General features: G+C 54.1%; 4 protein-coding genes and 1 long non-coding RNA gene across 16 annotated transcripts; 3 read left to right on the top strand and 2 right to left on the bottom strand.

Moving 5' to 3' along the window:
• Nucleotides 1–1,671: 1,671 nt before the first annotated feature.
• On the top strand, nt 1,672–18,558 carry Tnfrsf14 (TNF receptor superfamily member 14). Of its 9 annotated transcripts, none has more exons than XM_074081550.1 (11): nt 7,709–7,970; nt 9,601–9,659; nt 10,254–10,368; nt 11,637–11,785; nt 12,642–12,750; nt 13,272–13,397; nt 14,920–15,117; nt 15,816–15,906; nt 16,382–16,542; nt 17,530–17,561; nt 17,760–18,558. In XM_074081550.1, exons 4-11 carry the CDS (start codon nt 11,717–11,719, stop codon nt 17,871–17,873), a joined length of 900 nt encoding a protein of 299 aa, XP_073937651.1. In that variant the 5' UTR covers nt 7,709–7,970; nt 9,601–9,659; nt 10,254–10,368; nt 11,637–11,716; the 3' UTR covers nt 17,874–18,558. The 9 variants fall into 9 exon arrangements, with proteins under 9 accessions (XP_073937655.1, XP_073937653.1, XP_073937651.1 ...); XM_074081548.1 differs by having other exon boundaries at nt 10,254–11,360; XM_074081554.1 differs by lacking the exons at nt 7,709–7,970; nt 10,254–10,368 and adding an exon at nt 1,672–1,898.
• A 5,741-nt stretch (nt 18,559–24,299) lies between these two features.
• Prxl2b (peroxiredoxin like 2B) lies at nt 24,300–27,307 on the top strand. The gene is made up of 7 exons (XM_020171468.2): nt 24,300–24,458; nt 24,671–24,875; nt 25,164–25,215; nt 26,011–26,074; nt 26,172–26,247; nt 26,540–26,658; nt 27,138–27,307. The coding sequence occupies exons 1-7, from the start codon at nt 24,396–24,398 to the stop codon at nt 27,162–27,164; spliced, it is 606 nt and encodes a 201-aa protein (XP_020027057.1). The 5' UTR covers nt 24,300–24,395; the 3' UTR covers nt 27,165–27,307.
• A 1,141-nt stretch (nt 27,308–28,448) lies between these two features.
• Nucleotides 28,449–58,488, bottom strand: Mmel1 (membrane metalloendopeptidase like 1). Of its 4 annotated transcripts, none has more exons than XM_074081546.1 (22): nt 58,326–58,488; nt 44,138–44,197; nt 43,089–43,250; nt 42,723–42,803; nt 40,701–40,796; nt 40,041–40,159; nt 39,367–39,432; nt 37,873–38,070; nt 37,704–37,793; nt 34,795–34,931; nt 34,409–34,502; nt 33,455–33,583; nt 32,952–33,050; nt 32,470–32,553; nt 31,988–32,091; nt 31,621–31,679; nt 31,101–31,220; nt 30,162–30,295; nt 29,991–30,056; nt 29,399–29,472; nt 29,005–29,081; nt 28,449–28,916 (listed from the first exon to the last, which is right to left on the bottom strand). In XM_074081546.1, the coding sequence occupies exons 1-21, from the start codon at nt 58,471–58,473 to the stop codon at nt 29,012–29,014; spliced, it is 2,190 nt and encodes a 729-aa protein (XP_073937647.1). In that variant the 5' UTR covers nt 58,474–58,488; the 3' UTR covers nt 28,449–28,916; nt 29,005–29,011. The 4 variants fall into 4 exon arrangements, with proteins under 4 accessions (XP_073937647.1, XP_073937645.1, XP_073937646.1 ...); XM_074081544.1 differs by having other exon boundaries at nt 28,450–28,916; nt 29,399–29,494; XM_074081545.1 differs by having other exon boundaries at nt 28,451–28,916; nt 29,399–29,494; nt 37,873–38,007.
• Nucleotides 58,489–64,272: 5,784 nt separating this feature from the next.
• Nucleotides 64,273–88,135, bottom strand: Ttc34 (tetratricopeptide repeat domain 34). Its single transcript, XM_074077985.1, has 8 exons — nt 87,355–88,135; nt 79,549–80,377; nt 78,291–78,516; nt 76,930–77,134; nt 75,625–75,791; nt 69,224–69,494; nt 68,274–68,488; nt 64,273–66,710 (listed from the first exon to the last, which is right to left on the bottom strand). Exons 1-8 carry the CDS (start codon nt 88,133–88,135, stop codon nt 66,183–66,185), a joined length of 3,222 nt encoding a protein of 1,073 aa, XP_073934086.1. The 3' UTR covers nt 64,273–66,182.
• Nucleotides 88,136–90,897: 2,762 nt separating this feature from the next.
• On the top strand, nt 90,898–92,313 carry LOC141424715 (uncharacterized). Its single transcript, XR_012449565.1, has 3 exons — nt 90,898–91,028; nt 91,506–91,564; nt 91,696–92,313. It is a non-coding gene; the product is annotated as an uncharacterized lncRNA (long non-coding RNA).
• The last annotated feature ends 25,224 nt before the right edge of the window (nt 92,314–117,537 follow it).

The following is a 117,537-nucleotide window of genomic DNA, read 5'->3' as shown; positions in this document are numbered from 1 at the left end:
CAGGCCACCTGGTCTCTTCCAGTGTCCCTGTCTGTGGAACCACAGATAGCCTGCAGCAGGCACCCTCATCTCCTCCATCCTTGTCCTGTCCTCAGCTCCACACCTGTATTCTGTTAGTATCTGTGGACCATGTGTGGAACACAGGAGGAAGGCAAACATTGGAATTTGCTGGCCCCCAGGCCGGGGGGACCAGACAAGGCAGAATGGACATGCTGTGGGAACCTGGTGCTATACCATGATGCTGCTGAGTGGGAGGATGGTGAATGAATGAATGAATGAGGGAAGGAGGGAGGGAATGGATGTGGGGGAGGGGATGAGGGGGGAGGAGATGGTTTAGGGGTTCTCTGTGGGTCCAGGTGGGGACTGGCCAGGACAAAATCAAGGTTAGACACTACCACACACCATTTGACTTCACACACTCAACACTGTCTTTGTAAAAATAAGTTCAACCACCAAGTTTTAGTATCAAAGGAAACGCCGCTGAGCAATCTCTTCTGTTTTCCGTGATGTCGAATCGAGGGAAAAACATAGCTGTGATCTGGTCGTTAAGAAACTGTGAGGCTGGGCAGGGCTGCAGGAAGCACCCCAGCTGGCAGCCTCCTCTCTTCCCTTCCTCACAATTTCCTGTTTGTGACTGAAAGTTAAGAGCCAGGAGGTCTTGGCCTGTGGTCACCAACTTGTGCAATAAAGCTTGGCACCCAGTGTCTCTTCTTTTTCCTCTCTTACATGAATTTCTGTTGTGAGACAATTCTCAGACAGTTTTTGCAAAAAACAGCCCCAAAGAGTCTGGGTGGCTTTCCCTGTTTCCCCCACAGAAACGGCTTACAAATCCTTACTGCAGGCATCGATCCTGACAGTCAAGGGATTAGGACACTCCATCACTGCCAAGGTCCTTCCTGTTCTTTTCAAAAACATCTTTATGGATGTATTTTTTTAAATGATGGTAAAACCTAACCACTTATAAGTGCTCAAGTGCATTGAGCTCACTCCACTGTGCCATCATCCATCATCCATGTCCAGAGTTTTCTTATCCCCAAAGACAAACTGTCCTGTTGCACTCCCTGCCTCCTGGGCCCCCACAACCTCTGCTCTGCTTGCTGTCTCTGCATCACCTGCTCTGGGTCCCTCACAGGGTTTGTTGTTTTTGTCTGGATCCCTTCGCTTAGCACAACGTCCTAAAGGTTTGCTTGTGTTAGCGGGTGTCAGAACTTTACTCCTTTTTTGTGGATGAGTAATATTCTACTGTGAGGCTGTACACCTTTGCTTGCCTGCTCACCCAGAGATGGACACTTGGTTGCTTCTACCTTTTGGGTTACAGGGAACAAGGCGGCTATGAATGTGAGTGTACCTGCCCTGGAGATGGCCCTGGTTGGCAGGGCTGGATGTGAATTCCCAAGTCCAGAACTGAAGGGCTGGGAGTGGGAGGAAGAGGACCTTTTGGATGATTGGAGTGGACTACTCAATAGACTGGATCCTCTGATGGCTGACAGAGCCCCTTCTGGGGAAATAAGTGGTCCCCTGGGCTGCCTGGTGGCACGTGAATGTTCATCCATCTCTTGAGCAGACTTTTCGCCTAAAAGGGAAATGTTCTGGTAAGACACTCAATGCAGAAGCAAAAGTAGAAATGAAAGTTGAGTTTGAGCTTCTCCATCTCCCCCAGGGGAAATATGCTTTTTTCTTCAGGACACACACACATGCTGATTTGTATAGACCCCATCTTCTGGGGGTGGTGTGTGTGTCCAGGGTCCTTTAGCCAACTCCCCAGGTCACTGTCAACAAGGAAAGAGGTTTGACCATCTTGCAGCAGTCACAGCCCCACAGCAAAGGCCACAGTTTCCATGATCACGGACGTCAGCTCATTGCTGGTCACGGGAAGAAAACACATGGGACCATGTGTGGTGAGAGAGCCAGAAACACTGGTCACAGGACTGGCTGGTGCTGGGTGTCTTGGGGAGGGTAGAGGAAGTGGCTTTGCTCTGGATTGGGTCTGTCAGGTTTGGGGGACTCCCTTGTGTGTGGGAGTTCCCCACACAGGGTATCTAGAAGGTGCTGAGGCTGAGGGAAGGACGGGACAGCTGCCGGGCCCGTCTTCCTGTGTCCTGGACATGTCTGTGTTCTGTCGGAGTTCAGGCTGGGCACCAGCAAGTCCCTGTGGATGTGGCATGCTGTGACATTGTTTTCATCCAGCAGGAGCACATGAAGGGAGGTCTGGCGGAAGGGCTAGTCCAGCCCACAGCTGTTGGGGCACCATTCTCCTTCTCACACTGTTCAGCAGAGTGTCCCCCATCTGTGCCAGGTTCTGGGGACGTGGACTGAGCTGTGAGAAAGGCACCTGTCCTCTGGGACCTTGGGCTGTGACTGGATAATTCATATGCTGAGCTCTGGAGATGGGGTTTTAGGAGGTGACTGAGTTAAGTGAGGTCATTAGGGTGGCCTTTGGGTCCTTCTAAGAGATGAGGGACATGAGCACACAGGGCAAAGGTAACATCTGCAGCCAGGAAGGGTAGCATTGGAGGAACAAACCCTGCCACCTCTTGATCTTGAACTCACAGCCTGCAGGACCCGGGTATGAAAGTCTGCTTGTTAAGCCACCTGTCTTTGCTATCTTGTTATGGCCACCAAGCCAGCTCAGTTGGCCCCTCCCCATCTGTCCCCATCCTGGTCACAAGCATCTTTGATCTCTCTCTGTGACCACACGGTATGACAAAGTTGCCGCTGCTTTCTTCACCCGGCTAGTGTCTCAGTTTATTAACGTTGGCTGGTCGATGGACACTGGGTGAGGAGACGGTTCCCTTTATTCCAGATTGAGTTGTTACCACCTCCTGTAAACAAGCTCTGTTGTGGACATACCTATATTTTACCTGGCTATCCACCTAGGAGTGAAACTGCTGGGTCACGTGGAAGCTGTGTGTCTAACTCTGAAAGAATTCACCAAGCCTCTGTCCACAGAGGCAGCGCCATGTTGCCTGTGAGGACTCCAGGGCTCTGTATTGATGCAAGGCTTGGTGTGGGGATCATTCTGATAGTCACACCCCAACCCTGACTGCTCTCATAGCTGTGAAGGAGCACCTCATTGGGGTTTTAATTTGCATTTTCCTAGTGGCTTCTTCAGTGATGTCAAGTATTTTGACCATTAAAAAATTAATGGGGTTAGTGGCTTGGCTCAAGTGATAGAGCACCTCCCTGGCAAGCATGAGGCCCTGAGTTCAAACTCCAGTACTGCCAAAATAAATGTATAAATATTAGGAAATAAAAGTTTGAAAAATAATGGGCTGGGTGGTGGTGACTCACTTGTAATCCTAGCTACTTCGGAGGCTGAGATTGGGGGAGGATTGCAAATCAAGGTCAGCCAGGGCAGTAGTTCTTGAGACTCCATCTCTAAAATAAGCAGAGCAAAACGGAATGCAGGTATGGCTCGAGGAGTAGAGTGCCTGCTTTGCAAGCGTGAAATCCTGATTTCAAACTCAAGTCCCACCTCACCAAAAGGGGGGGTGGTGGTGTTTGTTTGTTGCCATAGTTTGTATCCTGAATGTCTTCCAAAGCCCATGTGTTAAAAGCTTGGTCCTCAGCCTGGGTGCTGTTGGAACGGGGAGGAACCCTTAGGATGTGGGGCCTAGTGGGAGGAAGTGAGGCCACTGGGAGTGCGGCCTCGAAGGGAATCTTCCTCTCTTTCACTTCCTGGAGGCATGAAGTGAGCAGGTTCTTCCAGCACGCACTCCCAGCATGTTGTTTGGCCCAAATGAACAAGGCCATCCTGCTAGGGACTGAAACCTTTAGTCAAAATAAAGCCCTCATCTTTTTGAATTGCTATGGTAGGCTCCTGGTGCTTACTGCAGGCTGTGTTCTTATGTTGCTTGTACATATATTCATGTTATATATATATGTGAATTTATTAATTTTTTTGGCAATTCTGGGCGTTGAAGTCAGGGCCTCACGCTTGCTAGGCAGGTGCTCTACCACGTGAGCCACTCCACCGGCCCTTTTTACGTTGGTTATTTTTGAGATGGGCTCTGGCCTGACCACAGTCGTCCTGTTTGTGTTTCCCTGTGTAGCTGAGATGACAGGCTTTTGCCACCATGCTAGGCCATTGGTTGACATGGGGTCTCATGAACTTTTTTGCACAACCTAGCCTCGAACCTCCCAAGTAGGTGGAGTACTAGCTTGAGCCACTGTGCTTGGCCTCTGTTATAGTATTTTTGACACAGGGTCTCACTATGTAGCCCAGGATGGCCCTGAACTCTCAATGGTTCTGCCTCAGCCTCCCGAGTGGTGGGATGACAAATGTGGAGCAGTACACCCAGCTTATTACTTTTTAAGACATTTAACGATGAAGGGAAATGCCTCCTGTTTAGGTTTAAATTTGTCACTTCTTCCACTCTGTACTCTTGGGATTGGATTTCAGTTTTGTGGGTACAAATTCCTCATGCTTGGAGTTCATTAACTTCTTGCAGCGCGAGTCTGCAGGGGGTGAACTCTCCCAGCTTCTGTTTGAGATTGTGAAACAGAAGTCCTGGCTTTAGGGCCACTCCCATTTTGGTCAAATAGGAGCATCTCGTACAGAATTCCCAGTTGCATATCGGTTCAGCGTTCTAAAGCAGTCTCTCCTTGTCAACGGCCTGCAGCTGCTCAGGCAGAAGTCCAAAGTCTGCCCTTATCTCTGCTTCTTAGGTCGTGGGCTGTGCTTTATCTGAGACAGCCATTTCTTTTATCACTTTGTGCCAGGCATCTTATTTCTTTCAGTTAGCCTTCGAGGAGTCTGTTGGTTGCTTTGCATTTGTAGCTTTATAGCTTTCTTCAAATCTAGACAAATTTCTTGGGCTGTTTCTTCAAATATATGTGTATTTCTCTTTGACCTCTCTCTCCTCTTGTCTGGGAACTCTAATCCCATTCCCGTGAGAATTCCATTCAGGGGATCACAGAGAATAGGCCATTCTTTCCTTTTTCCTTTCTTTTTATGTGGTGCTGAGGCTTGAACTCAGGGCCTTCACCTTGAGCCACTCCACCAGTCCTATTTTTGTGATGGGTTTTTTTCAAGATAGTCTTGAGAACTATTTGCCCAGACTGGCTTTGAACTGTGATCCTCCTGATCTCTGCCCCCCAAGTAGCTGGGATTACAGGCATGAGCCAGCTCCATTTTTTTCTTTTGTTTGGGCTTCATTTGGGATAGTTTCTAGGCTTCTTGGCATGGTTCACTGGTGTTTGCTGGTGACACCTAGTCTGTTGTTAATCCTGCTGGTGAGGGCTGATTTGTGTCCCCTCCCCCCACCAAAAAAACCCTGCTATCTGACAGCACAGTGCTGAGAAGGGGACTTTAGAGAGGTGACAAGGTCAAATGAGGTCATATGGTCTCAGCACCCTAGTTCTTAAGGACTGGTGAGGGCATCAGGGAGGCGCATGTGGAGAGACGCCTGTGCAAGGACAGAGGGCCTCTAGAACGAGAGGAAAGAGTCCCACCAGTTAAGGCTGTGGAGTTTTGTCATGGCTGCCTTAGAAAAGGAACACGAGTGTTCATAAAGTCCATTGGTTCTTTCTTTCTATAACCGGTTTCTCACATCCCGCTTGAAGTTTCCTTTACAGTGGGTCTTTGTTGACAGTTTTGGGTCTATCTATTCCCATTGACTTTTTGGGTTACATTTTCCTGCTTTTGAGCCTGTTAGTAATTTTTTTTTGGGGGGGTGTAGCACTGGGCTTTAAATTCAGGGCCTAATGATTGCTAGGCAGACACTCTACTACTTTAACCATGCCCCCAGCCCCTTTTCCATTCGTTATTTTTCAGATAGGGTTTTGTACTTATGCCTGGGCTGGCCTGGACTGCAGTCATTCTATTTACACGTTCTGCATGGCTGGGAGGACAGGTGTGTGTCATCATGCCCACCGTTCACTCCATGGGGTCTTTGTGACTTTTTTGCCTGGGCTGGTCTTGGCCATCAGACCTCCCCATTTTTGCCTTCTGAGTAGTTATGTGCCACTGGGCCCAGCAGAAATTTCTGATTGAATGCTTGACATTCACTGTTGCTCCAGTATGCAGAACAACAATTTGCTCTTTTTTTTTTTTTTGCGGTACTGGGGTTTGAACTCGAGGCTTTGTGTTTGCTAGGCAGGTGTTCTGCTACTTGAGCCACGCTCCAGACCTCACTTAGATGTTTTTGTGACTGTTTCTGAAGTCACAAAACTTCAAGTTAGTTTAAAGTCAGTTAAAGAAGACTTCCAGTGGCTTTTTCTCTAGGGATGGCTTGGTCCCTGGCTAAGGACTGGCCTTCTTCAGGTGTCTACTGACTGCCCAAGTGACTCACAAGGCCTCTCCTCTTTGGCTGCTCAGCTGGTAAATGTTTGCAACCCTGTGAGTCTGAGGACCAGGAGTTCACAGCTTCTTCAGTGTCCTCCATGTAAGCTCACTGTTCAGAGCAGACTCAGGGAGGGGAGCTCAGCTCTGTAACTCCCTCCTCCCTGAGACGTCCATCTGCAAAGGCATTCCTGAGTCCTGGTCTTGTCCTTATTTGCCCAGCAAGACTGCCAGGATCCACTTGGCTCCCTCTCCCTGCTCTGGGCCTCTTGTGTAAAGATGGATCAACTGAAGAGCTCCGTTAACTTGTGACTCTTCCCTTGGGGATCACATTTCCATTGGGTTCCATTTTTTAAAAGTTGAGTCATATGTTTTCAGTTTCTAGTTTTGGAGGCAAAAGGGTAAACCCAGGGTGTTACTCCATCAGGACTGGGAACAGAAGTGACCAGTTCCTTTTTTTCAGACAAGGTCTCAAACTCGTGATCCTCCCGGGATTGCAGGCGTGCACCACCACTGATGAGCACCTAGGTTGTTTTTAAGTCCTCCATCACTCTGAGAGAGACTGTGTACATTGCTATACATGCATCTCTCCATGCTTGGATGAGACTGTTCCTGGATCAATTTGTACTATGATCTAAAAATCTTTAAAGTTTGCTTCCAAACAGCTTTGTTGAGGGGCTGCTCAATGAGCGCTCCTCCGACAGTGTGGAGTGTGTGATGTATTCACAATCCCCATGCCTTTTCACCGGGTAGCAGTTGCTACCGGTGAATGGGAACATTCTGCTTGTCCCTTCTGTGGCTGAGGACCTCAACTTCCTCCCTCGCTTGGCCTGCTCAGCTGTCTCTTCTTCCTCTGTCCACACCACTCCCAACCCCCTCTCAGCAGATGGCCACTGGCTGTGCCTGCCCATAGTGCAGCCCAGGGACACTTGAAGTTCCCAAAACATTTGCAGTGTAGCAGCCTGTGGCTCTCCCCTTGATCAGTCCCTTCCAAGGGTCAGGGGGCCCATTCGCCTAGTGACGAGGGACTGTAAGCCCTCCCCCTTTTCCCCCAGTTCAGAGCTGTCTATGGAACTGAACCCAGGAGTGGTGTGGAATGGGGGCTCAGCCTTGGACCACTTCCTAGGTCCAAAGCCCCTTTGTTCCTGTTGGGGTGAGGCCTGGCTTGGCCCCCAGCCTGGTGTGCCTCAGTGCAGGGTGGCTGGTGGAGGGCCCCTGGGGTCAGGACTGTGAACTAGCCTGGGGTCACTGAGAGACCCCTGAGGCTGGAGCATGTAGTGCCTGGGCACACTTCTAGTGGAAGAGTGGCTGCTCCTGCAGGGCCAGGAGAGCAGTGAGGAAGAGCCTTGAGGGAGGAAAGGGTGTGAATAGGGTACAGAATGGGAGGGGGCCGGAACAACCAGGGTTCCCAAGGGGGTGATGTGGCTGGGACAGAGCAGGAGAGGAGATGGAGAGGCAGGTACCCATGGGTAGATCGTGGGCAGGCAAGAAGCAGAGGCACCTGAGGGTCAGGAAGAGTGTGGATCGTGGACAGAAAAGTGGGAGGAGCATAGTGGGGACAGGGCTTCAGAAGGGCTGTCGAGGGAACAGGTTGAGGGACAAAGTGATTGGACGAAGAGGAACCAAGGACTGTCCTAGAGTCAGGCTCCTGGAGCCCAGAGGAGGTCGGGGTGTGTCGGCCAGGAAGGTGAGGTGTGGGTACAACTGGTTTGCAGGTTCCTGGTTCTGGGAGGGAAGGGCTTTGTCCCCACGGGGGTGGTCAACAAGGGGACAGGCTGGGGGCGGCTGAGACCACAGAGCAGCAAGCCTGAGAGGCACTGAGCTAAGATAGCCACTGATGCCTTAGAGTTTGGAGCCTACGGGTCTAGGCTGGAGCCCAAGCCCCAGCGTGGCTCTGCCATGAGAAACTGTCTAGGCTTCCAACTGGCAACTGAGCTCTGGGAAGTTCCAGGCCACCTGAGATCTCTCAGAGCCTCCTCTGACCACCTGGTCCACCACAGGTCTCTCTTCTCTGTCCCCAGGCATGAGGGACAGAGGCTGTGCAGCCACAGGCTTCTCTACACTTGGCAACCTCCCCCAGCTAAAGAAAGAGTCCAGTGAATTTGTCTCCGCCTTCTGCCACCCCTTGTGGCACCCTAGTAGTTCCCACTTAGGGGACCCCAGCTCCTCCTTACCAGGTCCACTCTGTCCACCCTTCACACAGCTCCTAAATGCAGAGTGTGTCTGTATCTTCAGCTGTGACTGGCACTGACTACGTGCCTCACGCCTCTCCAGGAGTAGATCCAGTACCTCTCCCTGATGGTTCAGTCCATGTCCTTCCTCAGAGAACACCCTTCCCACCGTCCCTCTACAGGCTCCTTTTCACCCTTCAGAGCCTCAGGAGGTGTGTTTGGCTTGTCTGAGAGCCCTCAGCCCAGGACTGGGGAAGTTTGACTTTTAGACTCTTCTCCCTCACTGGACCATGGGCCAGGAAGGTTGAGACCAGGCTTTTGCCTCTGAGCCCCAGTGCCCAGCTAGGACTCACACAGAACAAGGTGGGGGGAGCTGAGGCTGTCCTTGAAGGCAGAGGAGTGAGAGTGAGCACTAGAGTTACCAGGACCCCACCCCCATACTTCCAGGACAGGGCTCAGGCAAAACTTCCTGCTCTCCTTACAAGAAGAAAGGGGGAATGTCATATGGGGATTTCCAGACAGGCCACTGGATCCTGTCCTGCAGGGAAGTCAAAGCTCTGGGTGACAGCAATGGTAGGGAGCCCATGGAGCCCCAGGCTGGGACTGGAAGGGGCTCCAGGAGGCAGTTGGACTGTGGAGTTGGACTTGGAGGGGCTGCTGGCTTGGGGCAGCTGCTGCAGACTAGGGGAGGCCAAGCCTTGGGCTGAGGATCTGTGATCTGACTCGCTTTGGCCTCAGTTTCCCCATCTACATTGGAAGTGTGCACAGAGTGTCCTCCACAGCCCCTGCCTGGCCTCCCTGTCCTGAGGGTATGCTGAGGTGGGTGCCCAGCAGAGACCATATGGATTCCTGGGCTCAGGCTTTGACTGGGACTGGTGAGGAGACCTGGTGAGTCCCAAGGCAAATGGTCACCCAGGGCTGTGAACCCGCCTTCTAACCCACCAGGGTACAGGGAGGTTGAAGTGCCAGTGGAGTCTCAGACAAACTCTCTGGAGGGTTCTGCTGACCTCTCCCTTCTGATTCCTGTGGGTCTGCTACTAAAATTGGGGCTGGCAGCCAGCAGGTGACAGCCAGTTACAGAGATGCCTGGGGGGTGTTAAGGACCTGGATCCAGCCTCTTCTGTCCCCTTTTGTCATTGTGTACAGGAGCTCTGAACACAGCCTGACTGGTGATGGATATGGGATGTTCCCTGCTGAGTGAATAGGTGAGTGAGCAAGTGAATTCGTAAGAGAATGAGTGAGTGAATTAGTGAATGAGTTATTGAGTGAATGAGTGAGGGAGTGGATGAGTGAATGAGCCAGTGGCTGGGAGCTGGGACAGGAGCCTCCCTGTCTTCCTGCTGCACCCCACCCTGGAGTTTGCATTCAAGGGGGGTGGGGGCAGCCCTATCCAGAGAGGCACAGGGGCTGGGTCACAGGGTGCAGGAACAGGGCATGGTTTAAACTGAGCAACCAGAGATTTTTTGGTGGAAAATGATTATTTCAGCAGAGATCTGGGCATAGACAGCTTCCTGGTGGGACAGAACAGCTCCCGTGGCCCCCAGGTCTGCATGCTGGGGTGTGGTGGGGGAGGTGTAGAGCCCACCCAGGGACTCCCCATTCAGGCTGAGACTTCTGGTGCCTCCATTTCTCCCTCTGTCCAGGGGAGGGGGATGTGGGGTGGAAGATGAGATGGTCTCTGAGGGTTTATTTACCAGGAGTGATGGGTTGGTTATGTTGGAATTAAAGACCCTCCGGTGCCGAAAACAGACACACAAGAGACAGAAAATCTTGACAAGGCCATTTCTCTTGATCAACAGGGTGCAAGCATGTGCTCACTCCAGCTAAGCAACATGCAAGCACAAAATGGCTGACAGTGGCTCTCCTTACATCCCTGACTCAGTCGTACCCGTTCCTCACATGGGATTTGTCCAGGTCAGAGGTTCACAGTCTCCCTCGACTGGCTAAAAGGCTTGGGGGATGGGTTAGGGCATGCAGTCTGGCAGGCAATGGAGTTGTACAGGAATCCAGAAGAAGAGGCAAGGACCCTTTAAACATGCAAGTCACCTGAGATGGCAACCTGAGGAATTTTTAAGTAGTCTAAGAGGGTAACAAATACTTTGATAGAAAAGATCGTTTTCTTATAGCTAAGAGCCTGCGAAGGAGGGGTGGCCACAGGGTGGGGAAGCCCCGTGGGGAGCAGGCAGCCAGCCAGGTCAGGTTGGGTAGTCCACATTTCCACATGGGAGATTTGGGCAAGGCCCTGTCCTACTCAGAGCCTCGTCCCACACCTGTCAATTTCCTTCCTGTCTCCCTCCCAGGGAACAGATGGGAATCCCTTTGGAGTGCTCTAGAATGACAAGGGGTCCCTGTTCTCTCATTCCCTGTTCTCAGGGCCCTTTAAGAACAGTTCTCAGGAATTGCAGATGAAACCAGTCAGAGATGTGAGCAGGACTCTAGGCAGAGTTTTGGGGAGGTGTGGCCATTGGTTAACCCAGTCTGATCCGCAGAGAACGAGACTGGTAGTGTTGCAGGAGGGCTCAGACAGAGACTGAGAGAGCACCAAAACTTTTGGGAAGCAAGTTTATTAAGCAGGCCAGCAGTGACTCAGTGGACTCGAGTCCAAAGGCTGAGCCCCGAGAACAAAGGGGGCTTTCCTTATATGCCATTTAGAACAGGTTCCAGAAATGGTGTGTGTGTGAGGTACAGCATTCCAGAAATGGTGTGTGTGTGGGGTACAGCTTGTCCATACATGATCACATGTTATTTCATTGGCTGTTTCAACCTCTGGGGCAAGGTGACTCTCCTCTGGTCTCCAGGTAACATTCCCCAACTCTGGTTTTCCAGCACTCACTAATCTGTCTTACTCCTCTCTGCCTTCCTGCCATAGCACCAGGCAATCGCACCCCTTTTTCTCTGATCTCAAGGTCAGTCAGTACTGGGGAATTCGGGTGAATTGGAAGTGCATACGCCCTCTAGGGGCCCCACTTCCACAGGGAGCCAGAGGGGTCAGAGAGGTGCTGGAGAACTTACTGGGCATTTCCTGGCCCATTTCAGGGGCTAAGTGGTCCACTGGGACACCACCCTGGCCCCTCCAATCTGTCACTGCTGGTTGTCCTCCTTCTCATAGGAGCAGAAAATATTCCCCACCCCCCACTTCCCTTGGCGTTGTTTGCTCTGTTTCTCTTTCATTTTTACTTTAGATTGCAGTAGTAGGCCTGTCTGTGAACCTCAGAGCAGAAGCCAGTGGGGCGTCTGGGCCTGGGACATTTTGACCAGGGGCATGGAGTCTCTGTCACGCTGGGGGGTCTCCCTACTGGAGCCAGGAGCCCAAAACAACACTTTGAGACTGGTAAGTTCCCGAATCCCTTCTCTGTCCCCACATCTCTCTGCCCCACTGGGGCCCACAGGTTATCCCCAGCTGTGCCCCTTCCTTAGGCCCTTGCCGTGGCCATGTCTGGGTTCCCAGGTCACAGGAGTCTGTGTCCTGGCTGCCCAGCTCTCTGGAAGTCACCCAGTCCCTCAGCACTGCCCAACTCCAGGTGGGGAGGCCACAGGCAGGAAAACTCATCCCACTAGCAGAGGCTGGCTTGGGCCCCCATTCAGGAGCAAGTGGTGGCCCTGACAGAGTTGGGAGTGCTTCCCAGCCTGGAGGCTTCTTTTGGCAGCTCTGAGCTAACTATGTCCCTGGGTAGAGTCCTGGAGCAATGGCTGAACTCCACCTATGGTCTGTACTTCCTGATAAGGACCGTGTTTGTGTAGGTACAAACTCCCTTTGTTTGGGCAGTGACTAGCTCCTTGCCAAAGTGACTTTTCTGCCTGCCTAGGAGGGTGCCCTGAGGCCCCTGATGGCCAGTCAGCCTGGAACTAAGGTCCTGGTGGGGCCACTCTGTCCTCTGGGACCTGACCAGCCTGACCCTACCCTCAGGTGTCAGCCTTTGAGGGCCAGCCCTGGATGACCCTGCTGCATCCCCAGGAGTCAGTGGGGCTGGCACAGAACAGCAGGGTGTCACCCCAGCAGGCTTGGGGCTCCCCAGGGAGTAGCGTGTTCCAAGGTCCTTCCCTGGGCCCTGCCCACCCTCCCCTACCAGTACACTGCCAGCCCCAGGGGTTGCTGCTTCCTTACTGAATGGAAGGGAAGGCAGAGTTCCCAGGCCAGCCTGGCAGCAGGATGGCTCCTTCCCTCTAATGCTTATCCCTACCTCTAGGCGCTGTGCCTTTTCCTCCTGGGTTACCCCCAGTGCATTCTGTCCCAGCCCCTGTGCAGAGAGGAGGAGTATCCAGTGGGCACTGAGTGTTGCCCCAAATGCAGCCCAGGTACGGGGGTCCTGTGGAGAGCCCCCAAATGGGGGCCCAGGTGAGGCACTCCTGCTCTGTCCTGCCCTGAGTCCCCTCTGTCCTCTGTGCCCACAGCCTTGTGTGGCACAAAGCCCATGTCCCCAGGGATCCTGATAGCCGTGGGCTACAGCCCTGAAGACAGCTCCTGTATTCTGGACCCCTCAGGCCACAGGACCCTCACTGCAGCACTGCCCAGGGGTGGGCCTGGGGGAAGGGGTGCTCCTTGCACGATCAGCAGCTGAGACTGAGAGGGGATAGGGACAGCGTCAGAGCCAGGACTGGGTGTCCCAGGAGGCCCTTATTCTTCTAGAACCTAGACTTGCCTCAAGGAGGCACACTGGTGGAAATCACCTGGGTCCTTGTGTCCTGTGGGGAGCAGCTCAGGTGGCTTGGCGTTTTCATGGTTGGTGTCGCACCTGCTGGGGTTCCAGGTGGGAGTGACAGGTGGGCTCCTGCAGGGTCCTCCAGCACCTGAGAAACTGTGGATCCCCTGGCTTCAGGTTACCATGTGAAGCAAGCCTGCAGTGAGGTAACTGGCACAGTGTGTGTACCTTGCCCCTCAGAGTACTACACCGCCCACCCCAATGGCCTCAGCCAGTGTCTGCCCTGTGGAAAGTGTAAGCCAGGTAGGAGAGTGGACAGCAATGAATGTCTGGGCACCTCCATGGTTGCTTTGCGGGGACTGCCATCAGGGGAACCTTAGGCCTGTGCTTACCCTATCACGGTCACCTGGGCCTTTCTGAGGTCAGGTATGGCTGGTGATGAGGCCTGGAGCTAGCACATGAGGGCCTGTCCACATGGACTTGTGCCCTACCTCTGTCTTCTGCTTTGCCTCTCTGCCTGCCTGGGTGACTTGGGTGGCTGACACAGGTCTCTCTCATGCCTTAGTTTCTCTGTCTATGAAGTGGGTCTTGGGAGGGGGTGGGGATCCACTGGGGACCATCAGCCTCTGTACTCACCCTTTCTCCTCCTGATGTGGGGGCCCCATATGACCCCACAGGAAGGGTTACTAGGAGGATTGGTGGCCACCAGTCAGGGAGGGGAGGCCAACCCTGTGGAAGATCCTTTGAAGTAGTGAATGCAGGAGGCCAGGGGCTCTCCCCAGACACTGACCTAGGTGATCCTATGCCCACCCATACAGTTGCCTGCTCAGTGTCCACCTCACTCCTAGAGCGGGAGGGCAGGAGACTGACCATTCCACAGATGGGAAAATGGAGGCTCTGAGCCACCTAAAGCACTCTGCTGAATTGCAGAGCCAACTCACTCATCTCTTTCCTTTAAACTCCAGTCACTGTGGACACACATTGGTGTGTGTGTGTGTGTGTGTGTGTGTGTGTGTGTGTGACACACTTCTAAAAGTGAGGGGACAGAGTATCAGGGTTGGGAGGGACAGAGGTCCAGACTTAGGCAGAACCCAGGCCCAGACACTTAAGCCAATGCTGTGTCCTTACCAAAGGAGGCTCTGGCCAAGGTTCAGCTCAGAGTGCATCAGGTTAGGCCATGCCTGGCTCAACCTGCAGGACAAAGTTGGAAGCACGTGTGGGAGGCAGTTCTGGAGCACAGGAAGGTGACTGGGGAGGAGGGACTGGACAGAGACAAGCTCAATCTCCTGGGGTCTGGACCTCAAGCTGCACCCACAGTCTCCTGACCACACCTCCCCCCTCACAGCTGTCTGATCTGATTCAGGGTGTGGGGTGCGGCTGGCAAAGGAAGCTATCCTCAGGAGGGGCCCAGAGGGGCGGTTTCAGGCCAGCTGCAGGCGCCCCCTCCTGGCCAGCTAAGGAAGCACAGATTCTCCTTGCACCTGACTCTGCCTTCTGGCTAGCCTGGTCCCTGAAGAGGGAAGCCAGGCTGAGGGTGGCTGTCCAGTTGGGCAGGCCTGGGCTTGGGACCTGCCTCTTGAGGCTCTGCTCAACTGCCTGAGCTGTGTCCTGTGTGGGCCAGACTGGACAGAAGGCTTCAGTCTCCCCATGGATCCAGTGTCCCTATCAAGGACCTGCTGGGTTTCTGCCACCTGTTGCTGTTGCCGTCCCTGCTGCCCTTATGGGACTTAGACCCTCTGTGTCTGGCACCCCTGGGCTGAGTCCCCAACCTGTAGGAGCACTCAATTCATCCCCTGCAGTTAGAGGTGACACTCTCATTGTTCAGCTGCCCTTGCCAGACCTCTCAGCTCCTTGTCTTCGGGCCTAGAGATGGGCCTGGTGGCCTGGCAGGAATGCTCCCGCACCCAGAACACAGCCTGCCACTGCAGCCAAGGCCACTTCTGTGTGTCTGAGAATGAGGACCAATGTGAAATGTGCTTGCCTCACACCACCTGTGCCCCGGGCCAGAGGGTGCAGAACAGAGGTAAGCAGGCTGGTGGCACTCATGCCTCATCCCCACTGTCTCTCTGCCTGGAGTCCCATGTCCTTGATCTCATGGACAGCTCAGGACCTTGGAAGGGACAGGAACCTTGGCCAACCCCAGGCCCACCCATCCCAGTCCTGTACTGGCAAGAGGAGGAAAAAGCTGTGGGGGGCGGGGGGCTGGGGGAGGGAGAAAGGAGAGACCAGAGGAGAGAGGGGAGGGAAGGGAGGGTAGAGGAAGCTGGGAAAGGGAAGCAGCTCTGGTTTCTCTACTTTCCGGTCAGACCCTGATTCCTCTCACCTTCTTCTCGGGTGCAAGGCAGGGAGTAACATGGGCTGATGAGGTGGCCTGTGGTCAACCCGCTCTTCACCTTGGGTGTGAAGTGTGAGCTCAACTCCCGCCCAGTGCCTGACCAGGGAAGCCCCCATGATGTTTATGGAACCAAGGCAAAGGGACCCCTGGACTCTTCAACCCCTGCCTCTCCATATCCAGGACAGCCTGGGGCTCACTACCCCACCCCTCTCGAGCCTTCTGAGGGGATCACCTGGCTTCCTGAGGTCCCTCCCCCAACCCCCAGAGCAGCCTGGAGTGGAAGTCCCCAGAGAGAAAGACCCCAAGCCCTGCATCAGGGAAGCACAGAATGTCAACCTCCCCTCTCCCTCCCATGGCCCCTCTGCCATTCCCTCTCTACCTCCCAGGCAACCACAGTCACGACACAGTGTGTGCTAACTGCCCACCAGGGACCTTCTCACCTAATGGGACCCTAGAGCAATGTCTACCATGGACCAGGTAAGTGATCCTTGGTGGGGGGTCTCAGCCCATGCCCTGGGAGGGAGCTCTTCCTGCTCCCTGGAAGGGGGAGTGCCCTCAATCAGCACAAAGAGCTGCTGGCCTCAGCCTGCGCTCACAGACAGCAGGTCACTTAGCCAGGACTAGTCTTCAGCCCCTGCAGCCCCGCTTCTGGAGGCTGCAGCCTGGACTTGCCTGGAGCAGCTCCCAGGGAGGCTGCTACCTGATCCCGCTCTGGGATGCAGGTAACTAGATGTCAGGGAGATGGGGGGCGGGGTTTTCCCTGCACTTCTGGAATTGGAGGAGGCTCTAAGAAGCAGTTCTCAAAGTGAGGACCCTGCTCCTCCTAAACATGACCCCTTCAAATGTCAGTCTCTGACCCCAACCTGACCTGCCTCCTTGGGGTCTCTGTGTGGAAACTGGTATCCCTGAGTAGAGCCTGAGTGGTTGACTTGTGGCTGCACTTCTCTCCTAGGTGCCAGATGTGGCTTCAGAAAGAATCAGAACCTGGCACCAGCAGCACAGATGTTACTTGCTCCCTCTCATGGAGCGTGTGTTTGCTCTTGGCCATCCTTGTCATCTGTGTTGTCGTAATAATCGTCATAATCTTGTGGAAGCAAAGAAACAAGACAACCAGTGAGTAATGCTACCCATTCCCATTGGGTTCAGGTCCCCACAGGTGCAGCTCAGAGACTCCCGCAGCTTGGCCCTCCAAACCCTGGGAGGCGGCCACCTGGGCCTTGCAGGATTCCTGGTCCCCTCTCTGGGGCAGTTGCTGTTGAGTGGGAAATGGACCTCCTGCCTTGCTCACAGTCCAGGTGTCAAGTGGCCTTCCTAGAGGGGTGGCAAGGTAGGGATCCCTGACCAAGGAGCTTCTGCCTCTCCTGCCCACTCCTGAGTGTGGACCCCCAAGTCCCATCTGCCTCTGGGGACCTTGGGGAACCCAGTGCAGGATGTACTCAGCCTGAATTGCTGGGGTAGGAGGGACATCAGCTGGCCTGCCATGGTCAGGCTGTGTCCTCACAGACAAGGCCAAGGATCCTTTACTCCTTGTCCAGTGTGGCATCTTTTCTGGCCCCTCAGCTGTTTCAGGCTGAGCTGGGCACCAAAGCAGCTTGCACACCCAGCTCAGGCTTGGCAGCCCCATGAATGGTCCAGGGGAGCAGGCACAAAGCAAGGAAAGCAGAAGAGGCCAGGGGCGGGGCACTTTCAGGTTTGAGCTCAACTCAGCACATCTGTGTGTCCTCACCCCTGGTGAGGGTGCAGGGAGGTGTGGGCCCCTCAGGCTCAGAGGCAGGCCAGGAGTGGCCCAACTCTGTAACCCCTGCTCATGGGCCTGGGCAGGACCCCTCCACTGTGATGTGTTCTCTCCTCTTACATGGATGGTGAGTAAATTAGGGTGTCCTGTGCACAGGAGCTCTGACCTCTCACAGGCCGGGCCTTCTGGGGGGTCAGGCTCACCAAGGAGCTGCCTGCACAGGTCACCTTGTTTCAGAGTCAGACTCTGGGGAAGGCCACCCAGCCAAAGGCCAGAATGGGGGTTCCACCTCACCTTCCTGTGAGCCAGTGTCCCCTAGTCATTAGCTCTGGACTGCCCCCTAATGTGAGTGTCTTGTATTACAGGCCGTGGGATTATGGCGGTGTTCTCTGACCAGGTATCATTTCTCAGCCATTGTCCCCACACAGTTGACATGTCTTGGGGTGTTTGGGTGGAGGGTGTGTCCCAGCTGGTTGAGGGCTAGTCTGTAGCCAGGCTAGCCCCTCAAGTTGAGGACAGTAGGTGGCCCCGAGGACCACAATGCCCATGGGTTGGGAGTTGGAAGGTGGGCCTTCATTCTGGATTTATCTGGCAGCGGAAAAGACAGAATGAAGCCAGCAAGTCTGCAGTTACTGAGGACCTGCAAACCAGGGAAGCCATCACCATTGTGGCTGTGGAGGAGACATCTCCCATGTTCCCCAACCGCTGATCAACAGAATGGGCAACTGGATAGCTCAGACATCTAGAGTGGCCCCTGATGGACACTGGTGGTGGTGTGATCCCCGTCCTGGGCTTGGGCTTGTGGCAGCCTTCAGCAGTGGGAGAGATGGGCTCGCTGCTCAGGTCCCAGGGGTTGTCACATGTCTTTCCCTTCCATCAAATTGGGTCCAGAGGCCTCCTTCCTGCCTGCTCTGGTGCTGCCTGAGCTCCCTCTGTCATACCAGCACACTGAAGATGCATGACAGCTGCTGCCAGCCCACTGCACTGCTTCCTACACCTCGCAGTTGGCCCAGAATGGCACTTATCCAGCCCCAGCTCTCTGCCTGTCCTGGGTCCCGGTGAGCCTCAGCTTGCCCGTCTGAAGATTGGGCCTGCAGGCACTACCTCATGGGGGTGGGAACTGCACCTGTGTGATTGCTCATCTTGGTTGTCACTTTGGCAGGGTCCTCCTCCTTAAGTTTCTCGTACAGCTGGGATGACAGGTCTGCACTACCATACCGAGCCTCCCTCCTTTATTCTATTTGTCATTGAAAATACATGTCTTGTTGAATGTTTTTTAAATTTTTTAATATTTTTATTTATTTTTTTGGTGGTACTAGGGTTTGAACTCAGACCCTTGCGCTTGCTAGGCAAGCCCCCAGCCCTGAAAAAATATATTTTGTTTAGATGCTTTGTCACTGTGCAAATGTGTTATGTTTCATCAAACTTTCGTTGCACCATGATTATGCTGGTGGCTGCGACATGGTGACATGTGTCCATGGCAGGAGGAGCACCCCATCCCACCATGTGCCCACTCACTCACACACTGATGTGATAAACTCATGTCTCCTCTTCTCCTCACTGGGTTCAGTTCCATCACTGACGTCATTTCCTGGCCCTGGTGTTTTGTGAGTGTCCCAGCTGAGGGACAAGGCTTGTGGGGCCACAGGGCTGGGTTCTTGGCCCAACTTGCTCTTTGCATCCCAGTGGGTGGAGTAGCTCAGGTGCACTAGCAAGGGACTCTGAGGTAGAGTCTTGGAGAAGCCAGAGGGGGAAAAGGGAGATACTGCACTGCTGCGGCCTCCTGAAAACCTCAGCTCTGAGTCACCACCTGGCATGGCCACAAGACCGTTCTCTTCCAGTTCCTGGACAGCAGCTGCCCATGGCAGCTGGAGTGGCTGAGGGAAAGCCCTGGGTGTGTTGGCTGTGGGACTGCATTACCACCTGTTTCATGGAAGCTCCCGGGCCACTCTTCGAGGTCAGATGGCGCCTGTCTGCACAGACCCCTTTGCCAAAGGTAGTCCTACCCACCATGCTGTGCACCTCACCCTCCTCCCATCCACACAGGGAGGGCTTAGCCCGAGGGGCCTGAGCCCCGCTGGCCCTCCCTACTGCACCTCCCTACTGCACCCGTGCACTGCCACAGCTGGCCAGGAACTCCGAGGGCTGCCATGTGGACCACCTGAGTGTCTGCCTAGAGTGAGCTCCTCTCCCTGCCTGCTGCTATCTTGGCAGGAGCTGGGCAGGACCAGGTGGAAGCTACAGCTTGGGGCTCATAGGGACACTTAGCTGTGTCCCATGTGGAAAGTCCTCCTCTCTGGCACTGAAAGTGGAGTTTTGAACCCAAGGCCCCAACTCCTGGGATTCCACATGCCATTCCAGCCACCTGCCCCTGTACACCAAATAAAGAAGCATAGTGAAGGACAGAGAAAGGAGGTTTATTACAGGGCTCAGACATGATGTGGGAAGAGCAGAGAAGGCACTCAGCCTGTTTTCAGCCATCTTTAGGGTACAGACATGAGCTATAGGTTTAAGTGGATGGGGGCAGGGCACAAATGTATGCATAGTTAAGCAGTCCCAGTCACAGGTGTGTTCTGGCTGACCATTATCTCAGTCCCAGGGCTCTGAGAAGGGGTCTGGAGAAGTTCTTACCGCTGTCATCACTTGAGGGGAGCAATCTGGTTCCCATGAGATGATTACTCCTGCTCCAGGGTGCAGCTCCATCACTACAGGTAATTGTCCTCATTTGGGGGGTGCAGGAAAGAATGGCTCAAAGGATAATAGTTACAAAATGGAGGCAGATACCAAGCTTCTCCTGTGTTTAGTTAATTCATGGGCCCAAGGAAGGAGTCAGTGCTTTTCAGCAAAAGCAGCTTAAGCACCTCTCAAAACACCAGGACCCCAAACCCTGCCCCCAGAGCTATATGTAATGTTCCTGAGGTAGTGCTCCAGGTGTCACCTTAGTGGGTGGGTCCTTCACCCAGCAGCCACTGTCTCCCTGGAGCTCGTGATTCCCAGCACTGTGGGCCCCAGCCATGGTGTCGTGGGCTTCTGAATAGCCTCCCTGCCAATGGGCCAGGGTTGAGACACCACCCTACAGCTGTGGGAAGATGGGGACCTGAGGTCAGGGAGAGTGTGCTCAGCCTAGAGAGGGGTAGGTAGCACAGAAGCAGGGGAGAGAGGAAAAGTGACAAGATGTAGCCAGAACCTTGGTGAGTGGGTAGTGGCGGGACCACCACAGTGGGGCTGATAGTGCTGTATGGCTGGAGCCCAGGTGTCAGCTCCACAGGCTGGGCCCATATAAGCAGACAGCCCCAGCCTGCTGGTGCGGGTCTGGCCTCTGTATCCCAGCTACCCAGCTGCTCAGTCAGGACCCACTGGGCCAGCAGTGCCTGTAAGTACCCTTGGCCAAGGGAGGGAAGTAGCTGGGGTTTGGCTGGCCTGAGCAGCCTGCAGCATGCCCACAAGGACACTGGGCAGGGAGGAAACATGGTGACCAGTTGAGAACCCGGGGTGAGATGAGAGGGGCAGTAGGCAGCCCAGGAGGGCAACCTTGGTGGGCAGCCCAGGGACTCAGGGCCAGCTCTGAGGGCCAGGTATCCATCAGACAAAGTAGATGGGGATGGTAGTGTTGCAGGAAGTTGCTAGCTGAGATACGGGACACTGAGGCAATTTAGCAGGAAGCAATGTTTTATTGTGTCAGCACAGACCCAGTGGACTCGTGTCCAAAGGCTGGGCCCCAAGAACAAAGGGGTCTCACCTTATATACCCTTGCACGCAGGTTACAGAAGTAAAAAGCAAGGTCTAATCCATATATGGTTATGTTTAATTTTATTGGCCACTTTACCCTAGTGCTACCTGACTTTCCCCTCCCCGGTGCTACGTGACCTTCCTCGTGTTCAGATTTCTCAGGTTTTTTCTCTCTGCTTTTCCATCCCTACCTCCCTGCTCCTTTCTCAGGACTCAGGCCTAGTTTGTTTTCTTCTGATCCTCCTCCCTGCTACAGTAGGGGGTCCCCTAAAGCACCCTCCTGACCAGTCCCCCCTCTAGCTATAGGGAACAGGGCCTTGTCTCACCCCCACACAATAAATATGTGGATGAATGAGTCCTCAGGCACCTGTGCAGGAACCCTGAGGGGACGCACACTTGTGGGTATCACTGATTCTAGGGTTTCTCAGTGGACAGGAAATGCAGAAGAGATATAGATGGGGCTCACACAGGACAAACCCTACAACATGCCACCAAAAGTAATAATAGCAGTGGAGCTGGGGGACGTGGCTCAAGCAGTGGAGTGCCTGCCCAGGAATCCCAAGACCTTGAGTTCAAACCCCAGCACCGCCAAAAAAAAAAAAAAACCAACAAAAAATAAAACAAGGGATTAGAGTCCTTGAATACAATAAAAAGCCGGGAGGCCTCAGGAGAAAAGGAAAAGGCCCTGGAAGCTAATGTCCCCAGGCAGTGGCAGCAGGGATAGAAGCACTTGCTTAAGAAGGACAGAGTTTGTCCATATTTACTGGCTCCCTTTTCTTTGGCTTTTATTCCATCTGGGCTCCTGGTCTATTGGGGCAGGTCTTTCCCCCTAAGGCGCTCTCTCATCTGTCAGTCTGAGGCAGGCTAGACTTAGAGAAAGTTTGGGACTCATAGAACATACATGACTGAATACTGTATTTCAGGTTGAATATTCTTCTCCTTCTCTGAGCCTTCTTTTAAATTACTAATGCCTATAGGTTATTCACATCCTGGCCCGGGGACAACTCAAACCATCCCTACCTGGCCCTGGGACCACCCGTTCCCTTCCCCATCCATCAATTATTGATGGTTAGGAATCACCAGTTCTCTTCTCACAGGGCTAGTGGTAGGATTTGAACCCCGTTTGACAGAAGGTGTGTGGGGTCCTTTCACTCCCCGAACCATGGCCTTGACTCTCCTGCTGCTCAGGGCTGAAGCAAACCCACGGCAGCTGCCACACTCCTGCCAGGCCCACAGCAGTGCCCAGCAGGAGCCATCCTTAGATGTATGAGATGTCTGGTCACCTAGGCTGTTGATCAGTGGTTGGGGAACACAGGAGACGTCTCCTCCATGGTTATGTGGTAACAGCTGGCATGGTTTGCAGGCTTGGTAAACCACAGACTTACTGGCTTCATCCTGTCTTCCACCGCTGGATAAATCAAGAAAGAGGACCTCCCTTCCAGACTCCAGTTCATGGGGTTTGTGGTTCTCAGTGTCATTTTACTGTTCTCAATTTGCGGGGCTAGCTTGGCTGAGGACTAATGACCTGGGCCCTCAACTAGTTGGGGACACCTCCACCCAAACACCCCAAGACATCAGTGTGTGGAGGGGAGGTTGATAAATAAGAAGAAATGCCTAGAGAACGCCTGTCACCCTGGCTACAGTCCGCAAGACACAGCAAGGCAAACTTATCAGGGAGGGGCCAAGTGAAAGAACAGGTGACATGGGAACAAGGCAAAGGGGTTGGGACCCACATTCTGGGCTTCCTGCTGGGTGGCCTTCCTTGAGTCCAACCTTCTGAGATAAAGTGAGGTGGCCTGTGGAGGTGGCTACTTGATGGACCTCCCCAGCTGCCAGATCCAATCCACAGCATACCTCTCGTTTTTTGCTGGGGCTGGCCTCAGACTCCATTCCTCCTACCTGCCTCCTACATAGCCGGGATTACAAGCACGTCGTGCCACACCCAGCCCTCTCTTCTGTTTCATAAATGTAGGAGATGAAATTACTGTGTGAAAGATGCCCTCCCTACACTGGGAGAAAAAGCAACACCCTTATCCTCAAGGAAATCAAGAGCACTGAAAGAATTCCTCATTTAAATGATTACCTTTTTGCCTCCCCACACAATTTAGCTGCCTCTTTCCAATTTACGTGTGAACACGTACACAACGCATGTGTCTGAGTAGCCTGCTGTGCTCTTTGGTCACTTGCTTGGCTGTGATCTTCTGCACTCCTCTTTCTTCCCTCTGTGGGCTCCCCCTTGGCTCCTGCACAGCCAGTTACTACCAGAGGCGCAGAGGCAGGCGGATGGAGTCCCTGCTCTTTGGGTTTCTTCTGCGGGTGCCTCTGAAACTGGCTGCTCCAGCTCCCAGGAAGGTGGCAGACCTCCTCCACAGGATGGAGCTGCTCTGGGGGCAGCTCCTGTCTTGTTTCTGGCTGCTATTAACTCCTAGACGCCTCCCTTTCCTCCTCTTGCTCTTCCTGCCTTCATTACCTGGAAAATGAATTCCCCTTCTTTTTCCTTATTTGTACCTATTGATTGCACAGAATAATGGCTTTCGTTATGACATCTTCACACGTGTATAATATGAGTTCCTTTTTTGACATGGTGACACGGTCCTTTTTTTCCTTCCTGGACCTTCAGTCTCCAGCTCCATCATCCTCCCAGGATCCTCCTGGGCCTTGGCTTTACCATCTCTTCCGGGGGTCCTGTAGGCAAGGCCAGCACTAGGAGCGACAAACCTTGTGCTCATCTGGGACTCCTATCCGAGTCAAGCTGGGCCTCAGGCGCTTGGTGGGAACTCAGTGATTCTAGAAGACATCCCAGGGCTGTACTGAGGGAAAAAACCTATTCCCAAGGCACCTAGTAAGCGGTGCATTGCTGTTTGTCCCTTTGGGTCCGTATTACCCCAGCGTTTGGGGGTTAAAAGCTGATATGTACCGGCATGAAATTGACAGTACTTTATGATTAAAGACAAGCCAGGCTTGTAAGGGAGAGAACGCTGCAATAAGCTTAACCCTGATCCCGCCAAACCGCGCTCCCCGCCCCGCAGTTACAGAACACACTCCGACTCCCTTCAACCCTCCCGCACGTGGTGTAGGCGCACCACGTGTGGAAGGCTGCCATTGGCCAACGCACTCATGCATATGCAAATAAGGAGACCCACTTCCGCCCCTGGCCTCGGCGAAGGGACAGACAATCGAGGACCGAACTTGGGGCGTGTCCGGGGCGTGTCTGTGCTGCGGTGCGGCCATCTTGGGGTGGAGTCTGGAGCTGGGAAGGTGGGGTGGTGTAGGAACGGAACGAGAACCCAGAAGGAATGGGGCGTGACCAGGGTGTGGCCAAGCGACCTAGGGGGCGGTCCCGGGAGGTGGGGCAGCCCTGGGGACCGGGGCGGGGTCGTGGGCGGGGTCGTGGGCGGGTCGAGGGCGGGGCGGGGCCTGGCTCTGCCTGGGGACGGCGCATGAGCGAGTAGCTGGCCTGGCTGCGGCCGGGAGCCGGGAGCAGGGACCGGAGGCTGCAGCCATGAGTGCCGTGGACCTTGCCCGCGTGGGCGCGTGTGTCCTGAAGCATGCAGTGACTGGGGAGGTGAGGCCTGGCCGGCATAGGGCGGTGGGCGCGACCGGACACCTGCGCTGGCGCGGTGACAGGTCACCCGGGCGGGGGTGCGGACCTGAGGGGTCCCCTGGCGGCGCGCAGGCTGAGAGTGGGTGCAGCTGGCCGTGCGCAGAGCACGAGGACCGGAGGGACTGCGGGGCGTGGGGAGTGGGCCCGCACCCCCTGACCGCGCCGGCCCGCAGGCGGTGGAGTTGCGGAGTCTGTGGCAGGAGCAGGCGTGCGTGGTGGCCGGGCTGCGGCGCTTTGGCTGCATGGTGTGCCGCTGGATCGCCAAGGACCTCAGCAGCCTCAAGGGTCTCCTGGACCAGCACGGCGTGCGCCTTGTGGGTGTTGGGCCCGAAGCTTTGGGCCTTCAGGAGTTCCTGGATGGTGGCTACTTCTCAGGAGGTGTGACCCTTCCCCACCCAGGGCACCGATCCCTCTGCCCAGCCCTGACCATCTCTCTCTAGGCAATGTCTGGATGGGCTCATCTCTCCCCCTGCCTCGTTTCCAGGTTGTGCCCTGGCAGAGCTCTGGGCCTAGTGGCAAAGTTCCTTTCAATTCTGCTCTGGAAGCTCCACTGGTCACCTCTGGACCCTTTCCTTTCCTTCCAGACCCTGAACCCTACCCTGCCATCCAGGCCTGGGTGGGGCTGGAATGGGGCCTGGTGTGCACACCTGTGACTTTCCCTTCTAGATCTCTACCTGGATGAGAGCAAGCAGTTCTACAAGGAACTGGGCTTCAAGCGGTAAGTGTGCCTGTGTGGGGGCACAGGGCTGGCGAGAGGCAGAGTGAACTGGGTGGCCACCACCCTCCTACCCTCTGCTCCACTGTCCACTCAGTCTGCCCCTGCTCTGGTGGCATTGGCATCTCCTGCCAGCCCTTCTTTTTTTCTTTTAATTGTCGTGCTGGGTGTGGGTACACTGTAGCATTTATGAAGGTTCTTATATCAAATGTATCATGCTTGAACTCTGCCCCCAGCAAGCCCTTCTTGAGGGGTTTTGTCTTGGCTGTTGTTCTAAATAGGCTTTTCACACAGACCTACCTTCAGTAGGCTTGGGAACCCAATGCTTCATTTGGGCCATCCCCAGCCTTCTAGTGCCATAGGCTGCTTTTTGTGATTGGCAGTGCCAGCTGAACCATATTCCTGGGCCCACCTAGCCCAGGGCCTTCTCCCTACCCCCTCTGCAGGGCCCCAGGTCAGCCATACTCAGAGATCCTTTTTTTTTTTTTTTTTTTTGTGGCAGCACTGGGGTTTAAACTCAGGGCTTCACACTTGCTAGACAGGTGTCTACCACTGGAGGCACACCAGCCAGGTCAGCCATACTCAGACTGGGTGCCCAGAGGCTTGGGGAACTGCTCCTGGCTGGGCTGGTTGCCGATCTGGTTGCCTGGTGCCATCTCTGAGCCTCTGCTGGAATGAGTGGGTGGAGCAGAGTCTGATCCTGAACTGGTCGGTCTGTGCATGTGGAGGAGAATGGGCCAGGCAAAGGGGCTGTGGCTCAGCCAAAAGATCTGGGCCAGGGAACTGGTGTCTTTGCAGATACAACAGTTTAAGCATCCTGCCGGCTGCCCTGGGAAAGCCTGTGCGTGACGTGGCTGCAAAGGTTTGTGGTGGCCAAAGTCATTCAGGACTAGGGTGTGGTGGGAGCTGCTGGGGGCTTCCCTATGGGACTGACCTAGACCCTGTTCCTCTCCTTCCAGGCCAAGGCTGTTGGCATCCATGGGAACCTATCTGGAGACCTGCTGCAGAGTGGAGGGCTGCTGGTAGTCAGCAAAGGTGGGTTTCTGGGCAGGGCTCCAGGGCCATGTCCTCAGGGAAGGCTTGCTGAGATTGGCAGCTATACCCTGTTCCTCTCTCTGGTGTGTCCATCTCCTCACAGCTCTTCTGTGGTATGTGCCCTGAGTGGGCATGGTGGGGGCTGTGAGCGGAAGAGCTCTCTCATCTTGATAACTGGGTAGGGGTCAGGCTGTCGGACTACTGGGCTCAGCCAGCTGGACTACTCTTCCTCTTTGAGTGCAAGGTACAGGCAATCTCCCAGGGCACCCTGATCACCTGCCTGCTGTCACAGGTGGTGACAAAGTGCTGCTGCATTTCGCCCAGACGTCCCCCGGTGACTATGTCCCTCAGGAGAGCATCCTGCAGGCCCTGGGAATCTCTGCAGAGGTCAGCACCAGCAAGCCACCCCAGGTAAGCCCAGTCTGGGGGGCACTGCTTGTTCCTCTCGCCCATCAGGTGTACACAGTTCCCCTGGGCCAGTACTTGGCGTGGCTAGGTACTGAGCTACAGCCTCTCAGGATTCATGTCATTTTGTGCTCACTAGCAGTCCCAGGATATAGCTGTCAGTGTGATCCCATGTGCAGGGGGGTAACAGGTTGAGGGGGACCAAGAGGCAGTGTTAGCAGATGGCAGGGGTATCCCCTGTGAGTGGTGGGCTGCATAGAGAACAGTAGGGCAGAGAGAGGACTGAGGAGGGCTGGGTTTGTTCACGGTGTCCCTGTTGGGTATTAGTGTGGTCCTCATGGGTCACCTATGCCCCAAATAGAGGGGAGTGACCCACAGATCAGGTCACCTTGATAGCATGCTTCCGTCTGTATTTGGGTGGGTAGCCACTGCTCTTGGCCCCGGGGTAGTATGGCCCACCTGACAGGGCTCCTGCTGCCCTGCAGTGTGACAACGAGGTATGTGGGAGGTGACAGCCCTGACTGCCACAGACCTGGCAGGCCTCTGCACACGCAGGGAGTTGGACTGGAAGAATCCTTGTGGAGTTGCCAGACCAGAATACTGGACCTTGCTAGATTCTTGAGCAATGGTGAACCATTAAAGTGTAGTCCCTGGGTGGCATGTTTCTTCTCTGCCTCTGAACTCTGCGTCCTCTGCACCCACCCTCACACACTGTCCACCCCTCTGTCCAGGTTGGAGGGGTCGAGATGCCATCTTCCCACCCATGCAGTCTCTGCAGACCTCAGACCTCTGGCCCATGGGGCACTGGGGACAACCCTGTCATTTCTTTTCAAGGCAGGGTTTGATTGGGCTCTGGCCTCAAGCTCCAAATTGGAGCCCAGGCTGGGGAAGTAGGTGTGTATGGGGATCAATGCTCTTGCCTGGAGGCCTCTGGGAGGCTAGTTGGGTTTTCCAGGAGGAGATGGTTTTGACATTACCTGGTGGAGTTAGGGGGACCATCAGAAACTCAGGAACTGGCTCCAGTGCCAGAGGTCCTTTTCAGATCAGAGAACCACAATGTGCAGCCTGCGGGGGACAGCTGGTTGAGAGAAGTCTTGGTTCCATTCAGTATTGGCCATCTTCCCTAGGGGGTCCTAACAGGTCCCCCTCCTATTTCAGGCCTCCAGTCTATGAGTGGGTTTTGACGGCCACCTCAACACCTCCCTCAACCTCTCTAGTCCAAGCCTTGGTGACCTTGATGTATCCTCCTCAATGGCTTTGACCACCCCCAGAGGTCAGCTACAGACAGAGCCAATGAGGCCAGTTTGCATTCTACGCCTCTGGGTTCTAGTTATACAGTGCTGAGAGTCCAGGTTCCCAGCTGTGCTCCTTGGTTCCTTGGCCACCTGCTGATCACAGCTCCTTCAGTCAGTTAAACAGTGGTCCCTATCTGAGCTGTGGTTTCTTTTTTTCTTTTTTGGTGGGCTAGGGTTTGAACTTAGCTCTACCCCTTGAACCATACCTCCAGACCATTTTGCTCTAGTTATTGGGAACTATTTGTCAGGGCTGGCCTTGAACTGCCATCCTCCTGATTTCAGCCTCCTAAGTAGCTGGGATTACAGGTGAGAGCCATTGGCCTCCCCCCGCCCCCCCTCCCCCCCCCCCGCCCCCAAGTGGGGACATCTTGATCACTGCCGGATTGGCCAGCAGTAGAACCCTGGGAGGCTTGGCAGGAGCCCTTCTCTCCCCACCAGCTCCTTGCTGTAACCTTCCTATCAGGCCACAATTTGCCACCTGACTGACCATAGGCTCCTCCTACAAACAAGGCAGTTGTCTTCTTTGGAAGCATTTACTTAGCTCAAGTCTGAAGCTCACAGACATTTGACTACAACACGCTTTGGAGTGGGCGGAAGACAGTTGACCACGTCTATAGGGCTGTGATGGGGGCACGACCCTCGCAGCCTGGAAGGGGCACGGGGGCCAGGAATCCGTGCCGGGCACTGCTCATCCCGGGTGTCTGCTGGCATGGCTGTCCTCCAGGCAGGCACGGTGGGCAGGTGGGTGGTGGGCTCAGTGGCCGCCAGGCGCGAGTGCACGCTGGTCCCTACCGGCTGCACAGTCTTAGAGCGGACGCCTCCCGGTGGCGGCGGTGGGCAGTGGGCCGCGCACTGCGGCTTGGCCTTGGCTACCAGACGCGGCATCGGTCCCTGGGGTGCATGTGAGTGCCCCGGGTGCAGTGGAATGCTTCGGAGAAGGCAGCCAGGTTCTGCAGGGAGCCCAGGACCCTGTGGATAGGCGGAGGAAGAGGCCTGAGACCCACAGTGGGTGGGGGGCAGGAGTGGGGGCAGGGATGGCGGGACTTGGGACACTTGCCTGTACTTTAGGGGACTGTGGACGTCAGTCTTGATGGACTGGACGGCGAACTCTGGCCGGTAGGACCCACACCAAACCTGCCAGTGCAGGAAGGGCGTGAAAGGGGCACTCCTTCATTGCAGCAAGGAGTCCCTAATAGCCCCGGCTGCCCCTTCTGGGGAGGGGCCAGGGAAGGCAGCAGGCTCCTCTCTCTCCACACCTGCAGCTGCCTCCTCCTCAGAGGACTTCCATTGCCCAGCCCCAGCCCCTTTCTCCAGGAAGCCTGCCAGGCCCAGTAGCTCTGGTTCTGGAGAGTGGCCAGCTACAGTGACCCTGGAGGCACCCCATAGTGGGCCCTGCAAAGATGGTGGGCTGAGAGGCCTGAGGACTGGTGGAACCAGTACTAGGCTGCTACCTGGGCATAGTTGATGAAGAAAAGCTGGTCATAGGTGAGTTCCAGTCCAGGCAGTAGCTGATCCTTGCCGCCATCTGCCATCCACTTTAGGTAAGCCTGTGGGCACCGAACGGGGGCTGGGCCCGGCCAGGCCTCCCCGAGTCTTTGGATCCCAGTGCAGGATCGGGGTCTAGCTCCAGGACCTGCCCTGGGTAGGGGCCCTGCCTCCCAACTCAGGGTCCCTGTATGGACTCCAGGGCCCAGCACTGGGAACCTGACTCCGCAGGCAGGGCTTAGTAGGGCCCTGACCAGGCAGCTGTCACTGGACACCCACCAGAATGAGCACTTACAGCTAAGGCTGTGTTTGGGGCTTCTGAGGCTGGTGGGCATGTAGCCCTACCCCATCATAGCACTCAGAGGTGAAAGTGACCTCCACACCAACTCAGGTGGGTCAAAAGTGGTTGAAAATGCCTGATGCTCATCCATGACCGTGAGGTGCTGGGCAGTGCTGCCTCCTCAGTGCAGGTAGAGGGGTTCCCAGGACACAGCCTCAGCTTGGGCACAGCTCCTGAGGCTCCCGTGTCCCATCCTTGGGGACCCCACCTGGACCCACCTTGTACGCCTGCCGCACCCCACCATTGTCTGCGATGTTTTCTCCCAGGGTGCTGAGCCCATTCACCTGCACACAGGAGATGGGATGGAAGCCCAGGCCCCACTCCCCTTGTCCCAGGGGTGAGGGCTGAGTGCAGGGATGGGGTTGCCTTGGTGCTGGTGGCACGCTTACATTCTGCTGGTCTGCCAGGTCCCAGGAGAAGTTGCTGTACTGGTCGACCATGCACTCCGATTGCTCCCGAAAGTGCTGGGCAGAGAAATTGCTCCACCAGTCCAACATGTTACCATTCTTGTCGAAATTCCGGCCTGGGCAGTGGCAAGGGCAGGACAGAGGTAGCTGTCCACTGGCTCCTGCCTGCACTGTCCATGCCCTGACCCCCCAGCAGAGGCCAAGCCAATGCCTGGCTGTTCCCTCCTGCAGGCAGAGCCAGTGTCTAGAGCCACAGTGCCCGAGCAGAGACGGCTCTGGAGAGCATCAGTGTGCTGAGAGGGGACGCCATCTTGTTGGGAGCTACTGAGCCCTCCCAGAGAAGGAGGGCATCCATGCCATCCCCTCCCCAAGGTTCGGGCTTGGAGTCTCAGGTTCTGAGGTCCCAGAGGCATGGTGGTTTTAGAATACCTCCTGTGACGTTCAAACTTTCTAAACCTGAGGTGAGGGAGTACATGGCCCTGAGGATGCCGGGCTGTCCTCAGGAGGACCACATGACTGAGCCACATAGGAAAACCAGCAGGGGACTTAGATATGGTGGCAGTTCCTCCAGTACGGCTGGTCTGGGCCCCAGCCTCCCACGTATGCCAGACAGAGTCTTCTGTGCCTATCTTACAGGCCCAGGGAGGGGGAGTGACCAGTCATTGGGGGAGTCAAGATCTTGGGGTCTAACTCTGTGTCCTGTCTCCATGCCTACAGTGGTCTCTCCAGACAGAACCCCTGGTGGCATTCTAGATCTGCTTGGCCACCACACCTCCCTGGGGACTCATGTATCTTCCCATGCACTTGGCCTCTGTTCCCAGTTAAGTCACAAGGAGGGTGAATGGATGGCCTGAGGCTGCCCAGTGGAGACAGGGGGCAGGTGCATTTCTGATCGGGGGTACCCCCCAGGGCCACCCTTACCATTGTCATCAAAGCCATGTGTGATCTCATGCCCAATCACCATCCCGATGCCCCCGAAGTTTAAGGCCTGTGGCTGCTCCTTGCTGAAGAAGGGTGGCTGGAGGATCCCGGCAGGGAACACTGTTCCCGAGTGGGGACAAGGAATAAACTGTGAGTGGGCACAGCTGTGTGCCAGACTTAGGAGGGCACCTCCAGGGGTCCTGTCATCTAATCCCATAGCCTGGGAGGTGGAGGTTAGGACTCCTGCCTGATGTATAAATGAGGAAACTGAGGATCAGAGGCTGAGAGAGCAGGGCTAGACCTAGGACCCCCATCCAGCTCTTTCCGATGACTGTGAGGAAGGACTCTGCTGTCTGCCCTGCATCCCTCCTGACTGGCTCAAGGACACAGAAGTAAAGCTCCCCGAAGTAGCATGTAGGAGTGCCTCCCTTCTGAGGGTGGGCTGGGGTACCCATGGAGGGGGGCTGGGGACTGCAGTCTGGCGCTAGAGGGATTTGGGAGTATGAAGGGATGGGCATACCGATCTGGTTTCTGTTGGGTGAGTAGAACGCATTGACCACTGCGGCCCCGATGATCCAGCTGTGATGAACACTCTGGTCACTAGGAGCCTGTGTTTGCTGGGCCCCTCCTTCTGGGCCCTCCCTGCCCTGGCTCACCAGGCTTGCCCTGAGGAGGCCCATGTCATAGTGGCCATGCCAGAGCAGGGTCCTGGGCCAATCATGAGATTTAATTCCTTTCTGGGGTCCCCCAAAACAGAGGGTGTTGGGGAGACTCTGAAATAGGTCCAATGTCCCTCCCCAGCTGGCATGGGGCCAACTCTGGCCAGGCACACAGCCGTCCTTGCCCAGTAGGTAAGGCTTGCATGCTATGCTGGCCATTCCACTCACAGATTCTGGTCCACCTTTTCTCGAAGCTTCTTGAGGCTCCTCTGGGCATTGGCTTTGAGGTTCTGCAGACTGTTCTCAAAGTACAGGTCCTCTGAGAAGTGCAGCTATGGGAGAGGGGCAGTCACGGCCAGCGCTCGGGCTGGGTTCTCAGGGCCCAAGAGAGCATGGGGAGGGGTCAAGGAAGACTGGGAAGGGCCTCAAGACTGGCCAGGCAGTCTGGCAGGTGGCCCACAGACTCTAGCTGTAGGTGGATGGGAGCGGGCATCTTGGCTGTGAGCATTTGGGTGACTCCAAGCAAGCTCCTTAGTCCCTCTGAGCCTCATTTTCCCCAGCTGTAAACTGAGGTTGATGCTAGAGCCACCCCAGGGCATGGGAGGGTGGATGAGGGTGCTCAGCACAGAGTGCTGCCCTCAGATATCAAGGGCCTGTGTTGGGGGCAGGGGATGGGCAGAGCTCTTAGGGAACTGCAGGGCAGGGCGCACGCTGGAATACTCCTCATCCAGGCGCTTGTTCTTCTCCTCTAGGATGTAATCGGGGTAGCCGATCTGCTCCCGGATGTTCAGGGCCTGAGGAGGACAGGAGAGGCAAGTGGTGCTGCCCGCTGTGAGAAGGGAAGCCCAGCTTGCTGGCTCTGCTCCCCTTGCCATGTGGGTAAAGGGGTATTGAACTGGGCCCCTTCACCACTTTGTAGAACCAGCAGCCAGCCAGGATCTGTGTGTGTGTGGCAGAGGGCTTGGTGGAGTCATGTGACTGCTGTGTGTCACACAAGTTCAGAGGGACTTCAGGTGGTCCTGGTCCTTCCTGCAGAGACCGCCACCCCCACTACATGTCCCAGTCATGGTGTCCATTCAGTTTCCCTTTTCTGGAGAGGGAGGGTTGCCCTCTCCTCTGGGGCTCCTAACAGGCATCTAGCAGCTTTGTCTGGGTGGGCTCCTCGCGGCTGCCCAGGCCTTCAAGACCTCACCTTCTCTTGGGCTTTCTTCTTGGATTCCTCATCCATCCAGCCTAGCTCATCCAGAGTCTCCACAAACACCGCCTGCACCTTGTTGATGAGCTCTCTGACCTGGGGGACACATAAACCCTTGTGTCCTGGGCTGGCCCAGGGGAACATAGCCAGCAGTCAGGGTTTTCTAGGGGGCTGATCCAAAGCACCTCTGGGATGAGTCCAGGGCTGTCCTGGATGTATCCTCCTGGGTGACGTATGGCATTGATGAGAGGGTGAGCACCCCTAGTTCAGGGGCCTCATCTGTGATTTGGCTCCTTGCAGGTGTGCTGAGGGTCTCCCTGCCCTGGACTCACAGCCTGTACAATTTGTGCCCTTCCCAAGTGGGCCCGAGTAGGAGATATAGCTTGGAGTGGCAGTGATGGAGACTGGTCCTCACCCACTCTGGGGCTGGGCCAGGAGGCTGTCCCTGGAACTGTGGACAGGGGAACAGCCTGAATGTGTCAGGAATCAGAGCCACTCACCAGTTTCTTGCTTTCCCCAGGGAAGGCCTCCTTGACATAGAGGGAACCCACGGCGCTCTCCATGTTGCTGTTGACGTAGCTGACACATTCCCGCCAGCGCACCTCCTCCACTGTTGTGCCATACAGTGCCTGGAGTGTTTGTTCACTCATTCATCTGCTTCCCCAGGTCTGCCATGGGGTCTTGGGTTTGTGAGCTGAGCAGATCTATTCTGCCCTGGGCTTCAGGGTGCCCAGGGGCAGGAGAGGGACACGGGATGACAGCCTGGCTTCTGAATGTTGACCATGGTTGTAGGAGGACAGGAGGTTTTGAGGGGGGGCAGCTCCCACCTGAGTCTTTACCCTGGGAGAGTTGGGAGTGGTCCTACTGAAATCTTGTCCTTGCCCACCGGACCGGCTGGACCCTGTCCCCAAGGCACAGGTCTGGCATTGACCATGGGGCAAGCTCTGGGACCAAGTCCACTTTGGCTACCAACCCCTGGGCCCTGGTTTTCCATGGCTGCAAAGGCAATGTGTGTCTGTCCCCAGTGATGGAGAGAACATGCTCCAATAAGGCTTTGCCCCAGACCTCAGGCGGGCCCAAAGAGAGCTCTGCCCAGTGTCCTGCCACTCCTTCCAGAGCGGTGGGTTTCCTGCCCTCGAGGAAAGGCTGTGACCCTTTCTCAGGTCTGAGCTCCTGACTTCCTGCACTGGCTGTTTCTGGAACTCTGCCTTCCTCTCTCCATGCCTTTCAGATCAAATGTCACCTTCATGGAGCAGCCCCCTGCCTCCTAGTCACACTTGATTTTCACAGAGCTGGGCTCTGCTTGTTAGCAGGCGCCTTTTCTGCCAGATTTGTGCCTGGCACCCAGTGTGGAGCTCCGTGTGTGGCCCAGGGCTTGTGTTTGGCATCATGAACTGAGTGGGATGAGGGCCTGGCCTGTGTGGGGGTGGACGCCTGCTCTGCAGTGCTCTCACCTTGCGATAGTTCACCCGAGCCTCCTTGAATCTCTGGCTCAGGCTGCTGATACGATCCAGCACCAGACGCCAGACCAGGTAGTTCTGGATGGTCCTGGGGTAGGAGGCAGGGGTGAGATGAGACAGGGGGAGAGGACATAGCTTGGGCAGAGGTTCTACCCACACGTTAATCTGGTGGCTGGAGAAACCTCTAGGAATCCGCTCCTCTGACCCACTAGAGAGGCTCACTAGCCACTAAAACTGAACTTTCCATGTCTCTCACCCCAGAGGGTAAATGTGGGATGGGGTCCTCTCCTGAGAGCAGGAATTGTGGGTGTGGGGGGCAGGGGGAGTGGGGGGAGCAGGGGCAAAGATGCCAGGCTCTTGGGACCTTCCCTGGGCCTCACCTGGATGAGTAGACGTCAATGATGTCTTCGAGATTCTTCAGGTAGGGGCTGCCGTAAACCACCACTTCCTCATCCGGCAGCAGCTTGATTTTGACAGAGGACAGCACAGTTTGTATGAAGAGAGTCCAGTTGAACCCCTGGGAAGGAGACAGTCCCTGGGCATCTAAGAACACTCAAGAAGTAGGCGAGGAGGTGCAGACAGTCAGTACAAAGGATGACATTGCTACAAAGCCTTAACTGTGGCAGGGGTATGGGTGTATGCCAGCGTATTTGATGAATTAAGTGCAATGAGAAACATGCCTTGGCCAAAATGACAAAAGATGTAGAAAATATGAATAATCTTACAGACTGAATAAATGGAATTATTCCCACAAAAGAGTTTTCAGGCCCACCTGGCTTCTTGGAAGAGCCTTGTTTTGTGCTTCAATGGGGCCCAGGCCCAGAGCAGTGCTGGACACTTAGACACACACAGATAGACTAAAGACAATTTACACCAAAGATGGCACACACACCAGTGGTTCAAGGGGAGGGGCTGTCTTATCAATAAATGGTGCCAGATTATCTGAAAGCCATAAGGAGGAATGAAACAATCCCTACATCCCACTGTTTGCACAGAATCAACTCAAGGTAGATTGTAGACCTTGGTGCCTGGAGGGTAGCCAAAGATTTAAACTAACGGTAAGGGCGAGATTGCTACATCTTTGATAAGTTGGTGAATTGGACCCTTTGGAATGGAAAGAACCACTATGAGAGAGAGAAAACAGGCTGCCCAGTGGGGAGGACATTTGTGCACATCATGTGACCAAAGGGTGGCATCCAAAAATAGAAAACCACCCCAAAGATCAACAAGAAAGCAGATAGCCCAAAAGAAGAGGCTTGAACAGACACATCTCAAAGAGGACGACCAGTGACCAGTCCATGTTGCAACAGCGGAGGAGCTCACGGCACCGGGGGAGCCAAGTAGATTCCAGATGCAATGTCGTCGTGAGCCCGCTGGAAGGGCTAAGGTGGCAAAGTGGGTCCACCAAGCCCCGGAGAGGGTATGTCCCATGCTCTGTAATGGCTTTGTGGAGAGAAAGGTCCAGCCTTGTCTGTGGCAATTAAATGCACACACACATCTGACCCAGCAGCACACTGGACAAGCTGGGCAACATTACCCAGAAAAGACCACACCTGGGATTCACCCCAAGGCTCTCCCCATAGGACAGCAGGGACATAAATTGCTGAGTGTTCTTAGCACTGAATCCTGTCATCCCTGGGGCTGCATGAAGGATTGCTAGATGCCACAGTGTGCACCAATCTCACCTACAAGATGAGGAACAGCGACTCTGCTGGGCCCCGTGGCAGTGCCATAAGAGATGGAAGGGAGGGCCAGGGCTGCTTTGGGGAAGAGGGCAGAGGTAGTGACAGGAAGGGGTGCCAGGGACTTCTGGGTGTTGGGAATGAGTTAAGTCTCTGTCTGAGTAGGGTGGTGTGGAAACACACTTTGTGGCAATTCTGAGCATTATAAACCAAATGCTCTAAAACCTAGATGCTCGGATGTTCCCGTAACCTGGCCTGTGCCACATCGGTGACAGCTCCAGGCTATTCGAGGTCTTTCTCCAATGTTCCACAACAACTCCGCTCACGACCCTGTGAATTCCACCCTCAAAATAAATGCAGAGCCTCCTTTCTCCACCTCCACTACCACTTGCTCCACGACACTGACAGGGCTGGGCTGCAGCCTCTCGCCCATGCCTGGTGGCCACTGTCCGCTGGCCACTGTCCTCAGCAGCAACGTGTGTCCCCCACCCTAAACCTTCTCATGCGAGTCCAAGCCAACATTGTTTGCTTGCTGTCCCCATGTCCGTTCTAGTGGCCCTGCCTCAGGCCTTCAGCACTGGCTGCAAGGACTTATCACCCCTCCTGGCTGCAGTGCAACTCTTCTGAGCCTTTTCTCAGTCGGTCTTTTCTCATTCGCCTTTCCCACTGCCCCTCCCCTCCCCACTTTCGGTCTCATTTTGGGTCATTTCTGTCTCCCATTCCTCCCTGCATGGAGCACATGCACCTCTTGGAAGAGCTTTGTTTTGTGCTCCAATGGGGCCCAGGCCCGGAGCAGTGCTAGAACCCAGGACCCACCACTCTCTGCTGGGACCACGTTTGCTGTGGGCTGCACTGGGGGAGGGGTTGTCACAGCCTGGCATCTTGGGTACTTGGGCATCCAGGGGCAGGGGGTTTTCCAAGGCCCCTGGTGTGATGAGCAGGGGCCCAGGGCACCCCAGGGTTTCCTGTTTTACCCTCCCTGCCTGAGCTATGGCTTCTGATGCTTACTTACATTTCTGATCAGGTGGAGCAGCCGCGGGTGCAATCCCACCCCTGCTCTCCTCCCTCCGACTGGGCTTTCTGTGTGGCAGTTGCTATGACTGAAGCTGCATCCCAACCCTCCTGGGAAGGAGGCCTGAGCAAGCTACACACTGCTTGCTCGGGGGACTGGATGGGCTGAGCAAATGGGGAGGTGGAGGTCCAGACTGGAGGGCTCTGCTACCCCCCACCCTGTGCCTAAGGTGGTGCCTGTCTGACTTTCAGGGAGGGGAGAGTCTGAGGGTCCATCCACGGGGGGCAACGCAGTCAGGGTGAGGGACTCATTGGAGTCTGATGGCCCTGGGGGAGTGGGAGGACCTCACAGAAATCAGCAGTCCCTCTAGCTTGGGTTTCCTCATAGGTTGGGCTCACGACTGCTGTTATGGGAGAGATGGGACAGCTGTCCCAGGACAACAGGTGGCATCTGCCACCCTGCTGGATTGGTGATCATTTGAGCATCAGTGAAATTAGTCCCTGCTGGGGGCAGGTGCAGCTCTGCAGCTTGAATGGGAGTTGAGATAGGTCCTGTCTGGGCCAGCACCAGCTCCCGTGTGGGTGCCAGGCCTCACCTTCAGGCCAAACCTGTACTGCAGCTCTTCCAGGTCCATCCTATGGTACAGGGCAGTGACATCGTGCCTCTCCTCCGGTGGTGCCGTGGCCTGTGTGGGAGCCAGGGGTCACATGGGTCAGGTGGTCAGGGGCCCAGCCTCAGACCGCCGGCCCTGGGTCCTGCCTCACGTTGGCCAGATGCGTCTCCAGCTCTAGCACCTGCACCATTTCTTCCCGCACCAGGTGGTTGTCTTTGGGGAGGTTCATGTCCTTCCGAAGCATGGTGGCCACCGACATCATGAACTGCAGGTAGGCTTCCCGCACCTGGGCCAAAGGACGCTGGATGGAGCTGGGCGGCCTCGGCCACCTTGGCCACCACGGAGCGCTCTGTGGGGTGGGGGTGGGCGTGTGACATGGAATGGCCCCCAGGAAGCTCACCCAAAGGCTCTATGCCACACAGAGCACTGAATGGAGCATTGCAGGCTGCCCGAGCCTGCCCAGGCTGAGGCCCTGTCACCTTGCCCACACTCCCAGGACAAGCCTGCGAGAGGTCCCCTGAGCTCCATGGGCCAGGTCTGCTCCCCCAAGCCCTGATGTGGGGCTATACACCAGGGCCTTGACAGACAGCACAGGACCCAGTTCTTGTCCCAACGGCCTCCCTTCTGGCTGAGTGACCCATGGTGGAGCCTCTGTGGACCAGGGACAGCTCTACAGAGCTGCATGTGCACCAGGCACTCAGTGAAGTCCCTGGCTGTCAGTGCCAGGGTAAGGTTGGGCTGCCCCAGCCAGGCTGCTGGTTGAGACCAGAGGTCAGGAATTGTCTCCTAAGGATGTGTGCTCTGCCCAAATCCTTCTTCTGGTGGGACTGGGGTTTTTGAACCCAGGGCTTCGTGCTTGCAAAGCAGGCCCTCTACCACTTGGGCCACACCTCCCACACCTCCCCATCATGGGAAGGCCTTTCCTCACTGCAGGCAGGAGCCACAGAGGCCCACCCTTCCATGTTGCTTAGTAGCAGGTGGGCAACACCCCCAGGCCTGCAGCCACCAGATCTGGTGTGGCAACCACACGTGGGCCTTTCAGATGCTCCAATTTCTGATGTCTGAGGGTTCTCCCAGCTCCCCTAGCCTCATTCCTTGACCCCATTTCTTTGGCCACAGACATTTTTTCTTCTGGCTTGAGCTACCTCTATCAGGCATGCCTCCCGCCTTTGCCACTCTGTGCCCTTGTCCTCCCTGCTTTCTCTATGCCTTCCTGGCTCTTCCCTCTCCCTGCCCCTGCTGTCCCTAGGCTGCTGGCCTCATGGTCCCCGCACCAAACTTGCCCACTAGGCTCCCAACTCTTCTCTCCTGAATTAGCTCCTTGACTCAGGAGCAGAACCCGTAGGTTCTGCCCAACTTGAGATCTGTACAGGTCTCCCAGACACTGGTGGTGTGGATCTGGTTCTGTGTGGGTGGGTTAGGCCACACTATCTGCCCCATGGTTGGGGGAGCTCCCTGGTTGGGGGAGCTCACCCTGGAGCCTGGCAGTACATGTTGAAGCTAAGAGGGTCTGCATCCCCAGGGCTCAGTGCTGGGCTCGATCCCACAGGTGTTTACAGAGGCCCACCATGGGGTGGAAGGGCCAGTGGACCCGGGGATGTGGGAGGATCCGGGCAGGGTGTGCGCAGCAAGGCCCTCAACTTACCTTCTCGTTGCTGCCATCACTCAAATAGTACTCGCGGGACGGCATGCCCAAGGTGGGCTGGTCTATCTGGAAACACAGACGGTGTGACCCCAGGAAAGGGGAGGAGGTCCCCGTGCCTGGCTGAGGTGGGCAGCACCCTAGAATTGTGCACAGTGAGATACTGCAACCCCCCGGAAGGTGGATGTTTCCGGGAACCCAAATCCTGCTCTGAGTGACAGAGAGAATGGCAGGGCTGGACTGGAGGAAGGGACTTGGGAGGAGGAAAGGTGGGTAGAGGAAGTGCTGGCAACTGCAGCGCCTCCCATTACCCTCAGCCCGCCCAGCGTGGCATCTCTGGCTTTCTAGCTGTGGCCAGCTATAGCTCTCTGAGGTCAGGCCTCCTGTGCTGATATTAAGCACATCACTGTTGGTAAGAACCAGGCTGCTCCTCTGATCAGAACACAGGCCACAAGCCCCCCCCCCCCAAAAAAAAAAAACCCTTGCTTACTGCAGCCTGTCCCTCAGGTGAAGCTCAGATGTGGACCAGAACAGGGCTTTGGAAGCCAGACCCCAGGAGTACATGTGGGAAACCGGCCCCTTGGCCTCTGCCCTGGCCTGCCTCCCTACTGTGCTGAGGGCGCCCCCAGCCAGGCCCAGGGGACTCAGCCAACCCCAGCCCTTGGGTGGTCTCATACATAGATGATGTGCCGGCTGGAGTTCTGGTCGTCATTCCAGATGAACAGATCAATGAGGACACGCCTGTTGAACTGCGTGTTCATCACAGCCAGCTGCCGTTCCAGCTCCCATTTAGGGCCTGGGGAGTCAGCACCCATGCTGGGAGACCAGCTAGGCCGCCTGGCTTCTCACCAGACCATAGATCAGCCTCCTATGCCTGGACCTCTGGGGGTCTAGGGAACCCCAGGCTGGCTCAGGGTGGTGGGCTCATGGTCAGCCTTGGGGACTAGGAGATACACATCCCCAAATAGCCTACAGGGACAACAGGTCCCAAGTGTGGTGCCATGTGCTACCCTTCCCCGCCCCCTCCAGAGCAGCTCTGAGTACAGGCTCAGAGCTGGCAGCCCTGGGACATAGCGCCTGGATCTAGGGGTCCCAGAGGGATGCACCTCTGCAGAGCTGCAGGGACCAGCCACAGAGAATCTTTGCCACAGCTGGCATGAACTCCCAGCATGGAGCCTGATCCGGCTCCTGGAACCCTGAGGTTGGCTCTAGTAGGGATAGGCCTCATGGGGCTCCCCGAAGAGCAGTCAGCCAGCCAAGTGAGTAGCTGCCCTGGGAGTTCTGGGTCCCAGCATCCACCTGTCTGTCCATGAGGCTACCACCAGGATTGTCCTTACCTATGGTCTCGTTCCACTTGTCCATGGCCACCGGCCAGCCTCCCACCACCTCTAAGATGTTCAGTAGAGGCTGGGAGTCTCGCTTCTCTATCAAGCCTGAGAAGGGAAGTAACGCTCACTCACCCAACCTTGGAGGCGAGTGTGTGTGGGGTGCCAATTGTGCAGATTCCCCCGGGCATGCTGCACACTGCCGATCACAGGCTCAGCATTTTACTGCAGACTAGACACAGGCAGGCACTGGGGGCTGGGGAATCTCAGGAGCCCCTCGGACGAGGAGGATGGGGACCTGGGAGCTGGCAACAGGTGAGGGAGCCTCAGAAAGGGGAGTTAGAGCAGCAGGAGTGACCAACTGCTGCTCTGAGGTGACTTGATCTGGCTCAGGGAGGGGTGGGGGCAGTGCGGGGGCCTCTAGACCTCCGTCTGCTGCATCGAGGCTAAAAGATAAGGGCAGAAGATGAATCAGAACTGCAGCGCAGCACTGATCTTACAAGAAGCTCGGAAGAACTTCGGCAAAAACTAAGTACAGGTGGTCTGCACAGAAGTCACCATGGAAATAAAGGAAGGTCACCCCATGAGAGAAGTGGTGGCTCAGAGCTGGCCATAGCAAGGGATGGCCACTGTCATTGTAGTGCAGACTCAGGGGCAGCAGCGTAGGGGAGCCTCACAGTGGGAAAGATGAGCATAATGGAGTCGCCTAGCCTGGGGAGGCTGCGGGGTGGGGGAGAGGGGAAGCAGGGCCTCCATGGACTGGGCAGGAGCTTATCTGACTTTCTGTGGCTGGGCTTAAGTTGGGAGAAGCTGTCTGTCCTAAGTCAAGTCCTGGCTGTTTGGGCCAAGTGGCACAGGGTTTTGTGTGGCCTCTGGACTGCTTCTGCAGTGGGAGGAGTTGCAGGCTGGATGCTGTGGAAGGGACTCAGAGCTCTATGTGACATATGCACTGCCATTTTCCTTCTGCATAGTCAGCCTCTCAGGCCAAAAATTAAATAAGTGTGGGAATGAGGTATTACCCAGACAAATTGAAATTCAGTTCCCAAAGGGAGAAGCAGGGACAGGCCCAGATGTGCCCAAGTGGGGGGGCTCATGGAGACAATCCCATAAAGCTGGGGTCCCCATGAGTCCCATTGTCAGTATACTTGAGACACCTTCCGCCCTCTTGGACACACCCAGGAAAACAGGTGGCCCTGAACCCTGGTCCTAGAAGGATGGTAGTGATCTTCTCAGGGCAGCACAATCACTTGGGCTGCAAACCCTGAAGCAGAGGGTTTCAGAGGCTCTGGCTCAGGGGTGCCCCAAGCATGAAAATCCTTTTAATAGGAACCAAAGCCCCAAAAATCTTCCCTGTGATACACACACATCCACACACACATGTACACACAGACATGCACACAAGACACATATACACATATACATAACACATGTCCACACAGCCCTGTGTGTACATACACACCACACAACACACACAATGCACATACATGCAGTGATACACACCTGAATATATGCACACACATATTAAACACACACAAGCTCATAGACACGGACACGTGTAACAATGCATAGGATACAGACATATACACATTACACATAAATATACATGCATAATGCATATACACACACACATGCACAGTATACACACATACTTGTATACGTACATAAACACATGTACCCACAATACACAAACAGGTGCACGCACACATTGCATATACACATAACATGCACATGTACACATACATGTGCACACATGACATTGCCTGGGTTCCCAGGCACACACCCCACCGGCATTGTGTTGCCTGGACAGAGCACAGCCTGGGTGTGATCAGGCACGGGGCAGCTGGCAAGCAATAAGCCTGCACCCCATAGGAAGCCTGAACCTGGGCCAGGTGGGGGCACAGCACACAGCACACAGTGGGGGCCGTGAGCAGTGCCCGCTCCACCTTGCGGTGCTTCAGGGCCGCTGCAGGGTGTGGTGCTGGACTGGATCCTGGCAGGGGCAGCCCGTGGGCTACCCGCCCTCAGCCGACTCACTCTCGTTCATGCAGGAGCGGTACAGCATCTTGGCCTTCTCCACAGCTGGCCGGTCTTTGGCAGAGGACTTCTCCAGCACCCCTGTGGGCAGAGGAGAGGTTGGACAGAGGTGACTTCTGTGGGGTCCAAGTCAATGGCCCATGTGCCCCTGCAGCACCTGGTGAGAGATGGACCCTCCCTGCTGCTTCTGGGCCTGTACCTTCTCCTCTGGGACACTGAGGAGGCCTGAGGCTGCCCAGAGACACGCCGGGGTGAGGCCCTGCCGGCTGTATCTTCCAGCCCAGTGATGTCCCCACTGACACTGCTACCCAGAAGCGGGGCAGGCACCCAGCTTGACCCTGCTACAGCCCCCGAGGAGGTGGCCACCTTTGAGGATGACCTCCAGCTCATCCCGAAGGATGTCGAAGACGCTGTACCGGGAGTTGGTCTCGGGGATCACATGGTGCTGCAGCCAGCCTCCACACGCGTACTGGTAGAAGTCGTCACATGGCTCCTTAGATGGGTCCATGTTCTGTAGGATCCTGGCTGCTGCTCATTCCCAGGGGGTGGAGAGGAAGAGGAAGCCCTAGTTGTGGACAGCCTGACACTGTCTCTAGGCCTAACAGACAGCCTCTAGCTCTGGGGACAGCCTATCAGAGATTTCATGGGCAGCCGTGTGCCCTTGGGAGGGTTAGTCACCCTCTCTCAGCTGCAGTGAACCTGGAACCAAGAGGGAATCATTCAAGTGAGTTCAGTGTTAAGGCTGCCACTTATTAACCACAGGACCTTGAACCCTTGTGGCTTCTCCTGGCCTGGTTTCTGGGGATACCAGAAATCTGACCTGAAGACTAAGGCCGTGGGTAGAGACGGTGCTCTGCTCACAGAAGAGCTCAGCTGGTGGTGCAGCTCCTGGCTCCTGGACAGGGCCTTTTTGCTGGGGGAGGGCAGCTCTTATCTACCATCTGGTGGTGTGTTTTCTGAGCAAGGGGACAGTGTTTGATGGGACTAGGGGGCCTAAGGCTCCCAGCTAAATGCTCTCAACTGGGTGGCCACGCTAGATATTCTACCCTTACATTCTGTTGCTTGTCCTGGCCTTGGACCCTTTGTCCAAGGGATCTTGGGAAAATGTCACCATGGGTTACTGGTACCCAACACGGGCAGGAGAACCACATTTCTGAATGTATCCACGAGTGTTTCTTCCCACCGTTTTCACAGCTTTGCCATCTGCAAACTGCAGTCTATGGCCCCCAGTTTACGTCTTCCTGGGAGAAGACATGAAGTAAGGGTGTCTGCCCATTTGGCCTTGTTGCCTCTAACTGCACACGGAGCCCCGGGTGCTCAGCAGCCGGATCTGGGGCAGTGGGAGTGATGGGGAGCAGAGCTAGGCCCCCAGCCCATAAGCAGCGCTGTGGGGCGGGCATGGGTGAGGGGCTTACCTGCCATCACGCAGCCAGGAGTGGTGCAGACATCAGTGTCCTGGGAGGACTCTTTGGTGGCTGCGAACAATTAGTGGTGTCAATGCCTGGAGGGGCTGAGTGGGGCGGGGCACGGGCCTGGGTGGGTGGGGCAAAGCCTGGTGGGCGTGGCATACCGCCGGGTTGGGAGGGCCTTGGCCTCAACCCCATCCCCACCCCCATGGGTGGTCTAGCCTTGGCCTGGAGGGTAGGTCTGAAGCACAGCCCTGTGATCCTTCTCCAGTGAGTCCTTAAGCCATAGTGACTTCTGATGTTACCTGACCCTTGCAGTGACCTGGCAATTCCTTCAACACCCTCTGCCTCCACTGACTTCCCACAGCCACTCAGGCCCCCCAGGGCTGAGGCTGGCCGCCTTTCTGCCACTGTCCTCTGCTCCCCACCCTCCTGTGCACGTGGGAGGGCTCCCTGTCCCTCCACGGAGTCCCCGCCCGCCTCAGGCCAGGAGCCCACCTCCTTGGGGCTGTCTGGCAGGGAAGGCAAAGGCTACCTCGGGATTCTCGTTTTACAACGGTCCTCTCTTCCTGTGAGAAGCGCAGCCGGCTAATAAAGGGGGGCAGCTGCTTCCCTGGAGAGAAACACAGCACTCAGCTCCTTCCAGCCCGGCTCTCTAGGCCCTAGGGCCTACTTGGACCAGGAGTGGTGTTTCCCTACAGTGTTGGGATTGCCATCCCCACTCCACAGTGAGGGCTGGTCACCAGGGAACCAAGACGTGAGCAGACCGGCTCACTACAAAACTGAGTCTTCTGCTGTTTCCCTCTAGGGAAGGAGTTCCCCCCACCCCAGGCTCCACACTCCTTCTAGGGCCAGACCCACACAAGGTGAGCAGTTCCTACAGTCCCACCACTGTAGGATAATTGGCTCAATCAGGGGAAAGCAGCCCCTTTGCATGGAGACAGCTTCCCCGCTGGCAACCTCTTCCCCCACTCCACTCCCCCCTCCTCTGCCTCGCACCTTCCCCATCCCTCCTACATTCAGGGGAGGGGGGCACTGCCTTGTCAGCATCTGGGTCTTCTGGGACAGGTTGTCAACCACCTGGAGTGGTGCATGGGAGATAGAAGGGGGAACCCCAGGCCCAGGGAGAGGGCAAGTCAGGCCGGGCTACTGCCAAGTATACAGACCTGTAGGGAGGAGGGGACGGGGCAGGTCTGTGCAGTCCCAGGCACAGAGGCAGCATAGAAGGTTCTGGGAGCCTGAACATGTTGGTTACTCCCTAGGGCCTGCCATTCAAAGGGTCATTAATCCAACATGAGATGATTTTACAAGCCAGATCCAGGGCTGGGCACTGGGGCTCAGATATGAGGCAGATGTTGGACCCTGCTCCCTTGGAGCCCTCTGCCCCACACCAAATCTGGTGGAAGCACCCACTTTGATGGAAATCCCCCAAAGTCTGGTCTGAGCTGTAGGGAAAAGAGGGGCACCCCCAGGTCAGAAACAGATCGAAAGGGTGAGAGGGTATTGGCCCTTGGTTGTCCCTCCATGTTTACCAATCTCAGATATCCAGACCTTTGGGATGAGACGGTAGACCCTAGATGTCACAATCTCAGTGAAAGTGGACAAAGGACATGTGCCCTCCAGCCAAAGAGGTGACAAGAAGGAAAAAAGGTTTCTGCAGACTGGCTCCCACCCTACCAAGGTGAACAAACTGGAGAGGAAACCACTCGAGAGGTTTTAGAAACTCACCAGGGATCTGGGGACATAAAGAAACCTAAACAAATCAGATTCCAGAAATGGATGAGCCCATCCCATAGGAAGGACCCAGGCCACAAGGCCATTCACAAGCTGGAGGAATTTCAGTGATATGCACCTCTGCAGGCTGGGGGGCAGGACACGGGGGGTTTGGGGGGGCAGAGGAGGGGTGTCTGCACCCACCCACAACTCTTACTCATGGGTGTTCACAGAGGGCATGGTGGTGGCACCTGAAGTGAACTCATGGATGACCCAGTTGTCACCACCAGCAGACAAGTCTTTGCATTGGCTATGATCATTAAGTTAAAGAGTCTTGCAGAAAAGTTGGGAAACGTGAACAGATACCTGGCGGGTTAGGTAAACGGAAGCTAGAGAAAAGAGCGAGATGGAAATGACTCACAAGAAGTGAAGAAAGTGTGCTGCAAGGGTGACGGCGCACTGAACCCCGCAAAAGAATCAGCAGCAGCAGCGCGCGTAGGTCAGCAAGATTACCCAAACTAGAACACAAAGGAGAAGGAATTAAACCACACAGAGGGAAACAGCTTCAAAAACTTAGAGCTAGCTGGGCATGATGTAACCCCAGCACTCGGAAGCCTGAGGCAGGAGGATCTCAAGTTGGAGAACAGCCCGGACTATTTGTGAACCCCCATCTCAAAAACAAACAGAATTGCCTGAGGTGACGTCACAGGTAGTGGCCAGAGCTGGAGAGCTGGCCCGAAGACCAGGACAAGGCTAGGATGCCCTTCTTCACCACTCCGTTGCCATCATGCTAGAAGTCCTACTGGTTTCATAAGGTGAGAAAAGAAAACGGATGTGCTAGCAGCCAGAGAGGAAACCAGCTGACTCTGTTTGCAAATGGCACCATCGTTATGTAGAGAGTCCCAAAGAATCAACAAAACCCTGCTGCAACTAACAAGAGAGTGCAGCAAGGTCACCTTGGTTAACACAGAAAGACCAGTTGTTTTCTTGTGCACACCCAATGAACAACTGGGATCTGACAGAGAAATAATGCCACTTATAAGAGCACCTAACCCAGCACTCTGGGGGCTGAGGCAGAGGGTCATGAGTTTGAGGCCAGCTGGGCTACATTGAGACTCTGTCTCAAAAAAACAAAAAAACTGTATCAACCATCTGTATCTATCATCTATCTATCTATCATCTGTCTACCTATCTATCTATCTATCATCTATTATCTATCAGTCACCTATCTATTACCTATCCTCTATCCATCCATCATCTTTTTATCTATCATTTATTATCTATCATCTATCTTATCATCTATTATCTATCTGTATCTATCAATCATCTATCTATTATCTATCAGTCATCTATTATCTACCTATTTGTCTGTCTGTTTATCTATCTGTCATAGTGCCTAACAAGTAAAGGTCTGGGGATAAATCTGACAAACACACATAGCATCTGTCTGTGAAAAACTGTAAGATTCAATTCAAAACCCTGCTGTATCTAAATGAGCAGAGATGGTCTATGTCCATGGATTGGAAACTTAATATTATCATGACGTTATTTCTTCCCAACTTGATCTACAGATTTAACACAATTCCAATCAAAATCTCAGCAACTGTCTTTTGATATAGACAAACTTATAGTAAAATTTGCATGGAAAGGCAAAGATGTAGACTAGACAACACAACAGTGAAGAATGAAGTTAGAAGTCACACTACTTGGTTACAAGACTTACTGCCCACCTACAAGTTATTACACAGCAGTGTGCTGGTGAAAGAAGAGACACAGAGAAAAAAGCATCGGAACAGAGAGCCAGGCATAGATGTTCAAGTGCAGCCAGCTGGTGTTGACAAAGGAGCAGAGGCAATCCGGTGGGAGAGTGTGGCCTTTCCAAGGAGTACCGGGACAATTGGACATCGCCCCACAAAAATAAGTCAAGACATAGACTTACAGCTTGCACAAATTAACTCCAAATTGCATGATTCAAAAGAAGAAAATTGATGTTAGATGTTATTAAGAATTAAAACTTCAGTTCTGGGAAAGACCTGTTAAGAGAATGCAGTCAGAAAGTGAAAGAAAATACATGCAAAACATGTGTCTGGCAAAACACTTCATTAAAAGTGTACAGAGAACACTTCAAACACAACAAGAAGAAAACAAGCAACCCACTGGGTATGGCAGTTCATGCCTGTAATCTCAGCACTCAGGAGGCAGAGGCAGGAGGATCTTGAGTTCGAGGCCAGCCTGGATGACATAGCAAGTTCTAGCCCTGCCTCAAAAACAACAAAACAAAACAAAAAGACTTAGATGAATCTTATACATATATTGCTAAGTGGTGGGGAAAGGCAGTCAGAAAAGGCTGCACATTGTGTAACTCCGATTGTGTGATATCCTGGAAAAAAAGAATAGAGAAGGTAAACAGTGGTTGCTGAGAATCTGGGGAGGGAGATTGAATAGGTAAAGCACAAGGGATTGTTTTAAGCCAGCAAACTGTTCTGTATGGTATTGTAATGGTGAATACAAGGTATTAAGAACTTATTAAAACCCACAGAAGTAGCTGGGTGCCGGTGGCTCACATCTGTAATCCTATTTACTCAGGAGGCAGAAAATCTGAAGAATTGTTGTTTGAAGCCAGCCTGGGCAAATAGTTTGCAAGATCCTATCTCGAAAAGACCCATCACACACACACACACACACACACAAAGGGCTGGTGGAGTGGCTCAAGGTGTAGGTCCTGAGTTCAAACCCCAGTACTGCCAACAAAAAAGAAAAAAACCACAGAACTTCATGACACACACAAAAATCTTACTGTATGGAAGTTAAAAATGTGATTTAGGAGAACAGGGGATCCCAGAAGAAAATGCAAAATGAGAATCTAAATGTGTCACAAATGTATGAAATAATCCTACAGAAAAGCCTTGGGGAATAGGTGCTGGACTAAGTAACTCTGCACAAGAGCAGAGCCTTTGAGACTGAAGTCAAAAGGAACTGTACATAGTGCTGTACTGTAGTTGGTAAAGTTGTTCCCCATGGGAACCCAGCTAATAATTCTGAAATGTCACACACGTACATTGTAATTGAACAAGGAAGTGATGGGTGGGAGATGGCCAGGCTTATCACTGCTGCAGCGGGGAAGCTACAGGCAAGGAGGAAGCAGGTACGAGTGTCTAGTGATGGTTGGAGTTGGAGATGTCACTGTAAGTTCACACGTAACTCACCGCAGACAGAAATGGAGACATCAGAGTCAGCTCATGCTTAGCTCACTGTAGATGCAATTACCGACAGAAGTATTTACAGACATGTGCATGTGTACACATATGTACACACACACACACCTTGCTCCACCAGCTGAGTGAGAACATAAGTGACAAAAGTCTTTAACTGGCAATGAGTACCCCTTATATCCAGATCTTAGGTTCCCACTCAAATATCCAATGAAAGGAACCAGAGCTCTTTGGAAGAACAGTTGATCCTACAAAGGGAACAGGAAATATACAAGATGAGCTCAGGGCATTTATAGTGCCAAAAAATAAGAAAGTGGTAACCCTACCCCACTCCACAAACCAAGTCCACAATGATGGGGATCTGTCAGAGTCACAGAAGGTGCTGACAGAGCTCCCAATGGCCAGAGTTGGAGCAGCCTGGGCAACAAATAAGAACAACCCAAAATACAAATAGCCATAGGTCCACACTGGCATAAAAGCACTGAATGAATAAATAAGAGAAAGAGACAAATCTCTCATTCAGAGGAATTGCAAATGCCGTATGTGGAACTTCTGCCACGAAGGATGAGAGAACCACTGCTTACTCCTACAAGATTTGCTGTCATAGTGACTTCCTCCCAAAGAGGAAGGCCAAGGAGAAAAAAGGTGACAGTGCAATGCAGAGACCTGACAAATACTACTTCAAGTCATGTGATTGAGTTTGACATCAACAGTGAAAATTTGTTTTCTTGATTTGTGCTCTTTCTCCCCCAGCATGTCACCCTGGTCTAATCAAATCAAACAAGTCCTAATTAAGGGACATTCTACAAAATGCCTGGCCAGTGATCCTCAAAACTGCCAAGAACACTTAAAAAAATGCAAAACAATAAAAAGTTTGAGAAACCATGGTAAGCAGTCAAGAGGACTCTCGGGGACATGACAGTCAAATGCTACAAGGGTCTTGGTAGATCCTGGAACGGAAAGACGGCATGAAGGAATAAAGTCTGGGCTCAACCAATGCACAATGGAGTCAACAGTAACAAGTAAATAATGGCTCACTGCTTGTGAGAAGTGTTTCATATGAACATAAAATCCTAATAATACAGGATGTGGGGCACATGGGAACTCTCTTACAATAATTCAGTAAATACAGTTTTCCTAAAATTGTACAATATTGTTTACTTAAAGAACACAGGATCTGAGACCTGTGGAAGAATATTTATTAATTCACTAACATATATTTATCTAGAGTTCCAGAGAGCAACCTTTCAATAGGTCAAGGCTAAGAATTTTTCAGATTTGGTTAAACGACATAAATGTAGACATCGAAGGAGCTCAGTGTATCTGAAGCAAGATTAGTATGCAGTCAGACTACTGAGAACTAAAGATAAAGAGAAATTCTTCGAAGCAGGCAGAGAGGGAAAAACACATTGAATTCAGAGGAACTGCAGATGGATGGATGGATGGATGGCTCACTTCTCACAGGAACAATGGTGGCCAGGAGAGGATGGAATAGGCTCTTCATGTGCTTGGAAGAAAACCAAAAAATTATCAGCTTAGAATTGTGTGTCCAGGAAAAATATATTCCTCAGACAAAAGCTGAGAGCATTTGTCTCCACCAGATGTGCTGTAACAAAAACTAAGGTGTCTTCATGCAGAAAGAACATGAAACCAACTGGGTACCCAGTTTGATGGGATGGAATGATAGCGCCAGAAAGGGCAAGTAGAGGGAGACGCTGGGAGAGCCTGGCTTGCCTCTGTGTGTCTCTGGTCCAGAAAGTAAAGAGACAAGGTTGCGCCTCCCACACCCTCAACACGGACTGCCACAAGCTTCCTGCTGGGGGGAGGTCCTGGGGGGTTATCAGGAGATAGGCACATCTTTCCACTTCACTTACAATGTCTCATTAATGCCCCAAGCAGCTTCCAGTTTGACAAAACTGATGGGAAGAGGGGGTGACACACCCAAGGTCATGTCCCTGGCAGGAGGCAGAGTTTGAACTTCTGGCTCTCATATTGTCACTTAATATGTCTCCTCTTACTTGGAGAAGCGAGGCAGTAAGCCCCCTTGGGCAGAAAGGCTGCATGGAGACAGGTGTTTCTGAGGCTAAAATGTGACCACCCAGCAGCACAGTAAGCAGACGCCACAGGGATGTTTTCCAGAAAGTAGTTTTGCTCAATACCCAACTGACATATCTTCTTTTTGTTCTTTTGCATTTGCTTAAATAACTTCTGTAATATGCCAACTATTTTAACAGACTCTGTATTTAAAGAACGTTTTGACTTTCTCCCTAAAAGTTTTGTTTTTCTAAAGTTTTTTTCCTCCTAAAGGTCTCCAAACGCTGGACTTGAAAAATACCTTGATTTTAGTAATTCAAGTTTCCTCTCTCTACCTCTGTCTATCTATCTCTTCTCCCCCATCCCCCTCTGAAAAACAAAAGCTACAATGGATGGAAGAAAACCTATCCTCCCCTGAGACTGTAAATCCAGGCTGGTTGCCAGGCAGGTGTGGGAATGTTTCCTGTGGCCAAGGAAACTCATGCTAAGAACCAGTTGAAGCGGTCCCAGGCTGGTAGTGTCCCAAGGAGCCTGATGGTAACAAACACATTTTCTCAGGGGAAGCCTTTCTCAGCTCAGAGTTTGCTGCTGATACGGGATTTTAAAGCAGGGTTCCCGTGTGTGAACACAAAAAGACCTGAAAGCCCTGGTTGTGTAGGTTCCCAGGTTTTCCCCTAGAAGATTCCTGGATCCCAGCTTGGTTGGGGCTTGTGATGGACTGGATGTTGGTGTCCACCCCAAGTGGACTGATTTGGAGTTGGGGCCTGTGAGTGGTGATAAAGACATAAGGTAGAGATGATGTCCCCATGAAAAGAAGGAAAGACACCAGCATTTGTCCTCTCCACCATGTGTGGACACAGTGAGAAGGCAGCCAATACCAGGAACCCAAGCAGCCAGCACCTTGATCGTGGACTCCTGCTGTCCAGGACCATGAGAAAATAAATGTATCTTTCTGAAGCTACCCAGCAGCCCATGGCATTTTAAGGCCTCCAAGCAGAGAGACAGCGCTGTTTACAACTGCTTTTGGTTATTCTGATTATAAGGGAAACTCAGTAAGCAGCGCTTTCTGCGTGACCCGTCTGGAATCCTTGCTGAGCGCTGGCTCCATCCTGCAGGTCTGGGCTGGGCCCTGAGTTTGTGATTTCCATCCGGCTCTCAGCTGTCACTTATGTCCCTAGCCCAAATCCACACTTTTTTTTTTTTTTTGCTGTACTGGGGTTTGAACTCAGGGCCTATACATTGAGCCACTCCACCAGCTCTTTCAGTGATTTTTTTTTTCTTTTTTTTGAGATATGGTCTTGCAAACTATTTGCCTGGGCTGGCTTTGAACTGTGACCTTCTGATTTCTGCCTCCTGAGTAGCTAGGATTACAGGCCTGAGCCACCAGCACCTGGCTCTATATTCACACTTTGAATGGGGGCTCCAAAGCATGTGTTCCAGAAAGGTGAAACATTATGTCATAGGACCGCTGAGCTGTAAGAAGGGTGGACGAGGACGTGGGGAGCACAGGGCGGAAGCAGCACAGTAACTTGTGAACGGGACGGGGGTGGGTGAGACGAGAGACTGTTCCAAATGCTTGTGTTATCTTGGAGAGAATGGTGTTGACTCGCCTGGTACTTTATTCAGTTAAACATGAGCATAAAAATCCAAGGAGAAGTAGTTCTGCTTTCTCCCGAAGCCAAGGACAGCCCCAAGAGAACATGGGTTTCTTCCACCTTGCTGGTGCCACAGCGTGAAGCTGCTCCTGCCCAGACTCTTCCTGTAGGAAGCAAGGCCATAAACTGCTGGGGGGAGGGGAGGCCTCTCATGCCCAGGGTCCAGGCAGACCCCAGGCTATGCAGGAGGGCAGAAATAAGAGACCTCAGCCCATAAAGGAGAGAGGATCCTGTGGGCCCAGGAACCCAGACTGACCCCGAGGAGATGTCTGCTACCACTCGGGAGGCAGGGAATTCAGGCATTTGGCTGATGTGGAGACAGGGGCAGGGACACTGAGAGACTCCAGTTCAGAGACCAAGGCACACCAGGCCTGCCTGTGGCTGAGACCAGCCAGATACACCAAGCCCCCGTCTCCATCCAGCATGAAGCCAGTAGTAATTAGCAACAGCAATCTGCCACGAGTGGAGTGCATTTCTGTTGCTATAACAAAATACCAAGGGCTGGCTGCTTTATAAAGAAAAGAAGTTTACTTAGCACATGGTATTGGAAGCTGATAGTGCGAGGTCAGGCTGGCCTTGCTCTTTTATAGTGACCCCTCATGGGAAAAGAAGAGAGCTATATATAGAGAAAGACAGAAGCAGAGATGCAGACAGAAGGGGACACAAGAAATATTTGGAAAGATGGTGGCTACTTTCCAAAATTAGTGAAAGATAATACAGCCAAAAAAACCCTGCAGAGGACCCCAAACATGCAAATACCAAAATATATTCTCTCTTTCTCTCTCCACATGCCACATGCACACATGCCCCATCAGACTAACCATAGCTAAACTACTGTGAACCAAAGAGAAACTCACCAAGGCAGTCAGAAAAAGAAGAAACTTTACAGAGAGAGGAACAAAAATAGGAACAGAGTAGCCTTTTCATCAGAAATAATGCAAGCCGGAAAGCAATACAGTGGTTGAGGGAAAAACAAAAACTTGTCAACCTAGAATTCTACACCCAGAGAAAGTGTCATTCAAAGTGAGTATGGAGGCCAGATGCAGTGGCTCACACCTGTAATCCTGGTTACTCAGGAGGCAGAAGTTGGGAGGAGTACAGTTCGAGGTCAGCCTGGGAAAAAGTTAGTGAGATCCCCATCTTACCCAATAAGTCAGGCATGGTGTTATGTACCTGTAATTTCAGCTATGTAGAAGGGTTAGGTGGGAGGATTGCAGTCTGAGGCTGCCTCTGAGCAAAAATGTGAGATCCTACCCACCCCAAAAAGTAAAAACGGGCTGGGGGTGTGGCTCAAGCAATACGACGTTTGTCTGGTGTGTGTCCATCCTGGGTCCCAGCCCCAGTCCTGCAAAAAAAAAACAAAAAAAGAGAAAAGAAGAAAGAAAAATGAAGGAAGGGGAAAAAAAGGAAGAACTGAAGCCTGTAACCTTTTGCAGAAGACAGCACATAATAACAACTTGTGCAAAATTTAACCGTTCACTTTTTTGTTGTTTTTTGGTGAGTCTGGGGTTTGAACTCAGGATCGGTGCTTGCAAAGCAGGTGCTCTACTGCTTGAGCCACACCTCCAGTCCAAACTTTAAAAAATTGTGTTTGAAAAAAAGATCAGAGAAGTTAGGAGAATAATTTTGTAACTGAGAAATATCATCTCGAATTGGCTTGCATCTTGAGTGATTAACAATGAGCACCATTGTGAGTTTTTGCTGCCTTATCTTCCAGCCGTCTTACAGCTTCCCATGACTGACTGGCATTCTTTTTAAAAGCAGGAGCTTGCTATTTGAAACGGGGAAAGACAAGCCTTGTAATAAAAAATAATCTGACGGAACAAAGGGAAACTTCAAACAAGATAGTTATCGATGACGAGGAAATCAAGTAAGAAGGCAATGTAAGCCATTATTTTTCATAGCCATAAAATATTGTAAATGATGAGTGGGTTTAACCAAACATGGGGGATGAACCCGTGTTGGGCGATGGCTTAGGCGTTAAATCTGTCCTCATGGGGACGTCAGTAACAATACGGACGGGGTCCAAGGCAAAGTTTGACATGTGGTTTTCAATCTGATTGTGATCCAAACACATTTTCCTAAGTGTTACTGACCCATGAGATCACAGAAAGGTGAAGCGAGCCTCTCACGCACTCACTCCTATCACTTCCATCTTACAGATAAAGAAACTGAGGCACAAAAGTATTTATGAAAGCTGTCTGAGATCACATAGCTGGAACTGGGGAGCCAGGCTGCCCACTGGGGATTTGGGGCATCCACCTCACTGTATCATGTCCTCGCCATCTATACTAGGCAACAAAGAGGGAAGGGTCCGGGGATGAGCTTCAGATACCCCAGGAGACCTCCAGGCCACAGACAAGGCATGAATGAATGTGTGTGGCCTCGTTTCCACAAAACTTTATGTACAGAACGGGGAGGTGGCCTGGACAGAGACTATGTCCAAGCAGAACTCCAGGATGAGCAGGAGCGTGGGTCAAAGTCTGTCATTTTAATAAAATCACTTCACTTTCTAATTTAAAAAGAGGTTCACCTCTGGATTTTGTTTTATTTTGTATTTTTACGGTATTGGGGTTTGAATGCAAGGCCTCACGCTTGCTAGGCAGGTGCTCTACCACTTGAGCCATTCCACCAGCCCCACCTCTAGCCTTTAAACTAACAAATAATTTTAAAAACTAAGGTAACCATCAAGGGGATAGAAATCTACAGGTTTTAAGGAAATGGAAGGAAAATGGAGTGAATTATAACAGATCAATACAAAAAGAGCAGAAGCAGGCATCAGAAGCACACAAGAACACAACAGAAAACAGGCACACTTCGGCATCACAGGAACACAGACAGACAGACAAAACCAAAACCCAGCCATGTACTCCTGCAAGACACAAAACATCTCCAGAGAAAAGAACAGAAAAAATAGATGAAGCAACTGTCACGGAGGAGAGTTCACACAGATGGAGCAGGACTAGCAACAAAGCAGAATGGGGAAAAAAAAAAAAAAGCAGAATGGAGGGCACGGAGGTTGTTAATGCAGAAGAGTGGGAGACAGATACATTTTGTATCTAAGATTGTGTTACATTTATAAAACTAAGTTTGTAACTAAGTGTAAATCTGTATCCACATTATAACATGGTCTCAGTGGGTAAGGTAGGTAGATTAACGTTGTGTGCGACTGTAGGAAGGTGACAATTCTCCAGTGTAAGATTTTCGCACACACACCTTTCAGTAACTGAATGATCAAGAGAGTGAAGAAAGCCAACGTGGAGGGACCTGACATGGCACTTTCACCTGGCAATTGGGGACTGGACACATCCCAAGCACGCAACATCTGCTTGTAAGCTTCACCAGGCATTAGTCCTAGGAACCCATCAGCAAACCCCAGAGAATCCCACGTGACACCAACGGCCTGAACAGGGCTCTGACAACAGTACGATTAAGTTATTAATATACAGTGCTATTAAAAAAAAGGAAGAACTAAAGCCTGTAACCTGAAGAACTGAAAAAAAATTCTTTTGATGGTATTAGGGTTTGAACTCAGGGCCTATGAGCTTGCTAGGCAGGTGCTCTACCACTTGAGCCATGCCCCCAGCCCTTTCTGCTTTAAGTATTTTTCAATAGGGTCTTGAGTTTATGACTGGGCCATCCTGGACTGCCATCCTACTCATACTACCTACATAGCTGGGGTGACAGGCACCACACCCAGCTTTTTATTGGTTAATATAGGGTCTCAAGAGCTTTTTTTTGCTTGTGTTGGCCTCAAACTTCCTGATTTCTGCCTTTCAAGAAGCTAGGATTACAGGTGTATCCCCCACACCCAGCCAGAGATCAGTAATAATTTTAAGAGGTAACTAAATGCTCACATGCATCTGGAAATTAAGTACAGATATTACACAAATTATATGCAAATAATCAACGAGTGAAGAAAAAACTCAGAATGGAAAGAATTTAGAAATGATAAGCCTAAATTCAACCCCAGTACTGCTGACAGAGAGAGAGAGAGAGAGAGAGAGAGAGAGAGAGAGAGAAGAAATGAACAATATCAAACCACTGGCAGCTCAGCCACCTGCCAGCTCAGATGCTGGACTGAGGTGGAGGCCAAGGTTAGCTGGGGGAACAGGGGCTCTGGCTGAAGAGCCAGCACTGCACCGAAGGGCCAAGGAGACCCCAGCCACCTGAGCACTTGGTGCTGACTGCAGAGAGGGTGGAGGGAGGGGCAGGGAGAGGCATCTAGACAGACAGACAGGTGGACAGCCAGCTAGGCCAAGGGTGGGCTGTGAGGAACCAGAGGGAGGAGGCAATTGGGCAGATGGGACTCTCTTACACGGCTGGGTCCTGGGACCACCCTGGAGAGAAGGGCCCTTTTGCACTCCACAGCTGAGATGCGGGTCATTAGCTCTGTCCCCTGAGGCTTCAATACCATGCCCAAAGTTTTGAGGGCTTTGGGCTCCCCCGGGTGAGTCAGCCTCCTCCACCCCTGCTGTTCCTGCTCTGGGGTTGGCAGTGCCCATCTATCCCTGGAGGAGAATGGGGGGCCAGAGACCTTTGTGGTCACTGGGCACACACTCCACATCTGTCCTGCTTGTCAGCCCTGGCCAGGGGATTCCTGCCCCACCTACAGGCAGTACCTGCTTCTATTTCACAGGGAACTGCCCAGTGGTGGTGGGTGGACTTCCCCCGACTCCCTCAAGGAATATTCTAGTATCACAGGTCCTAGGGTCCTGGTGCTAGAGCCAGGCCAGGTAAGTGTTCACCTGCAGCTTTGAGTCCTGTGTGCTCACCCACTGCAGGAGTACAGCCAGCCCCCAGATGTGTAAGTACCACCCTCATGTGCACACGCCCCCCCAAGCTCAAGGGATGAAGCTGGGAGCAGGGATGAGTGTCTGGTGACCCCACCCAAAGGGGAGCATCAGGCTCCTCAGTGTGGGTCTTTGTGAGGAGGACAAGAGATCAGTGTGTGTGTGTTGTTGGCGGGGGACGGGGATGGAGGTTCCTGGGATAGCCTGGTTCCAGAGAAGGACGGACCTGGCCACACCTCCATCTTGGTGGGTTCCCAGCTTGGCCTATTCCCACTGTTCTGCAATAGTTAAAGTCACCAGGTGCTTGTGACCACGACTGGGGCCTTCTGCGGGTCAGCCTTGAGAGAGGGGCCAGGTAAGCTGGCTGGGGGAGAGAGCCTTAGCTCAGGAACATGAGCTCCTGCTGCCGGGCCGCCCAGGAACTGCGGCCGCACTCACTCCACACTCCGCAGCGCTGGAGTCGGGGAGGGGGCTGGCTGGCTGGCTGGGGGGCGGGGAGAGGGTTGTCTGCTGCATCCAGGAGTCCTTCAGAGGCAGAGAGGAGGATGCAGAGCCTGCAGAAGCAGCCGCGCCAGCCCAAGCCCGGGTGGAGCTTTCTGGAAGGGGCCGCGGGCTCCCTGCAGGTCAGTGTCCCCCCTGCAGCTTCTCTGGAGTCAGCAGCATGGGCCTGGGGGCCGGCGGGGCTCTGGGCAGACCCGCCAGCCCCCATTCAGCAAGGCTGGCTCCTCCTGGGGGCACACACACCGCGGGACGGGACGGCAGGATCTGGTTGCAGGGCGAGCTCACTCACCTCTGCTGTAGAGGACACCCAGGGCCACCAGGGCACCTGTCACCAGCAGCAGCAGCAGCAGCAGTCCCCCCTCCAGGAAGCCTCTGCGCTTCTGCTTAGGCTGGCCAGCTCTCTCCACCATCCCCATTGGGCTCTCCGACTTCCCCATCAGCAAGACTCCAGACGGACAGGAAATTGCACAGCTGAGTGACCTGCAGGCCAGGGCAGGGGAGAGGCAGCAGGGAGCTCCTGATGCCCTGTCTGCCAGCTGGGAGCTGGAGCTCTCAGGATGCTCAGTGCCCTTCTCCCCTCCTAAGCCTACAACTCTGGCCCTGGGCACCTGGGTCTCAGAACTCTCACACCGGTCCTGGGCAAGAGTCTCAGAGTGTCCCAGGCTCTCTGTGCTGGGGAGGCCTGTGGCTGGTCCTGGTGACAGACTGGTCTCAAGGTCAGCTCCTCTCTAGCCTGGCTCTCTGGCAGGCAAGAAGTGTTCCTGTGACTATTCTGCTCACAGCCTGGGGTCTACATGCCAAACTCAGGACGCTCAGTGCCCAGTCTGTCCAGTGGCTCTGTAGTGGGGCCTGCCTGGACTGCTTGCTCCTGGGGAGGTCCTGGAGCTGTGGGCTTGGACACTGGGTCAGGGATGTGGTCAGGAAGGTGTTCCAGGCTACTGGACTGCCTGCCAATTTTTCCTGTTGGAACCCAGGAGCATGGCGGGGGTTGGGGGGGGAGAGTGTGTGTGCACGTGAAGAATAATGGGCACTCAGCATATGATGACCATGAAGATCTAGAAGGGAGTGGCAGGGTCACGCAGCTTGAAACCCAGCCCGAGCAGCTGCCTGGCTGGGTGCAGCTCTGGCTGTCTCCCCACCTTGTCATCAAAGGGAGGACACCTTTCTGAGCCAGCTGGACAGCAGGCAGGGGTGGAGGATACACAGGATTGGGGACAGGTTGCTGCTGTGGGTGGGCAGACGGCTTAGCAGGGAGGGTGGTGGGGACAGGGACAGTGCACTTGACCTGGTGCTGAGCTGGAACTGGGCCCTGGGTCTCGCTCCTTCCCTTCTCACCTACAGTTGCCTCCCTCAGGCTCTGGAGCCGGGCCTCCCCTCAAGCCATGAGAAGGCACCTTCAAGGATCTCTGGTCCCCCTGACAGTCCTCTCCTCAACTTGCTGAAGCCAGACCTTGGAGTTGTCTTTGACACCTGTTGGACCCCATGCATCTGTTCCTGAGCCTCTAGTTCTTCTAGGTCCTGACCCTTTCTCCTGTCTACTCCTCATTGCCTGCCCCAGGCCTGCTGTCTCCCCGTGCTGTGCCAACAGCTTGTAAAGCAGCTGGGTCTCCCCTCAGTCCCAGGCAATCCCTTAATGGGGAGGTCAGAGGACATCACTCCCCTGTGCCTTGGAGGAGCGGTGGTCCCCCCGCTGTCATCTCAGGGCTCTTGTGGCCCCATCACCTCATACAGTGTTCTCTGCCATCGTCCCACTAGCCTCAGGCAGGCCCCTCGCTCCTCAGAGGCCTTCTTGTCAGGACCCTTCTTTCCCCCAGCTACCTACCAAGGGTCACTTTTCAGGGACCTTCCCTGAGCTGGGCTCCAAATTCAAGTGAGCAAGCCTCAGCCTTCCCTGCTCCATGTCACAGTTTCACACCTACAGCACTGTTCCTATTTCTATTGTCCCAATGTGGGGGAGCTCCATCTGTGCCCGCCACTGGGGTATCACAGCATCTGCTGAGTGAACAAGTGAGTGGACAAACGAAGCAGCCCTGCTGGACAAGCCTGGGCCTGGTGTTTGTGGCTGATTCCACTAACTCTTGTGACTGAATGATCAGCTGGTCCACTCAGGCATTCTGCTAGCTCACTGTAGGTCCTGAAGACCCACAGTGCTTTCATGTGCCGATGAGGTACATGGACAAAACCTTCCAACAGGGCCAGGTGGCCGGGGCAGGTGTGAGGTGTCTGTGATGGACATGAGACAAAAGAGCCCAGCCATGGCTGAGTGCTGAGGTGGCTAGGCCCTGCTGTGCCTGGCTCTCATCTCCCTGGGGTCATCCAGGAGCCTCTCTGGGTTGCCATGGAGGGGAGACCTTTCAGCAAGGGGCTGCTGGCCTGGGTATGGGTGATACCACAGGTGATGTCTGTCCAGCTCCGCCTGAAACCAGCTGCAGCACCAGCATCTTTACACGCTGCCCAGGGGAGCAGACTGGACAGGCCCTTGCCCAGCAAACCTCACCTTTTGATCTGTCAAGAGTGGCTGCCACCTGGGCAGGTCACTGAAGGCTGGATTGGGATGGCCCAGGCCAAGGGTGTGGGCTCCTGGTGGAGGAGAGTAGCATCAGGCTGGACCTCGCTGTGAGGTCATGGGGCGCTGGCTTCCGGGGCTTCCTTTGTGATGCGGTGTGGGCAACCTGGACGGTTCCGTGGGAGCTTCAGCGAGGGGGAGGGGTAGATGCAGCGCCTGGCCTTGGGACCCCAGGTCCTCCCCGCTCCACTCCTTCTCTTGACCTTTCAGTCCAAAGGGGCTCCAGAGCCTGATGGGAGGTCAGGCTCTTTACTCACCTGCCCACCTAGCCTAGGAGCTATTGCCCAGGGGTTTCTGCACCTGGCCACTCATGAGGGGTTTGTAGGCCTCTCCTTGGGTGACCTGTCCCTGATAGGTTTCTGGGACCTTGCCAGATGTAAGGGAGGGGGTGTGCCCTGTTCTTCATGACGGGGGTGGGCTGGACTGCAGGATAGGGGTCCACCCAGAGATACTAGCAAGGGGTTTGGCTGCTTCCCAGAGCTCACAGGGAGCTGTGAGGTTCAGGCAGGCCCCTAGGGAGCAGGGAGAATGATTTCTGGGCTCAGGAGCTGTCCTTCAGGGCTGCAGAGTGTGGCAGACAGAGTGGGCAGGGACTCCAACCTGCCTGCTGATGGTGGGACTCTGTGAGCCCAGGCTTCCCTGTTCCCAGGCCTGAATCCATTACCAGCTTCCATTTCACACCCCAAAGGACAGGTGCTCCTGCCAGATCTCTGGCCTCTAAGAGCAACTGGGTGAGGCAGAGCAACCAGCCCTTCATAGCCACCCTCACCCCTTTCCACGTGGGGTGCTGTTGGAAGCTTCTGAAGATCTGCTCATGTCCTGGGAGGAGAGCATCCCAGAGTCGGTGTCAGATCCTAGATGCCCCCACTTTCCAGCACAGTGAAGATTCTGCCTCAGTCCCCTGGCTGTTCCCTGCAGCCCCCTTGTTCTCAGAAACCAACTAGAGCTCAGAGCTGAAGCTTGGCCTTGAGGCTGTCTGGGCTGTTGGTCCAAGTGAGAATGAGATCAAAGTTAGCAAAGTGAGCAGCTGAGACCTCTCACACACTTTCTGGGGAGCTGGGAGTGGACCAGGGTCCAGCCAGACTGATTGGAGGCATGGTGGCCCTGGGGAGTAGCCAGAGTCCTTCAGAGACTATCTGCTCTGATACCCTGATGCCACAGGTCCTCAAGGTGCAAAGCCTCAGAGGGAGAAACAGAGGGGACAGTTCTGCCACTCAGTAGGCCTTCTTAGCCTCTGAGTTCCCCAGGACCGGCTCTGCACATCTCATCCCCAATCCCTGGTCCTCAAATTCAGCCCAACCAGAGCAGCCCCTGTCCAGCTGGGGCCTAGGGTTGGCCTGTCTCTGGGACTGAGCTCTATTTTCTTTCCCCAAGCTTGGAGCTTGGTTCTCCCCCAGTCTAGGCATAAGCATGAGGCCTGGGGTCCTGGGTGGCATCTGAGAAGCAAGGGAATCCTGAAAAGGATTCCCCAGACTGAGAGGCTGCAGATCCCAGTTCAGTCAGGGCCCTGCACGTGCACCGATGCTCAGACTTCACGAGGTGCATGCCCAGAGCACACAAACACCCATAGATTGTCCTCACTGCCCCCAGAGGTGGATTGAATTGTTTTTCCTAGAGAAGGTCAGGGGAAAGTGGGGCTCCTTGTCTACCCCTCTCTCGGCCAGTACATGTGGGATGTGGAGACTTTAGGTTCAGTTGCAGTCCAGGGGTCCAATGAGGTGGCCGTAATGAGTGGGGAGGGCATGTGTAGAAAAGTGGCTTTCACTCATGCTGCTACGGGGAGCTGCCCTCAGGTCCCACAGATGCCCGCCCTGGACTTCCAGCCCTACCCTGACTCCACCTGGAAGCAGGTCCTGTACTCTGTGCAGCCCAGTCCCACCTGCAGGTTTCTGCATTTGGTGCTGACGAACCAGCCTCTAGACGCCCCTGCACATATCCTGGGCTACCTCTGAAGTCTGGCCATGCAGACCCTGGGTGGGCAGAGGGTCCAGGACTCTTTCTCTGCCTGGGGTCTCCCTCACTGAGCTACTAGCCCGGCCCCAGGAGAGGAACCTCAGGCCCTTTACCTGTAAAATGGGGCTTTGGTGGGTTTGCCAGAGTCAAGCAGGAGAGAGAACACATGCCAGTGCCAGTCACAAACATGTGGCCAAGATTTACTTGCCAGGGGCTGGGGCACCAGAAGAGGGCTGGTCACCTGAGCTGAGAGGGGGACTGCAGTCTACTGGGTCACCCGTCTCTGAACTTTGCAACTGCTACTTCTGTGATGCCTGGAGTTATTTTTATCCTGGTTACATGAAGACAACTTTATAAGGAATTGACAGCTCTTTATAGTAAATTGGTGCTAGTGGAATCATTGATGTGATTCCTGCCTCTGAGTGGACCCTGCCTTCTCCAGCATCGGTGCTAGGGGAGATCCCAGGCACCAGGCCAGTGGAGATGGTCACTTGGCTGTCCCTGGTCCGACTGCAGGGCTTCTTGGTCACTCCAGCTGCACCCTCCCTCATTGTGAAGTGCCCAGCATTCACAATGTGACAGCAGTGACAGTGACCACAAGGGCTGTGGGGGTTCCCCTGGCCATCAACAGCTCCAATAGGAAGGAATGACAAGTCCATGCCTCTAGACTTGGGCTAAGTGCTGGCTGCCACAGTCAACCTGCAGGAGCCCCCTGTGTCCTCAGGGCTGATACTGCTGAGTGTCAGCCACAGACTTCTGTCAGCTGTGTGATGACAATGTGGGTGGCATTTTGGGCCCCTCCAATTCTTAGGAGAAAATTAGGGTGCCACAGGAGGGAGCAGGACCTTGAAACTTGGAAGTGGTATCATCTGCTTAGGCTGAGGTGAATTTGAGAACTCTGAACCCCCAGCCCTCTGAGACCTCTTCTGGAGGAAGCAGCATGTCCCTGAGTTTGAGGACACTAGCCTCCTTCACTCAAAAACCCTGCAGTGATTCACCTGGGCCTGGTGCCAAGGACATTGTTTCATCCTTCACAGCCACCTGGCTCCAGACCCATAGCAGGTCAGGTCCTGGGTGTGGGCCAAGACTCAGGAGATACATCCCAACACCTGCAAGAGTCACCCTGGGAAACCTGGCGTAACCAGGCATGGAGTCTGGGGTATTAGCCAGCTGGATTGGGATGGCTCTGCTGCTGCAGATGTCCTTACAGAGATTCTGGGATTAGTGTGCCAGTCACATGCGCTGCAGAAGTGACCAGCAGTCTGCTTAGTGGTGATACTCCTGGATTCTGTGGCCTACAGCAGACTAGGTAGAGAGGCCAGGGGAAGTAATTGTGCAAGGAACAGGCTGCTGCTGGGTTCTCTGTCTCCACCTGAGCACAGAGGAGCTGGGTGACCATGGTGGCAGATTGGGGCTGTCCAGGGAGGCGAGTGGGTCTGCAGAGCCCTGGAGATGCTCTCAGGTCAGGTGGCACACCTGGCCTCAGGGCACATGTGACAAGGGCTTCCTCTGCTGAACTATCCAAAATTGTGGTCTGGGTGCCTGCTCTGGCCTGGTGCAACTCCATGAAGTAAAGCCTGGGCTGGTCCACAGTGGAAAGGGGGCTCAGGCAGCTAAGACATGCCCTGTTTCAGGGGCTGGTGGTCTGCTGTCACATGGAGGTGGTGGCATTGAGGCTACTATAACAAAATACCTTAGACTCCATGGTTTAGTAACAAGAGGTTTATTTCTCACAGCACTAGAGGGATCTGTCCAAGGTCAGGGCACTGGATGGTGTCTGGGGTAGGGTCTGCATCCTGTTCTCAGATGGTGGAAGGGCAAGGAATCTTGCTGGGTTCCCTACTGTAAGGGCACTGGGTCCGTTCTTTAGGGTTGCACCCTCAAAGCCTCATCATCTCCAAATACCACTCCCATTGAGGTTAAGATCTCAACACATGAATTCTGGGGACATACATTCAGACCATGGCAGGGTGCCAGGTGGGCAAAGCTGACCTAAGAACCCCTTTGAGATGAGCCACAGATTCTGGGTGCTGCCCCTTGGCAGGGAGAAGCTAGAGTGGGCTATAGAGCAGCTGTGGGGCCCTGGAAGAGCTCCAGCCAGATCTGGGCATCTGTGAGGTCCGTGTGACAAGCTCTGAGATGTTCTAGAATGGTCAGATGGGTAAGGACACTCAGGTGGGAGGACAGTGGGACAAAGGCACAGGGTAGGTAGGGCACTCCCAGGTGACACCTGCCTGTTTCCTCCACCCTCCTGCAGCCAGGGGCTGGGCCTTCCCATGGCCTCCAGCCTGAGCATCACTGACCACCTGAGCTAACAGGACTCTGGCTCTGACCCTGGCCCCACAGGGCCAGTGAACTCACAGGGACAGACAGAAGTATGGACAGGTGAAGGAAGGTTTTGGTGAAGACCTGCACTGGCAAGTCCTGGAAAAACAAGAAGGGCCTGGAGATTCCAGGTGGAGAAGGCAGGTGTTCCCTCAGTCTGGGTTGCAGGAGATACTGGCACCTTGTGGCAGAGCCCAGCAGGTCTCAGGTGGCCCACTGGGATGAGGTGACAAGGAGGGTGGAGAGCCCACATACCATGGTGGATGGCAGGTGTGTGGACCCAGGGCAGGAAGGGGGTTGTTAATCTTGTGAGGCCACTTCACCTGCTTCCTGGGGACAGGAAGTGTTGGGAGCCACCTCTGCCTGAGCCCGGAGATTGGCTTGTCCAGGAGGCAAAAGCAGAGAATTCTGAGTGTGGGCTCAAGATCATGGAAGGACGGGGCAGAAAAGGGTGGCCAGTGTGGAGACAAACAAAAGTGTCATGAAGGGAGAAGCTGGGACGGGCAGCAACCCTGTCCCCACAGCAGGACCTGGAAGCTGTTTGTGGGCCATGTCATGTTGAATCAGCCTGCCCAAAACACCCCCCATTCACAGACATAAGCAAAAACCCTCTAGCTTGGGTCTCACTGCAGTGACAGGTGACAGGGCAGGGTGGGGGCTGCCCCACACGGGAGAGGTTTTCCAAGCACACTGACAGGGAGCAAGACTGGGCAGGAAGTTTATTCATATAAGAGGACTGATGTTCTCAGGCTCAGAGGCACCAAGTCACATGCTGACAGCTTGGACAGGGGACAGGCCTTGAAGCCTGGGGCCTCTGCTCCTTGGGGCTCTGGGAGGCTGTTCCAGGCCATCTGTGGCACTGTATTCCCTGGTGAAGGGTCTGGCAGGCAGCAGGTCCCTGCTGCAGTGTCTGGAGTTTTGTCTCTGAAGAAGGCTTGGCCCTGCGGGAGGCAGCCCTAGGCTAGGCCAGGCTGGAGTCAAAGGCAGCTTAGTGCCCAGGGTGGGCTTCCTGAACCAGCACATCTCCCCCAAGACCATAATGGGCAGGATCCGAAGCCAGGGACCAGCAGCTTCTTCCAAGCCCACAGAACTTCAGCTTTGGGTCTTGGGCTACGTGCTGCAGGCTGGGCTGTGAGCCACCCAGGACGGCCCCTCCCTGAAAGCAGGAAGTGACCCCTTCTATTCCTAAGGTAAAAAGGCACAAGGTTATCTGTCCACACCAAGGCATCCCATGGCTTGGGAGTTTGGAGGACACTTGTCCAACCTGAGCTGGGTGCAGATAGTACCCTGTTGGTTGGCCAGTCAGTGCAACCGACAGCCTGAGGATGCCTCCCTCCGGGTTCTCGCCTTCAGCTTCCTGAGCCCACCATGCTTGGGGTCCACCAGGAGGCCACTCTGGGCTGCTGTCCAGGCCTCTTCATAGCGTTGCTCCTCCAGATAGCGCTGCCCGAGATGCAGGATCATAAGGGCTGTGGGGGACCTGCCCGGCTGCTTCCACAAGCTGCCCTGGGCCTGGGAGGGTGACAATGCCAGGGCCTGGGTAAAGGCCTTTGCGGCCCCCTCCTCATCTCCCAGGTTCAGCAGCAGGCGGCCCCTGAAGCAGAAGTCCTCTGCTTGCCTCGGCAGGTCACTGTCCCCTGAACTCTCCTGGAGCACACAGTCCAGGTCCCTGAGTGCCCTGCTAAACTCCTGCAGCTGGGTCAGGCAGGTGGCCCGTAGGCGCAGGTGACAGGTGCTGCTGCCACCGGCCAGGACAGCCAACGAGCAGTAGCCCAGGGCCTGGCCAGGTTGTCCTGTGTCCAGGAGGGTGCTGGCTTCTTGTGCTGCGGCCTGCACAGGGCATGGAGGGAGAGAGGGAGAGCATGGTCAGCCCCTTTCAGCACAGCCAACCTCTGCTGGCCCCTTGGGGAGGTCAGGTCCTTTCCCTGTACAGGGAGTTGTGGAACCTTCTGGGAGGGGGCCAGGGTGGAGGACCCCTTCTTGCATTCCATCTACAACAGCAGTGTCCTCCCTTCTGGCAGCCCTACTGCCATCTGCTGGTCAGCTTTTGCCAAGAGGACCTCGCTTCGCCCCTCTTGGCAAAGTCCCCTCTCCACCAGGCGTCTGATGGGCCCCAGCCCTGAGCTGTCCCGCCCAGAGGCTGCCCCAACCCTCCGCACAGCTGCAAATAAGCCACTGCCCAGCCAGGACCACGTGCACCCTCGGGCTCCGGGAGGAACGCCGGCCGCGCAGGCGCAATGCCGCCCGAGGGCGGGGCGGAAGCGGGGCAAGACCACTTCCGGTTCGTTTCCGGGTTGCCTTCCTGTCGCTCGGCAAAGCCAGGCTTGAGGCTCCGAGACTCCCGCCCAGTCTCCCCACCATGGCTTCGAGACCCCCTGCTAGCCCCTCGGAACTCTGAGACCCATTCTCAGGGTCCCCCAGCTCCGAGACCCGCTCAATCCAGCCTAGCACCCAGGAACTCCAAGCCCCCTCAAGCCACCCCCATTCCTGGGCTTCCTCCCAGTCCGCCCTGCCCCAGCTCTGAGACCCCCCCATGCCCAACCCCTCTTTTCCCCAACCCCGGCTCGGAAATCCCCTTCCAGTCCCCTCCTGTGGTCAGAAGCTCTCTTTCCCACCAGGCCTCCTCTCCAAGCTCACAGATCCCTACCCAGCCGGCCACTTCTTCCAGCTCAAAGACCCCTCTGCCGGCACAGAGACCCCAGCCTGGCCCCCTTCTTTTTGGCTCAGAGACCTCCTCCCTAGCCCCATCTTCTGGGCTCAGAGGTCCTCAGTCCCTCCTTAGAGCTCTGAGATGCCCCCCTTCTCTGAGTTCTAGTTCTGCCAACACTGCAACAGCCCCTTGTCCCCTCAGCCCACTGCATTAGGAAGCTCCCCACTGCGCTTAGCGAACCCCACTGTCAGATCCCCTCCCATTAAATGCCTGGTGTGGTTTCTGTTTCCTTGTCAGGCTGTGACTGCCAGAACTCAGAACAATGGAGAAAGGGAGGAACTCTTGCCCAGGCCCTGGGGTGACAGGGTTTCTCCGACCCCAAAGCTCAAGGCCTTTGTCCTGGCCTCCCCACTGAGCCTTCCCACTGACCTCTCTTGGCCTGACCTGGGCACTGGATGGCTTCCTGCCAGGGCTAGGTGCCCTGGCTGGCTGTGGCTCTGGTGGTGGGGGGGCTCCCTCCCTCCTCTGCCCCAAGTCACTTGTAGCTTATATGCTCCAAGCAAAGAAGCCAGAAGTTGTTGGGGCTAAGGTGACCAGACATGGAGCCTCCTAATTACCTCCCACCCCCAACCCAACTGGAGTCAACTCAGCAGCAGGGAGTGAAGAGCTGCCAGGGGTGGGCCCAGGGAGCTCAAGCCTGGGGTGCTGGGGAGGGCCAGTGTAGCTCCTGGGGTACTACACACCTGAGTGAGGTGCTGTCGTTCCTGGGCTTCCAGGAGATGCAGCAGGAAGCTGAGGTCTTGGGTGTCTGTCTCTGCCAGGCACTGTAGGTCCTGGGCAGCAGCTGGTATGTCTCCCTTCCTGAGCTGCAGCAGGCCCCGCCGGGCCTGGGCTGCCTCTGATAGTGGGGTGGGGTGCAGGGCTTTTTGTAGGTGGATGCCAGCCTCATCATAATGGCCTGTTGGGTCCAAAAATGATGTTCAGTGGGTGGTGCTGGGGGAGGGTGGTGTCCAAAAGAAGCTTTCTGGGGAGCTGCCATGGCGTACCCTGCTCCGTGCTGACTGAGGTCCAGCTGATGGACACGGAATCAGCCCCAGGAGGACAGAGCTGGGAGTTGCATACCAGGAGTCCTTGCTGGCTCATGGACTCATAGAGCTGGCCTGGCCTCACTTCCATTCCACGCCCCCCGGGGATAACAACAGGGCTCTGACCCCTCCTGGTGGTCATCCCAGGGCTGCTTTCTCTCCTGAGCCCCTGGAGCAAGGCTGGGCCTGCTGGAGCTAAGAAGCTTTGAGGAGGCCCCCTGAAGTCCTTGGTGGCCAAATGCAGAGAGCTTCCCTTTAAGTGAGGAGAAGATGTTGGCTCAGTGCCAGGGTGCTGTGGATTGGCAGGAAAGACCCTCCCCTGGCACACATGGGCCTAGGACTGAGGCCTGGCATTTGATGGCCATGTAGTGAGTAAGTGAGGGGCCTCAGTGGGGGTCCTTTCATGAGCCCAAGCCCCTCCTGAGTCCTTCCTCTGTGTATGGTTACAGAAGTGGGAGAGATACCTACATGGCAGGCCCCACAAGAGACTGAAGCCATAGAATTTGGAGCCTCAGAATTGATCATGGTCCAGGGGATCTTTCATTTTACAGAAAAAAATACAGGGGTGTGAGACTTCTGTGTCCCCCCACTCCTGAGCCGACACCTACCCAGTACCATCAAGATGTCTGAGAGGAGGATGTGCCAGCTTGGCTGGGTCTCGTCGATTTTGATCAGTGCTTTCCCGATGGCAAGGAGGTCCTGGGTATCCTTGTCCCCAAGGGGTGACTTGGTGTCCAGCCGCTGGCTCAGGAGGGCCTGGCAGTGGTTGTAGAGGCCCTGGGTGAGAGGAACCTGGGCTTCTGGCTTCAGAGAGCATATCTCAGGGACCACGGTACCAGGGTTGAGCTTCAGAGCAGAGATGATGTCACCCACAGCTTCCTGTAACAGAGCAGGGTGGGGTGGTTGCAGGAGCTGTTCTAGTGGGAGGGAGAGTGGGCAGGGGGAAGAGCAGGATGGCTGGCTGGCATCTTTCCATTCCCTGTCCTTGGGGTCCTAGAAGGTCTGCCCACCCAGCTTCCTGCCCTCACCACTCTCCAGGACTGCTGACCCCCATCCCATCTCTGGTCAGGCATTTGAAAGACCCAGCTCATTGGCTCTGTTCCTGAAAGTTACCAGGCCTGAGATCCCTTTCTGAGGCCTGCCTCCCGCCTGTCTGTCCTCCAGCTTCAGCCTCCTGGCACAGCCTGCAGCTGGCATCACCTCCTGGGAGCTCCTTCTGCTGGCCACTGGCCTCACCCCATGCTGTTCCTCCTGGTGGGTCATTGGCAAGTGCTCCTCCCAGGGCCAACTCTGGGACCCAAGGGATAGAAGACCCAGTGTGAGCAAGTGTATTTGAGGTCTGGAAAGGGAGGAGTCATCTGATGGAGAGGCTGCCATGGGCAGGAGTGAACTCCAGCTGGAGCCTAAAGGACAGCACAGCAGGAGAGCAGAGGGCTGGACATGCTGTTAGGAGGGCAGGGCAGAGGGGAAGGCATGGGAGGCCAGGACAGAGGCTGGGCCTTTTTAGAGGGCTTTGAAGATCAACGACCAGTCAACTGATTACACCAAGTCATTTGTGTCTGACCTCTAACCTAGCCAACAGTTGGGGATCATTAGGGCCACCTCCTCCTAGTTGTCCTGTCTGTGTCTGCCCGTCTTCCTACCTTTTGGGGTTAATTGATTATTCTTAGGGCCTCATCTTTGTCCTTCCTTTGTCCTGCTATCTGTGCCTTTTATGTCATTTCTGAGCATTTGCTTCATAGGTTGCAATACATGTCCTCAACCTACCACAATCTATGCCAAGCTCCTGTGGTTCCACTTCCCCTACAAAGGCAGAGCCACACGTGGTGACCTCCCGCCACCCATCCTCAATGATGCTGCTGTTCTACCATATGCAACACGCCTCCGTGCCAACATTTCTGATGAGGGGAATGAGTGCGCCTCTTGCATGGGCACGGGCTCTGTTTCGTTCCGTGTTCCCTGCCGTGCAGGTCATCTGGAGATGGATTTCTTGGCTTCCATTTGTCTGGGCAGGTCTCTCGTTCTCCCTGCGTTATTAACTGGATAGAGAATTCTGGGTTGCCACCTTTTCCTTTTAGTGCTTTAAGATGTTGTTCCACAGTTTTCTGACATCGGTTGTTTCTGACCTCTGTTGTTTCTGGGACAAGCGTGCCCTTGTTGGTTCCATTTCTTGTCCCCACTGGTTGCTTCTAAGATGTTCTCTTCCCCCGTCACCAGAAATTAGACCAAGACATGCCTCGCTGTGGTTCTCTCTGTGTTTGTCGTCTTGGGTTTTGTTGAGCTGCTTGGAACATTTTTTCTGCCATTATTTCTTCAAGTGTATGTATATATCCACCTGTTCTTTTTCCTCTCTCTCTCTGGGATGCCAGTGAGCACAGCTCGGAATGGCCCCACAGAGCTGTGGAATGCTCTTTGTTTAAATTTTTTTTTCTTTCGCTGTTCTTTAGATTGGATAATTTCTGTTGGCCATTCTCACACCTACGAATCCTGCTTTGGTGGTTCCCAGCTTCCTCTCTCAGGGTCAGAGCTGGGAGCTCCCAAGTGGGGAGGAGAATCTTTTTATGAGAGGTGTGTAGGGTGGGTTCTGAAGGGATAAAGCCCTGGTATGGGTGGAAGAAGGGGGGTCTGATCTGTCCTGCATCATGGCCTGGGCTTTGTCAGCCCAGAATGTTAACCAGTGATGACTCCAGGCGGGTTAGCTACCTTCACAGGGGGACATTCTACTTCTGTGACAGCTCACAGGGATTCCAGGTGCCACGAGTGAAGCCGTCAAGCCCTCATTACAGAGCAGGCACTGGGGAGCACATGCTGCCTGGACAGCCCCTCTCCGGGCTGATGGCCCTGTACAGCGGCCGCTCAGGTTGACAGTCTTAAGAGCCTGCTTGTGTAGGGGGGGGCAAGCCTCTCTGCAGCCACACTCTCACCTGTGTTCAACCAAAGTGAATGGGAACACGGGGGGAGGGGTGGTCAGGACCGGGGGTGGAGCCGGGCTCACACTCCAAAGATGGCTTCTGTCTGGTCAGCAGGTGAGACAGCATCTCCCACCCCTTCAAATTTGTTTTTATTGTGATAAAATGTACAAAACACACAGTTGCCATCTTTAGCACTTTGAAGTAGACAGTTCAGAGGCACTGAGCACACTTACACTATTATACAACCATCACCACCATCCATCTCCAGGACCTTCTCACCTTCCCACATGGAAACTAAACACCGACCCCCGAAGCAACCACCATTCTGCTTTCCGTGTCTGTGAATCTGATCACTGCAGGGACTGCCTGTGAATGAAGCAGACAGTATTTGTCCTTTCGGGACTGGATTCTTTCACTGAATATTATGTCCTTAGGGTTTATGTATATTACTGCACGTGTCAGAATTTCCTTCCTCTTTATGACCGAATAATATCCCATTGCATAAACAGACTGCATTGCGCTTATCCATTCATTCATTACTGGTCACTGGGTTGCTTCCATGTTTTAGCCATTGTGTACAAAGCAGCTATGAACATGGATGCACAGATGTTTGTTTGAGACCTTTCAATTCTTGGAGGGCCTTAGGTAATTAGGGTCACAGGTGATTATATTTTAATATTTTGGGGAGGCTCCCTACTGCTTTCCATAGTGGCTTCATTATCTTACATTCCCACCAACAGTGTGCAAAAGTTCCAGTCCCTGCACATTCTCCACGACACTGGTTATTCTTTGGGTTTTGATGGTAACCATCCCAGTAGTGGTGAGGTGGCAGCTCAGGATTGTGATTTGCATTTCCCAATGATGAGGGTGTTGAGCATCTTTTCTCTGAGCTCAATGGAAACGTCTGTTGAAGTCTTCTGCCCATGTTTGAATTAAGGGGTTTTGTTTTTGCTGCCACGGAGTTTTAAGAGTTCTCTATGCATTCTGGATATTAATCCTTTATCAGACATGTGACTTGCAAATTATTTTCTTCCATTCTGTCAGTGGTCTTTTTACTCTATTAACAGTGTCCTCTGCTGCACAAAACTTAAATTTCTTCCTGACTGCCAATCTATTTTTTGTCTTTTGTTGCTTGTGCCTTGGTGTCATATGCAAGAAGTCATTGTGAAATCCAAAGGCATGAAGCTTTTCCCCAGCATTTTCTCCTGAGTTTTATAGTTTCAGATCTCACAATTATATATTTGATCCCTTTGAGTTCATTTTTGTGTATAGTGTGAGGTCAGAGTCCAAATTCATTCTTTTTCATGAAGCTTTCCTAACTGCTGAAAAGATTCTTTTTTTCCCCATTGAGTGGTCTTGGAAAACTTGTCAAGAATCACATGCAAGAGGGCTCTCACTTCTTTTCCCTGGTCCGTATGTCTGTCTTTATGTCACTACCGGACTGTTAATGGGAACCGTGCTTGGTAGTAAGTTTAGAAATCAAGAAGTGTGGATATTCAGGGTCCCTTGAAACTTCATAGGAATGTTGGATGAGGTTTTCCAAATCGTTAGGATTTTGTTAGGGATTTCCCTGAATCTGCAGATGTATAATAATATTGATAACTCGTCATATTAAGTCTTCTACCCCAGGAAAATGGGTTGTGCTTCCATTTGTATTTAATTTCTTTCAGCAGTGTTTTGTGGTTTTCATTGTTGAACTTTTTCACTTCTTTGGTTAACTCCTAAGTGTTATTTTTTGATACTTTTGTAGATGGAATTGTTTTCTTAATTTCCTTCACAGATTGTCTGTTAGTGTGTACAAATGTGGCCGATTTTCACAGGTGGACTTGGTGTCCTGCTGAATTCATTTGTTAGTTCCAGTACATCCTTAAGTGATTTCCGCACGAGACCATCTGCAACAAAGATAGTTTCCATCTTCCATCCCAGTTTGGAGGCCTGGTATTTCTTTTCCTTGTCTAATTGCTCTGCCTGGCACATCTGGTCCCATGTTGAACCGAAGTGAAGTGGACACCTTGTCTTATTTCTGATCTTGGAGGAAATGTGTTCAGTCTCTCACGATTTGGTGTCATTCACTATGGGCTTTCCATATCTGGCTTTTATCGGGCTGGGATAGTTCCCTTATATTCATAGTTTGTTGAGTGTTTTATTTGGATCATCAAAGAGTTTTAAATTTTGTCATGCCTTTTCTGCATCCGCTCAGATGACCACGTCATTCATCTGTCAGTGTCATGTTTTACAGCAATCAGTTTTGCACGTCGAACCGTCCTTGCATTCTGTGCACAAGCCCCACTTAGCCATGGTGTGTAGTCCTTTCCCTGTGCCGCTGTATTTGCTTTGCTAGCATTTTGTGGAGGGGTTTGGGATCGTGTGTTCAGAGGGGACGTTTGTCTGTTGTTGTCTTTTCTTGCAGTGTCTTTGCCTGGCTGTGGTGTCAGGGTAATGCTGGACTCATAGGTGAGTTAGGAGGTGCTTCTTGCTCCACCAGAATGAAAGGAAAATTTGAGAAGGATTGGTGCTAGTTCTCTAAATGTTTGGTGAATTCACCAGCAAAGCCCCCAGGTCCAGGGTTTTTTCTTGTTGGGAGATTTTTGATTCCTGGTTTCATTTTCCTTCTCGTCATAGGACTATTCACACGATGTCACCATTTGGCAGGTGTTATGCTTCCTGGCACAACTTTGTCCATTTCATCTGGGTTACCCAATTTGTCAGTGTACAATTGTGTATAGACGCGATCATAATCCTTTTTACTTCTGAAGAATCAGGAGTAATGTCCCATTTTCATTTCTGATTGTAATAAATTGAATTTCTTCTCATCCTCTTTTTAAGAATCTTTCTAGGGAAAGCCTTGTTAATTTTTATTCTTTTTTTCAAGGAATCACCCGTTGTTTTCATTGACTTTCTTCATTGTTTTTTTTCTGCACTAATTTTTATTGTTTCTTTACTTCCTCTAGCTTTGAGTTTTGTCATTTTTATAGTTCCTTAAATTGTAGGGTTAGGTTGGTGATTTGAAACTTTTCCTGCTATTATTTTTTCTTTCCTTTTGTGGTACTGGGCATTGAACCTGGGACCGTGTGCACACCAGGCAAACACTCCACCACTTGAGCCACACCCCCAGTTCATTTGCATTTTGTTTTTGAGATAGGATCTTGCTAGTTTTTGCTGGGGTTGACCCTGAACTCAAGTTCCTCCTGCCTCCACCTCTCAAGCAGCTGAGATTACAGGCATGCACCACCAGGCCTGGCTTCCTGTTTTGTTATCTAAGCATTTATAGCTGTATATTTCCCACTCAGCTCTGCTTCTGTTGTATCTCATACATTTTGGTGTATCAGGTTTCCATTTTCATTCATCTCTCAGTATTCCCTGATGTTCCTTGTGATTCCCTCTGGTCATTCAGCAGTCCCTCCTACAGAAGAGGGTGCTGAAGCACAAGCAGCGAGGTTGTCCCCCTGGATAGATCTGGACTGCACTGTCTGGGTCCCTTTGTCCATGCTCAGGAAATGGCCTGGGGAGAGAATGGAGCCCATCTCCTGTGTCAGTGGAATCTCTTCCTGCAAGTCTGGGCTCAATGTTTTTATTTTGACTTGGAGTAGTTTCTGTAAAAGGTCTTAAATGTATGATAGCTCACTGAAAAAGCAGGAAGTTAAGTTCAAATCAGAGTTCCAAGGCTTCATTGCTGCACGGTGGCAGACATGACTAACTGATGCCAGCACACATTCTTCCTGTACCTGCCCTGTAACAAGAGAGGTCACCCAAGCAGCTGAGGAGACCTCATGGACCACACCCCATAGAGGGACACCTGTATCCACTAAGGAGTTATTTGAAAGTGGGGCCCCCTAGTCATCCTGAAGACGTGAGCCCTATCCATGCAGACTGAGGCTGGGGGACACAGAAGGGCAGGACTCCCGGAAAGTGGGTCTGTGGGAAGGTGGCTCCTGCCACCCATAGCACAGCTAGGAGGACACAGGGGTTCCAAAGGGCATCCTGTGCGCAGCATGGTCTGGCCTTGCTTGCTCTTATCAGGTAGAGAAGGAAGCCAGGGCCTTGGGAGTCCACCACCCTTATTTGTCCAGCCTCAGGTGGGAGGAGGGGCCCAGCACCTGAAGCTGGTCCAGGGCCAGGTACACAAGGGCCCGTCCACACAGAGCCTGCACGTTTCCTGGCTCGGCTCGCAGCACAGAGTTGAAGTCGAACAAGGCGGTCTTCTTCTGACCAAGGAGCCCATAGCAGCGGGCTCGGGCGAGCAGGGACTTGCTGGCCTCGCTCCCTGTAGGAGGCGGGTATGGTCAGAACATAGCTTCTGCTGGGCCCTCATCCACTGTCCTTCCTGGTACCCAAACTGGGTGGGCAGATGATACCCAGGCTGTGGGGCCCACCTTGGGGAGCCCAAACTCCAGTGGACACCAAGACACAGTCAGGCCAATCAGGTGGCTGGCCATGGGGCAGGAGGAGCCCAACCAGGAGGGGTAGTGCCTGGGAAGACTGGTGGGCAGTGGGGGGGCCTCAGAGGGAGGGGCTCTGCAGCTGTCTTTTAGGAGGCCAGGCAAGGGCAAGTGAGGGGAAAGTTCCTCAGGGTAGGGCAAGGAATGGAAGGAATGGCCCCCAGCAGGAGGGCGTGAGGCTTGGATGGGGCAGCCAGAGAGGAGACCCTAAATTTGGGAAGAGGAGGCCCCTCCCCAAAGAGGATGCCACCCACACCCCTCTGGGTGTCTGTCAGTGGCAGAAACAGCTTGACTTTGCTGCCAGCTATTGCAGGAAGGAGCTCACTGAGTCCTCACTCCCACCCCAGACGGGCTTCTCTGTCATCGGCTCTGAGGAGAGGGCTGTGACAAGGTGCCAGTAGGAGCCACCAGGAAGCCACCACAGCCTGATGGGAGGTCCACGTTTGCAAACACCCTGCACCCCAAGGACTCCTTCACTCGGAGCACCTGTGCCCTATTCCACAGGCCTAGAACACCCCAGTCCAGGCCCCAAGCCTGGGCTGATGGAAGGCAGCACCCAGTGCCTGACCTACCAGGCAGGATGGTGTGGCCAGGGTGAAAGCCAGGTGCCCACATATGAAACCTTTTTGGAAGGGCTTAGGGGAGCCAGGACCTGGCCTCTCACTCATTGGAGGGAGAGGAGCTGGGGAAGGGGCCCATCCATCCTCAGGATGGAGCATGGGGGAGACAGTACCCAGGAGCAGGGCAAGAACCCAGCTCAGGTTCCTTTTGGCCCAGATCCTTTTGGGGCCTTGGTATGTTCACCTGGATGACCAGGGTCCCAGTTCTGGTACCCTCAGCAAGAGACCCCCACCCCATTCATCCTGTGGATGTTCCTGGGACCCACGAACCCATGGGGCAAACATGTCCTCATACCACCTGTGCCCATAAGGCTGGACCCCTGGGACAGGTGGAGGTTCCTACCTGCAGCAAAGATGGCCAGAGATAGGCAGGCAATGGCTTCCCTGGTGCGGGCCCTGCTGTCCACCCCGCTGGGCTGTGCCCTCAGGATGCTTAGGGCCTGTGCGTGGCAGTGATCTCTCAGGAGCTGCTTGTCCTCATGGCAGAAGACATCCAGGGTGGATTGGAGGCAGGCTGTGTCCCCAGACTGGACCACTTTCTTCACCAGCTGCAGGGCAGGAGCAGAGTCACCACTATGCTCCCGTGTCCTCTGTTCCTCCCCCCTGCCATGTGCTGTCCCCACTGGCCTTCTTGCATCCATAGCCCATATGCTGACCCCGAGCACCATGTTTGTTGTGAGTTGCAGCCCTGGCTACTTGGGCCTTCGACGCTATTTTTGTCCCCCATCTACTGGATGGGGACTCCCAGTGGGAAGGACTGGTCGCCACTTGGAGCACAGGGAAGGACATGGTAGTCTGGGGTGGGGGCCCTCGTATCCCTGAGCCTTGACCTCCTCCTCTGTCACTCGGAGGTGGAGACCTGGCCTCAGTGTGCCCACTGCGGGGAGATCTGTGATAGGCATGAGCTTTCAAGTGACACACAGAGGATACCCATTGTTCAGAAGGTGTGGAGCAAATGCCAAGGACCAGCCACTAGGTCAGTCCCTGTCTGGGCAGAGTGAACCCCCAGGCAGACATAACCTCTCCTCTGGGCTGCTCCATCTGAGGAATCCCAATGCTGCCCCCTGCTGGCACTTGGTGCAGACACCGTCCTGGGGCATAGTAGAGAACAGCAGGATCCAGGGTATGCTTGCCCTCTCCACTTCCCACCCAAGGCAATGGGATCAGAATCCCAACTAGACCAGAGGGAAAGGAAGAGGCCATCATGTCCCTCAGCCAGGACTCCAAAGCCTTAGCTGCCCCCCCAAAAACATCACCTGCTGACCCTGGCTCAAACAGAAGCCTCCATAACAGGTGTAATAAGGCAGGTGAGGAGCAGAGGGATCTCAGAGGCAGGCAGGGGTCGAGGGCCCAAGGTGCTCTCTGCTGTCCACTCCTCCATCCTGGGCAGGGTCAGGTCTCAGCCTCGTTTGTGTGGAACACTTGGGGAGAAGCTCAGCCTATGATTGGTCTCAGCTCTCTTCGTAAGCACAGTCAAAGCAAGTATTAAGCACTTACTGCATGGAGAAAATCCCTGCTCCAGTGAATTCCCATGAGGACCCCCAAGACTGAGGGTCAGAGGGTGAGGGCCTGTGGCAGTTGGTGGGGGGCTGGAGCTGAACAAAGGTTCATGCTCCGAAGTCCAGGCTGTAGGGTGCAAAGCAGAGGCCATGGGAGGCTTGTGCCTGTTTCCACTTGTCCTGCAGCCCACCTGGGCCTTCTTACCTGGTTGGCGTCATAGGAGAAGCCCCTCCGAAGCTGCAGCAGGGCCAGCCGTGCCAGCACAGGTGCTGCTTGGGGCCTCCGGGAGAGGGCCACCAGCAGGGACTTGTGGGCATCATCCAGGTGGCCTAGGCGGTACAGGGAGTCAGCTGCCAGGAGGCGCGAGGCCTCGTCGTCCACGTCCAGCTCCATCAGCAGTGTGGCCAGCTGGTACACACCGTGGGCGTCCCTGTGAAGAGAGTGGCTCAGAGTGCACTGGCCCCATCTCTCACCCCTTTTACCTGCCCAGGTCAGGCCTCAGATAAATCCTGCCCCTGAGCCCTGGCCTGGGCAGCTACCTTCCCACTGGACTGTACAGGAAGATCTCTCACTCACTCTGTCCCCAGAAACCATGGCTGCCCCTTGGCACTCTCACCTGGGCCTCCCACCACGCCCTGGGGCAGGTACTTTACGGAGGGAGAAACTGAAGCCTTGTCAGTGGTCAGTGGCTGACCTTGCCTCAGTTTTCTTTTCTGCAGACACATGGATTTGCAGTTTGGCCTTTCTGGGCTCAGGAGGTGTGGAATGTTATGGTGTCCACGTGGGAATGAAGTTAACGAGCTCCCACGGAAAAAGCGGCTAGAGCCTCAAATCTGAACAAATGCAGCAGAAGTGCCTTGTTGTCAGCAAGGCACTGCAACATGCAGCACGAGTTAAGCACCTGGAGGTGGAGGAAGCGCGGGTGGAGGTGTGGGGTGGGTGCTAAGCTCAGATGCTGTGGCTAACTTTGCCTGCTTCCTGCCACCTCCCAGCCACAGGGTGCAGGCCAGAACAGCTGGACGCTCACCCCCTGGGCTGGCAAAGAATGAGTAAGTGAGCCTCAGGTGGGTGGGGGTCTGTGGCCAGATGAGCAGGGTGGGCCTGATCAAGGAACACCACATCTGTCCCCATTTTACGGACAAGTCGTCGTGGAGATGGGACGTTATGCACCATAACTTACAACTAGGAGTTCTGGGACTGAACAAAGGAACCATGGAATGGCACGGTCACAGGACGGGGGACTTTGTGCTGCCTTCAAACAGGTTCAGCAACAAAGGACATTTTCGTGCTCCACTGAGTTTAAAAGGTAGGAGATGTGGCGGTGCCCTAAGGTCTAAGCCCCGGGGTCCAATCGTTTTTAGGGAAATCACGCAGCCGCTCGCCTCGATTTCTTTCACATCCCTCCACGTGGCTCGAGACCAGGGTGAAGCTGCAGCCCGACACGCGCGCGCGTGGTTCTCACCCTTCCTGCGCGGCGGGGCCTTCGGTATCCTTGGCCTTGCTCCGGCGGCCGGGAGCGCACGCAGGGTCCCGCTTGCGCAGCAGCAGCCTGCGACCCTCCTCCCGCAGCACGGTCAGCAGCAGCCCCCGCTGGTTCCAGGGCACCAAGGCCTTGGTGGCCAGCAGCGCCTCCTCGGGCCGCAGCCGGCACGCGGTGACATAGTCCAGCGCGCCCAGGAACGCGCTGCCCGCCAGCACCCGCAGCAGCCCGCGGCCGCACAGCGCGCGCACGCAGCCCACGGGGTGCGGCGACCTCTGCTCCACCACCGCCTGGAAGTCCTCCCGGGCGCGCCGCGCATCGCCCGCGTGCAGCGCGCAGAAGCCGCGCAGTGCCAGCAGGGGCGCGCGGTCCCCCGCAGGGTTTCCCGGACGCCGGGGCCGCAGCAGGCGCTCGCACAGCGCCCGAGCTCCCGCCACGTCCCCGGCCAGCAGCAGGCACTCGGCCAGGCGGGTGCCCAGCGCAGGTCGCGCCCCAGTCGGCGCCACGCGGAGCAGGACGCGGAGCGCGCGGGTCACCGGGGCCAGCAGCTCGCGTCCCGTGTCCTCGCGGAGCTCTGGGCGGTGCCGCACAGCCTCCTGGAAGCGGGCGAAGCCCAGGTCCGCGGCCTCCAGCGCCTGGGCACGGACGCGCTCCTGGTCCCCGGCTGAGAGCACGGCCTGGAACTGCGTCCGCGCCGCGGACGGGCTCTCGTCGAAGGCCGCGTGCAGGTCCCGCAGCACGTCCCAGGCCCGGCCACCCAGGAAGAAGGCCGCGGCCGCGCGGGTGACCAGCAGGGTGGCCAGGCGCTCACCTGGGGAGAGAAACAGGCGCCATCTGCCTTCCTGGAAGCTCCCCTGGACGTGGCCCCTTAGCCTTCCACCTGTTCGGTGTCCTGGACCCTCTCAAGTTCTTTCTGCTCAGGGCGCCAGGACAGGAGCGCAGGCCCGGGTCCATGAGTGACACTGCAGGATTAGAACCAGGCCCACAGCTAGGACAGGGGCTGCCCAGGGTGCCGCACAGCACTGGGCTCGTGGCCAGTTTCACTTCTCAGCTCAAATGGACACTCACCTTCAACACTCACTGCCTGGCCATTTCGGGCATGGGTTTTAGGATGGAGTTTTCCCTTCAGGGATTCAGCTCCCACCTCCACCCCAAGTGAGACACCGTGTCTTTTGCACAGCCCCCGTTCCTGGGGCTTCCTCCCTTCCTGCCTTCTTTTGTTTTGATTCTTGGGACCCAAGGCTTCCCTGTCTGGTCTGGTCCAGGAAAGGTGGATGCGCATCCAGTGCGGCTTACCCAGCGGATCTGGGCGGTGTGCTGACTGTTTTCTTCCATGCGGTGGGATGGGGGTTAGAACCATCTCCACTCTCGGGGGTGGGGTGCGTTGATTGTAGGGAAACATAACATGCAGCCCAGAGTCAAGTCAAAAAAGCGTTTTACACCCTAGACCAGCCAATCAAACACCCAACAGCAGGGTCACAAGGGCAAAGGTCAAAACAAAGCCTGGAACGGAAGCTCTGTTTTTTTTTTTTTTTTGCAATGGCTCAGGGGTCCCGGGAGCTCCTGGGGCCCAGGGGGAGTCCTTATTTCCTCACCTCCATGAGGGTGCTCTGCAATCCTGACTCCAAGTACACACATCAGACTTGACCCTGGCCCTCAGCTCACCCAGGCCCTGCTCTGTGTCTTCTGTTCTTCACATCAGATAACTTCTACGTGCAATTCCACTGACTTCTGCTGTCCCCAGCATGCTAAGTATATATATAAATTTGCAGTTCAGTTATTGCACTTTTCAGTTCTAAAGCTTCTATGTCTTCTCTTCTTTTTAAAGTTGTGATAGTAGAGTTTGAACCCAGGGCATTGTGCTTGCTGGGCAGGTGCTCTCCCACTTGAGCCATGTTGCCAGCCCTTTTCGCTTTAGCTATTTTTTCCAACAGGGTCTTACTTTTATACCTGGACTGGCCTGGAATGTGATCCTCTTTTTTATGCTTCTGGTATGACAGGCATGTGCCACCACACCCAGCTTCTTATTGGTTGAGACGAACTGGCCTTCAGGGGGAGCTCCTCCCTATCTCGGCCTCCTGAGTACCTAGGATAACAGGCTTAAGCCGCTGTGCCTAGCCTGTCTTACTTTCGGGCCAAGGCTGGCCTCAAACTTGCCATCCTCTTGCCTCAGCCTCCTGAGTGCTGAGACTACAGGCACGTACACCACATCTGGCCCTTTCTTTTTCTTTGCATTTTTCTTTTGGTGCTGGCGATTAAGTCCAGGTCATCACACATGCTATACTACCGAGGCACATTCCAGCCCTTTTGCACTTTGTTTTTGAGACAGGATCTTGCTCACTGAAGGCTGGCCTTGAACTCGTGATCCTCCTGCCTCTTGAGTAGCTGGGATTACAGCCATGCACCACCACACCTGGCATTCCACTTAGTTCTCGAACTTTCCACCTGCTGCTTTCTAGTCACTCAGGGTTTCCCGAGAGTGCAACTCAGTGGTCAGCCCAGGATGTCAGTGGATTTTCTGTGCAGATTTTGAAAGCTTTTTCTTCTAACTGTACATCTACTTTTCTCGACTCTGAACTTGATGTCGTCACAAGGCAGTAAAGCTACAGCTTTCTGTTGTACCATGACACACAGATTGAGGCGTTACCCACGGCAAAAACCCCTGCAAGCCTGCAAATCCAGTGTCAGCCATGCCACCGTTAAGGTCAGTTGCAGTTTGCCTGCCAAGGTGCTCTCCAGTGCCTTCGGGTAGTTCTTTTTGGTGTTCTGTACAAATTTTGCTGTTGTCTTCTGAGGGGTGTGTACCCCGTAAAGCTCTTCCACTGTTACTGGGAGCCAAATCTTCCCTTGGTAAGTTTAACCATTTTGATCTGGGAGGGCTTAAAATGCTATGCTGATGTTTGAATTTTCATTTTCCTCTTTGCTAGTGAGGTTCATTAATTTCTTTCCAATCTGGTGGGTAGACAGAAAATAGTTCTCTTGCTTTAATTTGCATCTGTCTCATTACTATGATGTTGAATATTTTTTCACAGGTTTTTTAGCCATCTGTATTTTCTCTTTGGGGAAAAAGCTTTCGCCAATTCTCTCATTGGGTTTTTTCTGATCTGTACACAGGAGCATTTCAAATATTCTGCATACTAATTTTAGTCCATTGTCTACTTGGACAATATTTTCTCTATGTTTGTGGATTGTCCTTTCATTTTTCCATAGTGCTGGGCAAACTTTTAAACTTTAATCAAATGTCTTGAATATTCCTTTATCATTGTTTCTACTTGTTGTGGCCTTCTCAAGGAGGCCAACTGTACACGGAAGTCTGTGACAGTCTCATATTTTCTTTTAGAAGCTAAGATTTAGTTATTCATATAATCCACCTGGAATTTCCCCTTTTTTTGTATAGTAGGAGGCAGGAGATCAGCACATCCTTTGAACAGTGGTCCCCTGCTGCCCTTACACAGGTGCAATGCTCACTCTGACCTCTGCAGGCCTTAGAGCCATGTGAGTCTGCTCTGGACTCCAGTTGGTTTCATTGGTCTTTCTGTCTGTCTGGTCCTAAGTCATCAGCCTTCTGTGTTGATCAAGATATCTGTGCCCTAACCAGTACAACTAATCTCCTGCCAGCCTGCCCTCTTCTCCCCCCTCTCTTCCCCCCTCTTTGGTGTCTTTAAAATTTTTTTTGGCAGCACTGGGGTTTGAACTCAGGGCCTTGCACTTGCCAGGCAGGTGCTGCCCCTCTTGAGTCACGCCCCCAGCCCTAATGTCTCCATTGTTACTAGGCTCTTGCTTCTTATTACAATGCCAAATCTTTCTCTCAGTGCTCATTGGGTATCTCTTCATTTGTGTAATTATTTTCTGTTGTCTTTATAATAGAGCTTAATGTTTTTCTCCATAAAGCTGCGTGACCTTTCGAACTGAATTCTTTTCTGTTGCTACGGTAAGTGATACATTATAAAATCATAGAGTGTCTAGCTGAGCACAATGGCTCATGCCTGTAATCCCAGCTACTCAGGAGGTGGAGATTGGGAGGATTGTGGTTCGAGGTCAGCCTGGGCAAAAAATGAGTGAGACCCCATCTCAATGCATAAGCTGGGTGTGGGTCCTGTGCCTGTCACTCAGCTATGTGGCAGGAATAGTAGGAGGATTGTGGTCCATGGTTGGCCGTGGGCAAAAATGTGAGGCCCTATTCAGAAAAATAACTAAGCAAAAAAAAAAAAAAAAAAAAAAATCAAAAGGCTGGAGGTGTGGCTCAAGTGGTTGAGCTCCTGGTACCAGGTCATGAGTTCAAACTCCAGTACCAGTAAGCAAACAACCCCCTCACCAAAAAAAAAAAAAAACCCATAGAGTTTCTATTTTTCCTGGAGTCTAGACACATATATGAACTTGGAAATCCCGTTAAATTCTGCCACTGTATCTACTTTGTGGGGCGGGGTTTGTAACCATGGTGACTTTGCGGTCCTCTCTAGTTTATGTCTTGTCTTGTTTTCCTGCTGCTTTGGCTGGAACCCCTAATGCAGTGGTGAGTCAGTGGGGGGCATCCGGCTATTTATGGAAGGTTTTTGGTATCTTTTTCAATTAAGCAGGTTTGGTTCCATTCATTGTGAAAATTTGGGGTTGTTAGTATAAAACCCTCTGTGACTCTTGCAATGATCATTATTTTTTTAAAACTTTTGGAACTTTTTAGAATATTTTTAATTTATGTATTCATTTTAAATTAAATTAAATTAACTTATTTTTGTGGGACTGGGAATCGAACCCAGAGTCTCAAGCTTGCTAGGCAAGTGCTCTACCACTTTTGTCCCTCTGTCTTTCCCTCCATGACTAGCTGTCCTGTTTCACCAACCCTACCTCCCGTCGGTCTGGGGTCCTCTGGCCCTGGCACTTTCATTTCATGTAGTGTGCCCCTCTCACTGTACCTCTGTCCCCTAAGGGCCCTGTCAGATGCCCCTTCCCTAAGTCTGACCCTCTGTGCCCCGCACACATCTGTGCTTCCTTTCTCCTCCTCTTCCTCCAAGAGTTTGTCCCTCTGTCCAGAAAGGCCCCTGTTCCCCATCCCTCCCAGGGCAGGTTACTCTTCCCTGCCCGGGCAACCCTGCCATTTTCCCCTTTCTCTACTTTTCACCCTCCATTACTGAATGGAGCGATATTATAATGGAGACACAAAACTGCAAGTCTTACATTATTTAACGGAGGCATGGCTCCAGAAGTACAGCGGCAGCCTAGCAAGCAAGAGGCCCTGCGATCACCCCCAGAACTGCCCCCCAAATGAGGCGGTCTACTTGGAAACCTGATCATATGGAGGCACGCCCTTGAAGGGGAGATTAGGATCCTGGCCCCTCCTCTTTCTCTTCTGCTTCTTGGCCCCCCGAAGTCAGCAGCTCATGACTGGCTGCCTCACCACAGGCTCAAAAACAACAGGGTCAACAGACCATGGCCTGACACCTCCAAAACTGTGAGCCAAAATATGCTTTTCCTCTTTTTAACTTGATGATCTTGGGTATTTTGCTACAGTAATGGAAAGTGGATCAGCACAGAGTTTCTCTGTGTTCTCATTGATCATGGGTGTAGCCTCCTTACACGGCCCTGGGTGCTCCAAGGTGGAGCAGAAGCTGCGGGGGCCCCCTGAGGCCTGGACTCCAGAACCACCTGAAGTCACTTCCACTGAGTTCTGCAGGTCCCAGCAAGTCCCCAGCTAAGCCAGCTTCCTTTGTGGGGTCAGATGCCTCCTCTCACTGGAAGAAGCTGCAGCACCCACGCCATGCTTCGCACCCGCCCCGAGGTTCTCACCAAGAACCCCGATCACAGGGAGGCAGAACTGCCACCGAGACGCCTCGTTTCGCAGGAGGTTTGGGTCAAAGCTGTGGTTCTTCCGTGTCTGGTTCTCAAACACGTGCTGCGTGTCGCGTCTGCGTGTGTCTCCTTACGGGGAAGGGCGAAGGGACTTCCCAAGACGTAGAATGGCTTCGCTGGGGTGGCCGTCCTTCCAAATCTCACGCCGAAATTGGTTTCCGTGTTGGAATTTCATGGCCTCTGTGGCAGTACTAACAGGCGAGAACTTTGGGAGGTAGTCAGGCCACGAGGGTTGACTCTCATGGGTGGACTTGACACCATTTTAAAAGGGCAAGTTCAGCCAATCTTTGTCTCTTTGCCCAACTGACTTCTACCATGTGAGCAGGAAGTGTTCAAGGTGCCATCTTGGAATCAGATTTGCCAAACCTGTGACACCTTGACCTTGGACTTCCAGCCTCCAGGACAGAGAGCCACCAGTCTGTGGTGTGTGTTATTGCCTACAAATGAACCAGAAGAGGACTTTTCACAGTAACCTTGAGATCGGAATATGTCTGTCGTAGGAAGCTACATTCATAAGCAATTTGTTTAGAATTCATTTCTTCACTTTTTATCCCAAGCCACATTTGTGCTGGCGATTGGTGATGTGGTGACTCTTGACCTGTGGGACTTGGGTCTAACCGATGTCCACGTCAGAGCCGACAGGCACAGACACGTGGGGGCAGTTGCCCAGAGACTGGGTCTTCTCTTGTGTGCTCATTCCCCAGGCTGTAGCCCTCTGGGGATCCTGGATTTCTGTACAGTTGTCAAGGTGGAGGACCCCTCTGTCCCGAGGGTCACCGAATGCCACCACTCACCAGCCACTGTGGGCTCCGAGGGTCCCCTGCTACCTCTGAAGCTCAGGATTCTATGAAACTCTGCTGAGTAATTTCCAGTCACTTATGGGGACACTCAGGCTATGTGGCCAGACACAGATTTTCCCTCTCACTCCTGGGCTCTCTATTTGGTTCCACCCCCTTGGTGAGGTCACCAATATAACCTTTGCACTGTGCACTCAACAGATATGTGGCAGCTCTTAGCACAGCCCACCCTTCTCTATTTTGTGATCCTAGTGAGACCTCCAAAACTGTGAGCCAAACAAACCTTTCCTCTTTATAAGTTGATTATCTTTGGCATTTTGTTGTAGTAACAGAAAGTTGGCTAACAGACTGGGGTGTCTGCTCCTCTCTTCCTCATCCCTCCCCCAGGCTAGTTTCCAAGGCAAGCTCTTAAAATCATTCTTCACAGTCCTTCGTTAAATCTGTCCACAGTGTTGTCATTTATAACATTTAAAATGATATTTTCACCCCAACCCCTTTCTTCCTGAGCTGAGGTCCATCATCTCGTAACAAGAGGCTGAGGACCCTTGCCACTGCCCACCAGCCTCCTAGCCTCCCAGTTTCCAGCCTCCAGCCTCCAGCAGGGCGACCTCTGGGTCCTATGGCACATTCCACACACAACAGACAAAAGAAACTAGACTACCACCCAGAGCACTCCACCTTAAGCCCTCCACAACTCTGAGGGTGAAATCCAAAGTGCTTCAGAGGCCAGCAAGACTTAGTCACGCTGGCCCCCTGTCACCTGGCCCTGTTTAGTGACAATGACATTCCAAGCGCTTTTCTTTCTGAGGTCTTGGCACACCCTGAATCTGCTGCCTGGACTCCTTCCTTCTTAGCTCAAATGCTACCTCCCCCGAGAAGCCTTCCCTGACCACCTGCTACGTGTCCCAGTTTTCAAAGCAAGTATTTTGTTTGCTTCCCATTTGGGTGCTCTGTAGGGGCAGTGGCCTGCTTTCTTGTCACTGTCATATCCCCAGCTCAAGCCCAACCCCCGCTCCCACCATAGGCAGGACATAACTGTGGCTGGTGAGATTGCACCTGCCTCTCGTGTGTGTGTGTGTGTGTGTGTGTGTGTGTGTGTGTGTGTGTGTGTGTGTTGGTGGGGAGGGGGCTTGACTTGCTGTCCTACCTTGGGGTCGACTGCTTGTTGACTCAGACTGAAGGTCCCGACTGCACGCTGCCACGCAGGCCTCAAACCTGCCCCTGTGGAGCAGAGCTTCGGGTGACAGGGCATCACTCCAGGTGCCCCCGGGGTCCAGGGCCGTCAGAAGTCTCTGGCAGTTGATCTCCTGCTGGCCAGCGCTGTCTGTGGCCTCTGGGTGCCCTAAGATGTAGTCCTGGAGGGTGCTGACCAATGTGGGGAGGTGGGATTGCTGGTGGGTGCGGATGAAGGTTACTGTACGGTCTGCGCTGGTGGCAAAAGCCTCGAGATAGGTGGCCAGGCCATCATCCATTTGCTTCCCCGACAGGACACAGGCCATGGCGCGGGTCAGACGCAGCTCCAGGGTCTGCTGGGAGTGTGCGTCTAGCAGGGCATCACAGCGCTGCACCACTTCCTCGTGGCGCCCATGGGCCAGCAGACCAGCCAGCAAGTGCAGGACAGTGGCAGGGTGGTCCGGGCAGAGGGCTCCGAGGAAGGCAGAGGCCAGTGTCCCAGTCAGGGAGACCACTGCCATGCCATCCCAGTGGATGGCGGGGATCTGACTGTCCCCACGGCACCAAGCCTCAAGGGTGGCCACCACTGGTGCCCCCCGAGCCTCAGCCAGGGCAGCTTGCACGCTTCGCACTGCTGAAGGGGCGTGGCAGCTAAAAGCAGCCAGGTAGTAGGCAGTGGCCAGGGGTGGCTCCCCCAGGGCCAGGTGCTTTTCCCCCTCCCGGCAGAGACAGACCACCAGCTCCTGGGCCGACATCACATCCATGGTCCCCACTAGCCCATGTTCGGTCCTCACAGGCACCTGGGGGAAGGAGACTGTGGTTAGTGCCCAAGGCGGCCAGTCCACCAGCATTGAAGCCATCCAAGTCCAGTCTTAGAGAAACCTCTCAGCCCCTCCTGCTAGATCCCAGGTCATTGCAGACTCTGCTGAGTGGAGACTGGGACCCAGCGGCTAAGGGGCACTTGTGTTTCTCCCTCAGCAGGCTGTCTCAACAGACCAACACCCCCGTCAACCCCCTGCTCCCAGCCCCTACCCCCACCTGGGCCTCAGCTACCTCCTGCACAGAATGGGGCATGCTTGCTTGGGTCTCTCTAAAAGGACCTGACCCCGAGGCCCACTTGGAGAGTAGTGAATAGAGTGGCTTGAGGGGTCGGGGCCTGGGCAGGCCCTGGGATATCTGGTTCCACCCTTCATCCACCCAGCCCAGGGCCCTCAGGAAGTCAAGTACCTGTGGATTCTCCCACCTCTAGTCTGGGACCACAACCTTGCCTACTTGTTCACACACCTGGGCAATGGGGGCTGGGGGCTGGGGGCTGAGGCCATGGAGCACCTGCCTGGTCTTGAACGGGGATGGGGAGTGACTCGCCCACCCCATGGATCACTGCTCTGAGGTGGGGGTCTGTGGACCCCCTCTTCCCACTCCACCCTTCTGCTGTAGTTAAAAGACCAACTAGTCAGGGCCCTTTATTTTCTGATCCCTACAAGGCTGTAGACAAGAACCCACAACAAGCCCCTGACATAGGCAGACACACCTGCACACACACTCACACTCAGGCATGCTCTGAGTGTGAGTGCACACTGAGGCAGCAGTGCTCCGGGAAGGGAGAAGCTCTGGAGACCCCAAGTCCTTCTTGACCAGGGCAGGGGCACCCTCAGCTCCTGCAGACGCTCCGCTCCGCCTTGCACTGTGAGAATCCTGCTGACCGATGGCAGGGCCTCTCAGGTTTCCTGGGAGCGCGTCAACACCCTCCTGTTGCCTGGGTGCTCAGCGGCGCCTCCGGTGGCCAGACTTGCCCAGGTCTCGTCCCCACCCACCCTCTCTGCCCCAGGCCTCCTCCACCCTGAGCCTCTGGAGTGGGGGAGGGGGTAAGCATGCACCCTCAAGGCCAGGCTCCTCTGGGCAACCTTGGAGCAGAGAACCCCGTATTTGTGTGGTTTTCAGGGTGTGGGTGGGGGGACTCTGGCAGAGCAACACTGCCCAGCACATTCAGGACCTGCACTTGCACCCCAAACTCTGCTTTGGGAGCCTCTTCACTTCCCAAGCTGTACCATTTTCCCTGCAGGTCTCCTGTCCCCAGGGTCTCTGTCCCCACCTGGCCCTGGGTTCCTGACCCCATAGATTGCTCCTCTTCTGCATACATATAGTCTGCTTCTGGCATCTCCCTCCCTCTGGCCCTTGCAGTCCTGCTCCTGGCTGTGGGATGGTATGACCTCAAGGCCTGCCTCCCTCCTAGTGAAGGTCCAGTCGTGGGCCGCATGGGGGAGAGGAGACTGTCTGGAATGCTGTTTTAAGGGTCCCCTCCCCGCCCAGGGGAAGGAGTGAGGAGGGGGAGGGTGGAGTCTGAGAAGCTGAGCCAGGGCACAGGCAGCGGCTCCATGGGGGCACTGGGAGGGGCTGACCAGTTCCACATCCCTGCAGAGACTCTGATGAAGGCAGGGCCCCTCCTGCTTTTCAACACCAAGGCCTCCAGGTGTTAGGCTAGCCCTGCTTTTCTGGGGGCACAGGGAATGGGGTGGAAAGTCTTCTGGGGAGAGGGCCTCTGGGTATGGGAGCTAACCTGTGATGTCCTCATCAGTGGCTGGCTTCCTGGGGTGTGGCCCAGGAGGCAGAGCCAGGGCTGAGGTGAGAGGGTCCGGCAGGTGTGGTCAGCAGGGTTGGCTCCCTGTGTGGCCCAGCTGCTCTTTAGCCCCTTGCTGTTGGCAAAGGCTCAGAACTCGGGCCATTAATGCAGCTGTGGCTGTTTCTTAAGAGGCTTCCCATTACCTTGCTTTGATTACTTTCACTTTAATTACCCTAATTAGGTGAGTGCCATAATGGGGGCTGTCACAGGGGCTGTGGAAGGGCCTGGGGCACAGAAGCGGCAGGTCGGTGTGACAATTGCAGCCATATTAGCCTTGACCTGTCCCTTGTGTGTCTGCCCGTGTGCTTCGGGCTGAGTCCTGAGGTGTGATCATAGCCCCCACTTGAGGCTGGCGTACCTGGATGCAGGTAAGCCCCAGGCACTCCTCCCTGCCACTTCCCCCCCTGTGTTCTGATTTCTGATTCTGCTGCAGATGGAAACACTGGTAGCAGTGGTTGACGGTGAGGGAGGTCAAGGCCTGAGGCTGAGGAATTTCAGGGTCCCGTCCTGGGCTCAGATTTGAGTTGTCTTTGACTCTTATATTCTAAAGGATTTCCTTCATTTCTGACTGGAGTCTAACTGGAGGTGTCCACAATCACTTTCCCTGTGTGCTGCTGGGATGTCAGAACCATGACAGGAGAGTGTGGGATCGTGACTCCATAGCCATGGGGGAAGAGGATTTCACTGGGGTGGAAACATTAGGTTCAGACAGAACACACTTCTGTTGGCAGCCCGCTGGGCTAGGACTCAGCTCAGAATGAGCTCATCACAAGCCCCAGAGAACAGCCGCTCCACCCTGGGCCCCTCCTCTGCTCTGATGGCTTAGGTCACCTGGTCCGTCCTGGCCTGGTGAAGAGAGGGGCAGAGGCACCTCAGCCCTGCCAGAACTCCCTGCGCACAGACTTGCCTGAAGGTGAGGGCTGTCCCAGGGCTCCTGCTGAATTGCCCGAGATGACCCTTGGAGGGCAGGAGATGCCCCTGCTTCCAGGAAGAAACAGCTCTGTGCCTGTGACAAGGACTTCCCTACGGTAAGCAGGGATGCAGTAGAGAAGCTGGAATCAGAGTAGAAGCTAAATGCAGAGCAGAAGCTGGTGAAGGTCTGAGACTGACCCTGACCCTTGTGGGGAGCTGGAGCAGGTGGGAGGGAGGTGGGGGCCACAAATAGTGAGTCACTATTCACAACCAAGGCTCGGTCTCAGTTTCCCAGAGCAAGCATGGGGATTGTTGTTCCCAAGGAGTCTTTACGGACCCCTCTTCCTGGCCTCCCCAATGTTCTTCCAAAAGGGACAGTTTAGAGAAATCAATTCAGTGAGATCCATCCTATGCACATGCCATCTTTCCCAAACACTGCATCTCACTCACCTGGTGGCCACCCTTGCCCGCCCCACTCTCCAGTTACCAATCTGCCCCTAAAGACGCAGGCAATCAGGAATAGGGTCCCACTCAGTCCTGCTTCTGTCTGCTCCATGAGGACCAGCCTCTCAGAGACTGCTCCTTCCCAGCAGGTCTCCACCTCCATCTGGCCACCTCTTGACCTGGGCAGAGCCTTGGCATGACCCCAAAGGTGAGCTGCTCAGGCCTTGTCCATCCAGTCCCAGGCCCCTGAGTCATGGTGGAACCATGACTTCAGCAATAGCACTGCGAGCTTCCCCTGGGCACCAGCCTACCTCCTCCCTCCCTTCCGCTCCTCTGCAGGTACCGCCCAGGAAGGCAACTCCTTCTGGCTAGGCCAACCCTAGTTAGAAAGAGAACAGCCACGACTATACCTGAGACCCCGAAAAGGGCAACTTGGGCTCCCAGGAGTGCTCCTCCTCCCCTCTGCTAACCTAGGAGCCAGGTACAGGGCTGACCACTCATCTAGACTTGGCTCCCACCCACTCCCACCAGAGCCATCTCTGTCCCATGTGTCCATGGCACTCTGCAAAGCTGTGTGAGCCACCAGGAGCTTCCTGGCTGTAGGGTTAAGGTGCCCCCCATGCTCTGAGCACCCTCACACAGGGGAGTCAGGTCCTGGGAGGTTTACCTGGGTTGGCGTTTGGGGACCCAGGAAGATCCAAGGTGCTGGGGGACTTGACTGTCACCAGGTGAAATTTCAGCCTCTCTTCTTTGCTGCCGGAGAGCAGGAGTTTTAGGCAAATGGACAGTGAAGAGCCTGGGTCAGGAGGAGGCATCTCTCAACACCTTCCTCCCTCCTTGAAGGCCTGGACACCCTTCTTCCCGGCCCCCTCAGCCTCTTGCTGCCCTAGCAGCCGGGTAATGGGGGACTGGAATGGAGCCTCACCTGCCACAGAGCCCAGAGCCATCTCCTCTCATTTCCTGTTCCATCCCTTGATCAATAATGCATTGGGTAGGAGTACCTGTCTTCTGTCACCTGCCCACCTGCTGCTTCCAGAGTGATTTAATCTGCATTACAGGTATTCTTTTCTTCCTTTCTTTCTTTCTTGACTGTACTGGGGCTTAAACTCAAGGCCTCACATTTGCTAGGCAGAGCCACTCTGCCAGCCCACAGGTATGGTTTTCAAGAGCCTTCCATGGGCTTTGGTGATGAGCCCATGGGCTGGGCGCCTGAATCAGGAGTGGAGCAATGTCTGTGTCCATCTGAGCAGAGGCTTTGGGGCTCCCCCCAGCTAACAGCTCAGCTGTGGATTCAACAGCACAGTCAGGGCCAGGCTTCAGAAGTGGAGGCCTGTGGCCTCATCAGTGACCCAGCCCTCCAGGTAAGGAGGGACTTTTCCAGTGCCCTGTAACTGAGTTCTGAGGCCAAGGCCATGGTTTCAGGCCCTCAGGGGACATCAGATTCAGATCCAGCAGTCCTGCCTGGAGCACTGAATTTCTGGCTATCTGGCCATAGGGGATGGGCCAGAGTGAGGAGACCAGCTTGATGGCATCTTTGATGCCTCATCTTGCTCACACCCACACTGGCCCATCAGCGGGGCCCGGGCACCTCTGTCAAAGCACAAGGATGGTTGCTGCCCTCTCTCACCACCGGCAAGGCTTGCCTCCCGCTGAGTTCACTGCAGTCCATCTGCAGCAGTGAGACTGTCCACTGACGCGGCTCATGCAGCCTCCCCAGCTCTCACTGGTACCTGCCTCCCCCATCTCAGCACCCTCGTCACTCGGCCCAGCCACACTGGCCCCCTTGCAGTGTCAGGCCTCACAAGCCTGCTCCTGTCCCCCACAAGCCTGCTCCTGCCTCTAGGGACAGCATGGTTGGTCTCTCTGTCCCAATATCCACTTGGCTTCTCACTTCCCGGTCTGGGCTCAGTTGCCCTCCTTGGGCATCCCTTGGTTGCCTCTCCCACCTGAAATAGCTCCCCTCTACTCCCCCCAAACACCTTGGGTCACTTCCTTATCAGGAGTCAGCCCCAGGACGGTAGGGCAGTTTGCTCCTTCTCAGCAGATGCCTGGCAGACAGTTGGGAAGGAAGGAAGGAAAGAAGAAAAGAGGGAAGAAGGAGGGAAGGAGGAAAGGAAGGAGGGAAGAAGGGAAGGAAGGAGGGAGGGAGGAGCGGTGTCTTAGAGGAGCCTCTGAGACCTCAGTTGTACTGTGCAGGGGAGCCTCCACCTGCCCTGGAAGGCTGGCCTTGAGTTACGGATCAGCCCAAATTCGGTCCTTTACACTGACCCTGCCTGTTGTCACCAGGTCAAGCAGATCCAGAAGTGGCTGCTTTAGAACTGAGAAGTTCCAGAAATTCTCCGGCCCTGAACTGCTCAACTTTCTCCTTTGCCTTTTCTTTCCCCTGAAGTTTTGTAACCAACAGGGGACAGGGAGAGATTGATGACGCTGTGCCGGGGGAGCCCTCACCCGTTTGTGTACACAGCCTGTATTGGTTTGAACTAACGAAGTTTATCAACCAGGCAGCCAGGAACCATTAATCACGCAGAAAAATAACACAGCGAAATGACTTTTCAAAATGCCGTTGGTATAATTATCATCTTGCCTATTACACTGAATGCTGCCATTTATATCTGTGATACTTAAGTATGCAAACAGTAATTAACGTGGTAATGAACCGGGGGCCCCTGAGCCTCCCCTCCCCGAGCTAATTTGCATGTTAATTATCATTAGCGACCAGGGAAACAAGTTATAAACAGCCTAATTAGCAGCTAGATCATTTTTACAAGAAATCTTGTGCACTCTGACACGCGAGCAAGCGTGAGATTAATGAAGTCAGCCCAGGCCGCCCCTGATGTCCTCCCTGTGGTGGCTTCTGTGGTCCAGGTGACAGTGAGTGCAGGGTGCTGTGGACAGCCAAGGAGGCCGCTGCGTTCCCAGGTGCACACGCCTGTCTGTGGGCCACGGCTTCTTGCTCAGGCTGTCACCTCAGTGTGGACTGAAATATTCCATGCTTGGCAGGGGCTGGCAGAGACTGGGCAGGGCAGGTGTCACTGGCAAGGGCAGACACTCTGACCCCTGTTAAAACAGCAAGAAAGATGCTATTTAAGGCCGGTGCATTAGGGGAGAGGGACAGGGACAAGTGGGGGCTTCTGAGGGAGGGAGTTAGAAAGTTCCAAGGTGACATCCAGGGTTTGGATTTTGGCTAAATGGCCTGCTGGGGTTCTTGCTAGTGTTAGGGAGGCAGGCCGGGGTGATCAGACACCGGGGAGTTGGGGGGTGTGGTTTCTCTCTGTGTCCATTCAGCAGGATTCTTATTCTTGCTACAACTGGGCAAGGCAGGGTGAAGCCAGGCCCAAGGCGAGGGGACCAGGGCTCAGAGGGGTCTATGTAATGCTTATCATCTCCAAGTTCAAATCGTCTCCTGGATGGGGAGCTCTTGGGCCATTTTTTTTTTTGGCAATACCACTTGAGCCGTGCCTTCAGCCTGAAACACAGGAGTGACCTTTACAGAGTCCTCTTCTGTGACAGCGTTGCCTGTCATACCCCTGATGCCCATAGAACAGCTCCATGACGAGTGAAGAAGATGGCTCTGTTTTCAGCAGTTTCGGCAATGGGAAGCCCGGGCTTGGAGTGATGGGAAAGCTGCCTGACGCTGACAGCCCTGTGGCCGCTGGTGAGCTCTGGGCCTCAGATAGCACCGGCCTCCCTGCTGTCGCTTGAACATGGCAGGTACTTCCTGCCCTAGGACCTTTGCACCTGTTACCCCACAAAGTGTCTTTTCCACACACACACTGGTGTGGTCCACTCCACCAGGCACTGCCAGGCTCCTCCTCCTCAGAGAGACCACTCAGCACCCCCATTGCAAGCCCACCCATCTTCCCGTCCCACCTTATCTTTGCTCAGACTCTTGCTGGGTCACACATTTTACTGTCTGTCATCCTGATGAGACTATTGGCTCACTAGGGCACAGGACTTTCTGTTGACCACCTTCTCCCCAGCACCCAGCACCCAGAACAACTCGGCACACGACAGACCCGTGAACAGTGGGACTGGCATTTTAGTGGTCATTCGTTCTCCAGAACAGGTGCACGTTTTTTGGAAGGCCCCTGTTGTAAAGGTCACACTTTCAGGCAGTGGGGGGGTGGTGGTGGTGGTGGTGGTGTATGCCTCTGCTAAAGCTTTCATCTCTGCCCTTGCTGAACAGAAGCAGTCACAGACAACTCAGGGACAAATGGCGAGCTCCTCCCCTCCTTGGCTGAACTCTGCATTCTACAAGCAGGTGGTTGGCAGGACACATACATCACTTCAGACGCCTCCCACTTTCCATCCCAGACCCTCGGTGCTCACCCTCTTTCTTTCCCCAGCTTCCCCTGGGGGATTTCATTCAGGGGCCTCCACCTCCTGCCTGTGCACCTGCTGCAGGGCTGTGCCCAACCTGTGGGGAAGTCAGCGTCACAGGCTGGTGGAGCTGAGGACAGTGAACAGCCATCTGTCCTTTTCTGCGCATCCAGGGTGGCTGGGCATAAGTTGCTGTTCAGCATCACAAGTCCATACCTAAGAGCAGGTGAGGCCAGGTGCAGCACTGCACCTTCCACAGGAATGGGTGAGCAGAGGGCAGCCTCCACAGGGAACCTGAGTGCCTCTCTATCTTGAGGTGCATATGAAACACGTACCACAGGCAGAGATTTTGGAGGATGCTAGAGGTGTCACAAATCCTTCCCTGTATTGGAACCAGCAGAAACACACCCACAGCTGTCACACCCGTGCCTGGGCTGGCCTTGGGTCACTCTGCCCTGCTACAGGGGTCTGTGTTCTGCCACAGGAGCCTTCCTGGAGCTGGTTGCCATCCATTTGTGCATTGTGATCTCCCACAGGGGACCAAGGACTCGGGCGGAGAGTCTGGGGTGGGTACTCTGCCATGTTGGCCAGCACACGCCATGCCTGACACAGGAGCAGGGAGGGAGGCAGCACTTGCCAGGGTTGAGGATGCAGGGGACAATTAGGAGCAGAGCCATCTGTTCTGTGCCTTGAGTGACGTGCAGCTCTTGCTTGGGAAGTGACACATGGGAAGGGGACACAGACCTGCTGAGAATGGTTGGGATCCAGGCTCTGCCGAGGTGATATTGTCTGTGCACCTCAGGCCTCACCTGGAGGGCTGTGAATAATTTAAATTTCTGTGCCCCTGCCCGCCGCCCCCACCCCCCAGTCCCATGGCAGGCAAGTCTGACGCAGGCCAGCTGGGTTCCTGGAACCCGTGTGAGTGGTGGTCTCCAGGGAGTCCACACTGTGGGTGGAGGATCTCACTCTGACAACCGCGTGGAATCCCGTGCTGGATGTTCCAGCTGCACCTCTTCCTCTCTGGCCCTCATCAGTTTCCTTCCCCAGAACCTCTCTTCTAATCCCTCCCTCATCCAATGCAACTCAGAACCTCGGCCCTCTTTGAGTCCCCACCCTGGTCCTGCCCTGCACCGCAGTGTCCCCTGACCTGGCCACCTGCTGCTCCATTCCCTAGCCTGGTCCACTCTGTGCCCATGCCTGAACGACTGGTGGTCAGAAAATGTTCTCTGACCTTTCCCTGTGACCAAAATGTCTAGAACCCTCCATGCTTGGAATAGTGTGTCTGGGAGTGTCATCCCTGTGCTCAACTGAGGTTCCTCCGGTCCGCCGTGGGGTCTGCTGCCCCTCTGCTCACCCCATCCAATCTCCTCCCTCTGTCCCTCCCACAGTTCAGACTGTGCTGTCCCGGGGAGGCCCCCCTTGCTCACTCTGCAGTGTCCCTGGCCCTCATCCAGCCCGGCTGGCTTTCTTGTGGTGAGGACAGCAGCCAGGACTGATGGGCGCCTGGAGCCCTGTCACAGCTGTCTGATGAGCCGCAGGTGTGGTGGGGTGTGAACAGTGCTTCAGAGGCCTTCTGCCTGCGGAGCTTCTCACACAGGGCTTCTGGGGTGGATGGGCTGCTGGTCTAAGAGGTGCCATCCCTGTGGTGTCTAGGAGGGGCGCCTGGCCTCCTGACAGTGCTGATGCCTTCAGGGTATGCTGCCTTTGCTCAAACAGTTGACCCTTCTGTGTTCTGCAGGACAGAGTGACCCTTGTCCTCTGAAGACCACCCTGAGAGGCCACAGGCTCTTGGGGCGCAAGGCCTGGGATGGCTCCTCTCTGCCCTTCTCACACCAGCTCAGTGGGCCCTGCAGGGCAGAACAACTTGGGGTGCTGATGACCAGCAGGTAGGTGGGCAGGTCAGTGAGCGACTGAGGACACAACTCAGGCTCATGATCCCCGGCCCCAGGAGGAGAGGTCTCCAAGCCCGCCTCAGCCTTCTAGCCCAGGGCCTGGCTCTAAGCCAGTGTCTAGAATGAGAAGAGGGAGGATGAAGCCTGTGGAGAGTGGGGTGCCAGTAGGAGTGTGGTGGCATCTTGTCCCCTGGGCCTAAGCTAATATCTGACAGAAGACACAGCTGGCTGTGAAGGCAGCCTGGCCAGGATGGTGCCTTGGGGACACAGAGGTAAGAGGCCCACTGTTTCCTGCTGCGTCCTGTGGGCTGGTGGTTTGAATGTGGCCTCTTCCATGAGCTGTGTCATGGGAAACTGTGATTTTCTCCTTGGGGATGGCTGCCTCATTTTCTGTCTCTGATCTTCCTTTTTTTGTGCAGTACTGGGATTTGACTCCAGGGCCTCGAACTTGCTAGGAAGGTGCTCTAACACTTGAGCCACACCTCCAGCCCTTTCATGCTTTAGTTATTTTCATGTAGGGTCTTGTGTTTTCACTCAGACCAGCCTTAGACTGTGATCCTCCTACCTATGCCTCCCACGTAGCTGGGAAAATAGGTGTGCTCCACTGCTCCTAACTTACTGAGTGAGGTGAGGTCTTGCTAACTTTTTGCCTGGGCTGGCCTAGCCTCCCAATCTTGGAGTGACTGGGATTACAGATGTGAGCTCCGTGACTGACTCTGGGGGCACTTTTATTGTTGACACAACCTTACCATCAGGGTGATCTCTAGAGCTGTTCTTAAACCTGCCTCTTGGATGCCCAGGTGTAAAGTCCTAAGATGAAGTGAGAAAAACACTTCAGGTTTCAGAACACCTGCTATTACTGAATAATGATGACATTTCCCTGCCATCCCCCACCCCACGGGTGACAAGCTGACACGTCTGGCTGGGGTAGCTCGGGGTCCTTGTGGGAGCAGAGGTCTGCCATGCTGAAACTCCTCCTGGCTGCCTGGGTCAGCTCAGCTTGGCCCCTCCCTTCCGGGCACCAGCCTCCCAGGTGTGGCAGGCAGGATAAAGGGCTCCAGATGTCCTCATCTCTGTCCCTGGAACCTCCAAGTGTGGCTAAGGGAACTTAGTTTTGGATGAAGTGAGGGTCCTTGAGGGGGATCATCCTGTACCACACGGTTGGCAGTGTGATCTCGTGGGAGGAGGACCACAGTTCAGAGGCAAGAGGGCAGGGCCAGACAGACATGACATCGGAAGCAGAGGTCAGAGGGGGAGATGCTGTGCTCCTGACTTTGAGGGTAGCAGAGGGGCCCTGAGCTGAGGCACCCTGGGGTCCTCTGGAGGCTGGAAAAGGCAAGAAATGGAATTTCCCTGTGATCTCCCAAAGGGAGCTACTGTGCTTGCACTTTGGGCTCTGATCTCTGGAACTGTAAAAACTTTCTGTGCTTTTGTAGCAGCATCTACAGGATGGTAACTGAGAAGCGAAAGGCAAGCTGCAGTCCCATCCCTTCGAGGGTTTTTCACCCACAGCCTCCCCGCGTCCAAATGCCGCTCGTGTTTGCACTCCACTGGTCAAAATTCATCACAAGGAAATACTGTCCTGGGGGATGCAGGGCAAAGATGAAGGATCATGGGATTGTGGGAAATAAAGTACACATCCCATGTTTGGTCCAAATGTCTGCTTCCCTCTGCACCGAAAACCTCCAACCTATTATGGTGTTGTGCTCAAAATCCAAGCTCTTACGACCAGATCTTGTCTGGACGAGGCTCCCCTCGAGTCTGGGGTCATGCACTGAGAGGGAGTCAACAGCTCCGCCTGACCCAGCATAGCTTCTGGGCCTGGACACGGTCATCTTAGGAAACAATCCCTGGAGGGGAAGGGTGGCCCAACAGGCCCAGGACCTGTAGTGGCGTCCCCTTGCTGGGGTGTGAATGTGGACAGAGGGTCCTGGTCCTTCTCCCTGGGCAGGGCTCCTCTATCAGGTGTCCTTCCCTTTTGTATCCTCCTCTCTTGCCCGAAGGCCCCTAGACAACATGGCGTCTGGTGGCCGAGGAGGACTCAGCTTCTTCTTGCCAAGCCCAGGGCTGTTTTTAATCCTTAGCAGCCACCATCTTTGTCAGTTTAGGCTGGCAGCTCTCTGGCTGATACAGTTGTCTTTACTCTTTTAAAAACTACTATGATTGATAACAATCAGCTTCTCGGTCCAAGGCTACACTCACAGGTTCTCTCCAGACTCGCTCCTCTTCCTAGACTTATGGCAGGTGTTTGCCAAGAGCCACCGATGCCATCAGAGGTCCTACAAAGGGGTGAAGCCATCCTCTGCTCTGGGCTTTGGTTCAGGCTGTCTTCATTAGGGAAATCTCTGGAAGGCTGCAGCTCCAGACATCCCGGGCCTTTACCCTTCGTTCCCCTGGTCAACAACACACGGTCTGAGCCACCTCCCTCTTGCTGGGTTCGGTAAAAGATGATCAGATAAACCTGCCTTGCTTCCAGGCCCTTCCTCACATCTTCCCTTGGCACCTTCCTAACCCAGTCCTTAGGAAGGTTCTGCCCTTCCACTTACTCCAGGCACCACCATTATGAAATGTGCTTCCTTGCTGCGGGACTTCTCAGAGCCTTTGGAGGACTGGGCTGTGTTGCTCTTCAACGTGGCCCTGGAACACAGTCTCGCCGAAGCACTGTCGCTCAGGAAACACTCCCTTGCCCAGAGTCCTGTGGGAGGTGCTGTTTTCCCACACAGCCGAGCCCTTCGGAGGCGGCTGACGTGATGGTACCAGGACATTTCGGGTATCTGTGTCTGCCCGATTTAAGGCCAAGGGAGAGGGCAGAGTTCAACTGGGTGTTGCTATGGAGGGATGGGGTGGTGCTGTGGTCCTGCCCTACAGGGTGCAGGTGAAGATGTCCAAACTCAAAAGATTTGGAGAGAGTAAGGAGGGCCTGAGGATGCAAAGCCAGCAGAGCTGTTTCCAGGGTTACGAGGAGCAAGGAGAGGAACACCTGCCAGTTTTTGCAGGACACTGACTATTTCTGGATCACCTGTTATGAGAGACAGCTGGAAGGCTGGGCTCTGTTGGATTATTGGTCTTCACGAGGCCAGCCCAGTCACATCAAGGGTGGCAGACCTCCCTAGGGGCACTGAGTAGTGACCAAATTTAAACCCCTGGGCTTGTTCTCTGAGACCAACCCTTTCTAGTTTGGGAGCCTGTTCCATCGTGGTTATAAAAAGCTCGCCATGAAGACCATGAGAAAGGTCACTGGGACCCGAGTCCGCACTCCCCTGGGGAGGAACCGTCTCTGTCCCCTTGGAGAGTGGGAATCAAGTCCAGAATTGGCACAGGAAAGAAAAAGCAGATTCATATTTTGTTGTTTAGAAATAAGCTCTACATTTGTTACTTGAAGTCTTTAAGAGAAGTTGGGTTGTCCAGATCAGCCTTACGATTCTAGTTTTAACATTCAGTTTTGTTTGTAATTTTAAGTTAACAGCATAGGACAACTGCAAACATCAAATGTCTACCATTACTCTAAAATAAGGTATCCACAGATAAATAAATCAAAGTATTTCAGAAAAAAAATTAAACCACATTCGATAAAAGAAAATCTGGTCCAAGCTCTTTTTGACTCTCAAGACTTTGGGAAATGGGAGAGGAGCCTTACCACTCACACTTTTGTCTCTAATTCTTTTGTTTTTAGGAAGTCCTGTTTGTACCAGTCAGCTAAGCCACCTAACAAGCCACCTCCACACCCAATGGCTCAGAACAGTTTGGACCCATCGTTCCTGTGCATGTCCGAAGGTGTGTGTGCACACATGTGCATGCATGCACGTTGTTCACGTGACCACGTGCAAGTGCACAATGCATGTGTGTGTGTCCACATGCATGCAGGTGTGAGCACGTGTACCCAGGTTGTCAGTGAAACCTGGTGCTGGCAGAGCACACATCCTGGACAGGGTGGCTCACAGTCCTTCCCACACTGCACCTGTGACCCTGCAGCATCTCCAGGGACTGTTACTGCCATCTGGCGCCTTTATTGGAAAGCCAGCCTCGGGCCCTCTCTTGCAGGTCAAGACGCTGTGCCTAGTACTGTGTTCTTTTTCTTAAAGTCGGTAAGAAAAACTTCACACCCCACAAAACCTGGACCTCCTCCACCCCATTTGCCATGGAGAAACTGAGGCACAGATTGGTCCAAGGACTCACACTAGGGCCATGGGGCAGGGCCTGATCTCTCTCCTGGAGCCGCCACACTCTGGCTTTTCTGGGGATGTCCTGTGAGCCCCAGGATGGCTGCAGCCTCCTCTCTGGAGTTTCTGTTCCTCCTCATGCATCTGATGCCTGCACTTGAGGCTTGATAATGCCCCGCTCAGTGCCCCCCGGAGCTCCATGCCTGACTCTCCTTGTTGAAAGTCGGGTAGCCATAATCTCTCTCCTAGGAGGACAGAGGGCCGGTGAGAGGACACATCAAACTGCTTGGTGGTTGCTTGGACCTTATGGGTTCACCGTTACCCTGACCTATACCAGCTCTGCCATCTGCCTCCATCTCAGGGCCAGCTTCCTCCTGAGGCAGGGATTCCAACCCCCAGTTGTTGGTAGAGAGGCCCAAAGAGTCAGGTGTGGAGGTTGCAGCAAGTGTGAAGGTGGTGGGCCAGTGCCATTGTGCTCCACCACCTGTGTTCACAGGCAGGCTGAAGTGTCAGCTGAGAGGCCAGAGGAATGGGGGGGCTGGAGATCTGAGGGTCCAGGAGCTGGGGAACCAAGGGTCTGCGAGACCAGTGGACTAGGGCCAGAGGTCTGAGGGGCTGTGGTAGGAGTTATAGACCCAGAGGTCTATGAGGCAGGGACAGGGTCCTAGTGATCAGGGGCCAGGAGGCCAGTGGGGTGATGGGCAGCAAGTCGGGGTGATGGGCAGCAAGTCAGGCTGCTGGGGAGGATGGAGGAACCTGTCCGGGATCAGAGTCTTGGCTCAAGCACCAGCCAGCACCCTGCTGCAGCCACTCCTCGGAGGCCATGGTACAGTGGATGGAAATGGTTCAGCTTGTAGAGGTAAGAAAGGTAGACAGCAGCCACGTGTCAATTCCTGCTGAGACCACTAGGACTCACTCTTTGCAGCCAGGGAGCTCGCTTATGATGCTGATGCTGGAAGACATTATCTGTATGACCAGCGAGCTCTGCGGGCTGCCAGCTGGACCCTGACATCCCGGAAGGGGCTTCAATGGTGATCCAGAAGCCAAAACATCTGAGCCACGCCTGACATTCAGCTCCAGGGAGCAGTGCATCCAGGCCCCTGGGGCCCCTGTCAGGCCTTTACTGCCTCTAGGAGCCTTGCAGGCTAGGGACAGGAGCCTGCAGGTTTGGGGCAGGGGAGGCTACTGGACATGGATGGAGCCAGGACTTAGCATAGAGCCCCATGTTGGTGAATGCCTGGCTCTGCACCATGGGAGGGGATGTGGGCAGGTGGACCTGGGAAAGCCGGATTCCAGGGACAGCATACAGCAATGTACATTAGGGAGGACCTTGAAGCCAGGTCAGGGTCCTCCCCTTCCTGGGAGCAGCAGAAGCTGGTGCCACACACTCACATCAACCTACCAATCCTGGACACAACCCACCTGGGAGTTCCTTTGGGGAAGGGGTCTTGTGGGTCAGAGGACAGAGCCCAAGCCCCCTTTGCTGAGGCTCCATCTCCCTGAGGGGAGGTCAGAATCCTCCCTCCTTCCAGAGGGTTCCTGATGGAGGAGCCCTCAGATTGCACCTTGTGGAAGGAAGAGCTGCAGACAGGGTTGGCTGGTGACTGGGGCTTGGTGCCTCATTGCCTCAGTTTCTCCATCTGGGAAGGTGCTACTCCTATGGCCCAATCTGTGCTGGAGTGAGAAGTGAACTGGAGTGGTGGGTCTCATGCAGGGAGCACACTGGCTGCTCTCAGCCTCAGAGGGCTGTCTCTCTCATCTGCACCTCAGTTTACTTCTTGATTAAGCAGGGCCGCTGATGCCTCCCCTGAACCGTGGGAAGGCCAGACGCTAGGTCCCTCTGGGCCTGGCTCAGTGCCTGTGGGCTTGGCCAGGCAGAGAGTGGTCATTGCACAGGGTCGCCAGCAGAGGGAGGCTGTGTTCCGTGTGTGGCTCAGGGCTGCACCGTGAGCTGCTCCCTCCCCATGTCAGGAAAAAGCAGGGAGGGGCAGCACAAAGGCCAAGGGTCTGTGGTCCTGGACCTGGTCTCCCAGGATCACCATAAATGGGGTATCTACGTTACAGGGGAATGATTGTTGGGGACACACCCAGGGCTTACGGGTGTGGTGCTGGGCTCCCCTCTCATGGTGGCTGAGAGCAGCCTTTCTCCTGGCTGGGGACTCAGACAGGAGGGTGTGTGTTGGAGAGTCCATGCAAATGGCCAGGGCCGTGCTCTGGTTGTGCTCAGGGAATCTTGTGCCTGCAGGACAAGGACAAGTTGTGTCAGGCCCCACAGACAATGAGATCGTTCTAACATCCCCCAACATTCATCCTTTGAAGCTTAAGGACACCGTGACATTTCCAAAAATGAGACCCTTCCCCCTCAGAGGTGGTAGTTGTGGGGTGGCGTTTTTGGAAGTCAATATGGCAAATGCTTCAAGAATGCTCAGACCTGGGGATGCTGCTGCTGGGAAGTTGTGGCTGAGGACAGAGGTGCACCCTGCTGCATGGCTTAGGATACCCAAGTCAGAGACAGCCGAGAGGTAGCGCTGGAGGAAAAGCTGTTATCACTGTCACCACATGGAACTGGGTTCTGCTAACAGGATGGATGTGATGTGAAGAAGGAAAAGCAGGCCTGTGCATTTGTGGCTGTAAAAAACACCACAAACTTAGCGCCTTAAAAAGACACAGCTTTATTATCTCTGGACGCTGGATATCAGAGTCCTAAAAGCAAGATCTGGGCAGGGCTGGTTTCCTTGGGGGCATCAGGAGAGGCTCTGTTTCTTGCCCTTTCAGTGTGGGGAGGCCGCCCACATTCCTGGGCTTGTGGCCCCTCCTCCCTCTTCAAAGCCAGCAGCACAGCATCTTCTGGTGTCTGACCTCTGCTCCATCCTCAGGTCTGCTCTTCTGACTCTGACCCTCCTGCCTTCCCTCTTGCAAGGTTTTGGGATTATTTTTTGGCTCACCTCGACAATCCAGGATAATCTCCAACTCAAGATTCTTCACTTAATCCCACCTTCAAAATTCCTTTTGCCAGGTGAGGGGGTTAACTTTACATCTGACTAGGGCTACTCTGGGTATGTCTGTGAGGTATTTCAGGGTTATGTGAGACTTTGGGTTGGTGGACTGAGTAAATGATGGCCCCCTCTAATGCAGGTGAGCCATGTCCAATCAGTTGAAGGCCTGAATAGAACAAAAATGGTGACCCTCCCCCAAATAAGACAGAATCAAGTCTGTTTTCAGATGTGAACTGCAATAGCAGCCCTTCCTGGATCTCCAGTGTGCAGATATCAGCTGTGTCATCCTCATAATCAGCCTGTCCATCTTGATGCTGGGGAGCCAGACCAGTGCACAGGTGAGGCCAGACTTTCCCTGTTCTGGGAATTAGGGCATCCACCATTCGACTGACCACACACAGGCATTGTAGTGACACTACTGAAATGCTTTCTCTGTCTGTGGTGTGGGGACTGGGCGGGCCAATTCCCTTCCTTTGATATTTCTGGGATTTTTGTCTTTCTGTTCTGGAGGGAGAATTAAATGCAAGTGGTGCATCCCGGGGCGCCTAGAGGGGGGTCTCCTGGGGCACCCACCCCACTCGTAGGCGTGGATAGAGCCTCTCCCCTCCTCCGCTGTGCCTCATGTTCAGATGTTCAGAAACTACCCATAGGCATTTTGGGGAACAGATAGGCGCTGCCCCAGGTCCCACAAGAGGGGACACGGCTGCTCCTCTGGGCTTCGATTCCATCAACTCCACGCAGCTCTGCCCGTCTGTCTAAAGCTCGGGTATGCCGGGACAAGGTCAGGGTGTCCTGCTGGGGCCTTCCCTGTGGAGGAGAGTATCTGACCAGGAAACGTCTGTGCGGTCACCTGCTTCCATTCGGGTGGACGAGCCCAGTGGGACTGACGGCTTGCTGGAGGTAAGGTCAGAGGTCAGGCTTTTAGACACGAGTGGGACCTTGAGGAGCCTAGGCTCAATGCCCAAGATGGGCGGGGAGGAAGCAGCTGAGCACTGCAGGAAGCCCAGCCGCGGATGATCGCAGGTCGGCAGTGAGGTTACATACAGAAGACAGCAGTTTTGCTGAACGTGTCAGCGTGGGTCACAGTACCATAGCACCCCAGACCAGGCCAGGCGGCCAGAAGTCCAAGATCAAGGTGTTGATGGGCTGCTTTCTCCTGAGGCCTCCCTCCTTGGCTTGTAGATGGCTTCTCCTTCCTGTGTGCTCACATTGGCCGCCCCTCTGCGTGTCTGTGTCCTGACGTCCTTTTCTTATAAGGACACTGGTCACATTGGATTAGGGCCCACCTCAACGACCTCTTTAAAGACCCCATTTCCAAATGCAGCCATATTCCAAGTGCTGGGGTCCTGACCAGCGTAGGCATTGGTGCAGCAGGAGCCCTTAAGCAGTGATCCCTCTCCTGTGACAGCAGGAGAGGCCAGATGGGGAGTGGGGTCATCTGCCCACGTGGCCCAGTGAAAATGTCCCCCGCAGAGTGAAAGCCACAGAGTTCCAGTCAGGGTCTCGTGGCGTGCTCTCAGGTTTTCTAAGGCAGCTGCAGAGTCCACAGGCTGTTCACAGAATGTGTCAGGGTGTTAGTGGCCAGGGTGCAGGCTACTGAAACCAGGCTGGGGACAGACAAGGTGTGGTCACAGGGAATGCTCTGGGCCTTACCCTCAGGGGAGCAGGCTGGGCAAGGTTTTACTGATTCCCTTGTGTGCCTCATTCTTACACCCTGGGGTTCCTGCTCATCCCAAAGCCTGCCCACCACACGGACATTTCTTTGTGGCCTGTGTTTTAGAGCCTGAGGACTGACCTTGGCATCTTCCCCATGAGCTGGTGTCCTGGGCAGGGTGCACGAGGGGCTCCTCCAACTCCCTTCCTACCACCTCTGGACCATGTGGCTTGGATCCCTGGGGGCCGGATGAGGCCTCCTGGTGGGAGGCCCGTCTCAGGTTTGGGGGCGATTGCCGTCAGGGGATCTTTTTAACCAGTAGCAGGTGTGACTCCTGCTCCGGTTCCGGCATGTTAGGCTGGAGCCCAGAGGACTGATGCTTTGTGGCGATGGATGGAAGAATTTGGACCCTTTCCCCATGTGCCTGCCATGGGGGTCCCCGCCCCGGCAGCCGGGGTCGGTCTTGGCATCTGAGTTTGCCAAATATAGTCAGGGAAGTGCAGGGCGGCCTGTAGGTCATGTGTGATCCAAGTTTGAATCTTAAATCCAAGGGTAGGAACGAGCGTGTGGATTGAGAGATGCCCGTGTAGAAGCCATTAAGTACCAGGTAACAGATTTGATTAATTTTGTGCCTGGAGGTTTTTTTTTTTTTTTCTTTTCCCAAAGAATCAGAGAAAACAAAATATTTTTCTAATTAAATAAATCTATGGTGCACGCTAATGGAGCCCGTCTGTGGGTTTGTGACAGGCAGAGGGAGAAGTGGAATAATGATTTTATTTTTTCATTAAATAGAATTATAGGCAGTTACTCAAAGCAGCACTGAGCTTAATTGAAAGGAACCCATTTCTTCTTAATTTACTTTCACGGTTTTGGATGATAAAAGAGTGTGTTCGTTGGAAAATTAAATAAAAAACACAACACAAAGAAAGAACTCTGTTTAGGTGGATTATTCTCACTGTCAAGCCTTAAGTAACAGTTGCTAGGTTCAGGTGAGAAAAAGGGAGACTCAGGCTGTGGGTCCCCTGCCTAAAGGTCCCCAGGATGGAGGAAGCTCGGCGCAGGGAGATCCCAAGACTCTGAGGGTCTCATCTTGACTTCCAGGACATGGCTATACCAGGCGGCCCAGTGTTCAGCGTCCATCCTGGGTGCCTGCTTTGCTCCTCCCTGGAGTGGGGACTTCCCTCCTGGAAGGGTTTCTGCTCATCAGCCTGTTATGTAGGGCCATGGAGGTACCCCAATAGAGTCTGCACCTGATCAGCTGTTTGTGTCATGCCTGTGCCCCCAAAAGCTCCTGCCCCCACTGTCTGCTCTCTCTGGCTGGTGCTCTCCATATCCCTGACGTCAGCTCTCGCTGTACCCCATCTTCTAGGAAACTGTCTCCTTTGCTCATCAGCTGTGCCCAGCTTGGGGCCTGGCTCTCGGTGTGAGCCCTGGTCATTTGGTGGCCAAGGCCACGCATCATCCTAATCTCCTCCTTGCAGAGAACTGGGCTGAGTGATAGTGAAGACTGACAGCTCAGCCACAGAGGCAGTCAAGGAGGAACTCCCTCTTCTGGCCCCTATTGAGCCCCTGCTCTGTGGTAGGCAGAGACCTGGCAGATCCAGCATGGAGGAAACACTGAGTTCTCATTGCATTTATCTCCACCAATTTCAATTTCAATCTCCCTGTGCTGTCGGTGGTCTTGGGAACTTGCTTACTGCTCACAAGTCAGGCACACTCTTCCACACGGTGGGGGGCTTTAGTGTCTGGGTTGCACCTCACTCTCCTCACTCAGGGTTGGGGTGTCAGCTCTTCAGGGGTGGCAGGTACTTGTGGTCAGGCAAGTGCTTAATTTTTAATTGAATTTTTAAAAAACATGATGCAAAATTCAGATTTCACAGCAAGATCTCCATGACAAGCAAGGTTCCCCCACCTGCCAACTGTCCCAGGTCTGGCCCGAGCTCTGCTGTCTCCCCTTGAGTCACAGGGAGAGGTGGGTGTGTATGCGTGGAGGGGCAGCTGCCTCTGCTGAGCTGTCGACAACGGCAGCATCGATGGGGACCCAGCTTCACTCCTTCCTCCAGGGCAGCTGCCTTGCCATCCCCTGCACACGTTTCTGGGTAAGAATCCATGTAGCAACTGGCCAGGCCAGGGCTCCAGCCTGTGCCCTCCCCCCGGCCCCACACTGTCCCCATAATGTGCTAGTGTGCAATTGGAAACCTCAGGACACAGGAACCTTATACCAAGGCCTGGTCTGTGTCTCTTATGGCATTTCTAACCACGTGCCCCAGCAGGGAGGACCAAGACTGAGGACTGCTCACCCGACAGGGCAGGGGTGGCAGACCCCTGCCCTGCACACTCCCAGCTGTACCTCAGAGCCTGGTCTCTCTGCCAGGAGGGGCTGGGGTCCAATGTTGGGCTGAGAGGCCCCCTTGTGGGGTCTCCACCTGCCCACATAGCTGAGGCCAAGGGGTCACCTCTGGGTGAGGCTGCAGCCCAGTGCCCGTGGCTGCTGCTGCAGAGATCTGTTTCCACTCATGGCTTCTGCTACTTTTTACACTAACTACTTCCCAGGCAGGGCCCGGTGGCCGCAGATAATGTTTCCCGTCTGTGGAGCCTTCCAGGGCCAGGAGCCAGTGGCCGCTTCTCCCCACGTGCCTCCTCCGGCAGCCTGCAGCCACCAGACCCTGGGAGTCCAGGAACAGGGCGGCTCCTGTCCTCTGAGGTGTCCTAAACTCCAGGGGCACACTGAGAGTCTTAGTCTCTCTGAACCTGGAACCCCAGGGGGCCTTGAATGGACTGCCACTGGAGTTGGGGTGTCCTCGAGGTTTCCTCTGAGCATGGCCTTTGAGGTCTTCTGAGGGCCAAGGAGCTCTGCCTCGCAGGAAGTGACACTTCAGAAAGATCTCTAACCCAGGGCTGGTTGAGGTTGCCCACAGGCACTTATTAAACACCTGCTGTGTGCACAGGAGTAGCCTGTGAAATCTGCGTTCCTGCTTCCTTTTTGAGAGAGCCCTGGGCACCCGGCTGGACTCCACCTTGAATTCCTATCCTGGTCAGCCCTCATGCCTGGCTGTTGATGGGGAGGCTTCTTGATGGGTCCAGGCTTAACAGCAGTGGTGACAGTGATGGGTCAGTGGTGCCTGCTGCACTCATGCCTCCTCCAAAATCCAAGGGTCCAGTGTTGAAGTGTAATGGCCAACGTGAAGCTTCAAGAGGTGGCTGGGAGATGAGGACCCTCCTCTTGTCAGTGGGCTCCAGGTCCTTCCTTCCTGAAGAGGCTTCCTGTCCCCGAGCTCGCCTCAATCAGCGTCTTGGTCTAGATGCTCGGCCTCTAGAACTGCCAGAATAAATTTGGTTTGTTCTTTGTCCGTCACCGGGAGCTTGGTGTGTGTTTACTGCAGAAGGTGGGACAAAGGTCCCGACTTTGAACCATGGGTGGGTGCTAGTAGGGAAGCGGTGGCGGGGTTCAGCCCAGTGCTTTAAGGAAGAAGGGAGAGTGGTGTCCACAGTGACCCCCGCCTTTCTGGGGTCCTCCATTGGCAGCCCTCTGCCCACTCCAGGCTTCCATGGCTTGGGGCATGGCCCCTGCCTTTTAGAAATCACAACCAAGAAGGGTGTGAGAAGGGTTTACAGTGTCCCCTGCCAGGTGGTGCTGTTAACACCTCAGGGTACCCCACATCCATCATAGAACAAGGGGACAGCTTTGTCTCAGCCAGATCCACCGGGTGGGGGGTGGTGAGTCAGGAGCCCCCTCTTTGGGGATCTTTGGTGCCCCTGCCTCATCTGCACATCCTCCCTGGTGGCCCCAGGCCCCCTGGGGTAGCATCACCAGTCAGCACAGGCTCGCCTGGGGTGTGATGAATGGGGTGACCGTCTGGAGGGCTGTGACAAATGTCCCTCTTGCTCACAGGCTCTCTTTGGAATCCTCTAATACTTCTCGAAGGTGAAGTTCCATTTTTCCCCTGTAATCACAGTATTAAACTTTAATATCCAGTATTAATAAAACATACTCTCCCTAATAGAGCCAGTCAAGGCTGGGAGTGAGTGCGAGCAGAAGATGGCTCCCTTGGTAACCGTCTTTAATGCTTTCCTTGCCGTGCCAGGTGCTGGGGGGCAGTGATGCTGAGTGCGTTTTGAGGGTTGAGGGTGGAGACAGTGCCAGTGGGGCTCCTGGCTTCTGTCTCCCCGCAGCACCTGTCTCCTTCCTCCTTTCTGCAATGCGGTTCCTCCGAGCGGTGGGTGATTGCTGCAGCCTCCCAGGCACCAGGCGTGGCCCCTCCACCCTAGTGGGGAACGTGCAGGACATATATTTGGCTGAAGCTCACCTTCCAGCTGAGGCTGCAGTGGAGAGAGGGAAAGAACCATCCTCTGCCTCCCACCCCCGCTCTCTGCCCCCCCACCCCCCCACCGTGATCGGTGGCTCAGTTATAGTCTTGCTGGGCAGTAGTTTGCCCTAACTGGATGTTTTTGAGCATGTAAGCAGCTTGCATTCCTGGCCAAGACACTGGGTGCAGATGTGGAGGGGTGGGCAGCCGGGGCCCAGACTATCTTTTCACTACACGTGGTGCTTCCCTGTCTCTCCGGCCTGGCCTTTGCTCAAGAGTCACCAGGAGGGCCTACAATGCCTTCCTGTCCTCCCAGTGCCTCATTGTTCCCCCCCACCCCACACCCAGCCCAGCGTCAGTGCCACCTGCTCCCTGGAGCTGATCTCAGGATTTATTGGGACTCTTGAGCTCCCAGCCTGTTCACCCATGGACGTGGTATGTGCTGCCTGAGGGTGTTACCTGCCCTGTGATCAGGGGCCAGTCAGTGGACCCACCAGAGCAGGTCTGATGGAAAACCACAGCTCCTGCTGGGCGGCCTCACCTGCTCTCAGGCTGGGGGCAGTATAGGGGCTGGCATAAGCAGAGGGCACCGAGGGACACACAGAGGCCTCTCCACTGGCAGCAAGAGCATTCTTCCAGATAGGCTGTGCGACGTGACACTGTTTGGGATGCAGGCGGCCATCCTACAGTTGGCCCTCTCAAGGTGTACAATTCAGTGAGTTTTACTTTAGTTGAGCCTCTCGGTTAAAAGTTATTTGTGGCCCCCAAATCAATATTCCTGGTGCACTGGAGGTCATTCACAGATAGGCAAAGAAGGAAGACAAAATTGAGTCCCTGCCTGCACAGGTTCCTGGCTAAGTTCGCAAAGAGTGACCTCCAGCCTTCTTTCAGCTCAGTCTGTAAATGGGGATCCTTCTCCAGGCCTGTTAATGCAGTGCCATGATTTTGCATTTTTGTGCTTTTTATTGGTCATTTTCTGTTTAAGATGACCCCAAGCTGGAGCTCTGGACCCTGTGTGATAAGGTAATAAGAGGGCAAAGGGATAACGTCCCCTTTTCTCGGAGCCTGACAGGTCCCTGCCCCTGTGGCCATCCCTATAAATGACATGTCCTGCCCCCTGAACAAAATGTTGGTCATGATTGACACCAACATCCAGGACTCTTACTCACTCTTAAAGATGAGGAACCAGGCACCGAGAGGTCATGCCACCTCCCCAGCCACCTGTGGAACCAGAGGATATCATGTTGTTCTTGCCTTTTCTCAGTGGCTATGGCCTCATTTTGCCTTTTCTCCCCCCAAATGCTGGCATGTCCTGGGCACAGCAGGTGCACGAGGGATATTTGTAGGTGCCGGGTGGGAGGGAGGAAGAGGAGGCCCCTAGGGTCTGCAGGTTGGCAGGGGTCTGAAGGATTGGGGCTTGGGCTGCCCACAGCTCCAGGAGTCAGGGGCTGCGAGGGCTTTCCAGAACCTGAGCCAGAGAAGGACCAGGCCCTGCCAGGAAGCTGTGGACAAAGAGGCTTTGCTGGGAGGCTCAGGAGCCAGATCAGGACCAGGGCAAATCTTCATGGAAAAGTTGAATATGGTGTAGCCACTCCCTGGAGGGAGGGGAGCCATGCAGGAGAATGGTGGCTTTGTGAATGCCACCTCTCCAGAACCAGGGCCAGCCTTGCCCTAGCAGCCCCTGTCTCCCTCCCACCCTGTGTCCACTGCCTGGAGTCTTCCAGAAGCTGGGCCTCCCCTATACAGTTTGGCTGTGTGGTTGGAGTTGAGGGCCCAGGTTCTGGGGCTCTGAATGCAAAATTGAAGGCCTGTTTTTTTGAGTGGTTGAGGGGCGTGTGTGTGCGGCAGAAGTTGGGCTGTGGAGGGGCAGGGGAAGGTCCAGCCTCTGGGGAATCATTAGGAACTCAAGCTGGAGCCCCTCCTCACTCCCTGGACCAAAAGGTCACCTGGAAAGAATCAAGCAGCCCCACTGAGAGAGGACTTAACTCCTTCTTCCCCTTAACTCTCACCTTGGGATGTAAAACGCCCAGCAGAGGTAGTTCTCAGCTATTGTTCACTTGTGGTCCCACACCTGGCTGGGTGGTCCCCTCCCAGACTGGGCCACACAGCAGCCCCCCACCGGCCCCCATCTCTGCCACCCTGGGCCTGCAAATGAAAACCACACAGTTCCTGTAAAGCCCACCCGCCTGCCCGCCCGCCCGCCCACCCTCACTGGGTGTCTGGGCCTTTGCAGCAGGTTCCTCAGGCATCTGCAGCCTCCACCTTTCTTGGAGGACATGTCTCTGAGTCCTTCTGGGTCCCAGCTGCCTCTGAAGCGGTCTTAGGCCACCGGGTGGTTTTGGATGAAAAAGGGTTGAAACCATTTGGTTACCATATATTTGCTAATGTGAGATTGAAGATTAATTATGATTTCCACAGAAATCCCATTATGCAAATAATAACCATTTTCTCCTGAAGGGCAGCATGGGAGCCGAGAGGCTTGTAGAGCCAAGAGCTCCACCTTCCTGCCCCCAGGGTGTTATCTGTTAGGAGACTTTGTGAAACACAAGCACTGAGTCCCCAGATCTTTTGCTTCTTAAAAAAACAAAAACAAAAACCAAAAAACTCAGGACCTTTAGATAAAACCAATTGTCCTCAACCTGCCAAAATGCCTTCAAGCGGACAAATTTTGTTGCTAAATGTCTAAAAAAGATAAAAAATCTACTCAAAATAGCACAAAAAGGAGTACGCTGTGCATGGCTGGGAAGGTGGAAGGACAAACGGAGACATGGCACAACGGAGCTATGACTAACAGTGCAGTGCAGGAGGGTCAGTGGCTGCCCCCTGGCCAAGTCCTGCCTGTGCTTAGAAGGTGCCAAAGGGCAAATGTGAACGAGTGCCCAGTGCTCTGTAACTGAGGAGGGCTTCAAACCCTTTCCTCTATTACCACTGGAAACTTGAAATAGCGTGCAATGTCACCCACTGGACACTTTTGGAAACACCACCCCAGAGCCAGCCAGTTTGTGTACACGAGGGATCCCTGCCTGGTCAAGGCAAGGTGCACCCAATGCACATTGGAGGAGGAGGAGGGTGGCCATATTGATTCGCTCATAGAGGAGAAGGGCAGGGAAAATACCTGCCCAATCTTTTTTTTTTTTTTTTTTGGTGGAACTCAGGTTTAAGCTTGGTTACTCTTTGCTTGAGCCACGCCTCCAGTCCTCCCCTCCCAATATGAATGCAGAGTTGAAGACATGTCTGAAAAACTGAACAGGGTCTGCGTGGCCACGGGGGCTGTGTTTTTCTGGCACGCTGCTCAAAGAGGTGGAAAGTGCAGGCAGCTCCTGTGCACACAGGTGACTCATCTTGAGATGTGTGTGCAGGCACGATGGGACAAGAGAATTTTTTTGACCCCAGTTGAGTTAAAAAGCCTTATTTGACAATGCTGTGTCTGGCTTGAGGAATATATTTCATATCTTGAAGCTCCTGCAACAAGGGTTGACACCACACCGATTTTTTTCCATCTTTGTTGGTGAGTTTTTAACTGAATCAGACATGTGTGCAGGCAGTGACACCACTGAGATGGAGCACATTTGGGAAGATGCCAGAGGGGACAGTGTCCCCACCTGTGTGCTTCTCCCACAGGGGGCCCCCGGCCTCAGCTGTCCTCACCACTGCCTGTTTTTGCCTCCTCCTGAGCTTTACCTAAGCAGAACCACTATGTGTGCCTCTTCTGTCTGGCTTCTTCCACTCCGCCGCGCGCTCGTGAGATTACCCACGACACGTGGAGCCGTGGCTCGCCGCCTTTCTCTGCCGCACGTGTCCTGACTGTGACCATCCCGTTCTTGTCTCTCCATCTTCCTGTCAGTGGAATTTGTACCGTGCCTTCCTTGGGACATGGCCAATTTCATTGCTGTGGATGCTGTACGTGTGGTTTGGTAAGGGTGTGTGCCCACGGTCATTGAACACAAACCCAGGACGCACACGATGTGTGTAGACGCAGACCCTGAACTCTATTTTCCTTCTTGGCAGCGTCTTACGGTCAGCATTTGTGCATTCTACCTAAGGAAACTTTGCCTACCTCAAGGTCGTGCACACGTCTCCCTGCTGTCTTCTGGAGACTTTCTTATTTTTGTCATCTGTGTTAAGAACCCACAGCATCCGAACTGCTATTTAGGAATGGTGTGATAGTGTGATCGAGATTTATTATTCTTGGTGGTATGTGTGTGCGTGTGTATGCATTTGTGCATGCGTGTGTGTCTGTGTGCATGCACACACACACACGTGGGGCACAGCATCGTCAGTATTGACATCTGAACCAAATTTTAGAGGGGGGGGCCTTCTTGTTCCTGGTGGTCGGGACCACAACACCAGCCTACGGAAATGTAATTGACTTTGTGTATTGGCCTTGGACCCTGTAACCATAAGAAATTACTTAATCGTACGAATGGCGTGTCTGTGGGTCTTTAAGACATTTTACATAGAAAACCACACTGTGTGCAAATAAAAAGGTTTCACGTCTTCCTTTCTAACCAGACACCTTTTGTTCCCTTTTCCTGCTGCCTGACACCGGCTGGGATGTCTGGTGTTGTCTACACCACCTTCGTCTCCATGCATTGGTGGGCAGCTGTCCCTCATCAGGTTGAGGGTGTCCCTTCCACTGTTTTCTGGTTTGTTTTAACCATGAGCCCACCCCCTCCCTGCTTCCTCATTATCTTCATTGAATTGACTTCTAGCTTAATTCTACCAGGGTCTGATCAGACCAGGCACTTGCTTGAGTCAGGCTTGTATTTTGGGCCTCACTTGACTCAGAGTCCTGGCCCAGCCTGTGAAGTGGTTGAATTGAAGCCACTTTCTGTCCGAGAATGTAATAAACCTCATCACCTCCTGTGTACACTTGAACAGCATGGGTATCCTGTGGCTTGGGGTGGAGTGTTGCATGTCTGTGCAATGCACTGAACGTTTGTGCTCCCCTCAAAAGTCATATGTTGAAACCCTGACCCCCAAGGACTTTTGGGGGCGTTTTGCATTAGTGGAATCATTGCTATTTGTTCTTGTGAGTCTGGCCCCTTTCACCTGCGTGATGAATTTGAAGTTCATCCATAGATTGGGACTTTTATGACTTAATATTCCATGGTAAGGATAGACCACGTTTTGTTTTTCATTCAACACCAATGAGCGTTTGATCTGTGTTGTTTTTGGCTTTTGGGTGCGATGCTGCTATGAGCATTTGTGTTCACATTTTTGGGTGGACTATGTTTTCATTTTTCATGGGTGCATACTGAGGAGAGGAATTTCTGGGTCACATGTCACTAGGGTTAACATTTAAAGGAACAATGGCCTTTAATTTTGAAGCTATTTTTCCTTGCATTACAATTCTGAAGTGGCCGTTGCTTTTCCTGTCTACAAATTTCCCTGGCACTTTATAATATTCTGTTGTCTTCTGGCTGCTGTCATTTCTGTAGAGAAACACCACTGTCATAGTCTTTTTCCTTTGAAGGTGTTCTTTTGTTCTAGAATTTCTACTTATTATTTTTCATGAGCTCCAATTTTCTGGTGACATTTGTAATATGCTTGCATTGATGACTCTGACGTCTGGGTCACCTGAGGGTCTGCTTCTACTGTCTGCTTCTGGTTTTTCTCTCTTGGTTTGCCTGGAGGGTTGGCATCTTGAGGCTGTCATAGGAAATTACTACAAGCTAAGTTTGAAACTTACTGACTCACACTTCCGGAGGTCATAAGTCTAAGATCCAGGCGTGCACAGTGAGGCTGCGCTCCCTCCAGACCTCCAGGAGGACCTGCCTCTCCCAGCTCCAGTCTGTACCTCTGAGGTCACACTGCCCCCTCTTCTCCATGTGTCCTCTCCCTCTGTCCACCCTCCCTTGTACGGTTCCCACTGACTCATTTGCCCTGACTGCCAGCCATGGAAGATTGCGCTGCCCTGTCCCCTCGATCTGTTTTGATGACCTTGCTCCTCAGTATCCCCTACCTGAGCAATGTTTTATCCTCCAGATCCTAAATGTCTAGACTTGGACAAATCAGAGTCCAGCAGGATCTGTATCCCAGAGAACAGAGCTGACATCCAGCTGGGCTTTCATCTGCTGGGTGGGTTCCTTCCTTTCCAGCCTGAGCTGGAGGCTCCTGAATGCCCCACTTTATCCTTTCTTGAAAAAGTCCAGGATGAGGCACTTGTGTTCCGATCTCAGAGCTGCCTGGGGGTAATCCCTTGGGGTTCACTTTTGCAAATGAAGGTCAAGTTGTGCATCAGGCAGGACGGGTGAGGCAATCTGAGGTACAACATACACCCAGAAACCCGGAACTTAACCCAAGTCACAGTTCCATGAGATCTGGGGGCTGACCTCAAGTTGAACTACAGGGACCCAGCTTTTCCTTCTGCAGCATAGAGCTGGGGACCTTTGCTGTGTGAACTGAACCCAGCAAGGGACAGAGATTCCCTCCCCTCAGCCCTTAACAGACCTGCCCTTTTCGAATTCCACTGGTGGGACTCGGTTACATGACCAGTCTGGGACACAACTTGTGAGGGCAGGAGGACCCCTAGTTTCTGCTCCTGTTTTCTTTTGGTTTTCTGTGTAAGCAGTGACGCTCTGCAGGCTGGGGTAAGGGCGAGGCTTTGATTTTTTCTTTTTCCCCCAATAAAGATGAAGATCATAATCACCTGTTATGGGCTGAACTGTGTCCTCCAAAATTCATGTTGAGGTTCCAGCCCTCCGGACAACAGAATGCGACCCTGTTTGGAGACAGGATCTGCACAGAGGTGACTGTGTTAAGTAAGGTCGGTAGTTTGGGTTCTAATCCATTCTGAGATTAGGGTACACACACGCAAAGGGATTGGCCACTGAGGGCACAGGAAGGAGA

Source organism: Castor canadensis, chromosome 7 (genome assembly GCF_047511655.1).
Source record: "Castor canadensis chromosome 7, mCasCan1.hap1v2, whole genome shotgun sequence".
Lineage (NCBI taxonomy): Eukaryota > Metazoa > Chordata > Mammalia > Rodentia > Castoridae > Castor > Castor canadensis.
The sequence above is the reverse complement of the archived record's forward strand: the minus strand, read 5'-3'. Positions and strand labels throughout refer to the sequence as shown.

Bases quoted from the DNA above. Each gene is read 5' to 3' on its own strand.
- Tnfrsf14 (XM_074081554.1), top strand. From the start codon at position 11,717: ATGGAGTCTCTGTCACGCTGGGGGGTCTCCCTACTGGAGCCAGGAGCC. The intron at 13,398-14,919 runs GTAGGAGAGTGG...CTCATTGTTCAG, and splicing joins CTGTGGAAAGTGTAAGCCAG to CTGCCCTTGCCAGACCTCTC. The intron at 17,562-17,759 runs GTATCATTTCTC...TTTATCTGGCAG, and splicing joins TGGCGGTGTTCTCTGACCAG to CGGAAAAGACAGAATGAAGC.
- Prxl2b (XM_020171468.2), top strand. From the start codon at position 24,396: ATGAGTGCCGTGGACCTTGCCCGCGTGGGCGCGTGTGTCCTGAAGCAT. The intron at 24,876-25,163 runs GTGTGACCCTTC...TTTCCCTTCTAG, and splicing joins TGGTGGCTACTTCTCAGGAG to ATCTCTACCTGGATGAGAGC. The intron at 26,248-26,539 runs GTGGGTTTCTGG...CTGCTGTCACAG, and splicing joins GCTGCTGGTAGTCAGCAAAG to GTGGTGACAAAGTGCTGCTG.
- Mmel1 (XM_074081544.1), bottom strand. From the start codon at position 58,473: ATGGGGAAGTCGGAGAGCCCAATGGGGATGGTGGAGAGAGCTGGCCAG. The intron at 42,804-43,088 runs GTGGCCACCTCC...CTCTGCCCACAG, and splicing joins GCTGGAGGTCATCCTCAAAG to GGGTGCTGGAGAAGTCCTCT. The intron at 34,503-34,794 runs GTGAGGCCCAGG...CTCCTACCCCAG, and splicing joins ATTGACGTCTACTCATCCAG to GACCATCCAGAACTACCTGG.
- Ttc34 (XM_074077985.1), bottom strand. From the start codon at position 88,135: ATGTCGGCCCAGGAGCTGGTGGTCTGTCTCTGCCGGGAGGGGGAAAAG. The intron at 77,135-78,290 runs GTAAGAAGGCCC...CCTGCCCTGCAG, and splicing joins TCTCCTATGACGCCAACCAG to CTGGTGAAGAAAGTGGTCCA. The intron at 75,792-76,929 runs GTAGGAACCTCC...CGCCTCCTACAG, and splicing joins TCTGGCCATCTTTGCTGCAG to GGAGCGAGGCCAGCAAGTCC.